The sequence below is a fragment of the Cnephaeus nilssonii genome (assembly GCF_951640355.1).
Source record: "Cnephaeus nilssonii genome assembly, chromosome: 10".
Classification (NCBI taxonomy): domain Eukaryota; kingdom Metazoa; phylum Chordata; class Mammalia; order Chiroptera; family Vespertilionidae; genus Cnephaeus; species Cnephaeus nilssonii.
Window position 1 is genome coordinate 35,568,220 of NC_137081.1, and position 142,906 is coordinate 35,711,125.

The 142,906-nt window shown below is 51.7% G+C and overlaps 3 protein-coding genes across 3 annotated transcripts; all 3 read right to left on the reverse strand.

Annotated features, from left to right (window-relative positions):
- Nucleotides 1-62,695: 62,695 nt before the first annotated feature.
- On the reverse strand, nt 62,696-94,288 carry NDUFA10 (NADH:ubiquinone oxidoreductase subunit A10). Its single transcript, XM_079782127.1, has 10 exons — nt 94,150-94,288; nt 92,712-92,880; nt 91,813-92,028; nt 89,346-89,432; nt 86,087-86,208; nt 84,835-84,914; nt 83,077-83,131; nt 80,771-80,856; nt 72,255-72,363; nt 62,696-64,575 (listed from the first exon to the last, which is right to left on the reverse strand). The coding sequence occupies exons 1-10, from the start codon at nt 94,222-94,224 to the stop codon at nt 64,507-64,509; spliced, it is 1,068 nt and encodes a 355-aa protein (XP_079638253.1). The 5' UTR covers nt 94,225-94,288; the 3' UTR covers nt 62,696-64,506.
- Nucleotides 94,289-104,871: 10,583 nt separating this feature from the next.
- COPS9 (COP9 signalosome subunit 9) lies at nt 104,872-109,843 on the reverse strand. Its single transcript, XM_079783279.1, has 3 exons — nt 109,704-109,843; nt 107,699-107,771; nt 104,872-105,099 (listed from the first exon to the last, which is right to left on the reverse strand). Exons 1-3 carry the CDS (start codon nt 109,764-109,766, stop codon nt 105,062-105,064), a joined length of 174 nt encoding a protein of 57 aa, XP_079639405.1. The 5' UTR covers nt 109,767-109,843; the 3' UTR covers nt 104,872-105,061.
- A 2,352-nt stretch (nt 109,844-112,195) lies between these two features.
- Nucleotides 112,196-113,195, reverse strand: OTOS (otospiralin; the record flags this gene model as incomplete). Its single annotated transcript, XM_079781712.1, has 3 exons — nt 112,196-112,380; nt 112,991-113,017; nt 113,123-113,195. 3 exons carry the CDS (start codon nt 113,193-113,195, stop codon nt 112,196-112,198), a joined length of 285 nt encoding a protein of 94 aa, XP_079637838.1.
- Nucleotides 113,196-142,906: the final 29,711 nt, after the last annotated feature.

Sequence of the window (142,906 nt, forward strand, 5' to 3'; positions counted from 1 at the left end):
TTGTTGAGAGTGATTGGGCTTCACATTGTTTTGCCAACTCCCGAACAAACGGGCAGCTCCCCTCGGAACTCGCTTTTCTCTGTTGTTCTTTAATAAAGCCGCAATCATATACCATGTGAGATAATGGGATGGTTGAATGCAGACTTGAATTATTTTATTTTATGGAGTCTTAATTAGATTTGTAACGCGGAGCTCCAAAGTACCAAATGTTTGCTTAGATTTAATGAGACCTGTTATGGAGAGTTAGAGAATTGTAATCCTCCCATTAACTCCGCGGTGATGCATGTTGCAAAGCCGAGCATATATCGCTACAAAAGACGCTCTTGACACAGCGGGGATCCAGCCCTTCTCTCTCCTTATCTGCCGCACTGTTTCCGCTCGGTTTTCTTGGCTTGATTTCCTGGGAAGAACCTTTCACCTTGGAAAGTTTACTCATTAAAGTGTCAGTAGTTATGGTCACACTTGAGCGATGGCTTTGGTGGCACAGCCAGCAGCTTGGGTGGTTCTCAGCTCAGAGTCCATGTATCAGATGTCCCCAGTGCACAGGGGGCCGTGAGGATGGACGGTAGTGCCCGGTGTAACCCAGACCAGTCCATTCTGGTTCCAGGGATTCTCGTGCCTGTCACTTGAGGCCATGAACACACCCCTCTCCCACCAGCTGCTCAGCTCCTGACTCAGGTCCCCATGTCACCCTCTGCTCTGGGCTCCAACCGCCTGTGCTGGGGTGGGGGTGGGGGGGGGACAGGTCTTGGTTGGGTGCCCCAGAAGCAGAGCCCAATGAGAAAGATGCACGTAGCTCATCTAGGGGTGCAGGTACATGGAAGGGCATGGGGAGTGATGCGTAGAAAGGATGGTCACCCAAGAGCCATGGGCCCCATCCTGTGGGGCAAGTCCTGGGAACTGGAATGCACTGGCCAAGTGGTGAGGGGCCCACACCTTGCAGGCCCTTCCAAGCAGCCCGACCTGGACCAAGCCAGTGCCAGCAGCTTGCAGGCAGCCCTCCTTCCCCAGCTCAGCCTCCAATAAACACCGCCCTGCCTGCAGCTCATTGCAGCCTTGTGAGAGCCAAAGCTAAGCTGTGACACCTGACCCGCAGGAACGGGGACATGACAAACCTATGGAGTCAGCCTGCTAAATGCGTGGTAACCTGTGCATCGACCGGTAACTGGAACAATGCCTTATCCACAACCTAGAGAGGCGTGAGCCCACTGTCCGGCAGCCTCCTCCCGTGTCCCCTCCACTCCATGGCAGTCAGTCACCGTCGTGACGGGTAAGTCTGGCTCTGACAACATGAGCTCGGGCTCTGGGGGCAGGGACACACGTGGCCCTGCCTCTCTCTGTAGCAGTCTCTGAGCCTCTGTTTCCCCATCTGCGTATGTGCACAGGCACGCTGCCCCTCTGAGGTTGGATGATCTGGGTTGGGACTCTGCCTGCAGAATAGCAGCGACTCCTGGGGTCTGTCCAGGGCCCACGTGCCTCAGTGCCTCACCTTCAGCCTCTGGGGAGCGAGGGCTCTGAGCCGGCCCTTCTTCCGCAGGGTGGCTCAGAGGGAAGTGGAGGGTGGGGAGGCGGGAGGTAGCTGTGACCAGGGTCAAGGGCAACCAAGGTCAGGATGCTCCCGGCTTCGCTTCACTACCCTCTCTGGCTGAACGGATCCCTCCTTCCTCGCAGCTGGTGCCAGGAAGTCCAAATGCCAAGGACCACAGATGACAAAAGAATACGGCTCTGTCCTCTCTGAGTTCCCACGTCCTCTTTCCTGGAAACCAAGTGCCCAGCACACTCGGTGGAGGAGCCACGGCCGCCAGATGAAGCAATTACGTTTCTTGAGCAATGGAAGTCACTGAATTGCCTGTAAATGTTAGAGACAAGCTTCTGTGAAAGTTGGTACCAGAGCTATAATCAAAATGATTACATGGTATAACAAGAGACAGAGAGGAGAGCAGAAATTGAAGACATTAAACAAAGCAGCGAGCAGCTAACCAGTGAGTGCACACGGCACGGTTCAGAGCCTGTCTCCACAGCGTGGGCCTGGGAAAAATTGCTGGGTGTCTGGTGGGAAAGGCTTGTCGCTAGGACGCACTTTACCCAAAGGAAACAGAAATGTTCTCCGCGCGGAGCGGGGGCGGGACGGTAAGTGAGGAGTTGTTTATCTGCCGCTGTGCTGGCCAAGCCGCTCAGATGCTGCGGAACACACACAGCACAGGTTGGCGGGTCACAACACGTAGCCCGTGGGCACCAGGAAAGGGGGTGTTGCTGCCCTTACCCTGCTGTCCTTACTAACAGGCGGGGGACCCCAGCCCTCATAGGGGGGCTCAGTTCCCAGCCTGCCCGCCCTCCAGGAAGAATGCTACCCTGGCGCAGGGGCAAACACAGCCCAGCATGCAGAAGGGTTAGGGGTCCCAGGTTCCAGCTCAGATTCTAACCCCCGCACCGTGGGATCTTGGTCAAGTGGTAGCCTGTCTAGGCCTTGGTGTCTCTGTCCACGAGCTGAGGGGCTGTCTTCATCAGCTTCATCCCTGCCCCTCGGTCCCCGAGCCTGGCACCCAGGGGCGCCACCCACACCTCACTGTCCTGTTCACGGTTCCTCTGAGCTCCAGTGTTTGTTTCCAGAACTCTCCACACCTCCCTTGATGGAACGGAAGTGACGTTGGCACCGATGAAAACACGTTTTCCCTGTCTGCCAGGCTGCAGACCTGATTGTACTGCCTGAGTCACAATGCCAAACGGTCTCATCCTTGTCACCTGTGGTTTGTTATTTTAAAGGCCTTTTGTTATTTTAACTGCCTCCCGGCAGCCTTGTGGGTCAGGACGGTAGAGAGAGGAGGGTGAGGAGCAGATGAGGCTCATGAGGCTGGTGACATCACGGAACCAGGGGGATGGAGGGAAGAGCAGGGAAGGGAGGTCACACTGCAGACGCAGGGCCGGCTGGGAGCCGGTGGCACAGCCGTGGGTTTGCATTCACAGCGTGCCTTCAGCTGCATGGGCACCCTCTGCAAGGAGCCAGCCTCCCTCTTCTGGCCGTGGCTCTGGCTCTGTGCCTACTCCGGGAACCGTCCCCGCAGGCCATTGCGGGCCTTGGCCTGCGAAGCTGAGGCAGACCCTGCGCAGCAGCACCTGGACTCAGGTACGGGTGAGGGGTGCAGGGCAGCGTGGGCCCCGGCAAGGGTGGAGGCCCAGCTGGAGGCCAATCCTGCGGGGAGCTCTGGAGCGGGACTGCACCGAGTGTGTCCGCGAGGTCGGGTGCTGGCTCTCTACCCCTCCACCAGGCGTCCGACTGCGGTGCAGGCTCCTAGGCAGGCACCCCCCGGAGCCCAGAGAAGTTCAGGGGTGAAAAAGCACTGGAAGCAAAGCACCCAAAAGCCGGGCAGAGTGCCCCAAACCGGCAGGTGGGAAACGGGGCATCATGGGGGCAAAGGAACAGCAGCCTCCACCTGGGATTTCACTCTCGGCTTTGTCCTCCCGCATGCTCTTCACCTGCTTTATCAACATTCTTAACCTAACGCTCCCAAAGGCCTCAGCAGCCATTAAAGAAGGAACCCCAAACTGAGAAGGGGGGAAGGACGAGCTGGTCATGGTAAAATGCTCCGGAAGGCTCATAGTCAAACTGTTTTTATTCCCATCCACACAATAGCTGAATGTCAGCCCATCCCCAGCACAGCCCTGGCAAGTGGACATCCCTGCATTTGCCAGTCTCACAAAATATTCATCTTGCAGACTCTGACATGACCGTGAAGCATGGAGCATATTTCAGGAACACATTCTGGTGTGACGGTGGCTGGGAGCCTTGTCTGAGAGCCAACTATGAGCCAGAGGAAGTAGGAGCTGAGCACAGCCCTTCTTTGCCAAAAAGCCCCTTAAAAGACGGGGCTGGAGATAGACATCCAGACCCAACAGAATTTTGACCTAGAACTTAACAGAGCTTTTCTCAGACCTGCCACTTCCATCACCCTGATGCTCTCCTCTGGACCTCCAGGTATATGAGGTCAGGGCAGCCTTGTTCTGTCCCTTCTCTCTTGTATGAACCACAGTGTAGAAATCCTGGAGGACTTCCTGCAGGAGGAGGCATTTGAACTCTGCCATGAAATGCAGCATTAACTGAAGAATGGAAGGGAAGTGGGTTCTAGGCCAAGGAAAGGTGCATGGCATGTCACCTTCAGGCTGGAGCGGGACCCTGGAGACACTGAGGACAGCAGGCTCTGTTCTGCAGGAAGTAGGAAGTCACATGGTTTTCAAGGAACAGAGTAAAGCAATGAGGCCAGTCAGGGAGAGAATGGATTAGGAATGCAACTTCAGCTGTAGGAACAGAACACTGCACCAGGAAACGCTGACAGTCGGTATGCTAATGACATCACATGCTACAGAACAGCTCCCAAATGTGCCGGGAGAAATTACACACCCAGCTGGGGTCAGGCCTGGAAGAGTTCATTATAGCAGATCCAGACCCTCAATGCAGGGCCTACCCATGTTTAGGGAGGGCAGTGGCAAGCTCAGAAAGACTTTTAATCTCACATATACCCATCCTTCAAACTCTGCCACCTCAGCGGTATAGCAGTTCCCGCAGTAAACAGTTTTGAGGTTAATTACTCCCTAGTGAAGAGTCAATTAGAAAAGGAAGCTCGCTCATCTCTATGTTCGAAACCAGCAGATTAAAACAAACATTTCAGACCCCAGCCAGTACTAGGTTCACAGAGTAAAATACTCGTCAATTGTATTTTTTGGTTGAAAGGAAGGAAGGAAGGAAGGAAGGAAGGAAGGAAGGAAGGAAGGAAGGAAGGAAGGAAGGAAGGAAGGAAGGAAGGAAATCATCTGGAAAACTAAATGCCACAGGAGCTGAACTGCAGAATGAGTGGGGCTTTCTGAGCACAGGCAGCCGGCTGGGCCCTCCATCCTATAGCCCGACACCGTCCCACACAGGCCTATCCCCTGCCCCCGGCCCACCTCACTCGCCACATCTGTGGCTTTCTTTCCTTGAGTGACTGGGTGTACTGCTGCTCCCTTTACCCTCCTGTGTTTTCTCATTGTTCGTTCCCTCCACAATCTCTGGGCCAATTTCCTAACCTTGTTGAGTTGTGGACATTCTGCACGAGGCCTGCCATGTCCAGGAGCTGACGCCCACCCGCTCCTGTGGGGCATCCCGGTACACCCTGCTGTTGGCTGCACACCCTTGACCCCCATCCACGTGCACAGGAAGGCTCTCTAGCTGTGGGATCTTCCTGGACTTTGTTCAGAAGGAAACAGGAAGTCTTTGCATTCGAGGAAAGAGTGAGGCCAGCAGACAATACAGGCCAACGACACAGGACTGTCGGCTACAGGAAAAATTTATAACAACATAGGAAGGTCAAAAGTGAAAGGCTGGAAAAGCCATGCCATGCAAACATTAATAAAGAAAAAAGCAGGAGTGAGTCTATTAATATTAGACAAAAGGCTTTCAATTTAAAAAATTACTAAAGACAAAGAAATGTTACCCAATGACAAAAGGATTCATCCACCAAAATACATAACAATCCTAAAAGTGTGTGACCGAATACAGAGCCTTAAAATACATGAACCAAAAACTGATACACTTAACAGAGAAATGGAGACATCCACACTTTCCGTTGGGCTCTTCAAAACACCACTTTTAGCAACTGACAGACCTCTTAGAAACCAGCAAAGATACAGAAAAATCAAACACAATCAACCAATATCTAATTGATATATAGAGAAGACCCTGCAAGCAAAAGCAAAATATACATTTTTTTTTCAAGCAACCATGTAACATTCACCATGATAGATACTATCCTGGGCCATAAAACAATGTTCAACAAGTTTAAAAGATTTAAATCGTATGTGGTATTTTCTCTGACCATAATGAAATCCAGTTAGAAATCAATCCAGAAAGACAATGAGGAAATCTTTAAACTCTTAGAAATTAAACAAGACACTTCTAAATAATCCATGTGTCAAAGAGGACATTTCAAGTAAATAAAATACACAGAACAAATGAAAACACAAACTAAAACACGTGGGATTCAGCTGAAAGAGGGTGTTATAAACGCTTGCGTTAAAAAAGAGGAAATCTCTCAAATCCATATTCTGAGTTTCCACCTCAGGAAATTAGAAAAAGCAGAGTAAAGTGAACCCAAAGCAACCAGAATAGAGGAAAGAGGAAAGAGAAGAAATCAATGAAATTGCAAATGGGAAATCAATTGAGAAAGTCAATAAAACAAAAAGTTAGTTCTTTGAAAAAAAATCAATAAAATTGATAAACCTCTAACAAGACTGATTAAGATAAAAAGAGAAAAGACAACTCACCCATACCAGGAATGACATCTCAGGAACACTACCCTGAGCAGCACTGTGGACCCTGCAGACATTGCAAGGAAAGTAAAGGAAAACTACAGGTAACCTTATGCTCATAGATTTGACAACTTAGACAAAATGGGCCAACTTCTCAAAACCACAAATTACCAAAACTCAAGTAAGATGCAGTAGACAACCTAATTAATCCTGAAACCATTAAAGGAATTGAATTTATAATTTAAAAAGCTCACAAGTGCCCTAGCTGGCTTGGCTCAGTGGATAGAGCGTCGGCCTGGCTCAGTGGATAGAGCGTCGGCCTGCGGACCGAAGGGTCCTGGGTTCGATTTCGGTCAAGGTCATGTACCTCGGTTACAGGCTCCTCCTCAGCCCAGGCCTTGGTCAGGGCCTGTGCAGGAGGCAACCAATCAATATATTTCTCTCACATCGATATTTCTCTCTGTCTTTGCCTCTCTCTTCCACTCTCTCTAAAATCAATGGAAAAATATCCTTGGGTGAGGATTAAAAAAAAAAAAAAGCTCACAAGTGATTGTTGACAAAGATCCAAAAGCAGTTGAATGGAAAGAGTCTTTTCAGCAAATGGTGCTGGAGCCGCTGAACATCTCAGGTAAAACCCAACACAAACCAAACAAAAACCCTCCCCCTAAGTCTCAGACCTTATATAAATACCAACTCAAACTGGATCATGGACTTAGATATAAAATTTCAAAATATTTAGAAGAAACCAAGATAAAATCTTTGGGACCTAGAGCTAGGTGAAGAGTTCTTAGATTTGACACCAAAATCAAAAAAGGAAAATCTGATAAACTGAATATCATCCAAAGTGAAAACTTTTGCTCTGTGAAGAGGATGGAAAGATGAGCTACGGTGTGGGAGAGAATATGTACAAACCACATATATGGCAACAGATTTGTGTCTGGAGTGTATAAAGAACCCTTAAACTCAGAGGTAAAGAAAAGCAAACACTTTAATTAGAAAACAGGCAAAGACAGCACGAAAGATGGCCAATGCACACATGATAAGATGCTCAGTACCATCAGCCATTAGGGAAACGCAAACTACAACACGCTATTAACACACAGTAACCAGAATGGTTAAAATAAAAGAAATAACCCCAAATGCTGGCAGAGACGCAGAGAAACTGGCTCACTCATGTATGTTGCCAGGTTGTTCCCGCCCACCGTCAGCAGGGCCACTTGCGGATGGGCTGCCTTCCCGGGTCACTGACGGCCACGTCAGGCTGGGGTTTGTGTGTGTGTTTCTGATGAAGACGGTGGGCCCATCCCCAGCCTTGGGGCGGCTCTGGAACCCGGGCCCCCTGCTGCCTTCAGAGGGGGTGGATCTGTGGGTTCCCTGCCAGCACTCCCTGCACAGCTGTCACTTCATCCTTCACAACTGCAGCCCTCGGGCCCGGAGGAGCCCACACGCTTGGGTGCTTTCCAGCACTCGGTGTCTGCTGAGTGGAAGTCTTCGCACCAGGATGAGGCCCCAGACAAGTCATGGGATGGAGATGGTTTCCTAGGAAAAATCTGGTCATCAAAGTGTCGGCGAGCACGTTGCAACAGGGCTGAGTTGACACAGGCCGTTTGCTTAGGCAATTTCCTTGAACCCTGAACTTGGAACGACAAGATGGGACAGTGCTGCTGAGTTTGGGCCTCTCACACGCCCACACGAGGCACCCCACTCACACCATGCATGCTTTCTCACACCCACGTGCACACATGTGTGCACACAGTCACACACATACCTCAAACACGAAGAGAAACTTGCTAAGCACGCAGGTCAGAAAAGTCTCATCTCCTGACTAACGGGCAGGTGCAGAGCAGAGCCCTCGGTTCCCCATCAGCGGCACCAGGCTTCCTGCTTAGTGGGCCAGGGTTTCTCTGCAGGGACTGAACACGGGAGGAGAGACAGTGCTTTGTGGGGAGGGGCAGTCCCTGACTCTCCAATGGCCACAGACAGGAGATAGCAAAGTCATGTGCAACACCCAGCACCTTCCCTGTCTGATACCACAGCCATGGTGCCCTGGGGGCAGCATTTGCCTGTGAGGACAGGGCCACCCTTAACGCTTCCCTGGAGACGGCTGTTCCAATCGCAGCCTCTCCTCTGTCCTGGAATGCCAGCTCCCAGACTCGGGAGAGGCAACATCCTTTGAAATGCATTTCCTGACATGGATGCCTCCTCCTAAGGGCCTCTGCCGGAGGAGACCATCCAGGAAGTGGCCTCTGTCCCCAGTCACCTCTCCAGCAACTCACAGGCGGCCCCAAGTTCAAAGGATCAGCCTGAGCATGGATGCAGCAGGCGCCGTGTCCCAATGGGAACACTCAGAAGATGAGTGGATTTGCCAGGAGGGGAAGAAAGGAGGTCTGGGGACTGTGGGCCTTGCATGGGGCAGCAACAGGGAGGGGAGCCAGCAAGGGGTGACAGAGGGCCACAGAGGTGGGAAGCTGGCAGCCTGGGAAACATTCCCTTGCTCAGTCTCTGGGGGACTGTTGGTGAGGCTCATGTGGTCAGGTGGGTGCAGGAAACTCAGGTGTGGCAGACAGTGACCAGACCCCACAACATGCCAGGTGGCACACTCGAGGCCTTTGTCAAAGGTAGGGTGGGATTGGGAGAAACTCTGGGCAGCTACGGTGGGGCCATCAGGGGGATTCAGAGACAGAGCTGTGGCCACGCAGAGGGACCCACAGGGGCTGAGACTGTTACCAGGAAGACACCACCTCCATCCCCTGTCCGCCCATCACTCTGGGACAAAGGAGACTGCCCATTCTGAAGTCAGCAGCTCTTTAAAAACCTCCTTTCTTTGCACTCCCTGGGTGGAACGGTCTTTGTGGGGTCTGGTCACTGTCTGCCACACCCGTTTCCTGCACCGCACACAGCCTCCAGCTTACGGGCGGGTGAGTCTCCCCAGTCCCTGTCCCATCAGCCCAGCTGTCTCATCCTCCCTGCTGGCCCCAGCCAGCCGACCCAGCAAGACCCATCGGAGCACACTCCCCTCTGGCCCAAGACGCAGCTCTCCTGCCCAGCATGTGTGGCCCCGAGGCAGAGGTGGGTTGAATGCACTTTGTTGGGTCAGTGTCTCCAGTCTCCCAGGCCCTGCTGGACCCTAAGTCCCAGGCCAGTCCAGTTGGCACACCCATTTTCTGCCTGGCCTCATGGGCACCTCAGGCTGAGACTTCTGTGAATCCTGAGGAAAAAAAGACACCTCATACCCCACATCAGGAGGGGCAGTCCCTGACTCTTCAGTGGCCACTAAGAAGAAGGGCTCCTATGGTTAATTGGGCTCAAATAAAAAAATCAGAACCTAGCAGCCATTTCTGCATAGGAGCCTCTCATGCAAACTGGACTTCAAAGAGCAGCCTGCCCTGAACTGCCTGCCTCTGCACTGAACCACCTACCTGCACTGTGTCTCTGCGGGCTGAGCCAGCCCTTATAAAGCAGTTCCTGGAATCCTATTTCAACCAATAGGACTGAGGCTTTCCCCATCCAATCAGAGTTTCACCTCTCCAACCAACCAGAGCATCTCTATTCTGACCAATCAGAACAGTACTTTTGGACCAATCATACTGTAAGAATTTGGAGGCCTCATTTGCATGTGGATGGACCAATCAGCGACCAGGGGCAGGGTCTTCTGTCTATATAAACCAGCTCCCCTTGGGCTCTGAGAGTACACTTTCCCTTTCTGGGGAAAATTGCAGGTGAGGGAGCAGAGCTGCCTAGTTGAAGAGGGGCCTGACCCCAGGGCTGCCTCACAGCAGTGCTGCCTCACAGCAGTACTGCAACGCAATTGTGCTGTTTTAAGGTGGTGCCATTATTTTCACAGCCATGCTGTAGCACTATTGAGCTGTTTGCACTAAATCGTTTCCTTCTTCACTGCACCCCAAATTGGGGATTCCTGTTAGGGTTTTAATTAGGGCAAAGGACCATGCGTTGACACTTCTGATCTAAAGAGCTGGCAGATCTTCCAGGTCCAGCATGTCAGAGGCCCTCTGGAACACAGCCTGCTTTCTGAGGAGGGTCTCATGTGCCTGCTGCAGTCCCAGTTAGCACTTTGGGACATGTAGGCATACACCTGAAGACTCTGCCCTCCAGAGCCCTGCTCTGGGACAGGGGTGCCACTTAGCAAGAGCACTGGACTATTAAGCATGAGATATTCACTCATTATTTGCCTAACAAATTAACTTAGCTCATCATGCAAAACGAAATTAATTTTATTTGTAAGGCGCACGAAAGCCAAAGCAAGCTCACTTTTAAAATGTGTATAATATGTACAGTGACTATTTCTAGCACAATAAACCAATTATTTTTAAAAATAAAATCTAGTACTGGTAAGATCATATCTATAGCAACAGTTGAGTAGTTATTCTTGTCTAGTTTTGAGCAATGAAAAGTCAAAGCTTGCAAATGGCTCTCAGTGCACTTTTATAATAAAATGTTAAGTACTTCCAAGTTTAACTGTGCCAGCTGCCTCTATCATCGCCTGCAGTCCAGTTCTCACACAGCGACCGGGTCCCCCTGTCCCACAAAGGCTGTACACAAACCCTCTTCTTGGGGCTGCCAGAGATTGTGCTCCCGGGATATTCTCTATCTTTGCTGGAAATGGTACCTGAAGAGGATAAAGCCCAAACAGGAACTGGGTCTGCTTCTGAAGAGCTGGGGTGGAGGGCAGTGCATCTCACCATGAGGAGCCCCTGGATCTACACACTGCTTCTCCTCCAGGCACTGCCTCACTCAGGACCAGCCTCCGCAGTTGTGATGACCTAACCCTGTGGAGCAGAGTGAAGAGAGAAGGGGATGCTCACTGCTTGGGCAGTCTGGAAGAACCTGTTTTGAACTGGTCTCTATCCCAAGAGTTGATAGAGTCCTGAATTTATCCCACCATCCCAGCTAGCCCTGAGATGGCTGCTCTCCTCTCACACACTGAATGGGGCTTCACTAAGCTTCTTGAGTCGGTAGATTAAAATAGGACATCAGTTTTTGAAAATCTCAGCCATGATCTTTTCTCCCTGCTTCATTCTCTCCCCCACACCTCACCTTCTGGGACTCCACACTCCACGTCTAAGTGGATGAGTCCACTTGACTTGAATTCATACGTCTGTTCTTTCTAGTCTTTTCTTTTTTCTGAGCTTTGGTCTTTCAGTCCACCAATCCTGTCTTCTGCTGCACCCTGTCTTGCTGTTAAAGTTATTCAATGCATTTTTAATTTTATAATGCCGTATTTTTTATTACAATGTCTATTGGATACTTTTTGTAGATTCTAATCCTTTTTTGAAATCTCCATCTTTTCAGCCACTCAGAGCATCCCGCCTCTGCTGCCTTTGACATGTTTACAGTGGTCAAGTCCTGTGTGCCAGCTCCGGTGTGTGGAGCCTGGGTACATAGATCCACTTCTATTGACTACCTTTTCAAACACCAGTCATATTTTCCTATTTCAAATGCATGTAAGTTTTGGATGTAGGCCAGCCATTGTACATACAAAAACAGAAGAGACTAAAGTTGATGTTACTGTTTCAGTACGGATTCCACCCCCCATTTTTCCTTGGCAGAAAGAGATAATCATCTAAACCCAATTAGGAACTGAGCTGGTTCAAGCCTGGGCTGCAGCATTAGAACTAGTCCATCATGTTTTCCACATCTGAAGGATGTTGACTGTATTCGTGTGGGTTCTCCAGAGAAACCGAATCAATATGAATAAGAGAAGATTTATGATGAGGAATTGACTTCTGTGAGATGTCCCAGCTCAAGCAGTGAAGCCAAAAGAAAAGGGGCCAGTTCCTCCTTCTGCTGCCGTTTGTTTTATTCAAGCCCTCAGAGTGGATGGGGAGAACCATCCACTCTACTGAGTCAAGTTCAAATGCTAATCTCACCCAGAAACACCCTCACAGACACACCCGAAACAATGTGTAATCGGCACCCTGGCATCCTCAGACCCAATCACGATGACACGTAAAATGAACCATCAGGACGCCTGACACGGGGTGTCCCTTGTGTCTTCACTGGGCCCTCTGCCTTTGCAGCCTGGCAACTCCCTCTCTGCCACCGCCCTCAGTCTGGCCGTGGGAGAAAACAGCGACACGCTGGGTCTCCTCTGGATTCTAATCCCTCATGCCAGCCCGCATAATCTGCAAAATATTCATGAACTCACCCTTTCCCCAGGAAAGTCCCTCTGCCTGGGAGTGTCCCCAACCTTAGCCTCTGCTCTGGGTCAGAAGAGCCCCAGGGAAGAAATGGTTGGTGATAGCAGCTCACCTGGAGGGGATCTTCCTGCTCTGGGATGGCAGTTGGCTGGTTCCTCTTACCTCCACGCTGCCCACAGTCTTTACAACTCTAATTCTTCTCTAGCTGCCATTGTGGGAGCAACGGTCTGCTGAGTCCGCCCCAAAACGACTCGGGAGCCGAAGACCCTCTCGTTGGTTCGGGACAGAGAATTTGCTCTGGGCGAATGGGCAGGGGCACACTCCGATTTCCCGCCACTGGGATCTGCCCCCTTCCCAATCTAGGCCCAAATTCCTCCCTCCACTCCCCACACCAGGAGCCCAAGAACCCAGAGGGTCTCAAGGTTTCATTTATGTATTTATTTTGATGGATCCACCACTGTCCCTGTGCTCTTTGGTGCATCACTGAGATTGAACTTGGTGCAGGAACTAGTAGTAACCCATGCTGGTTACCAACATATCATGGACCAGAATTCCAGCAAAGACCCAACTGTGCCATATATCGTCTGTGTCGCCCTCAGCAAATCACCTCAGCTATAAAATACTGGTGATCTAGATCACACACCATTCACAGGAAAAAAATATGCAAAAAATCTTGTAAGCTTTACATGTTATCACTATTATCAATATTTCTTGCTCTTTTCAAAGTAATATCCTTGTAGCTTTTATCTATAGTATTACTTCACAAGAGTTGTACAAAAAATTTCTATATCCCTTTACCCAGATTCCTCAGTTGTAAACATTTCTCCCATTGGATTTATCATTTGACAGATACATAGATACATGGATAGATGTATCTATATCATAAAAGGCCTGTGGTCGTGACGAACACGACCAATCAACCGGTCACCAGGAGGTGCATGGAGCACCTCTTGCAGGCCAGGACTCACGGCTCCCCTGACGAGGAGGGGCTCCCGCGGGGCTGGTGCGGAAGGGGGGGGGGCGAGGGGCGGGGGAGCGGCGTGAGGCGAAGAGGGCGTGGCGCAGGGATGGGCGCAGGGCAGGCAGGGGTGGGGAGCCTGGCGTGGGTCCCCAGGTGTCGAGCCGAGGTGCTCTTGCGGTGGGGGGAGGGGTGGGGTGCACATGGCCGGCAGCAGGGGGAGGCGGCGTGTGGGGGAAGGGCGCGAGCTGGGAACATCACGGGGCATGGCAGCGTTCACGGAGCGTGCAAGGCATCACAGGGTGGCAGACATGGCCCTGATGGCAGGCTAGGCCTAGGGGACCCTACACGTGCACGATTTAATCGTGCGCTGGGCCTCTAGTATATACATATTCATAAATATACATTTCTCCCTGAACTGTTTGAGAGTAAACTGCCAACACTGTGTCCTTTCCCCTAAAAAACACACAAATACTTTGTGTATTTTCTAAGAACAGAGGTATGTTTAACAGGAAATTAAACAATAATACAATACTCATAAGTAAGTAATCCAGACTCCATATTCCTATTTTGCCAGTTATCCCAACCAATATTTCCCTCTGTGGCTACTTTGCCAGGCAAGGGTCCACCCCGGAGTCAGGCGCAGTGAACATGCCCCTTCAGGCTCGTTTTCCTGGAGCGGTTCCTCCGCTTCTCTGTCTTCCCCGGACCTGACGGCCCTGGACACTGCAGGGCAGTTATTATGCAGGATGGCCCCAGGGTTGGATCCAGGTGACACATCTGGGGCAGGGCCACCCAGAGGTGAGGACATGGGAGTCTGCACCACACCAGGAGGCTTACGGCTGCTGCTCGGTCACTTGGTAAGCCGGTGCCCCGGCTTCCCATCAAGTCAATTTCCTAATTGGCATTTGTGAGGCTGCAGTCTGAGACTCCAACTGACTTTCCACCAGTCACATCAGCACTTCCCGAGATCCTAATCTGAATCAGTCATAACCTGTGAGCTGTGTGTCTAACTCCATTGTCCCGTCTACACCTTTTAGTTCAATTTCACTGCAGGGAGGAGCTCCCCCCACTTCATTTATTCCTCTGTTTTCATATCAGCATGAACTCGTGGTTCTTGCATTATTCTATGGGTTATAATCTGTTCCTATTGTTATTGATAATGGCACTCAAACTACCCTACGTTTGGCCGTCAAGGGACTGTCTGAGTGAGTACCTCCTGGGTGACACCTGTATAGGGCCACATATGCCCTAGGAATTGGATGGCTGGTCAGTGGCTGAGCAATCAGTTGTCCTGATAAAATCCCAGTGGTTCAGATGTACGCTGGGGGCCTGGTCTCTGGCTCAATCTGTTTCCACATGTGTCTCCTCCAGGCTCCGTGGGCCCCCTCCTCCCGCCAGCCTGGAGGACGAGCCAGGCTAGGTTAGCATGTGCCTCTCCACTCTCACCCAGTTCAATTTCTCCAAAGACCTGCTGAGCCGCCCCACTCCCTCCTCCACCATCTCCGGCACCCCTCGGCCAGGCATGACCCCGCACTGAGCAGCCATGCACCACCACTCTACCTGCCCACCCGCATTCCCATGCACTGTGAACGAGACAGGCTGTGTGGAAAAATGTTTGGCAGTACATAACAAGAATCATAAAATTGTTTGTTCCATTTGACCTCGTGGTAACGTTTCTGGGAAATCATTCTAAAAGAAAATTCCAAAAATGGACAAAAGCTATGCATGAAGAGGTTTACTGCAGAATTATACAACTCCCAGGGTAAATTGGATGCCTGTCAGTCGGGGAACGGGTAGGTAATTTATGGTACACTGAATGGATTGAATATTATATTGCCTCTAAAAAATTCTCAAGATAATGAAGTAACAAGAAAATGATGTATTAGGGAGCAGGAAAATGCAGAGTACAAAACCTCATGTACCCCTCGAAGAGGTGATGCCTAATGCTGTCCACAGCGACATGAATTAAAAGCTCTCCTTTCCTGAGTAGCTCCTCCTGGAGAGAAACTGTCTTGGTCTGAGTTCTTCGCGCTCCCGGCAGAGGCTCTGGGGCGGGGGTCCTCACCTAGCACGGCCCTGACCTAAGTGAAAGTGTGGGGGTCACACAGATGAGCGTGGCCAAGCACTGGGAATGTCAGGAGCACCTACTCCCTCAGACCACACCTAGGCCCAGCACACCCGTAAATAACAGCCAGGACGGGATTACGGAGACTAAGAAGGCACGAATGGTCAGGAACCCAACAACAAACACCCAGGGTCATGCCAGTGGATTGGGGCTTCCAGCTGCTATTGCGTCTGCATTAAACTGCGTGACCACCCTCTCACTGCAGCCTCTTGTCATTGTTAAAGATTTTAGCAGGGCATTTCCCAGGCCTTTCATTTGTTTACATTACTTTTCTTTAGCAGAAAAAAAATTAATATCACTTTTCTCCCAAAAAATTTGCAGACGAAAAGAATCCGCTTTCCACATGCAGTGTGACTGCCGGATGCCAGGAAGGGTCGGCCTGTGAATCCGTGGATTGGTGGATCTGTGGATCGGTGGGTCCCAAGGCTGCAGGCTGGACTTGGAGGCCTGGGTCCCAGGCTTTGCAACGACACAGGTCACTGACGCTCTCGGACCTCTTGGGGATGGGACAACCTGGGGTGACCAGTGTGACAGCCCCTAGACACCTCCCCTGTCCCTTGCCCCAGAGGGGAATTCGGTCCTCACTTGCCCAGATGCCCCTGTCAGTGCGGGGCCAGCCACTCAGCCTGTAAGGATCAAGACCAATTTCCTTTCTCCTGGGGCTGCCTGCTGGGACAATGGGCCTGGCATCCGTGGCGGTGGGGGCGAGGGACTGAGGAGGGAGGTCTCGATAAGCAGATAGGACTCTGCCGGAGCAGCGAGCAGCGCCCACGGGTGTTATCTGAGCCGGCCATCAGCAGCGGATCCAATGCACCTCCAGCTCCTCCGCTAAGGCAGTGACCTGCAGTGACCCACAGCAGGCTGGGCGGGGAGGAGCCTGGAGGAGGGCACGCTTGGGAGGATGAAGCTGCCAGAGAAACCTGAGCTGCAGGAACACAGAGCCCGGCCTGAGCTGCTCTAGGTCTGGACCTGGCTGGGGACTCAGGACTCGGGCTTTAGGGCCTCACAGGGACAGGCTGGATGGGCAAGAGCAGGTAGGCAGGGGAGGGAGGGCTGGGGCCACCCGTGGCAGTGCCTTAGGGCTGAAGACGCCCTGCTCTGGTTCACAAGGCATTATCTGGTCTCCTGGGGCTGGGCTCTCACTCCTCTGATGAGAGAAGGGGCTCAGAGAGGACACGTGGCCCCTAAGGTGGCCCAGCTGCGGGCACCGGCCATTAGGGCACATGGAGTCCTGACCCTCCGATTTCCAGCACAGGCGTCCTGCCTCTGGCCTGGGACCTGCCCCTGTCACCGCGGTGGCCCAGGCTGGGACCGTTCCTGAGCACCTGCAGCGCACCCACTGCAGATCCTCCAGGAGCTGGGGGTCCAGTTCACCCAGTGCCTCGAGGCCCACCCAGGGGAGACCTTCCAGCCTCTGACTCCGACTCCTTCTGGGACATGGAGCCAGACCCAGAGTTTGAGAGGCCGAGTTATCACAGGACATTTGCAGCCCACACCAGGGTTCTTACCACTTCTGTCATCTGTCCGGATTCTGGCTCACGTGCTCTGGTGTTCCCTTCGTCTCTGGGAAGAGGACCCAAGGGGACAACTCCCTTCAGCTGCCCAACTTTCTGCCCTACGACATATCCCACCCATTGTCTAAACCCAGGTACCCAAGTCCCTCACGCCCATGAATACATAAGGCCAAGGCCAAGTTCTGGAGAAGGGGCACATGTCCTCCTGCCCTGCGCCGTCTCTGCCAGGAGGAGGGGCTGCCCCCCCAGCACACGGCTCTGCCTGGAGTGAATGTGCCATTAGGGAATGTGTCGTCACCACCAGTGAGCGTCTGCCCGGTGCCAGAGGACACTCTCCTGTCCCCACCAGGGCACGTTCTACCTCGCAGGCTGTGGGGCCGAGCAAAGAACAGAAGCCACAAAATCCGAGGAGAGAGCTCCCTTGGTGTCTTGCCTCCGAGAAGAACCAGACCCCCAGCAAGACCTCAGCTGTGGCCCTAACCGGTTTGGCTCAGTGGATAGAGCATCGTTCTGCAGACTCAAGGGTCCCAGGTTTGATTCTGGTCAAGGGCATATACCTTGGTTGTGGGCACATCCCCAGTAGGGGGTGTGCAGGAGGCAGCTGATTGATGTTTCTCTCTCATCAATGTTTCTAACTCTCTATTCCTCTCCCTTCCTCTCTGTAAAAAATCAATAAAATATATTTTAAAAAAGAGCTCAGCTGTGACTGGGACTTAAGGGGGCCAGCGAGCATCGAAACCAGGTATAGAGTTCTCTTTTGTTTTTGTTAACAGCTTTATTGAGCTACTAGAGACCCGATGCACGAAATTTGCGCAAGAGTAGGCCTTCCTTCCCCCAGCTGCCAGCATCAGCTTCCCTCTGGCACCCGGAACCCGGGCTTCCCTCGCAGCCCTGGCTTCATCTGGACGGTCGTCCAGAAGGACGTCTGGTCTAATTAACATATTACACTTTTATTATTATAGATTGCATAACTAATTTACCCATTTACCATTCACAATTCAATGACCTTTAGTTCATTTACAGAGCTATGCAACCATTACCACAGTCTGTTCAGAACATTCTCACACCTCCATCATCTCCTCTTTCTGTCTCTGTGGATTTGCCTCTTCTGCACACTTCTCGTAAATGGAATTGTACACTGTGTGGCCTTTGTTACTTTCAATGAACTGTTTTCAAGGTTCATCCACACTGTATCAAGAATCAATACTTTACAGCAAGTCCTCAAATAACATCACTTTGTTCACCGACATTTCATTATAACGCTAATAAGAAAAAAAAATCAATTCCCAAAGGGCCACTGTCTGTGTAGAGGGTGCACGGTCTCCCATGTCCACCTGGGTTTCCTCCAGGAACTCCGGGATCCTCTCACATCACAGGATGTCACGTGAGAGGATGTCCTGTCTACACTGTCTCCATCTTCGGGGGCCTGGGTTCTCCTGGGGGCCCCACCTTTATGCCCTGAGCTGAAGTGAATGGGTTGGAAAATCATTATCTTACTCATTGTTGTTGTTGTTTTTAATATATTTTTATTGATTTCAGAGAGGAAGGGAGAGGGAGAGGTAGAAACAACAATGATGAGAGAGAGTCATCCATCGACTGCCTCTTGCATGCCCCCCACTAGGGATAGAGCCCATAATCCAGGCAAGTGCCCTGACAGGGAATCAACTGTGACCTCTGGTTCATAGGTCAACGCTCAACCATTGAGCCACATCGGCTGGGCTATCTTACTTTATTAATCTTTCTCAAATGTACATGTAGCTCACATTGATTTCAATGTTTAACATTAGAAGTGTTTGGGGTCTTTATTTAGAAGTTTGATGATGTTTTGTGACATTTCTATATATCTAGGAACTTAACTCTGTTTCTATCAATTAACCTCTAGTAAAATTGGCTTTATGTGCTTTGTTTCACTTACTGTCGCAGTTTTCAAGAACCTATCGACAACATTAAGTGCGGCCTGCTGTTGTCCTTCCTATGGATGAGCAATACCCACGTGGATAGACCCCTCTGCTTATCAGCAGCCGCTGCTCTGACCATCCGTGTACAGGTGTTTGGTGGAAACATTTTCTGTTCCTCTGGGCACATATCTGGGAGTGGAATTGCTGGGTCCCGTGGCAGGTTTGTGGTTGACCTTGAGGAACCGCCCAGTGTTTTCCACAGCAGCTGCACCCCTTTTCATCCCCACCAGCAGAATGAGGGCTGCAGTTTCTCCACCTCCTCCCCAGCTGATGGTGTCCAGCGGTCCCCTGCCCGTGCAGTGGCATCTCACCGTGGCTGCGATTGGCATTTTCCTGAGGGCCTCTCTGCACGTGCTCGTGGCCATCTGCATGTCTCCCGTGGTGGTGCCATAGGAACTTCCTGTCTGGCATGTAGGACGCATCCCTGTGTTTACTTTTCCCTTGGCAGTCCTTCCTTCTGGGAATTGTATTCTCCGCTCTTTGGGAAACAGCCCGCCCTTCTCTCTGCCCTTCCCTCCTATGTGGTACCCGAGGGCGCCCTCCTCCTCCTCACCCACTTCCACCGCCGTGGGACTGGCCACGGAGTGACCATCCACAAAGTGGGCCGGAAGCGAGCCAGAAGCATGAAGCCTCGAGGTGGCTGTCAGGGCTGCGGGGCAGGGGGCCCCGAGGCCAACAGCCGCACAGAGAGAAGCAGCTGAGAGCGAGGGCGGAGGGCAGTGCCTGGTCCAGGGGAGTCCTTCTGGAACTCACAGACCCAGGCGGCTTTGAGGGGGGTTGCCACATTTGCGACAGAGGAGTCAGAAAGACACAACCCCCATCCTGTCCTTCGGAGTCTGGCCAGTGACACTGTAGACTGCCCGAGCAGGTGCCTGTCTGAGGTCTGGGATCATCCCTTTGTCATGTGGAGCCACCTACTGTGACATCCCCCACGTGGGCCACGCGGGCGGCGGGCGACCAGCCGCCGTGGAGCAGGCCTCGCAGGCAGCTCGGCCTGGGCTTGTCCCACTGGCTGACGTTCCCACGCCCCCTGGTGAGCGCAGCAGCAGGTGCTCACAGAGTGCAGTGCCACCGAAAAGAGACAAGCGTGTGGGGTTCCATACAGTCCGTGAGCAACTTCTCAGTGGAAATTCACACATGAACCCCCAGGGACCCCGGGGAGCTGTCGTTCTCTGCGAACTCCCTATGCGCCAGGCCTGGAGCTGAGCACCTCCCCTCTGCTGCAGACGGGGAAACTGAGGCCTGGAGGCCCTCCAGAGTCAGGGCGGCAGCCTCCCAGCATCCTGGCGCAGGTCCTGGAGGCCGCTCCCTCGGGGATAGGCAAGGGCTGTCTCCAGGCCCTCGGGCTCACACTGCCTTGCTGACTGGACACATGATACCCACGGAAGGAGGACATAGGTCAGAAAGCCCCTTCACACGTGGTATGACTTTATGTGAATTTAATAGGAATCAACTCTTCCATGGAATTTAGGGGTTTGGCAAAGGTCTAAAATTGGCTTTTAAGAGCTTGTGGCTTGGCCAACCCATATTTACTGGGAGGTTCCCTCAACTTCTAAACCCAGAAGGAAAGATAGTATCAACATAGCTGCGCCAGTCTCACTCCGTTACAATTTCAGTCTTTGCAAACCAAGGAAGGCAGTGGGTTTGAGCTCCCCCTTGGCACCCTGCACCGGACAATGTGGAGACGGCCCTAGACCATGTTTGTCAAGTATAAGGAAGCTTGGTTCTCAGGTGGAGCTGGGCCTTCAGATGCAGTCTGGGTGGTGCTGACAGGGGTGTGGGGAGGACCACTGGGCTGTGGAGAGCAAGTCCTGAGTCACTGTCCCCTCTCCCCGGCCCTCCCCAGCCCCGGCTCACATGGTCTTAGCCAGGCTAAGCTTTGAGTGTTGGGTGACAGTGTTGTCATACTCCATCAGGTGCAGCCACAGGCCCAGGGCCCTACCCAAGAGATGGGGCACCTTCGGTATCGTGAGCCCTGGCCCAGCTCAAGCTTCCAGCCACTGAGTGAAGTCCTGGGCCACTGGCTGATCTAGAATATTCCTTCAGTCCTGCTCGCCGCTGCTTTCCTGTGGCCCTGACGGCTCTCCTTGGAGACAATGTGAAATCCACTGATACGTTGCAGTCTTCTTAAAAAACAAACCAAACTTTTTATTTGAGATAATCACAGATTCCCATGCAGTTGTAAGAAACAATCCCCTTCACCCATGTTCCCCAAAGGCAACATCTGCGGGAAATGTAGCAGAGAATCAGAGCCACGAAATTGATGGCAATACGACCCACCCACCTTATTCAGCTGTCATCAGTTTCACGTGCCCTCATCTGCGTGAGTACTTAGTTCTGTACAATTTAATCACACGTGTAGGCTCCCGGATCCACCACCGCAGGGACGACAGCTGCGCACAGGAGCCCTCTGCTGCCTTTCACAGCCACAGCCGCCCCCTCTGCTCCCTGACCCTGTCAGAGGCGGGGGACGGGGTGCAAGAGTGGTTGGTCAGCATGTCCCTCTTCTTTTTGTTAACCTCCGTCCAGCAGGTCCCAGGCTGAGTGTCAAATGGAAAGGCTACCGTGTGGCCTCCAGGGAACAAGGCTCACCAAGGACAGGGCTCCCGTCCTGACACAGGATGTCCCCGGGCGGGCCCCACCTGCCTGGCCAGGAGACTGAGGGACTAGACGTGTTCCCCGGGGACTCTGCTTATTCTGCTGTTTGTTTACCTTTCCCCACAGGCTTCCCGCAAGCTTGCGGGGCAAATGGCAAAGCTACCCCCTCCTCACCTTAGAGCCCCACGGAGGACGCCCCGCCGCCGCCCAGGCTGTCCTACCCATCCGGTCTCCTAGGTCAGCCCCACAGGGCGCTCACCTGGTGCCTGTTTGCTCTCATCTATGTTTTGAACATGACAGTGTTCCGCTGGAAGCCCTGGCTGCCGGCCCCTCGTGGGAGGCAGCTGGAACCCCTCAGGCGGAGGGCCCTGAGATAGATAACCCACCGCAGGACTTGTGGCGCCAGCTGTTGGGTAACGCTCCTCCATCCCCACTGGCTTCCTCCCTGGCACCCCCCAACACCCACACAGCCCTGCGGCCTCCTAGCTTCTTACGTGGGATTTCAAAGTGTGCCACTCACCTCGCCTGCCGGGAAGGCCTGTGCTCTTGTCTGTCCTCACTTCTGCCGGTGCCAGCCAGTTCCATCATGGTGCCGGAATGGCTTGTCCTCTACTGGGCCACTGCCATCCACAACAGCCAGTTGGCAAGAGGAGTGGTACGGTTTCATAACGTTCCCGCTGCAGACCAAGGCCAAGGTGGGGACGCCCGCGGGGGTGGGGCATGGTGGGGGAGGTGCGGGGGGGGGCACACTGGTGGGAGGTGTGGGGCTCCATCCCTTGCCCAGGCACACACAGCACCTCCTGGTTCTCCCAGAAGTTGTGTTGCAGTGACAGGACCACGGTGTGTCCCGTGGGACCTGGGGCGAGGGGGCCAAAGAGCATGCCTACAGGAGATGGTGGCCTTGGGATCTGGGGCTGGAGCCAAGGAGGAAGGAGGCTGGAGTCCCAGGGTGGAGTCGGGGTTGGCATTGGGTCAGAAAGAGGTGGCAACCAGGGCAGGAGGGGGGTGCAGGTGGCTGAGTGGGGAAGAGCGAGAAGGGGAGAGCCGCCCTTCAGTTGGTGGCAGGCCAGGTCTCAGGTCCTGGAGCGGCTTCTGCTGGGTTTAGGAGGCGACAGGAGAGGGGCAGCCAGTCTCCCAGAGCTGCGGTCCCCCGCCCACTGCAGGTGCTTCAGTGGGCGCTGCGTGCCCGGGTCATCTCTGTGGGCAGCCAGGCGCCCACACGGAGTCCTCTCCCTAAGCTCCTGCTCCCTCCCTCCTGTGGGACTGCCAGCCACCTCTTTGGCTTGTGACCCTCTCGCTCTAGTCTCTGCCTATTGGTCACATCTCCTCCTCCTCCTCTGACCCGCCTCCCTCCTGTAGGACCCTTGTGATGGCACTGGGTCCACCATGCCCTCCCTGCCGCAAGCCCAACAGCAACGCCCCTTCCGCACAGGTTCCAGGGGCCGTGATTCAGCTGGCCACCCCACCCCCACCCCCACGCCGGGCCCGGCAGTGCCCTGGAGGCAGCACTTTGTGGGCGGCTGGGTAAGGCCTTGAGTGGATATTGCCATGGAGGTCAACTTACTGGCCTCGTGGTTTGTGACTTATAGTATTGGACTTGGAGTCACAGAGCGTGACTGGAATTCCATGGAGTCCTCATCCTGTGGCATGGGAAGGGGACGGAGAGGGACAAGAGGAACGGGTCTCTCTTGTGCGCGGGCCATGGGCTTGTCTGTTCAGTCTGGACCTTGTATCCGTCGTTTGTCCCTCCTGTGACAGTCCAGTCCTTGGATGCAGACATCAGCCTGTTTTCATTCACCATTGTCCACCAGGCCTGGCACATGCAGGATGCTAGATAAATATTTGTACAACAAGCACATTGCCTTCTCTCTAGAAATCGGAGCTGAAACTAACATGAAATTAGATTTCTGCAAAATTGCCAGAAATTATTGTTCGGCTATCCTTGTAAATATCTGATATCCTGAGGCCAGTACATTAAAAACAAGAAAAATCATGGAAGTCCGTTCTTGACCTTGGAACCCTTGCCTTATCACGAGAATGCCACAGGAAAACTCTCCAAAGCACAGTCTAGTTCTGGAGGGCCTCGCGTGATTGGATTGGATTAGTAAAAACATACCGAATCCTAATAGACGTGCTGGGCGAATAGTGGTCTCCCAAAAGGTGTGCCCACCTGGGCCTCCTAACAGGACCTCATCTGGAATAGGGGTCATTGCAGATGTAACTGAGGTAAAGATCTGAGATGAGGTCATCCTGAATTATCTGGGCGGGTCCTGGATCCAGTGACTGGTGTCCTTATGAGACACAGGAGACGGAGACCCGAGACACTCAGAGAGGCCACCTGAAGACAGAGGCTGAGACTGGCGGAAGCGGCCACAAGCCAAGGAACACCTGGAGCCACAGGAAGCCGTAAGAGCCATGGAAGGACTCTCTCCTTGAGCCTCCGAGGGAGCATGGCTCTGCCTTGATTTCAGACTTCCAGTCTCTGCTGTTTTAAGCCACCCTGTTTGTGGTCATTTGTTACAGCAGCTGCAGGAAACTCATACAGTCGGTGAAGACTAAGATTGTGCCAGGGGCATGGCCTCCATGTGAATGCACAGAACTGCTGGTCTCTCTGTGCCCATGAGGTAAGAGGCAGAAAGCCTTAACTGAGCCACAGAGGGCAGGTTTGCTAAGACTGGGTGTGGGCGGTGGTGGCTGCACTCGGACGTTGTGACCCGGCAACTCGTAAATCTGCTCGAACGGTCCTCAGGTCCAATCCTCACGGACATGAAGACCGTGAGTGATCTGTGACAGGATGACCCCTTTGGTTCCAGCTGAACCCAGGTCAAGGTCCCAGTGAAATGTCCACATCGCTCGTTCCCTGCACTTGACCTGTTCATCTTACCTGCTTTTTAAAATTGGAAAGTATCAAACCTTATTCAAGCAAGAGAACAAGTAATTAAAATAAACGCGAGTTCCAACGTGGAGTCGATAGCGGGGAAAGGGGGGGATGGGGAAGAGAAAGAGCGGAAGGGACAGGTGTGGAGGGGGAGCGGGGACGGAGGCTGGGAGAGGTGGTGGCATCCAGTACAGCTGGGAGCAATAGGAGGGATGAGAGAAGGGACAGGGAAGGGAGGCCGCTGAAGGGAAGAGGGGCTGCAGGGAGAGGGATGTTCCAGGAGAGCTGGACGCTGGAGGAAGGGGCAGGAGAAAGAAGGAGCTGGTGGTTAAAAGCAGAGGCCAACAGGCGGGCGGGGCCAAAGGAGAGGAGCCAGCACTGCCCACCTGGCCAGCCCTTCTCAGACCCGGCCCACCTACCTGCCTGAGGCCCCCCACCCCCACCTGCCTGGGAGCAGCACCCCCCATCCCTCCCTCCTGACCACCAGGCCTCGGCTCCAGTTCCCCTCCACACCATCACTGCTCTCTATTTTTAGGTCCTGCTTGCTTCCAGGAAGCACACACATATTTGGTGAGGGAGTAACCCCTTTTAGCTTTTTTAAAAAATAAGTCTTTTCTTTTAGAATAGTTTTAGGCTTACAGAGAATTTGCAAAAGATAGTACAGATCCCCACACACCTATTTCCTCTACAGTTCACACCCTGCGGTGTGTGCTTCCCGCCGCCAGGGAGCCGATGGTGATGCACTGGGAGAACAAAGGTCCAGGCAGGTGTCCTCTGTTTCCCCCCTCAGGATCCCACCCAAGATCCCGTTATATTTACATGTATCTTTAGGCTCCTCTTGGCTGTGAGTTCCTCAGACTTCCCTTATTTTTGGTAACCATGACAATTTTAGGGAGGACTGGCCAGAATTTTGTAGAAAGGCTTGATGTTTTTCTCATACTCAGACTGGGCCGTGTGTTCTGGTAGAAAAGAGTGCAGAGGTGAGGTGCCTTCTGATCATACCACAGCCGGGCACCTCCTGTCAGCACCACACATCTCCGCTGATGGGGGCCTTGTGGTCGGCTGCAGCAGCACGTTCAGGTTCCCCAATAGGACGTGCTCTTTTCCCCACTTCATACTGCCCGTGCTCAGCCCACAGCTTGTACTTCCTGCCCCAGAGCCAGAATCAGTCATTTCTCCAAGGAGCCGTGTTCCCTTCCTGCGGGTGGTGTTAGAAACCAAGATCTGGGAGCCGGTGTGCTCACTGCTCCTGCGATGTCACAGCCTCTGGGCCTCCTCAGCAGACAGAGCCAGGGAGCAGGGCGTCTGCTCCGTCATCACCGTCATCGTGGGGCGTCAGTGCTCATAGGAAGAGTCCCATTCACCCCCGTGTCACGGCACAACGTCACACCCGCAGAGCCCCAGGCATGTCTTGGTGGGGACGGGTCATAGGGTTGTTGACACAAGCCTCAGGAACAAAGCAATTAAATGGTCAACTGCACCCTTCTGTCAGCCCAGAGAACTGAGTCATGGACTCTAAAAATATGCTGAGTGATCAAATAATTAAGAAAGTGCTACATATTGTGTCCTGCCCCCCTTCGTGGACTGGCCGTATGTGTGTGCATGTGCATGTGTGTGCATATGTCTGGAATTGCACCATTGTATCATTTACTGTGCTAACCTGTCAGGACACTCTCCGTGTCTTACACCCTTTCCGCGAGTGCGATTGGCTTCGTTCTGATGCACAGACTCCAAGCAGCGTGTTCACGTAACGGTCTCTTTGTAGGATGTCTGCACTCTCCCCAGTGTTCGCAGTGGTGCTGGCCTATTTGGCTACTGCCCCCTACACGCGGGGGACCATGCTGGACTAAAGCTGCATCTGCCCCTTTGGTTCTTTTCTCAGCACATACTCCTAAAAATAGGAATCCCCGGCCCAAAGCACAGTTTGTTTCCACCCGATCTCTGCTGTGACGCTGTGCTGGCTGACATGTTTACACTGGGTTTCCACGCACCACGGTCCCCGCGTCAGTGCGTCCTGGTGAGCAGGAGTCCTGTCCTCCAGTCACCTCTATCAACAGAATTGGGTTTTTAAAAAGTATTATCCATTTTTTTTGTTTTGTTTTACTGTGTATTTATTTGGATTCTAGTGAGTTACCATTGTTTTATGTGTTTATTGCCATTTATTCATATCCTTTGCTCTTTTTCTATTGGGAACCTTTCTTTTTTTATTGCTTTATAAAAGATAATCAACATATTCAAAGTCGTATAGAAAAACACGAAATTACCTGGGCTGAATGGTCAAATATATTAAAGGGGAAAATGGGTTTTTTTTAAACAAGGCGGGAAAGGCGCACAGGGAACACAGCAGGCTGCTCCCCCCTGAACCAACCCCTGTTCATTTCAAAGTCTGACAGGAAGTAAGCGAAATAAGGACAAATTAAATAGAAAGCATCGTGGCAACATTGACATCTGTCTCAGATGCAGCCGACTTCAACGGTGACGAAACCCAGGTTGCTCACACCCTTGCGGTGACAGGCAGTTCCCCCCCCCACCCCCACCCCGTCAGCTGAGGCTGCTGCATTTAAAACACAATAGAGATGGCGGAACCTCTCCTTTGGTGCTGGGGGGATGGCAGGCTTCTCTTTCACACCCCAGCCCAGAATACCGTCCAGGTGGGTGAGGGGGTCACTGTGGAAGGGGAGTCACCACAGCAGTACCTGGGCTCATGGGCAAGGCCCTGCCAACACAAAGCATTGGAAGAATGGTAAGAACATGATTTCACCGGGTAAACGTAACTCCAGCACAGCACGACAAACACAGGAAGGCAAGTCACCTTCCCCCAATGACAAAACATGTTCTAAGATGCAAATGAGCTTCCCTCTGAAGGACACTCATAGCAACAGAGTTGACTTACAAGTGGAAATCCAAATGTCCCTACTCAGCCAGGGACTTCTGGGCAGCTGTCCCACGAACTCTGGCACCTGCAGGACCCCCAGGCACCTGCCCAGCTCACTCGCTCCTCTGCCGGGTCCCTCCACCCTTGTCACCGGGTGCTGTCCCCCTCACCAGCATCCCAATCCCAGCCCCGCGGCGTCAGTGTCTCCGCAGGCCTGGGTATGAAGACACCATCGTTTCTCTCCTTGGCTCGCTGCCTGCCTCTCGCCCAGGGACAGAACAGCCTGCATGCAGAGTGGGCCCCTCTGCTCAGGGCTGTTCCCTGGCCTTTGGTGCCTGGCACATACCATGCTCAGGACACCTTTGCTGAGGGCACAGTGGCCCCATGCTTCATGTAGGCTAGCAGCCGTGCCGGCGTCATAGTCCGACATTGCGGCCTGCCATCAGCAGGAGCAGAGTATGGACCATCCTTAGGGTGGCTCACTCAGAAAGGGGCCAAAGGTCACGATCAGAACCCTCCCGGGATCAGGGGGCTGGGAAAGAGCCCACTGTGCTGTGCCAGCCTGCTCCGTCCTCTGCGTGCCCTTCTGATAGTCACAGAGCATCAGCCCCAGTGATCCTCCCACTGAGACTTTTCAACTGGCTTTCTAGCCTAGGAGACAGGCTCAGGAAGCTGACAGGTGCCCTCCGAACCATCCTCAGGGCCCCAGGGCCAAGCCCCACGCCCCTGCATGCTGGCTTTATAAGTGTTTAGCATTAAGTGCAGGGAGAATCTGGAGTACAGAGAACACGCTTGCTCACGTCTAAAGTGCACCCCTGTTGGACCACCAGGCAGAGCATCGTGTCCACCGGCCATCCCTCTCTCCACCAGTGACTGAGCCTGGTACTGTCCTATCCCCCCTCCCCTCCTGAGATGAAGTGTGTGTGTACATGTGCACATGTGCATGTATATGTGTACATATGTGTACTACGTGCATGCATGTACACATAAACATATGTAGTATGTGCACATGTGTGCGCGTGTGTGCATTGTGTGCACGCACAAGTAATTGAGAAAACATTTGGAAAGTGGAGGGGATCTTACAGAGTAGAAATGTTCTTCCTAACTCGACCATATAAACATCAAAACCAGGAGACCATGCACAAAGGGGTCACTGACCAGAGGAGACTTCCGTCCATGTCTGCACCAGTCATGTTGACATGGGGATCTGGACTGGGTGGTCCGGGACCCTCAGTGCCCCCTGCCCTCGTTACTGCCCGCCCTAAGTGTTGGGCTTTATGAACAGGTTTCAGCGAGGGGCAAACAGCGGCCTCACATGTAAAACCGTCCCGGGTGGATGCCACTGCGGGAAACTCAGAGGAGGAGGCTCCCAGAACCTCAAGGGCCCGAAAACACAGCTCCGGGTTTAGATCTGGCAAACCTCAGAGTTACACCCAAGACCCATAGCTGGGTTTCTTTAAAGCGTCATGGTTTCCTACGCAGGTTGACATTTGCCAGCTGGGCATTCATTGTTGTCCTTGCCTGGAAATGTCAGGACCAATTCCATGGTCCAGCACAGAGGAGGTCCGCCCAGGCCAGTGGCACCTTCAGGGGCTGACCCCAGCCCGATGGGACGGACCCTGCACTTCCGCGAACGTGTCCAGATCGAGTCCCACAGCCCCTTCCCTTTGGAAACTGTTTTTGTGGGTCTTGTTTGACTTCCAGATGACTTCAATAATGGCTTTAAAAAGAGCACGTCCTGCCCCCGGCTATCCCCAGGCTGCACTGGAGTTATTCTCTCCGAAGCCACGGGTGTGTTTTGAATCAAGCTGCTGGCCTGGCTGCCAAGAAATGGGTTCAGAGAGGAGTATTCCTTTTTCTGGAAGGCAGGGCTGCGTTCCCCTGGCACGGCAGGGACTCGGCCCTTTGGAGACATACCGAAGTCGTCATGGTCACATATGGACTGGACCTCGCTGGGCCAGGTCCCGCTTCTGGGACCGCTTTCCTTTATAGGAGGGAGGAGACACGTGCATAGTCCGCGTCCCGGTGGCCAAGTCCTCCGCGCTGGGTGCTGGGCTAGCCTGTGGGAAGTTCAACGCACACCCCATTGTCCTGCCTGAGCCAAAGGGGATGGAATGGTGGCTAGTGGTCAGTGTCCAGTAGGGAGGGAGGGCTCTGGAGTCAGACTGCCTGAACCTCCTGCCTACCCCGCACTCTCCCCCCCCCCCCCACTGGACACTCCTGGACTGTCTGAACGTCAGTCTCTTCTTCTGGAGGGCCTCGAGGCAGAGGTCACCCCCAAGGGCAGGTATCAGTGTCCTGTGGGTCGCAAGCTCTCCATATTAGCCAATAATAATATTGATGATAGCTGCAGTAGCTGACGATTCAATGTGACTTGATATGGTGGAAACATTTTTGCATCCATCACCTCTGATCATCACCACAGGTGCTGGAAGGGGTGGGGGAGGGTTCTGTCCCCCAAGGAAACCGGGCTGGGCCAGGGTGTTGGCCCGAGGCCACAGGTGAGAGAGTGGGGATCATTACAGGGGCTCCACCAACCCATCTGGACTCCGCTTGCTGGCTCCATACTGCCTGCACGCGTGCGCCTGAGGTGAGGCCCCAAGTGGGCTGTCCAAGGGGTGTGGGCCCAGGACGCCAAGGGCCTGCGAGATGGGGGAGCATGACCGGGTTAGGGCGCCAAACAACATCATAAGCAAGACACATGGGGGCCAAGAAGGGGCTGTATCCTCAGGAATGATGGCTTTTCTCAATGACATTGTGTTTTGTTTTTCACATAAATTAGCGGTGTTGATGGCAAGGGTGTTGAGCAAGATGAGATGGTTTGTGAGGTCACAGCAGCGCACAGCAGGGCCAGGATAGAACAGCGATCTTTCCAGCCCTCAAGCACAATTCCAAGACTTTAACATGCTCTCAATTAAAAGACATACCCCTGAGGATTTTTCAGAAAATAAATATGCCCACACAGAAACATTACCGCATGAATTATGCACATTAGTTTTAGGGCACATTCAAATATTTGAAAACGAAAGAAAGGAGAACGTGTCTTCGAAGCAGAACAATGGAATATGCCTGCCCTACGGACGTCTTCAGGGAACACTTTCCTTCTCCGGGTCCTGACTCTGCCCGGGACAGTCGGGAACACGGGCTCTCAACTTAGGCAGTTACACTGATCAGAGGTGCTTCGGTGGGAATGTGAAGAGCTGGAAGAAAGGCCATGAACTTGGAAAGCCGAGGGATTGGGTGGCGACTCTGCTTGGAGCAGTCCTGGGCCTTCTTTTGCCTCCTCTGTAAACAGGACAAAAGAGTGCACTTTATAGAGTGTCCTGAAACTGGAAGTATCCAGCACAGGCCTGGCGCAGAGGAATCCAGGGTACGTGCACTCAATGTGGGTTAGGAAAAACAAGCAAAACAAGACAGGCGCTGTGGAATCTCTTCTCCGGGGAGGCTGGGTGGAGGCAGGTCTGTAAAGTGGAAAGATTAACGAGGAGCCTCCAACCTGCAGCCACCAGCTCTCTCGCCCCACCCGGCCCCGCCCACAGCCCCCACAGCCCCACCCACAGGCCGGGCAGTCAGACTCTGCACAGCCTGGCCACGCATCTCCTTTCCAACCTTGTTATAAACACTTTAAAGTGGTTCCAGCGTCGGATTCCGGCTGGGAAACCAGGCTAACCCAATACCAGGCCTCCCCGACGCCAGCGCGTTCTAGACGGGAAAATGCACCGACCCGTCAAGGTTTTCCATTCAGATTGGACCCCTGCCCTGGTCTCAGTCCGGATCCAGATCTGGGAGAGAATCTGACCCAGAGGACTGACTGCCGAGCAGACCCCAGGCCAGGCCGCCCCTGACTGTACAGGGGGAGGTTCCTCCGAATGGAAGGGCCATCCAACCCCACAACAGCGCTGCCCTGGTGCTGCCCTGGCTTGGACTCCAGGAGCTCCGAGCATCCCAGGGCCCGTGCAGGGCCCCTGGCCTGCCCCCCCACGAGGGAATTGTGTTTGGGGGGTGGGAGGGGACAGCCGGCGGGAGGCCTCCATCTGCCTGAGGGAAGAGAGGGAGGTGTTGGCCTAGTCTGTGGATTAAAGTCTCCTCTCCTATGTGGAGATGTCCTTATGAGGCCTTCCCCTTTGCGTGGAGACAAGGAAAGAGCAGACAATGGAAAACTCCAGGAAAACCATTCATTCCGCTTCTTGCTATATGAGTTCTTCAGAGACTATTGCTCTCCAGCTAAGTGCTATGTCCAGGGCCTGCACAGCCCCAGTGCCCAGATCCCAGTCAACCCGAAGATGCCCCTGACCGAGAGAAGGGGCGCCAGGTCACCCCTCAGGGTGACCCCTGGGGAATTGTCCTTGGCCAGGGAACCTTCCTTGCCTGAGGTTGTACCCCCAGGGGCTGTCCTTGGTCAATGACTGACTGAGGCACGAGCCCCTGGAGCCACCCACTTCAATTAGGGACAACCCTGAAGAAGCTGCAGAGTTGCGGGGGGAGGGGGGGTCTGTTGCCACCACCCTGCGGCCCCCAAGTCTGAACAACCTTATCTTATTTATTTTTACATTAATTTCCAAAAAATAGAGTAATATTCTGAAGTGCCCATCGTAAGCTGTAAGTTACTGTCACTTCAAGGAAAATGCTGCCGTTCCATTAGCATTAGAGAGAGGCTTTAGAGTAGGGATCTGCTCTCGGGGACAGGAACACCTGTGGGACAGGGCTTTGCGGCCCAGCTGGGGCCCAGTGAAGACGAGTGGGGCTGGGACCTGGGACGAGGCATCTCAGAAGGGTCTGAGGCTGGGACCTGCCTTCAGGGCCAGGTGCCCACCACACAGGGGCGCGTCCTGATCACCCTGTTCTTTGTATCCTTTAGGAACACCCTGCCCAGAAACTGCTCTTGGGGGACAGTTTTGTGGAAGGGGACTGAAAGGTCTTAGGATGTGGTTTGTCACCCTGGTCCAGACCCTGGTACCAGGACTCAGAAGCTGCAGTGACACCCCCGGGGTTGCTGCTGCCAGACTCCCAGCAGGGCTGCTCCCTGGCCTCCCACACCTCCGAGGCATGTCTCTGTTGCTTCTCTGAGCTGCCCCATCCAGCAAGGCCTCCTCGTCCCTCTGCTGCTGTGAGGCACCCCAGCGACTGTCCAGCTGGTCCCACGGTGGGTGTGGTCCAGCCTGGTACCCTCTCCCATTCGCTCTCCTTGGACTTGAACATGTGTGACAACTTGCACCTGGCAGCTTCCTGCCCTCCTGGCTTTGCTCACCAACACTGGGGCTGCCAGCCGCTCCAACAGACCCGCATAAGGGCAGCCCAGGGGCCCTGGGGGATTCGGTGCTCCTGCCTGTCCTTCAGTTCTGCTGAGCAGCACCCAGCACCTCCTTTTGGCCAATTTAAACCAGAGAAAGGCTGACCGTGCCTGGTTCCAGCTCTCCCAAGGAGACAGGAGGCGTGTAGCCCTGGGATCCGCAGCCCAGGCCTGGGAATCCCCTCCCCGGGAGCCAGGTGGGCATTGCAGGTGTTTGCCTGGAGGAACTTGGATCAAAGGAGCCATTGAGAGGTGCGGCTAATTGGTGTCTCCCACACACCTGTAGGAGTTTTCTGTTTCGGGGGCTCTGCAGGAGGTCATGACATCCTGTCCTGGTTGAGTGTGCTGCTGGCTTGGCTGCTGGTGGAATTCGGCAGCCTTTCTCGGGAAAGCACCACAGAGGCTGGCCATTGTTTCTCCACAGTTCCTGGGAAAGGGGGGATCTGTGCATTCCTGCCCTCCTGCTCAGGGCGTGGGCGCCCCGCACCGGCAGAGGCTGAGGCTGATGGAGACCAGGCGTGGCAGTGACAGCCGGTTCAACCCCCAGAGGCGACTGCAGGGCGCCCCCTAAGGGAAAGGATCTCACTTACCCCAAAGTGTCTCAAGTCCAAAATCAGATTGATTGGGGATTATTGGGCAGTGGGCACCAGTGGGGCAATGAGCAGGTGGGGGCTACATTGTCTGGACAAAGCCATCCATGCTGCCTCAGAATAAAACTGAGTGGGGATGGGCACCAGCGGGTGGACAGAGGTCATATGTTAGACTTATGGCTACCCCACCAGCAGGGCCCTCTCAGGATCTGGGGCCTCTCCTGACACCAATCACAAGGGTATTAGCCTCAGGACTTTCCTGGATGGCTGCATGGACCATTGTCTGCATCCTGCAGAGAATCCCTGCTGAGTCCTGGCTGTGGGCTCACGGGCCTGGGTCCTGGATAGTGTCAGCTACCTGAGTCCCGGATGGGGCCACCTGGTTTATGATGCATTGAGGACACAGCACAAAGCCTACGTACAGCTGGTGAATGGCTCCCCTTCCCACCCCGCAGGCACAGTGTGAGTTTCCCCCAAGTCATTCCTGTTTCATTTGATAAATAAAATATACCTCCAAGGACAAGGTGGCACTGAAACAGGATGTGCCTCTCCCCCATTGCAGCTGGTAGTTTGTGAAATGCAGTCAGCTGGAATGGGAGGGTCCTGGAGGCCCTGCAGGCCCCACCCTGCCCCAGCGGAGCCCTGCGGGCAGCTGCTCCCAGAGGGTGGGCCCCAAGGCCCCATGGTCACTCAGCATCGTGTTGGGCTTAGTTTCTTGGCTGCCCCTTTAATGCCAGCACTGCCTCATGGAGACAGTCACCTCCTGACTGGTGGGAACAGATGGCTTGTTTAGAACTAACCACCTCTGCCCAGGCCAGCGTGGATCATCTCCAGAGAGAAAGCAAAAGCTTGACCAGCACAGCCTCTGGGGTTCTGCCCTCTGATCTCAGGGCAGCCTCGGCAGGGCACCTCTGGACTGGTGGCCGAGCATGGCTCACTGGGCAACACAGGGCAGGGTGGCAGAGAGCCCTGGGCGCTCAGTTCAGGTGAGTGGTGTAGGTGAGGATACCCCACCTGGAGAACAGGAATGTATCTGGGCATCTCAGTGACCCTTCCCACTCTGACCTGTGGACCCCTAGTGCCAGGGTCACTCTGGATTCTTATTTGGAGGTAGAAGAAGAGCAGAAGTGTGTCTGAAGGTGAAGCTGGGCAATGGGAGCCCTCTCCCATTCGCTCTCCTTGGACTTGAACATGTGTCCCCTGAGGGTCAAGGTGAACCCCCAGCTGGTGTGCAGATTCCAGAGCTAAGGCCTTGCTCTCCATCCATGGTTTGCCTCTGGGTTCCCACTGGGCAGTGGAAGCAATGAGGCCACCGCCATTCACAGAGGCCTTTGGGAGAGTCTTGTCTTGGCTGAACCTGAGGTCTGGGCCACGTTCCTGGCTGCCTGGGGAGGCCACATCCAGGCAATAATATCTGTGGATAGTCTAAGGTCCTGAGGTGGTCTTCTGGAAGACCAAGTGTTCTTTGCAGGAGCCCTCTGATGAGGAAGGCTCTGGTGGCCTCTGACTTGGAGTAGGTGTGGGAAGGCCTCGGGGGGCCCTCCTGGTTGTGGTGAGGCCATCTCTCTCGGCCACAATGCCTTTGGGATCAATGTGTTCTTATGCTAGGGCTTTAGATGGATGGGTGGATGGATGGATGGATGGATGGATGGATGGATGGATGGATAAATGGGAGGATTGGTGGGCAAGTATATGGATGGATGGATGAATATATGGATGGATGGATATATAGATGGATGGATGGATGGATGGATGTGTAGGGGGATGGGTAGATGAATGGATGGATTGGTGGGTGAGTAGATGTATATATAAATGGATGGGTGGGTGGATGGGTAGAAGAATAGATGAATAGAAGAGTGGAGGCAAGGACGGAAGCCAGGTATGCTCGAGTGTTTATGATTATGCTCTTTAGTCAATAATTTTTAAAAATGTATAGTTATTGTTGAAAGTATTACAGATGTCCCCCATTTTTCCCCATTGACCCCTTCTAGCCTGCACTCGCTCCCCAGCCCAGGCCTTCACCACACTATTGTCTGTGTCCATGGGTTATGCATATATGCATATAAGTTCTTTGGTTAATCTCTTCCACCCACCCATCCCCTCATTTTTTTTTTGAGAAATATTAGGAATCTAAGCACCTGTGAACATCCCCAGCTGCCATCATCAGAAAGTGGGCCTTTCCCAGCTGTAGTCAGAGAGAGACATAATAATAGATGAATAGACACAATGACGAAGGACTTCAAGATGGAGAAAGGGGGCCACAAGCCAAGGAGTGTGGGAAGCTTCTGGAAGCTGGAAAAGAAAAGGCAATGAATTCACCCCTGGAGCCTCCAGAAGGAATTCAGCCCTCCCCATCTCTGAGTCAGTGGGTGGCTGCTGGAGAGGCTGCGTGAGGCTCTGTCTGCTGGTCTTCCTTTGTGGGGAGCACCAGGATCAGGGATAAGGCTGTGCTGAACTCACAACCGTCATTGTGCGTTGTCAGCGTGTGGTGGGCAGGGTGCTGCTGTCTGTGGAGAGGCACCAGCAGAGGCCCCGGGTGTAGGATTGATCTGCCCAGGCACCAGGGCGCCGGAGCTGTGCCGTCCCATCCTGCAAACAACGCTCTCTTATGGTGCCAGAGCAGGGGCCCAGGACTGTGACCCCGTCCCCCAGCCTGGCTCCTGGCCCTGCAGTAGCAGGGCCTCTGCCCTCATGGTCACCTTTCAGAGCTTCAGGCGGCCCGGCCCTCAGCCCCAGACTCTCAGGGCCCCTGAGAACAGTGCTCCTCACGCACATTCCCAGGGCTCCGGGGAAAACCGGCATTTTCATCCTGGCTACGATGATCGCATCCTCAGTACTTTCCAAAGCAAAGTGTGCTCCTGTCCACAGGGCAACACAAAATGGAGCAGCTGCTATATTTAACAAAAAGCCACATCCTGTCGCCATGACAACCACTTTCTAAAATTAGAGCCACCACATACCCTGGGCTAATGCCAGGGAAAGAGCTGCTCCAATGGCCTTCATCCATTCTGGGGACGGAGCTGGGGTTCCCCTGCGCTGCAGCTATCATCACAGGCAGGGCCGTGCCATGGCATCGTTCCCTCTGTCTGCATCCGGCCTGCTGGGCACAGTCCCCTGGGCTGCCCCTGGGACTCCCTCACAGGGAGAATGACAAGAGGCCGTGCTCTGGACACCTGAACAGAAGCACCTGCCACAGAGGCCCGTGTTTTAGGCGATCCATCCAGGAGCATCAACACGCGTGACCACTGTGCCCGTTCTAAAGTCCTGGAGAAGTCTGGCGGGATTATCAAGAACAACGATAAATAATAATAATAACACAACACTGGAGCTCACAGTGATGAAACACGTGGGTGGCCCAGCACCTGCACGGAGGCACTGCGTCCTCACAGCCCCGGGCGGGTGGTGTCAAGGCCTCACTTCTCCCGGGGCAGCTCTCCCAGCCACACGCAGGTCCGCCACGGGGAAGACCCCCGGGAGAAAAGTGTCACTCCTGCCGCCCGAAAACCACCTAAGAGCGAAGCGAGGCCACAGCACCGTCAGTTCAAAGAGCATCAGCAGTCTCCATCCAAGAAAACGTGCAACCCGCGGGCATGGAAAGCGCACACGTAGACGAAATATGATGGGAGCTTTCCTAAATTTGACAACACTGAAGTTTCTCTTGACAGTATCAATAGTGATTGCAAAGTAAAATGTAAGCTTTCCGAACTTTCGACACTAAAAACATGTCGGTCAACCCCGCTGGAGGAGAGTGCCCTATAGGAAGTGACATCACGCAGCTGCACAGAGAGGCCGCCAAGAAGCACGCGGCCAGGCAGTTACCAGTATTAATGACCAATGATGCAACTCTCTGGCTTTCGTGTTACTCAAGGTACCTGTCTGTTTTTAAAGTACTGTTATTAGATGCCATTTTTTTTCTCATTTCAAATAAATATTCACTTTTATACCTAAATTTTGCCATTTTTCTCTCTTGTTTATATGGCTCCCAAGGGTATCAGTCTTCAGCCCCCGCCCCCTCCTGGCGCAGCCCCCACCTTCCCACACTGGCTCCGAGATCAAGGGCAGGGCAATATCAGATTCATCTGCTCGCCCGCCCATGACCCAGAGTGACGCAAGTTCTCAAAGGTTTTGTTCAGGAAGCCCTGCAGGGCACAGAGACAGGCCCAACTCCAGCCACACTTGGCAGCGACCTCAGTGCGCATTGCAGTCAGCTCAGCTACAGGAATATGTTGTGATGGAAAGGGAGAGTGTACCTTGTTCTCAGAGGCACCGACTGCTGCCGGATGCAGGGAAGAAGGCTGCTTCCTCGGGCAGGCCGTGCTCTGCGGTGGCCAAGTCCCGGCCTGCACGCTGGACTCACCACCCTGCCTTCCTCTCTCCGTGTCCACCCAGGCCCCCTTGCTGAGTCAGCCTCTCTCAAAAGGTTCCCATCTGTCCCCACAGTCTCATCTGCTGGGGCCGCCAGTTCAGTCAAAAAAAGAGAAAGACAGACGCTGTAGGTGACATGTTCTTGGCACTCTCTAGAGAGACGGGAACTTGGACTCACAGAGATGCTGTGTGCAAGCGGGGGAGCTCCGTACTCATTCGGGGTCAGAGCTGGGGACTGAGACGGTGCGCATGCCACGGCCACGGTTTGGGGATGTAGCTGGCCCAGTCCTCCTCCAATCATCCCAGACGTGCACACCCACATCTTCACATTGGTTTGGTTTCAAATGTGGCCAAAAAAAACAAAAAAAAAACATCAGATACTGTCTGTGGGGAGAGGGAGGTTTGAAAACGAATCAGAATCAATTATTTTAGCCTCACACCTTTGTCCCTGCATGTTCATGTTGCACGTGCATGGTAGATGGTACGATATTCCCACCTCGCTCACATGCCGGGGACGTGACACCTTTGTTCTTCACTCTGTGTGGGTCTTGCAGTCTCATCCAACATCGTGATTAAATCAGTCTGAGAGGTAGATGTTTGGTCTCTGAGCCTTCATCGCCCCTCCACCCCCTCTAGATGGCACCTGAGCCTACGGCGCTGGCGCTGGGGAGAGGGGCTCAAGAGACACTGTGGCCGTGGGTGAAGTCTGGAGCTTTGTGTGCCTCTGATGGGGGCCCCTGGTTGGGATGTCCTGGAGTGACCTCCCGCCCACCCGGGCATTTCCCGACATTCTGCAGGAGCTCTCTCCCTCCCACTGGTTCTGCCCTCTGGGCTTCTGGCCTGGTTCCCTTTGTGCCCGTGAGGACGGGTGATGGAGCTCTGAGAGCCAGGTACACATGCCCAGGGCTCCCTGACCGCTCAGCTGCTCCATCAACAGTGAACACTCAGCAATTACCCCAAAATTACAAGTCATAACACAGAGATGCACTTCTTACACGTTATCTCAACACACATTATTTCATTATGACAGACGCCCTGGGGAAACGGCAGCCAGAACAGCTCAAGCCCGTTGGTACAGCTCCTGGCCGGGGCAGGGACATTGCTGTGCAGACACGGCCCACCCTGGGATGCCTCACGCTCGCCACCCTCAGCTGCAGCTTCCCTGGGCCTCATCTCACCTGAAAATGCTTTGGCGAGGCGAACAGCATCCTGGCTTCTGCACCTCTGATCAGTGGACGCCAGCAGGGCCTTTCCCTGGAGCATGTGCCCTTGGGGGATGGATGGCGCAGAGCCGCTGCCCGAGGCTCCTCAACAAGCAGCAGCTGAGCTCCCAATTCTTGTGCAGCCGCAAGTGTAAGATGGAGCCCGGATCCTGCCCCAGGCCTGTCCCTGACCCAGGGTTGGCAGGCAGTCCTGGCATCCCTCCTTCCTCATATCACCGTCCCTGTGTCCCGTGGTTTCTCCTCTCATGATGACACAGGTCCTTATATCTAGGGCCCACCCCTAATAAAGGATGATTTCATCTCAAGATGCTCAGCTAATTCCATCTGCAAAAATCCTATTCTCAAATAAGGTCACATTCTAGGTTCACCTCATCCAGGAGCCTGTGACCCTAAGAAGATCAGAGGTCGCCTCCTGGGGCAGGTGATGAGAGCTCTCCACCCTCCAGGTGTATTTGATCCAGGAAGTGAGGGAGATGAGTGTGTAACCCCATGGAACTGGGAGACAGGCTGTGGTGCCGTCATTGGGTGGGCTGGCGTGGGGGAACCTGCGGGGAAGTGGCCGCAGAGCCTGGGGCCCTGAGGCAGCACAGTCAGCAGGGCATTAGGTGCCCCAACAGAACTGGAGCACGGGCAACCTAGGGCCCGCTTGGGTTGGGACTTGGACCAACGCTGCAGAACCTGGCAGGACCGAGCCGGACACCCTCCCCTTTCAGAAAGTGTGGGCAGCTGAACAGAGGGCACCCCTGGTCCTAGACCCTGGACCCAGCTCTGGTGAGACCCTGTTGCTCAGCCCTTCCGGCCTCAGTTTCTTGGTGTGGACGATGGTGTTCTCAGCTCCATGGTGTCTGAACCCTCCTGTCCTCCTGGTGGCCCAGGAAAAAACATCCATTTCCTCTGTGAGCAGAAGGTAGAGCCTGCCCTTCGGAGAGGAGGGGTCAGCGTTACTCTGAAATGGTGTCACCCTGTGAGAGAGGAGAGGGACCTCAGATAGCAGCTGGCCAGGACAGCAGGGCCAAAGGCACAGGCTGGCCAGCTCCCCACAGGGCCTCCTGGCCAGAAGCAGGTGGAACAGATCCGTTTGTCTCTTAACTCAAAAGCACAAGCCCCATCTTGAACCAGGTACCATGTCATTAACCCAGCAAGCCAATTCCCAAGACAACAGTCATGAACTTCCCTTGGCGGCCTCCACGGGGACACATGGAGCCTGGTCACCACCTCATAAAGAGCACCCGCTACAATGATCCTCTGATTGTGCATTAAAAGGTTGTGGGAAGGAATCTACAAGGGGGAGACTGAACTGTCTACATGGAAACCACCAGCCTTGTTAATTCGTCAGAACCGCTCCGAGGCTGTAATAGCAGGCATGACAGTGACACTGCCGCTCCGTGGTCCTTCTGTCCTGACCACCACTGAGCCCTGCCTCCCGCAGGAATCATGTGCGATGGGGCTGTGCAACCACAGCTGAGATGGGGCTCCATGCAACCTGGGCTTCTGCACTGTTCGCCGGGAGTGCAGGCACCCCTCTAGGCCTGGTTTCCTGAATTTTCAGTGAGGACACGGAGGCGAGGTGATATACACTGAGTGGCCAGATTATTATGATCTCTGAACACATAATAATCTGGTCACTCAGTACATATATATATATATATATATATATATATATATATATATATACACACACACACACACAGAGGCCCAGTGCATGAATTCATGCATGGGTGGGGTCCGGCCAGCCTGGCCACGGAGAGGGGACATGGGCGGTTGGCCGGCCTGCCTGCTGGTCGAACTCCTGGTCGAGGGGACAATTTGCATATTAGCCTTTTATTATATAGGATATGCACTGAGTGGCCAGATTATTATGTGTTCAGAGATCATAATAATCTGGCCACTCAGTGTACTTAAAAGCCGTCTATGGCATCTGGCTCATGGTAACTTTTGAACAAACACTTTCTGAATGAAGGAATGAGTGAAGAAATGCTGCTGCTGCGTTGAGCTAGACCAGGCCATGCTCAGGATGTTCCAGCGTTTCTGTAGATTATGTAAATGAAGTAAGTTCAGAACCTTCCAGGGGCCCGGCAGGGGCCCGGTGTCTCTGTTACCTGGAAAGTCAGTGGCCTGGCAAAGAGGAGCCTGCGTGGTGCCATAAACCCGAGCGTGATGGGCTGTAAACAAGGTGTGTGGGGCGCGGTGCAGCAGAGGGGCCACGCCAGCCAGCAGGAGGCAAGGCCCAGGCCAAGGTGACAGGTAGGACGGGGTGGTGGCAGCTGAGTGAGAAGAAGTGATCGTTGTGATAATGACTGACTTCCTTCACTCAGCGCATACCTCAGAGAATTTACCTTGTGCCCGAAACAACTCCACATGCCGGACTAGATTGGTGTAGAGACCTATGTGCGCTAATTCTCATGGTGACCCCGCCAGATGGGGACAGAGACCTCCAGGCACAGCGGTCATTGTCCTCCTAGCTACGAGGACTCTGAGGCTGGGAGGGCCCTGGCTGCGGGAACTGGGAGGGAATGCCTGCCCCACCTCCTCCTGGGCCAGGCGGGCGGGGCACTCCCCTAAGTGACCTATGGATATGGACGGACGGAACACCGTGGGAGCCCGTTGTTCTGCTAACATTGGAAGGTCATAACCGAGGAGTCGTCTTTTTAAGAAACAACCCTCAGATAACCTCCTACCTGCTGGGGTTCCAGCAGCACCTACTACATAAACATTGTATGAATATTACATAACACCTCAACCTCTCTCTGAGAAAAAAAGCCAGGCCTGTGAAGAGCAGAGTTATCAGAGACAGCAGCGAGGGGCAGCCCTCATGGTCAGCCACTTAATTCGAAGGACGAGGACCCAGGCAGGGTGCTGCACAGTCGGTGAACACCGCCTAATTAAAACCTCTTTTACAAACGGCACCATTAACACCGACACGGCCACCGGCCGCGGGATGTTTCCATTAGGGACACTATCTCAGGCCCTAAGAAGCTCCTCTGAACTCGCCTGAGCTCATAAACCCAGCGGGACTGCACTCCTGCCCCAGACCATTTGGAAGCTCTGAGAACACAGTCACGCAGGAGGCGCCCCCAGAACTGGCTGCTGGCATTCTGTTGACGGGGTGGAAACATAAGCAGAGGGAGCTCATGCAGAGAGAGAGGCCGAGGATAAGGACTTGGCCTTGGCTCTTAGGTTGCCAGGGAATCAATTTGAGGGTGAGGTTCCTGGGATGCCGGGCCTCCAGCCCCCTTACATGCAGGGGGAGAGCCATGCTGAGGGGCGGGTGCCCTGGTCCCCAGGACAAAGCCTTCTCACTCTACCTTGTCCTTGTGATTCCTAGGGAGGAGTCACCCCCCACAGGGACAGGTCAGACCCCACCTTACAGAGAGGGGGCAGCTGGATTGAACTGAGGGCGGGGGGGGGGGGGGGGGGGAGGGCGGATTGCCTCTGTCATCAGTTTCTCCACCAGATAAGTGACAGGGAGCCAGGCCTCACACGGGCACACTCCCTCCCCACCTGGTGCTGCCTGTCCCCCGGAGGGAGCCCACCTCTCACTGTCCCTCCTTGTATGAGGTGAGTCTGGGGCAGGAAACAGGTGTGCTCTGCTCAGCTCAGCCTCCCCTTCCCCACATCCCTGTCCCCGAGGGACCTGGGCGGGGCTCCTCCAGAGGGGAAACTGTGAGCCTGAGACATAAAGCTGAACCAGGAGGTCACAGTTTGATTCTGGGTCAGAGCACACGCCAGGGCTTCGGGCTCCATCCCCATTAGGGGGCGCGTAGGAGGCAGTCAGTCAATGATTCTCTCTCATCATTGATGTTTCTCTCTCTCCCCCTCCCTTCCTCTCTGAAGTCAATAAAAACATATTTTTAAAAAGAGAAGAAGAAAAGTGGGCTGGAGCCGTGGGAAACGCCTGTGTCACAGTGGGATGGAAGGAGCTCAGAAAGGTGTGGGGCCAGGCTGTCCCTGAGGCTGGTCGTCCACGCCAGGCCCAAGCCCAGCGCCCACGCCTCCTGGAGGCACTGCTGGCCTCTCTGAGCAAGGCCACGTCTCATCGCTGCCTGGCAGGCGCCGCAGAGGGTCCCGGGATGATAGCGGTGATAATGGCAATAAGGATGCGTGAGGCTTTGAAAGCCAGAACGCAGGAGCAGATGGGAAGGTCCCTTATCCCAGGACTGGCGGCTCCGACTGCCAGGCGCACTTTTCAAATCCCCCCGGGGCCTGATAAATGTCTGGACTTCCTCAAAGGCACAGCCAAGGGAAGGAATGCTCAGCTACCACACCCAGCTCTGGCCTTATCTCTGAAAATGTATTACTTGTTTCTGTAGAAACGAAACATGCCCAAGTGAACAAAATCAAACACTCCAGAAAATGAAGAGACAGCCAGACTCCTCCCAGCTCAGCCGCCAGGCAGGACCCCTCCGGATCCGAACCCAGAGGAGGAAGCGCCCCCTCCCCCTTGGGAGACAAGTGAGCTAATGGGTCAGGGCGGGTGGGAAAGGACCCCAAACACACCTGGGGGAGACGACATTCGACATTCGAGGTGAAAGGAAATCTATTCTCGTCCATAAAATGCAAGTTTAGGATTTTACATTTACTGGGTCCCAATCGCCATGTTGCTCTGAAATCATTTTGTTGTTTTGTTGTTAACAATATATTATAGGAAGAGTTTGGTGTCAACACAGAGCCACACACCACTGTGTTTCATGCTTTTCACTGGCCTATGATATTCCAATGCACTCACCAAAGCTCCCACAGCCAGTCCCATGCGGGCCATTTACAGCATTTGTTTTTCTCTCTTTACTTTCGTTTTATAAGTAACATCTTAAGGGCATGTTTGTGTTCCTATTTTAACCTGTGTGATTACCTCCTTCACAGCAATGACAATGACTAGACATCTTCCACTGATCCCTTATATCCTACCTGTCTCCCGAGGGTTCTAATTGCAGACGCCTACTAACCACGCAAGGACACACTCCATCCCTCTGCCTCCCACAGGGATTGCTAGTCTCACTGCTATATCTACATTTCTCTCACATTCTTCCTCTCCTCTGCATCTGTGTTGCCTGTGCACATCCTTTGCCACTTCTCTTCCTGGGACAAGTGGTCTCCTAATTGACCCATAAAAGCCCAGACACCTCAGGGCCTGCCAGACGGGTGTGTGAAAAGTCGTCCCCAATTCTGACTCTGTTTTTGGACCTCACAGAGATGCGCTTCTCCCACGGCTGTTCCCATTCTCCTGTGGGCACGGGTATTCATACTTCCCCTTATGATCCTGGACTGGACATGCAAAAGAAGACCTTTTCAGCATCACTCCATCTAAAGCATTTGTATTTGGGGTTTTACTGTTTTAATTCTCTGATGGATGGATGGATGGACCTTTAAAGGCACAGGATTCGGACTTCTTTCTCCATGTGCCAAGCCACTTGTCCCAAAAGATTTTATTGAGAAATAAAACCAACCTCTCTCACTTGGTGTGGGAACCATGCCAGAGTATGCTGGATAGTCCAGACCAATTAGAGCACAGAGGCCTTGTTGAGAATACACCAGATGTCCAAGGCCACTCTGAGCATGGGAATCTTAATCAAAGTGTCCAAGGACTATACGTGGGTGCGATGGCACAGCAAGCAGGGTTTCAGAAGGAACTTACTCTCACAATTAGCGCTGTGAGCAGGATTTAGCAGTGAGTGACCCCACAATTGGCATAGTCATCAAGCAGGATTCAGAAGTATGTGCCTCCTCCCCCACTTGGTTTGAAAATCCACCTTTTGGTGGAGTGTGCGTCTGTCCACTAGCCGGCACCACACACATGCAGTTCCAATGGCAGGAGCTGTGGTCACAGCTTTAGTCCTAAAAGGGCCGCTCCTCGGACAAGGCTCTGTTTTAGGATTTTTCTTATTATTTAAGGGTTATGGGTTTTCTTCTTTTTCCATTTTTTGGGCAAGGAATCTTTGAATTTTATAATGTGCTGATGCACATTTTCCTTACTTGGTCATTAGGAAAATAAATAAATAGAAGTAGATAACGGCAGCAGTATCACCTGAAGGCTGCCCTCCCTCCATGCAGCCACCCTGCACCCGGGTCCATGGACACTGGACACACTCTGAGGGCCCGCTCTGTTCTGCACCCATAAACGGAGACTTCACCACTTACATGGTGACTTTTGTTTGTCCTTCTGGTATAAGGCATCTCCCTTCCTGTCAATCTCATCTCCTCTCCCCACCGAGATGCACCCCACATCCTTCAGCACCGGCCTGTGTCCCAGCCCTGGGCCCACATTTCCACATTTCGGGTCAGTGTGGGGTTTCCTAGGGGTGCTGGCCCTCCCTCGGGTCTAGGAAGCCTCGGTGGATACTCGGCCGTGGTGTGGTCGAAGTGATTAAGGGGATGCGTTTGGTCTGTCCTCCCAACGAGACGATAGCACCTGCCAGCGTCTCATCGGGTGCCTTGTCTTGAAGCCCCTCTGGGCAGCTGATGGAGCCTGGGGGACAGGGGGCTTACACTGGACCTGGGGGTGGGAGGCTCCAGCCCTGGTCCCCCAGCGGAAGAGACGCTGGCACGGGCAGGTCCTCCACTCCGGAGCGAGGCTTCTGTGGGCCGGGGGCTCCTTCCTCGGGAGCGCACGATCTGTGCATGTTTACAAGGGCTCCTCTCCTGGGACAATTCCGTCCTGTTCGTTGAGGAGGCTCTGGCCGTTTTAAGAGCTTGAAGGATTCTGAAGTCCAAGTTAATCCCCATGAATGAGCCTATGAAGCTTAAGCCCTCGCAGCAGAAAGAGAACATTTGGCAAACCGGTGTTAAAATTCTCAAAACAAACTTATTAGTGAACGCAGCCCGTCGCCATGACAACCAAACAGCACAAAAACAAGCCATCGGCACAGATTTATTATGTGGAAGGGTGAGCTAATACCATTGCAGAGGTGTATTATTTTCCACTTTCAGTTATAATAAAGAAAACTAATTTAAAATCCAGCATGAGAGTACTCGTGGCACAACCCCCCCCCCCCCCCACACACACACACACAGAGACAGAAGCAAAGCCCCCGCCATGGGCAGGTGCACATGTCCCAGTGCACACAGCACCCGGGCCCACCTCCCCGTGGACACAGGCTCACGCGGGCTCCGGCTCACGCGGCGGCAGCCACAGCATGCGGTCAGCCCCACGGCAACAGCCATCTCGGTGCGTGTCGGGCACAGGTGTGCCCCCCGGCAGTGTTACAGAATTTACTGGGTGACCAAAAAATACACAGGAGTACCGGAGACACAGGAAAAACCCATTTATTTCCAGACGTATTAGTACCGTGACTCAGGGGAGCCTGTTCCCAAATCCTGAGCAAACCAATATGGAGGAAGCTTTCTCTTTATACCCTTTGGTTTCTTTGTCCCCCAAATATGGATCAGACTTCCGGAACTTTTGTGGGCTTTGCACAAAGCCCCGTGTGTTGGGATGGGGGCCGTGAGACCACACCGAAAGGCCTGGCCTGGCGCCAGCACTGATAACCCCCTCTGGGGGTTGTGTATTGTTCATGGTTTATGGCCTCTGTAAAATGGGAGTATTTAGGAAAACAGGTCTTGGAAGACCAGATAATTAAGGAAGGGGCAGTGACTAGACTATAGGCTAACAGGAATGTGCATTAGGGATACAGAGTTAGGCTGCGAGCACCACCCCCCCGCCCGCCCCCCCCCCCCCCCCCCCCCGTCCAAATGTCTTATTTTCCTCATTGGCAGTAGGCCGCCCCCTGACGAAAGTGAGAGAAGGTATCAGTTGTGAGTCAAGTCCCAGACTAGGGACACCAACTGAGGGTCGGGCCTGTGGTAAACCTGTCCTCAACAAGGCCGACCCCAGGTCACACTAGAAAAACGACAGATGTGGTCCAACCAACAGTGTCGTCCAGCAGCCGCCGCAGTGGACTTGGGAGAGGTTGCTGCTGCACCCGGGGCCCTCCCACCGCCTGCCTTCAGAGTGTGTGAAAGGGGGCAGCAACAGCATCTGGGGAACCAGCTCATGTTGTAAGGAATATTAACCATGCTCCGTTAACCATGACTGTTTTATTCCGGTTAAACAAGGCACTTCTACCCTGGCTGGAGCTCACCTGGAGATGCAGCCCTTCCTCCCACTTGGAGCTGCCTGTCATCGTGGAAAGATGAACAACGTTGCTGCAGAAACCAGAGTCCCAGCCCTTTGAAGACCCCGGGTCCTATTTGCACACCGGCAGGCCTTTGCAGACCTCCAGCCTGCTCACCTGTGAACTGCCCATCCGGCACTCCCTCGGCTACTTCCCCGTGTAACCCCAGCCCTTGCTCATCACTAAGCCCTTTGAAGACCCCTAGTCCCTTTGCATGTCTGTAAACTGCCCTTTTGCCTACTTTCCTTTGTGCTTTTGCCATATAAGCAGCTGGCGTATGGTGGGCGCAGAGCAGACTCCTGTGGCTGACCTGCTGCGCTCCCATGCTGCCGGCAGCACCGGAATGAATGCTCATATACGATTCAACCCTGTCTCTGCTGATTTGGCTGGAGTAGTGACAGGCAGCACAGACACATTGTTGGTTGGGTTACATGCTGACCCTTTTTTTCTGGAAGAGGACCCCCACCCCCACCCCCACCCGAAGCAGGTGTGACTCATTTCCTGGTGCCGGGCTAAAAGCAGGGCCTTCTCTCTGCAGCCACCACCCGGCCTCCCTCACCCCCACTGCGCACACTGCCTGCACGGGCTGGTGCCCTCTCCCGTGGTGCCGTTCACTCGCTTTGCTCTCCCCGCCCACCCCCCCACACACACACACTCCACTTGGGTGTCCCCTGACATTTCTCGTCCAGGTGAGGCCCTGGCTGGCTGCTCACTGCACCTGTGCTCAGTCTCTGTCCCCATGTTAAAACGACCGTTTCTTTGTTTTCTCAAGGATTTACACATTGAGAGTAGGAACTCTGGGCTTTAGCTCTGTCTCCACTGAGGGGCGAACGGGCCCAGACCTGTGGATAGATCATCAAACCAGGAAGGGGGGACGTCACGATGCCTCCCGGGCCACCAGGAGCTGGAGAAGGTGCGGACAAAGCGTGCGTTAGTCTAAATCACGGCGAGGCTGTGGCTGCCGGCAAATTTCCTGAAGAGCAGGAGGGGTTTTTAGAAACATGCGTGTAGGTTTCATTGTGACTCTGAGAGGAATGGGGGTCAGGAGAGGGGTCTGCCTGTCCCAGGGCCAGGCCGGGCCTCACCCCTCGGGTTTGGATGGAGTCAGAGCAGACGCAGGCTGCTTCATGGCTTCCCGCCCTCTTTAATTTCAGGCCTGGACTGTGAGGGTGTAAAACACACGCGGCCGCACACGTTCAGGAGGAAGAACACGTGTGTCGGCACCTTTACAAGCCTGGGTCTGACGGAGGACCAGGACACGCACGTCATTACAGCAGACACGGTCGGGGGTTGGCCTGGCTTCTGCGTGAACTGTTTTAAGAGCAACAACTCACTCAACCCAGCTCCGGGGCAAGGCTATCATCACCCCAGCACAGAGCCCAGGGAAGGGCATCCTGGGTCACAGGCCTGGTGAGTGGTGGCCTTTGACACGGAGCCCGAGCTCTGGCCTAGAAGGGTGGACATTGGACCAAAGTAGATGCCACAAATCTGCCCCGTCTCTGGCTCTGCCCGGAGCCTCATCCCAGGGCACAGAGGTGGCGACTGAGCTTTACTCCCCCACGAAGAAGATAAGCACAGGATGAGATGTGGATGCAGGTAAGGCTCTCAGTGAGATTACGGGAAGGCTCCTGTCTGCCGAGCCCAGTGAGGAGCCAGGGCAGGTGCTGACCGTGAGGGAAGGGGCAGAGAGGGAAAGCCTGCCGTCCCCGCGGAGGGAGGGACCCTGCCAGGGCCTGTGCAGCTCTGGGCCACAGCTGTGAGCGCAGCCTGCTCAGGAAGGCCCCAGGGGAGGCATTTGCGTTTTCCTGCAGCCTGAAGGTGCAGGGAAGGGGGAGAGGGGTCAGTCCTCCACTGGTCATCTGTCTTGCACCCGTATAACAACCCTGGGAACAAGCAGACGGGGGTAGGGAGGGTGCGTCGGTGGACAGAGGGACGCTGTGGGTCACAAGCTGAATAAAGCCAACAGCGAGGGCTGGAGGGAATGAGAGGCCTCACAAACTGGATGGACGAGACCAGGTAAGCTATCACTTTATTCCCAAGCCTTCTTTCTCATCGCTTTTCTTGTAGGCGCGACCCCCAGCTTCTCAAGGGCCACCACCCGAGGTGGCTCCAAGGGAGCAAGGCAGGGCTCTGACCTTGCTGCATTTATCGGAAGGCATTTTGACTCACGGTAAACACTGTTCTGGCAGAGAGGATGCTTCTTCCTGGTTCATAGTAATTATGCACTTACGAAAGATGGGATTAGCCATAAAACAGAGAGGCCAAGCGCAATTCTCTAGCAGCCATCGCTCACCATTGTCCAGGACTAGCTAAGAAATACGAATGATTGAAATACAAACGGTTAATTTGTATTCAACGTTAATACGACCGGGAGAAATAACACCAAATAAAACCAACACAAATCGAAGCCGCACACAGTAAAAGTTGTTACAGATGAAAAATGGAATGAAAAGTCACTGTCAACATTGAGAACTCTGAAACTGAAGCAGGCACAGGGAGATTTAGTGTAAATAATCAACAGAAAATGAAACTGGCAGTATGTAAAAATACAGGTCAACTTTGTTAACATTCAGGTTGACAGAAGAATTTAAAATTCTTACCAAAATTTAGATCTATGCAAATTTTCCAAGAAATGCGGCTGTGCAGAAGTAATAACCAGAAAAGAAGGCTCATTAGAGTAGAAGATAGAGTTGTTGACATTAGGCATGGTTGAAAAACAAAAGCCAGAAATCCTACAAAAATGGATGAGTCAAATTGTCACTGAAAATAAAAATGGAAACAATTTGGTTGACTGTACTGTGTAGAAAATTGATCCAAGAATTAAACTGGCTTAGAGGGATTAGCATCAGAAATGCTTCCTTGACAAACGTCAACAGCTGTTGGCATAAGTCTGATTAATACGCTGGTCCATGTGCTTGGAGTCAAACACTCTCTCAGGGTAAAACCGGCTGCTGGGTCAAAAGGGTGGAGCCAAATGGCCCAGCTCCAGAGGGGCCTTTAGGGATGGGCCAGCGACCCGTCGTGTTCTCACGTGAGTCAGGCACAGCCTCTCCGAGCTCTTCCATGAGATTCACTGTCTAGACTCTGCAAGAAAGTCCTCTTTCTGTCTTCTAGATCACAAGCCATAGAATCCAGGCCTGTGGCCACCTTGACAGTGGCTCGAGACACCTGTTTGAAAAACAAAGTCAATTCAAATTGAGAAAGAGAGAGTGAAAGAAGTGGGGAGAGAAGGGGAAACATAGAAAGATCTGATGGCCTCCCAGGCCCCTGACTCCCGCTGGGCCTCAAACCATCAGTTCCTGGATTTGCCTGCTGGGTGAGCCAATCATTTAAGTTGGGTTCTATTACTTGTAACCCAAAGAGCCTGAATAGTATTAGAGTTGACCTCTCAACCAGGTGATAGAGCAGGTGTCCGCGGTAACGGAGAAAGCGAGCTGGGAGGTTGGAGGCTGTGGTCCAGACCATAGAACTGCTGCAGCTCTGGGAAATGCCAAGTTAATGCTCAGGGTCATGGCCATGTGTGTGTTTGAATAACCGTGAAGGTCAATATGCTTAAGAAAGTTGAGGGATCTGGAGCTAAATGGTGGGTATGTGGCCCATTTGAGTCACTTAGAATGTATTTGTGCGGAGAGATGAGGAGCCAGCTTGCAAAGCTCCCAGGCTGGTCGGGGAGGGAGCTGGTCAGGAGGGCCGCAGGGGACAGCGAGGGAGGGTGAAGGATGGCGTACTTGGACGTTCTGAGCCACAAAACAAGGAGGGCCACGTCGTGAGGACTGAGGGTCACGGTTTTATAAAGTTCACATTCACCTACTCGGTTTCTGTGGGTTGAGTTGCGGCCCCACCTCCCCAAATTCATGCTGTGAAGCCCTAATCCCAGAACCTTAGAATGGGACCTTATTTGGAAATAGGGTCATTGCAGCTGTGATTGGTTAAGACGAGGTCAACTTGGATTAGGGTGGGTCTCAAATCCTATGTGACTGTTGTCCTTATAAAAGGGGAAATGGGGACACAGGCACACGGGGAGCGCACCCCGTGCAGGTAAAGCAGAGATCCACCAGCAAGGAGTGAGGGTCTGTCAGCAAACGAGCAGCTGGGGAGAGGCCCGGGCAGACTCTCCCACGGCCTCAAGGAAACTGGCCCCACTGACACCCTGATCTGGACTTGCAGCCTCCAGATGGTGAGAAGGCAGCCTGCTGGGGTGGAGGCACCCAGGCCGGCCACAAAGAGGAGACTGCTACAGGGTTCCGGTTCCAAAAAGGTCTGCACAGCAAAACTGGGCCCTCAAGACAGCGGCCTGGCCAGTGAGCTTGTGCAAGAGGGATGGCAAAGGGAGAGATAGCACTCTGACCTGGTTCTCAGTTCCCATGGCCTCTCCCTGCCCACAGTGACCACCCAGCACCCACCCTGATTCAGGTTCCTTGGGTGGCCTGGGATGAGGAGGGAAAGGGGGAGGGAAGAAGCAAGGACAGGTTAGGGGAGAAGCTGGGGAAGAGGAAATAGTTGGGAGGATGAATGAGCTCTGGCCTCACTGGGCAGGACACAGATTTCGCATCCACTGGCCATATCCCTTCTCTCATGTGCCACCTCGGGAGACCCTATCACTGTCCCATCCTAGTGAAGCCCTCAAAACCATGTGACCATGTGCCCCAGTCCATACCTCCACTGGGCACACCCCCATTTACAGGATCTAACCCAAATTCCACCCACCCTTTGGTTTGTAAATACCCAGCCTGTCTCATGCCTCCTCCTTGGGTCCTCACCATGTGGCTCCTTGGCCCTCACAGCTGTGAAGGCTGCCCTCAGGCTCCGGCTCCTACAGGCTCCGTGGCATTGGACAAACGGCTTTCCGGCTCTGAAATGAAGTCTTCATGGGTGAAGCAGAGAGCTGGGGACTCAGCAAGGCCATTTTGAAAAGTGTTGCAGTGCCCAGCCTTGCTGAGGTCACGTCCACTCCCCCACAGCCCTGCCCCTATCTGACTGTGGTCCTGCAAGCAGGAACAGTCCCCTGTCTCCTCCTTGGGCCTGGAGGAGCTGGTGAGGTTTGTTGCCTGTGGCCAAGCGGGCAGGGGCAGGGCCCAACCTGGGAACCTAGGAATTCATTCAACTTTCTCCTTTCCACACAGGAAATCAAAATCCCAGCTTGGCACACCCCCGGGGGCTCTCACATGGCTCTAAGCTCTGTGCCCTCAACGTGGACTCTCCAGGAGGCTGGGTCCTTTGTCCTCATCCCCACCCGCCCACAAGAGGCAGGCCAGCTCAGAAACTGGGCCCTCGAAGGACACCTGTGTATTTTGTTTTGAACCTGAGCATACTTCATTTCTGGCAGGACTGTCTAGATAATGCATCACGCAAGACAATTCTCATTTTCACTTAATGGGAAATGAAGTCTCTAGCTCACTGGCCATAAAATGGGGCTGATGTACTGTGAGGTGAAGGGAGCAGGGAGGCTGTGTTACTTCGCTTTTCTGCACTGGCGGGCTGCTGGCGACCTTCTCCATGTAAAAGCTCTTCCTTTTCATGCAGGACAAACCCAACAAGGGGAAATGTGTTCTTTTAGGAAAAAGTGGTGCATGGAGCGAGTGGTGTTTACTGAGAGCCTGAGACTGAACTGTGGATGCTGTCACCTGGTCTCCTGGAGCTGCAGGCTATGTGGTTGTTGCTCAGGCCTTCAGCTGGTTTGACAGTAATTTTAATCTCTCCTCGGGCACACCGCAGCTGTGCCAGTCTAAGGGAACACAGCTGTTGCTGCAGCACGGCCTGTTCTGGGGACAGCTCCTGGCCCTGCCAGACCTGCTCACAGCGACTCTGGGAGAGGCTCCAGGGTGGGGAGTAGGTTCATCCACAGTCAGTGCCACAAGGACACCAGAACAGGACGGCACCAGAGGGGCCTTCGTTGGGGTGAGGTGAAGCTGACAACACCCTGGGAACAGACATGGAGGTCTTGGCGAATGACCTCTTTTGGGGTCTTTTGTCCTCATCCCCACCTGCCCACAAGAGGCAGGCCAGCTCAGAAACTGGGCCCTCGAAGACAGCCCACACTCAAGGACACCTGTGTATTTTGTTTTGAACCTGAGCATATTCATTTCTGGCAGGACTGTCTAGATAATGCATCACGCAAGACAATTCTCATTTTCACTTAATGGGAAATGAAGTCTCTAGCTCATTGGCCATAAAATGGGGCTGATGTACTGTGAGGTGAAGGGAGCGGGGAGGCTGTGTTACTTCGCTTTTCTGCACTGGCGGGCTCCTGGCGACCTTCTGGCTTTCTGCCACCTACTGGTTATGGGACCATGTTTGAGGCAGAGACAGGCTGTGATAACCCAGCCCCAGGCCTGGAAAGCTTAGTTCTTGCTCCAGATTTGGGCAGGGAGGGGTCCAGCTTGGAGAGTCTGCCATCTGGGGCAGGCAGCTTCCAAGAGCACCCTGGGGACTCTATCTCAGGAAGGGAGGAAGGGTATGGAGGAGCTTCCAGAGCCAGGTATGCAGGGAACCCAAACTGCTCCCTGACTTTCCAATGACCAGAACTCATGGCACAGCAGTCCCTAATAGCACCAGACACAGTGTAGTACCTAACAGTAGAGGATGCTGGGAATTGTAATCCCTAATAGCACGGGATGCTGGGAAGTGTAGTCCAGTTGTGAGTTGGGGCTGCAGGGCTGCCACTGTGACTCCCCAGAGCTGAGCACCTGGGATGGAGCAGGGAGGAGGTTCAGAGGCTCTGCCAGATGCAAGAACTGAGGACACTAATCCTAAAGAAGGAAATTCAGGTGCATGGGCATCTTCAAGGATTTGAAAATCTGAAACAACTTGACTGAGAGGGTATGTGGCAAACAGCTGTAAGCAACAATAGTCAACCGCCAAGTTCTCACAGAGGGAGCAGTACTTCCTCATGTGGACAGAACCCAAGGGTCACAAAGAACCCTGGGCCAGAACTGCAGAGCAGGAGCCACTGTTGCTGCTCCCTGTACAAGAGAGGCTGCAGGCCTCTGATGGCTTGAGAGCCAGGGCTATGTCCACTGTGTCTCTGCTCAGGCCAGCCCTTAGCATCTGCTTCCTAGTTCCTCCCCAGAATCAACAATGTAACTGGGGAGGGGAGATTACTGAAGGCCATCTACCTCCCTTCAGAATGGACAAGAAATATTACAAAGCGGTATTTGCCAGCCACTGTGAGCTTTAAAAAAAGTACCACATGTTATTATTGGTAAATGTTTCCCCACGATGTTCATGAATACGAATTGGGAAGGCAGGTGGCGAAGGGTCTGAGTGAGCGGCGGCACCAGAGACCACCAGGTGGGCTGACTTGGTTGAGAGCAGGCTGAGGGGCAAGACCTGTTGTAGCATCCTAACAAGAAAGGAGCCCAGAACTGTTGGCAAAGGCTTCTGCTTGGGTGAGAATCGGCCGACATTGGAATTTGATTTGAAAGTTGGGGGTTGGGGGGTGGGAAGGGGCAGGTGTGCTCAGACCATAGCTTCAGACTAACAAGATGCCCCTTGAGCTCGTCAGCCTGGTACTCACTACACAGCAGAGGTGGCCAGTGATGAAAGGAACCCTGGAAGCAAGACCCCTGGGAACCCACCCGGCTCCCACAGGAGCCCAGCCTTAGGGGTCCGAGCTCCCTGAGCAGTATCCCCACCCCACCCCTGGACCTACATCCCTGTAGGCTGCAATGCTGGTCCCCATCATGTGGGGCTGACCGAAGGGTCAAATACGATGGTGGGGCCAAAGCTTGCAGGATGAGTATTGAATATATTGCTAACTTGGGGTCACCTTCAGCTCCAGTTGTGCAGGCCATCCTAAATTTCACTGCAGAAGAGCCAATGGGCCGATTCCTTGTGTAAGTTTATCTTTAACACCAAGTCAAAAATTCTCTAATCCTATAGAAAAATCACAGAAGCTCTGTCCAAAGGCCAACCCTTCTCCCCCAGCAAATCCTGGAGCCTGCCTTCAAGTAGATCCTAGAAGCAGACAGGCCATGACACACACGCCCTTGGCAGCAGGGCACCGTGGGCATGGACCACAGGCCACCTGGCAGGGCCCTGGCTCCCCACACGGGCGCAGCACGTGCTGGGCCCCTGGACAGCAGCACACCTGTCCGAGGGCGGGTGGCACTGCTGAGGCCGCAGGATGAGCCCTGGTGTTCAGGAGCAGCTGTGTGTGTGTGGGGGGGGGGGGGGGGGGGGGGGGCGGTGAGAGTGGGGGTGGGGAGCTCCCTCTGCCAGCAGCCAGGCGCCCCCTGCGTCAACCAGCCAGGCTTGCCAGGCAGAAGTGCTGGCCTAGTTGTTTTGAGGTTGTTTATCTCTCGGCTCAGAGCACATTCCTGAGTGTGTTTAAATCCTAGATTCCAAAGGGCGACCAGGACTGTTTATCCAAAGCTGGGTCTCCTTAAACCATTGTTTTATGTCGCCCTGTTTTCCAAGCCATTTCCTATTTTCCTGCTGATACCATGAAAATATAAATTTTTTCCAAAGGCTGTGAGCACCCGTAATGGCAGACAGCTGGCCTAAAGCGAGGGAGGCCATTAGAGGATCAATGGTCCACAGGAAGCGGGCGATTAGGCTCCTCCGACGGGCTGCTCTGCTGATAACACGGACCCCTCCCTGCCGCACATCCTCTCCTCCGCCCCCTCCTCCCCCGCCCATGTTCCTCAAGGGGCCACTGACCCAGGAAAGGAAGGTGGGGGAGGGTCAGACCCTGGCCAGAACTGGTTCCCTGGGAGACCTCTCCTGGCCAGCCCCTTCAGAGGGACCCCGAGATTCCTGTGCTGGACAGGGAGGGCTCCTCCCTGGGCCCGGCACATGGTCCCCTGGCCACAGAGCTACATGCAGACGGCAGATGGACATGCAGCACATGGTGAGTGACAGAGGAGGCTGCTTGGCGCAGGGGCACAGGCTGCATGTCAGTGCTGTTAACATCCTAGTGAGAACATTAATAGGCATGAAGCTCTTTCACGTACAAATTCACCCTCATCCCATGAGGGAGGCTCCCTACCACAACTTGAGAAAATGAACACAGAAATAATTGCTAAAACTCACAGCTTGGTCACTGATTCATTCAACAAACACCTACCATAGGCCAGGTGCTGAGATTCAGAGCTGAGCAAAGTCAGACCTGGTCTAGGGCTCAGAGAGGAAGGCAGGAGGTCTCACCACATGCAGGCTGACAGCCGTGAGCGGTAAGAACCAGAAAGGCTTGGGACAGCCCACGTGGAGTGAGGGGGCACCTGAGCATAGAAACAGCGTGTCCCAGGCTCTCCCATGAGCATATGGGCCCTGGCTGACCACTGAGCTTCTCACTTAGCCAGTCTAGAAAGGGGCCAGGAATCTGTTTTTCAAGGAGAACGCCAGGGAATTCTCACCAGCAGGGAGATTTGGGAAATGGTGGGGCTGTAGTTTCTGGCACCCGAGATCAGCTGCATCCTCAGGGAACCATTAACTGGGTGCTCCTGGGCATGAGGCCTCTGAAAGCCCCCAAGGCTCCAGGGTGCACCATGGCTGAGGGTGTGGCCAATCTGGATGGGCAGAAAAGGTGTCCCCAGGAAGTGATCCATTGGCTCTGAGGCCAGTGATGACCACAACCACCTTTCTGACACATGTGCCTTCAGATCCTCAAACCAACCCCCGTCCGTCTTCTGTGACCCACGCACAGCCCCGCCTCACGGCCCTATCTGACAGATTGGGCAACTGGGGATAAGAAGGAGGTGCTCTGACCAGCAAGTGGCAACAAGGGGCCCGGCAGGGATGGCCCTCGACTCCGGTGCTCTCACAGCTCTTAGGAAAACCCTTTGCTTTTCTAAAAATTGTTTGCAATGTACACTTCCACTCAGATTTGAGCATCACTGTTGGGCCGGTGTGGCTCAGTGGTTGAACATCAACCTATGAACCAGGAGGTCACAGTTCTATTCCTGGTCAGGGCACATGCCCGGGTTGCGGCTCGATCCCCAGTGACCGGCATGTAGGAGGCAGCCAATCAATGATTTTCTCTCATACTGATGTTTCTATCCCTCTTTCCCTCTCCCTTTCCTTTCTGAAATCAATAAAAAATATATTAAAAAAAAAACATTCAACAATAAAGATTAAAAAAAAAACACATAAAAACCAAATTTGAGCATTGCTGTTAAGTTGCACGAGGAATCTTCCTGCTGCACGTGTGGGATGCAGCTAGACTTGCGCTGACTTGATGAGTTAATGGTGTGAGCACCCGTTTAGCAGGATGTCATTCCCAATGTCCTCAGGTCCTCGCTTCTGTTAGCCACGTTCTGTGACGTTCCCCATGCAGCTATTCTTAGGCCTGTTCCTTCGTACAGATTTTTGCAGGGATTCTGAATGCAGCCTGTTTTTGTTATAATCTTTAACTGGTTTCTGCCAGTGCACAGGGAGCTGTGGGTTTTGCACGGACATTTCCTGTTGTCTGTGCTGGTGAACTCCGATTCCACATTTGTCAAACCATTAGCTCAAACATCGCTGAAAATAAAACCTTACAGAGAATCCTAATAAAACTGCGAAAAGCATTAGTAGGTGTTTCATGCCACTTGACTAGTCACTGTTTTGCTGAAGAGCAGGCTGTTCCTGGTGGGTGGGGCTCCCTCCAGCTGGGTGGGGGTCAGTGTGCTGGGTCAGTCCCCACCCCAGTTCTCACACTGGTCAGCACCAAGCGGAGACCAGGAACATCGGATCAGAGAGTCTGTTCCTCTTCTTTCTTTTTCTGTTCTCACAGTCAATGTGGTCTCCTCACGGATTTCACCTGGGCTTCTGGTCTACCTGGTATGTCACACACAGATTCATGGCTGTCAGTCTAGTGTGATCTCTCCCTTGCAGATGAGAGGTGCCTTTGCACATGCCTCCCTTCCAGTTCAGATCATTTTACCCTCACTCACGACTGTCCCTGTTCCCAAAGCTCCGGGTGGCAAAGGGGACCTTCCAGGTCTTTACCACCTAAACCACCACAAAGCCCATCAGATTGGACGGAAGCGGGATTGGTGGAGCTGCATCTCCCACTGCACGAGGCTCACAGCGGGCTTTTCTTCCCTCAAAAAAGAGAATCGGCAAAGGGACCCAAGATAGCCTGCTTTGCTCCCCTGTTCAGGGATTGAATGTACTGCCAACCAGCCTCTGCCCATTGTTAGGTCACTGTCACATGAGGCCATTTCCCCGGCCCTGCTGACGACCTGAGCGTGGCCTCACCCCAGGGATAGAGCACCAGGCTCATGGTGCCGGCAACTTGCTGGGAGGTTTTACTTCAGATCCGCCAGCTCCAGGGCTCAGATTCCACAGCCTCCAAAGCCCAGGGTCACAGGGAGAGACCAGCTCTGGGACAGGGGCTCCATGGCCTTGGCAGGTGAGCTCCAGCCTTGGGAGGGTGTATGGGCAGGTGGGCAGAGGCGAACAGGATGCCAACTGCAGGAGATCTGCACTGGGGGGCAGGGTCAGAGGTCTGGCTGCCAGGGTCACACAGCCAGGTTGTCCTGTGGGGCACCCAGAAGCAGCGCTTCCACCCAGAGGGAGAGTCCTGGGCTTGCTCCGGAGTGGACCAAGGCCTCCCCTCCAGGGGGCATCACCTCAGAGGGACATGACCTCCAGGAAAACATGGCCTCCCAGGGGATATCACCTCCAAGGCCTCCTGGGTGGTGCCACAGACACAGACCACATTCTGCATTTTGACAAAATGATTCTTTGACTTCAGTCATCAGTGACTTTCTTTTGCCCCCCCCCCCCCCCCCCGTTTTCTTAAAGTGGGCCCTGACTTCGGACAGAACTGTGCTGCTGCTCTCAGCCCTGAGTCCGATTCTTCTCTATCCTCACAGGAAGTTCTGTGCTCTCGGTGGCAGTAGTATGTGTTCAGAGCTGGGTGGTGAGGAGATGAACGGCCCCTGGGCCTCCCCCTTCAGCCACCCCACCCTCTTCAGATGCTCTCACCTCCTCCCCCCACAGCATCTCTCTGTCACTCTTCTTGCTGTCTAGCTGCTCGTTTCCCATTTGTTTCCTCTGCCTCATGCGTCCCTCCTTCCTCTGATGCAGCTGACAAGGAGAAAAGCCCCTTCAACATCAGCAGCAAGAGTGGAGATGGTGCCTCTGTCTGCCTCTTGCTGAGTCCTGATCGTGGAGACATCTGGACACAGCTGGAGGAGACAATGATGGATGCCCTTGTCAGGCTGATGGGGACACCAATGAGGGGGAATGTGGTGGACCCAACCCTTCCATCTCCTCATCACACCTGGGCTCATGCACACCTACATGGAGTCGTGCACCTCTGACTGACTCAAGAGGAACATCAGGATGAATTGTGGGAGGGAGGGTGTGTCTTCAGCTGTCCTGCACCCATGTGAACCTACTGGGGACCAGTAATGAAAACATTCAGCAAAACCCAAGATCCCTACAGGGACTCAAATTCTGGGACTGCAAATCACCTGAACCCCTTTGTACTCCCTACCCACATTCCCTTCCCCTGATTTCTGTTTTGCGTTCCCTCTCCCTTCTTATAAAAATCCCAGTGTGCATTGAGAGGGGGCGATGGGTTTTTGAAGACAAGGAAAGTCTCCCACCTCCCCAGTTGCCAGCAGTTGGAATAAACTTCTTTTCTTCACCTTAGCCCCTGTCTTGTGAGTTTGGCTTTTAGGGCAACAGGCATTCCAGACCTGGTGACAGGTTATTTTCCTGGTTTCACTCTCAGGAGCTTGGGCCCTTTCTCTGGGTGGCCCAGCCCATCAATGACCCAAAAGTCTTCCTGGGGAAGGGGAGAGAAAATGGTCACTGGTTACTCCAGTGGATTAAGTAAATGCAACTATTACCACTAAATGGTGATACCCATCCTTCCCCTGCTCCTGGTCACACACCCTCAGGTTATTGCTTAGATGTCTTCCCTCTGTCCCCTGTCCCTCAGGCAGAGGCAGCTCAGAGAAAGAGGACTGTCCTTCTCCAGACTGTAGACACCAGGAAAACACTGCCTAGGACTCCTGCTCACCAAAGGCACCCTCGCCCACACCCCCCCGCCCCCCCCCCCCTAAGCTATAAATGAGTCTACAATGAGCTGTCTACACAGCCTGAGACAGAAGTGGGTTGCCTCCGAGTTGCCCCACCGTCCAGGGAGCTTCTGAAGGTCCAGGTCCATAGCAAGACGCTTCTCTACTGGAATAATTCTGATTTTTCTCTTAGTTTTATTGCCATGGGGTGATTAATCAATGGCCCGAATGGAAACCACTTCGTTGATAATTCTTCGACAATGTTCTGCAACTGCAGCGCATTTAGACAACTGTTAGTTGCATTGGTTCGATCCTATCTGTAAGTAGTGTCATCACAGTATCTTTGCTATTGCTAACAAATTCACTGAAGTAACCCAGAAACACAGCCAGAATTCGGTCTTCTAAAGTAACTTTGACATTTTTCTTTTGGTTTTATTGCTATTGTGTAAGTGACTTCACACTATCTCACAGGGAGACTTGCTAAGATTACAACTTTTAGGGTAGTGTTTCATAGATATGGATTATATAATGTAACTATTACTACTAAATTGTCACTTACTAGATTTCCAGACAGTGCACGTGGAATATCTTTGTCATTGTGGTCTAAAGAGTGGCTCCTGCTGATCCGGAAACACCAATTTTTGTCTTTTGTATGAAGTAACCAAGCCTTGTCCCTCCTGTGGTCTCACTGTGTGGCTAAGTGATGATGCCCCCTGGGCTTTGTCCCTCCTGTGGTCTCACTGTGTGGCTAAGTGATGATACCCCCAGGGCCTTGTCCCGCCTGTGGTCTCACTGTGTGGCTGAGTGATGACTCCATCACACACATATAACTGTATGATTCCAGGGCCAAGTTTCCCCAACGGAGCTCGTGTGGAAGGGGACTCCCAGGTGCCGGCCTTCCCCAGCCTGGGACCAAGAGTCTGAATGACACAATTGTCCCATCATCAGGGCCACGCGTTTTTTTTTAAATATATTTTATTGATTTTTTACAGAGAGGAAGAGAGAGGGATAGAGAGTTAGAAACATCGATCAGCTGCCTCCTGCACACCCCCTACTGGGGATGTGCCCGCAACCAAGGTACATGCCCTTGACCGGAATCGAACCTGGGACCCTTGAGTCCGCAGGCCGACGCTCTATCCACTGAGCCAAACCGGTTTCGGCAGGGCCGCACGTTTTTTTATCACGTTTCTCCTGCCCTCTCTCGTTTTTCAGCCTCTAGACCCAGCAGAGCAAACACCCAGGGCCTTGAGATTGTATCTCTGTTTGTTTTGGTTGATTGAACATTTTCCTTCCTTGTTTAACGTTTTTTCAGATTTCTGGGGACTGTTCTCCAGCGCTGATGTTACCTGGGCCCTGGCCAACAGAAACACACCGTCTGCCTGTGGCTGGGGTGTCATGCGGAAGCCGAGGGCCGAAACTTCTGTTAAATTTAGCTTCTCATGGGCAGATGTATCTCCATCAATCACAACCAAGGAGTCTGATTCCCTAAACTAGCCTCTACATGAGTAAGCGCATCCACCCCAGAGCCAATTTCCTGGAGCGGATGCCAACACTCTCCCTAAACACCAGCAGCCGCAGCAAACCAGCAAGGCCAAAGGGAGAGGCCGTGTGCCCCTGGTTCTCCCTGAAGCCTGGGGCCGGGGGCGGCAGCACACAGGGCTAGATTCCCGTGACCCAAGACAGTGACTTCCTAGCTCTGGGAAAGTGGAGGTCCTGACCCATGTCCCGCCCAACACCTGGCCTTGGAGGTCGCACTCCCTGGGAGGGGACATGTGAATATTCACTCCAACACCAGTTGCCCCGTTACCCCAGGAAAGCTGACGCCTCCGCTGAGCCTGGCAGACTTGGGCAGTGGGGACACACGAGGGTCAAGGTACCATGGAGTGTGTGCTAACGTCATCGTTGACCAAAGCACAGGGACCGTGGAGCACACTCCGGACGGCAGGTGCACACGGCTACAGGATGCCGGGTTTCCTTATAAGATGATGAAACGCTCTGAGTTGACTGTGTTGATGGTTGCATTTGCCCGTGAATATGTGTACAGCATTAAATGCATTTTAACTCACAATGGGCTTATCGAGATGTAGTCCAACATGAGTAAAGGAGCACCTGTATTTCGGACACAGGAGACCCTTTGTATTTTTATATACTTCTGTTGTCAAACAAATCAAAGAGCATATGAACTCCACGAACCATGAGAGCAAAGAAGAGAAGACAAATAAGACACAAAATAGAGGTTGGAAGAGACAAGAAAACAAGAACGGCAGCCAGCTCCGCTCAGGAAGCTGCCCAGCGATCTCACTGTGAACCCTCCCGTCTGTCTGGCCCTTCCTCAGCCCCAGCCCGTCCTCTCCTGAAGGCACAGATGCCTCCCTGATGGGGACACACATGCCCACTCCTGGGGACAGCAAAAGGCTTCGGTGTTCCACTGGGGGCTCCCCCTCTGGCGAGACGGGAGAGCTGGCGTGATGGCCAGGGAGGCTGGCGCTTGTGTTTAAATGAGCCCTGCTGTCCCCATCCCTAGGGAGCTGCGACAGTGGGAGTCTTGTTTCCAAACACATTCTCTGCTCCGTGACCTCATCCAGGAGCCTGGGTGAAATATCTATTATCTGTGATTCTCCTTAATACAAAATTCTCGTGAATGTGAACAAGTGGCTGGAAGACATAAAACTACACGTTACAAGCTCAGTTCCTGACACTCAAAGCATCAAATATCCCAACGCGGGATATTCAAAAAGGCAGTTTTGGCCTGGCCAGTGTGACTTAGTTGTTTGAGCGTCATCCCGTGCACCAAAAGGTTGCCAGTTTGATTCCCCATCAGAGCACATGCCCAGGTTGTGGATTCAGTCCTCAGTCGGAGGCAGCCAATTGATGTTTCACTCTCTCCCTCTCCCTTCCTAAGAAAATAAAAAAGAAAAACATTTTTTAAAATGAACTTTTATTTCAACCCTGGGTTTCTTTTAAGGGTTGTAAGCATTCCTGGGAACTAAGTCATGGTCCTGCTCTGAACCAAAAAGATGGGGCCGCCTCCTCAGTTCTTCAGGGCGTCAGTTTGGAGACTTGGACACTATTTGCTTTCTCTGCCCAGTACTCTCAGAAAACACCATGAAATGAAAGAGAAGTACTCCCTCAGCACAAATGACAAACTGCACACACCACCAGGGGAGGTACACCAGCTACAAGTTCGAAGGTGGTACCTGTACCAGGGTCTGCACTGTGTCTGACAAGCTGACCTACAGCAGACCCCTCACATACTGTTGAGGAACTCTCGGTGCGAAGTACAGAGCCTGCTCACCACCCAGAGACATGAGAGCAGCCCAGATAATTAGATGCTTTCCTCCTTCCTTCCTCCTCTCCTTAATGGCTTTGGGAGGCATTCAGACCAAGACACTCCCTTGGCTGGCCCGGAGCCTAGCTGCTCTCTCAATCACTGAAGCTGCTTGTTCTTAGTGAAATGCAAAACTTTGGCCACTTAGATCTGAACTCCAACTAACACTGCTGGGAAACTTTATTTTCAATTCTTAAAACCCACACACAGAGAGAGAAAGGGATGGGGGAGCACAGGCACGCTCCATGGTGGGGATGCCTGATGGAACCTCCCTCGTGATGTGTGCAACACGGAACTGAGGGCATGTGGCTACTGAGCACTTGAACTGTGGCCAGTGTGAACTGAGGAACTGAATTAGCCGCATTTAATTTTAATTCATTAAATGTAATGGTCACACGTGGCTAGGAGCTACATTTAACACCGTGGGACTCTATAGAAAAACTCACTGAACAGAATTCACAACGTACAGCTCAACCCCTGAACTAAAATGCCGAACTCTGCAATGAGCTTGCGAGGCATGTTACCTAGTTTTCTAAGTTTTAGTTAGAGGTGAAGGAGGAAATGGGGTTTCTCCCTCTCCTCTCTTCCACTGACAACTGATTCTCAGAGAATGAAGAGCATGTTATTTGCTTTTGTTTTATCCCACCGACACTGTGAGCTCGGATCTTCCTTCAGAGGAAGGACTCATGAGCCCAGGGGTGCTGCTCATCACACAAGATTCCCAAACACACTGCTCTATAGTCTATGCTAATTCCTTCCATTTTTTGGTATTCCCTCTTTACTTTTTTTACTTTTCTCTAATAGACTGTTAGAACAAGCAGAATAAATGGTTAAATCTTAGTATGTTTCTGAATTAAAGCAAACCCCATCACAGTAAGCGGTGAGCGGAATGGCAAATGAGCGTGGGCACATGTGCGACATGCCCGTGTGCGAGCAGAGTCTAATGGAGACAAGTGCCATGCCACAGAAGCAGTTTATTTCTCGAGTCTGAAGAAGCCACGTACCAGCCTGCACAACACGGACACAGGTGGGAGAAGAAACCCTTCTAGTGAAGCCTTGTCCCCCCCAGCAGACTTCCTTTGCCCCCGTGATAATTACGAATCGCTACAACATAAAGCTGCAGGCCCCGATGCTCCTGTCCACCCTGACTGCACTGCAGGGAGGATGGCCATTTCTCCCACGGTGCGATTTTCAGATCGTTTACTTCCCCCAAAATTTTACAGCTACGAGGAGTCCACAAGAGTCGGCAAACTGGAAGCTTCTTCGTCACTGCAATACAGCTCTAGCAGAGGCTGGTCCGTTACTTCAGCCAGATCCACTTGTCGCCCACATCCGCATTATACCCGGGGCAGTACTTGCGGCCCGGCAGCTGTGGGAGAAAGCAGGCAAGGTCACCACGGGTTTACAAGCAGGTGGGTCCCCCAGCCCACTGCCCTGCGTTCTCCACACCCTGCTGTGAGTGACGGGCTCCACGGGCACCGGGCACAGCACAGCTCTGCCGGAAAGAGCTTCTGTCCTGGCAGGGGGCCTATAAATGCAACCCAACCCAGTGTCCCCATCCTGTCAGGAGAGTGACGAGGCCATGGAGGGGACACCTGGGTGAGAACTGGACGGGAGTGACCCAGGCAGACATCAGGGCAACATGTTCCTTCTTGTGCTCTGCCCAGCACCATGTGAAAACGCATTGATGAAGTCCCAGTGAGTGGTCACTGTCCAGCAGGAAGCACAGTAGGAGCCTGGGCTACATTTAACACGAGGCCAGTCAGTGTGGGTGGGTGAAGGAGCCAACAGAGGAGGAGCCACGGTGGGAGCCGTTAGCTGCCCAGGACCCAGAGCTGCTGCTGCAGGAGGGCGGGAGGGGCTGTCACGGCAGCAATGATGTTGGAGGACAGACAGCTCAACGCCCACTCCTGCTAGTGTCAGTTGGGGAAAAGGGGGCCCTGTGACACAGTCCACAGAGTCTAGCCTCCCAGGGCACAGGCAGGTGGGCCTGGAACAGCAGCTACCAGGCGTTCCCACGGGCAGAAGAGCCTGCATGAGAGCGCAGTGACCATGGCTGTGACGGTGGTCAGCTAGGCAGGGCCTGCTCCTGTGCAGGGAAGGCTCGTACTGGGTGCTGGGGCTATAGGACCAGAAGGGGCAGGAAGATGTCAGGGAGCCGCATTTCAGCTCTCTGATTCCAACAAGCACTTTGGCTACCACAGGGTGGTCACTGGGCCAGAAGGGCTGCTCCCTGTGGTTCCATGTGACTGACACCTGCATCTGGCTTCCACGGGCCTCAAGGGCTCAGGAAGTCCTGGGAGACACAGAAGGGCAGGAACAATGTGGGAGGAAGGTCAGGTGGCTCCCCAGTGACATAAATAAATACTAGTAGGTGACGCAGCAGGGAGAAGAGAAAGCAGGTCCTCACAGCAGAATGCTAACTTATGATGCAGGACTCACAGAATCAGGAAAAGCATCATTTGGCAACCATCCTATTCATAATTTAGCCAAGGAAATCAATGAATGGTAGAATGAAAGCTTGAGGAGGAAACCGACATTGACAGTTTCAAAGTATGCCCCTCAAACATTTACTAATTACGAAGAGTGAAGACACAATCTTAGTCAAGGGACCAAAGTCAATACAACCCGTGACAGGACAGACGGGAACCAGTGCCACCTGACAAGAAGCGAGAAGTTCTGTGACAGGCCAACAAAAATAAAACGCAGCCTCAATCTGATCATGGGAAACAGCGAGCGAACAGTCAGATGGAGGGACACTAAAAAATACCTGTCTGTGATCTTCAAAAGTGTCAAGGTTTTAAATGTCACAGAAAGCTTGAGGAACTATCAGATTCAAAGAGACTACAGAGACAAGACAATCAGATGCAATCCATTATCCAGGGTGGGGCCCTTCTGCTCTGGAGAACATTACTGGGGTGACTGATCACCCTGGAACCGGGTCTGGGATTAGCAACAGCAACATATGAACACCAGTCCCCTAACTCTGCAGGAGAAGGTCCTTGTCCTTAAGAGTCAGACATCACGGCAGTATACAACTGGCCCATCCAAGAGGACCTGAGCCTGGGCCAGCACTGAGACCTGAGAGCCGGATTTCTCAAGGAGTGCCCAGGAGATGCTATGCAGGAGCCACACCTGAGACCTGGGTGCCCAGGAGGTGCTGTGCAGGAGCCACACCTGAGACCTGGGTGCCCAGGAGGTGCTGTGCAGGAGCCACACCTGAGACCTGGGTGCCCAGGAGGTGCTGTGCAGGAGCCACACCTGAGACCTGGGTGCCCAGGAGGTGCTGAGCAGGAGCCACACCTGAGAACCTCAGCTTTAAAGTGTTTGAAGCTACCGGTAATTGGCACCATTTGATCACAAAGGTTCAGAGAAGTTATTTTCCTATTCTTGTTATTTTTATAAACTTGAAACATTCCAAAATAAAACATCGATAGAATGAAGACATGAAGACCACTGCAAACATAGTGTGAGACTGTCAGCAGGACCCTCCGTCCAAGGACCGATCCTAAGGGCAAGCACGAGCCCAGGGAGGAAAGAGCACCAGCCGCATCAAACAGGGGCCACGTCTCCAGGCTTCAAACATATAGAGAAATCGATGTGACAAGAGCTGGGTAAGTGGAGGGAAAGTCTCCTGAGATCCCACACTGTTCTGGAATGAGAAAACTACTGACTAGTGCTAGATTTTAATAAATCAAGGATGACTATTTTAATCACCATGTTAGCCACTAAAGCCCATGAAAAAAGAATGATAACTAGTAAACAAATAAGAGTGTGTGTGTGTGTGTGGGGGGAAATATGGTTAAAAATTTTAATCCAAAAGAAGACAGGAAAGAAAATACATAAAACATGTAAGAACAATATAAAATATACAGTAATGTATCTGTAATTGCATTAAATGTGAACAGTAAATATTCCCAACTTTCAGACTGAACAGAACTAAAAACATAACTGTTTTCAGGTTACAAGGTGCCCACTGGAAATATGAAGATACAAAAAGGTTGAAATTAAAAGATGCAGAAAAACAACTCTACCATGCAAATACTAAGCAAAAGAAGACTGCAGATGCTGCCTAAGCATTGAATGAAATAAACTTTAGGTAAGAACCAAAGATAGAAAAAGTTCAGAACCTATAAAACGGTAACTCCACTGAGAATTGACAGCAATTTAAATCTGTCTTCCTCTAATGACACAGCCTCTCAATCCACACAGAGCAGAACTGGACAGACAGAGAAGGGCACATCCACACAGAGGCAGATCTCCACATCTCTGACCACAAGCTGACGGGAGAGAAAAGACCAGTGAGAAGGAGGACAGTGCAAAGAATGTGGCGAACAGACTTCACCCCGATGAGACCAACTGAACTGCAGTGTGGGAAGGAGACCCTCTCCGTGAGGACCAGGGAACGTTACCAAAATTAACCACATGCGGAACCAGAAGGTCAGCCTCAATCACACCCCAAGGACTGAAACTGTAACAAGTATGAACTGACTAGAATGGAATTAAGCCAGAAATCAGTAACAGAAAGATAATTAGAAAGATCCCCACTGCTTTTAAGTTATCCAGAATAATTCAAATTAGCATACTGGTCAAAAAGGAAATGAGGTTATAATTAGAAAATACTTTAAATTGAATGATTATGCAACGATAACATTTTGAAATCTAGCTAAGCTAAGTTTGGAGGGCAATGTGTCCAGCTTTGAATGCATATATCGAACAGTAAGAAAAGCCAGAAATCAACGACCCAACCTTTTACCTTAAGAAGTTAGAAAAGTAGTAAATGAAAGAGGAAAAAGAGCAGTGATCAGTGAATCGGATGTACAGCAGATAAAACCAAGCAAGAAGCTGGCTCCCTGGGCAATAAGCTCCCTCCAAGGGGGAGGGAGAGCAGGGCAGTGGCTATTTGCAGGCATGACCAAGTTAAAAACATAAAAAAAGACAAAAACTTCATACCAAGAAATCAGAAAATTTAAACAAAATGGGGGCAAATGCCTTAAAAAATATAACTTGAACATTAAATATTCTGTGTCTATTAAAGAAAATGAATTGATAATTTAAAATATTCCAACAGAGCCCATTAGTGAATCTTTGCAAACACGGAAGGAAGAAGCACGCCCATCTTACACAATTTTCCAGAGAATAAAAGTGACAGCTCAGTGTCTGATGCTGGCAGGATGATGATAGTAAATCTGACAAGGATACTATGAGAAAGGAAAATTACCAGCCAGCCTCTCAGGAACATAGATGCAAAACCCTAAATTAAAGGTGTGCATTAGATCCAGCTATACACGAATAGGGTGATGTGCCCACAGGTGGGACCTACCCAGGAGTCAAGGTGTGGCCTCACCTCAGAAAATCAGTCACTATAACTGACCATATTTACAGAAAGAGGAGAAAGATCATCCAGGGCAGATAAGGGGTGGAAAACTCAGTACCAGACTGACAGAAAGTCTTTGGAAAGTAGTGATAAGAGGGAACTGCCTCACCTGAGAAAGAGTATCTAAAACTAACTTACAGCGAGCAGACACTGGCTGGTGGGCCCTGCAAACTCTCCCCATGAGCTCAGAAACAAGACAGGATGACCCTGTGACAACCTCCACTCAGCATGAACTAGACGTCTATCCAGCGTAGTCAGGCAAGGAAAGTAAAAGGGGGAAATGAGATTAACAGATAAAACGGTTATTTGCCGGCTTATATTTTTCTTTTGCTTTTTCTATCATGGGACTTTTGAATGTCCATGTCCCATACAGAGTTAACATTTGAAACATCCTGTGTTTGCCACAGTTGTCAGATGATGGCTCGGCTGCTGGTTCATGGAACTTTCCCAACTCTGTGCAGCGTCGTTACAACTATGAGCAGGGTCACCTAGAAATGTCACACATGAAGGGCATTGTCTATATAATCGGCTCTTTTTCAGTTCTTCAGTCTTTTGCATCTCTTGGGAGCTTCCCCACAAGATTACCACGCCAGACGGAGTCTTCCCTGCTCTGGGTACCAGGCCTACTTTCCCAGGGTAATCTGGCTCACTCTTTCTTGCTAAACAGAGAGAAATACAATCTACACTTTATAAATAGGCACATATTAACAGAAGAAATGAAAACTCCTATAGACATGAGCTGTCGCCCAGTTATAATCAATGAAACACACACACTGAAACATACGCTCCGTGAAGACATGACTAATCTGGTTCTCTGGGTCTCCTCAACTTCTCAACCTTAGGCTTTCCACTCACTCTGTGCTTACAGAGGTCACCAGCACCGTGACTTCAAATGTCAACCACATGCTGACGACTTCTAAATTCATAGTTACAACCCTCACTTACTGCCAGACTCCAAACCATTAGACCTGTTACTCAACATCTCCTCATGGGGATACTAAGTGTCTCGAACGTACCATGTCCAACAGTGAATTCTTGATTTTTCCCTGAAGCCTGTACCTCTGTGTTGTCCAGTATCAGCCAATTCCCACCCCAGAGTTCCAGTTTCTGAGCCCTAATGCAGCAGTCAGCTCACTTCTCTCTCCCACTTTCCAACACCAAATCTCAACAGATCCTGGGGGTTCTACCCCCAATATGACTTTTCCCAAGTTGTACGATGACTCTGCCCTCTGACATGTACTCCGTGAACAGCCTCCTGATGCTCCCCCTGCTTCGCCTGAACCCTTGGCCAATCTGCTCTCAAGTTAAGAGACAGAACATTTCCAAGACATAGTGTGTCACACACGTCCTCCTTCTTGCCATGTCCTACCCAGGACAAGCCATCTCTCCCTTACCACCTGTTCCCTCCCTCCTTCTGCTCCAGCACAGTCCTCCTTCCTGTGTCCGAATTATGCAGGAAAAGCCTCCCCTCAGCCCTGCATCTGGGGCACCCCCCTCAGTCCCCCAGCCACTCTCACCTCCTGCATCTCTGCCCACACTCCTCCTTCTTGTGAGGCCTTCCTGGGCCACAACCAAGATCTTTAAATTCAGCTCCCCTCGCAGTGGCTCTGTCCTAACCTCTGCTGGAAATTTAATTTTTGTCCACAGCACTGGTCACCACTGTTCAACCAGTTTTGTTTTACTTTTTGTTTTGTTTCCTTCCACTTTGGTGTAAGCTCTGTAAGGGCCAGGATCTTGCCCATCGTAGGCACTGCTGTCCCCAGTGTCTAAGACAGTCTGACACTAGTATACACTCAATAAACATGTAGTGGAACGAGTAACTGAGATAATGAACAAATGGCACAAATGTGTGACAGAACAAGACGTAAGAGCCTGGTGCCTACAGAATCTGACATCAGGAGAGTGTGGCTGCTGACATCATCCAAAGTCACCTCCCCACTGGGGCCACAGCTTCATACCCGTGTGCCACTGCTTTTTTATTTTATTTTAAAAGGACACTTCACACCAGTTAATGCAAGTAGAAAGCCAGTACCCTCATCATAAACAACAGAGCATGAAAAAAACCTATAAAAATGAAGCTAAGTTACTAATTCCACACACACATCAATGACTACAAAATTCCTGAGCTTGCCTTGTTCCTTTGTATAAAACTGAGACTATCAGAAGTGAGCCAGATGCTAAAGATATAATCAGAATAATTTTTTTAATTTAAAGGGCAAAACTTTCTCACTAGTAATTTATGTATGTTTTTAAATCCTCTCTCTGCACAGCACATTAAGTCCCCAGGCCCCAGTGGTCTGGACTAACAGACAGCACTGAGCGACCACAGATGCCCTCCGGGCTGTGATGACAGCAGACTCTGCAGGAGCCAGATTAGCACATTACAGGATCTGAACTCGGTCTGAGTCCAGGAAGGGCTGTGTGGTCAGCTGCCTCTGCATATTATGAAGAGGGGCTATAGGGTCAGGCTGGGCCAGGCAGGAAGCTTCAGGACAAACTGAAGTAAGATCATGGAGCTGCACAGAGGCGTAGCTGTGATGCCAGAAGAAAACGAAGCCATTTGTAAGATGGACTCCACAGGACCTGGTGAGCCATTAAATGCAGAGTGAGTGGGAACATCGCCAAGCAGGTTTCCTGGCCTTTGCAAGTGGCAGAGGTGGCACAGCTAAGCCTTGCCACGACCAAACCGTAGACCCGCACAGCTCCCCTCAGAAAGACGCAGACTCTGCAAGTACTCACACCCAGAGGCCAGCACGAAACATGCAAACATACCCACTGTAGGTAACTCTGAGTTTCCTAAAATTTCTACACTGAATAAAATCACTTCAACAACTAGAACTTACTTAAAAGAAAATGCCAAGGACCTCAAGTAAGAAAGGGAGTGGTGGGACATACTGGGACACTCAATCACTTCAAGCAATTTGCAAGCCTCAACTCCAAGAATTATAGTTGTGCAAAAGTATTTAACTATTTACCCGAATGCTGCCTGCTTAGCTTGTCTAATTTAAATACAATCGTTTCACACGTTTGCCATTAACAACCCCACAACAGCTGATGGAGAAAGGGCTCAGGTTCCGACTCTTCCACTGGCACCAGCACTCCAGAGAAGGCTCTCTCTCATTCACCCACTGGGCTCCAAACCAGAACCGAGGCAGGTTCTCTAAGTTCACGGAATCTTGCCTGAAATGACTCCCCAAACCATTGTGAAAATAATTCACTAAAAAGGTATGGAAATCAGATAAGACCAATAAAGCAGCTGACCCTCCTGACCTCTGCCCTCATTGCTGTCCAACTAGGCCACCCCTCCACTATTTATGGACCATGAAGAGCAAGGCAATAGCAGAAGTCAAAGTTGGTATTAATGACATGGAGATAAAGCTAAGGAACCCAGAACATTTTTACACCAAGATAACTTGCTGATGAGGAATGTCGCTTGCACACACACTGCCTAGAACATCTTCCTCTTCATGGCCTGGCCGTCTGAGGAGCCATGTCAGCTTTACAGACCAGGAAAAAGGGAGAAAAGGAGAATCATTTCAATGAAAAGAAAGCTCTTTCACTGAAAAGAAACAAATCAAAACAATGACCAGAATCATTTTTCAGAGAAGCGATGTTGTTCCCAGTTGTTTGAGACCCACAGCAGGTCAGCTCTCTGGCTTCAAAGGTCTCACCTCTGAGAATTCGCGGTAGACTCGGCCACTCTGGTGAGCTCCAATCGTGATTTCTGGGAGATAGATTGGAATGTTCGTGTAATTCAGCACCTTCAACTTATCCTGAACCCTAGGAAATAAGACAAACATGGGTCACACTAAACCATCAACATAAATAATGAAATAAGCTGTAAGGCTGGTTTTTAAACACATCCATATTAAAAAATTAATACATTCAAATAAATGCCATTCATTCCCAAGCAGTCATCTTGAAGCACAACTTTCACCCCAAAGACCATCTGCTGTTCGTGGCACTGCTCTTGGAATGACTTTCACAGCCTGAGGGGAGTCTTTCAAAAGCCTCAGTGGCCAGATGACTACCTTTGGGAATGGATACAAATTGGAAACATAAAAAAGGAGCCACAGTGTGCTTTATTTATTTATTTTTAAAAAAATATTCTTCTTTATTGATTTCAGAGAGGAAGGAAGAAGGAGAGAAAGAGACAGAAACATCAATGATGAGAATCATTGATCGGCTGCCACCTGCACACCCCCTACTGGGGATCAAGCCCACAACCCAGGCATGTGCCCTTGTCCAGAATCGAACCTGGGACCCTTCAGTCCGCAGGCTAACACTTTATCCACTGAGCCAAACCAGCCAAGGCCCATAGTGTGCTTTAAATATAGGCATAGCAGGAATAAAAAGGTAACAACAAACACCATATATTTCAATGTCATGTACAGTGTCCTCATTAAAAACTTGCAAAATGAATGAGTTTTGAGAGAAAGAGCCTTGAATCAGGCAGGTCCGCCAGGTTGACAGCACAGCATCGTGCCTGCCACTCTCCCAAAGGCCGACACCATCTGCAGGATCTGCAGGATCAGGGCTCTGAGACTCAGGGTGTGGGGAGTGGGGGTGTGTTCCCACACAGGATGGGCTGTTGTGCCAGTGCTCATAACAGGTCTAGCTCTCTGCCTTGCCTTTCTCGGCACTGATAAATACAAATCATAGGGTCATCTCCTTGTTTCTCCATTTTGTTTTGCTGGATGCTAAAATATTTATACTTCTGTAATTTGCTTAAATTAAATTTAGTCTGAATATAACCACTATACTTGAAGATGAAAAGCATTTTTGGGGCTTTTAGAAAGAAACATTAAAATAAAGTCTCCTTTCTTAAGGGCTCAAAACAAAGAAAATAATTATTTTAAATGGCCACTTTTCCATTAAGGAGTTATAATGGCAGATGTTTCTGCTTGTAATGGCCCAAATGGAAGTTTTTTTAAATGTCTCTGGCTTTCAGCCACTTGGTGAGAGCAAGTCCAGACCTACCAGGCAAACCCAAGCCTGTCCCCACACCACGGGCAGGCCCCACTGCATTCGGAATAGCCCGATCTGATCCAGGGCTCAGTGATCCTCTGTCCCTCTCCCACAGAGGGCTACAGAGCACCAGAACTCACAGTAGGTGCGTGGACAGCAGATAAAGGCATACCCAGTTGTCACAGTAAAAGTCACATCACTCGTGCAATGACTGAATAATCCCCCAACCAGATATTCTGCCAGGATAACTGACTGCTTGCCTAGGGTCCCGATGTGGACTTTACCTACCATGCACATGGTTGTAGTGCACACAATTCAGACCAGAATTTTTATCTTCTAACAGTAATTGGTTTTAGAATACATTTCATAAGTATGTATCAATAATGTATAAATACACATCTTTTTATTTTTAACACAAATAGATTTTATTCTTATTATACATGGACAATTTTTAAAGTGATCTCACAATAAACAGTTTCATGTAAAAATGAAGTTCGTATGTTTAAATGTTAACAAATATCAAGGTACGTAAGATCTGGTTTTCTATACAGCTTGAAAATCCTAAAAAAAATTGTGGAAAATTTGAAAGGAATTACTGGCTTGGCCTGGGAACTTGAGAGGAATGCACAGAGCAACAGCGCCATCTATGTTTGATTTGGCAGAACTGTATTTTCATAAAACCTCCCCAAAGGGATGGAACTGGACAAACATGCTTCAAACTGTTTTTGAAGATTAAAAAAGTATCTGTGACGGTTCAGACTTTTTTAAACTGGCTATACTGCTCCTTCAGTGCCTCACTATGAGCCTGAATTGTGACCTCACAAGACGTCTTTATCTCTAATCATCTATAGACAGATTGAAGATAAGGAAGGAATGAGGACAACAGGAAGCCATAATTTTATGACCCAGGAAGCAAAAGCAATGAAACAAAACATTCTGTTCACAGAGCACTCAGTCTAATTAAGGAGAACTCAAACTGGCTGAGAGTAATATAGCCTCTTAACATCATGAGCCAAAGTGCATTTAAATGAGATTAAATGTACTCAAGTTTGGTTTATAATATGAGGTGCTAGACCACATATTTTAAAACAAAATGTGAAAAGACAAAAAACAACAACAGTAAATTATGTTTTATGACTAACTGTTCCCCAGTTAACAGAATGTCTATCCTTTCTCCTAAAACACATCCAAAGCATCTTTTTAGTCTTTCCTGAAGTGTGAAGTCCTGTGTGGAGCACTACATTCTGATCCCACACTCACAACTCAGTTCTGCAGCACTGCACATGCACATCAGAAAGACGTCCTCCAGGAGCCACGGAACACAGGACTCAAAGAGGGAGGGCTCTGGGGGAGCAGCAGGAAGATGGAGGCCCGGCGGCTAACCACTCAGCACAGGAGTGAAGCCGACAGCACGGGCACCAGTAAGTTACGGATCACAGCTATGAGCACAGAGTGCTCTCAAGGTTGAAAACCAGTTACCACTCCGCATCAGCACACACAAACATAATTACACACCGACACAGGTAACAGACGGTACAACATTGCTCTTAACCAGTAATTTGGTCAAGTTCTTGACAAAATGAGTATAACTAGTAAATGGCATGTTTACAGTAACTATCTCAGAAAATTGGTCATAATTTTCACTTGAGTCCCCCAAATTAAGAAGTGGTACTGGAAAACAAACACCATTACAACTGTAAACTGTTATGAAATATCTTTGGGGAGAGGACAGAGGAGCACGAACTGGGAGAAGGATAGAACAAGAACATTTGCAATAAATGAATTGAAACAATTGAATGTTATAATTGTGAGCTTTGCGGGAATTATAGGATCTTTCTCTATGCTCTGATAACCACACAACTAAGTAATTACTAAAATTATGATTATAAGACAGGAATTTTGGACACAGTCTAGAATGATTCCAGATTGTGTTCAGAAAATGACACTGTATTACCAATGGAAAGACTCAAAAAGTGATTGCACATGGCCCAGTCTACATAGAATGTCAGGAGAGTCGCCTTCTCTTATTTGATACTAGAGGCCCGATGCATGAAATTCGTGCACGTGGGGGGGGGGGAGGTCCCTTACCCCAGCCTACACCCTCTCCAATCCAGGATCCCTCTCACAATCCTGGACCGCTGGCTCCTAATTGTTCACCTGCCTGTCTGCCTGGTTGCCCCTAACTGACCCCCACTGCCTCTGCGTGCCGACCTGATCACCCCTAACTGCCCCCCTGCCAGCCTGGTCGTCCCTAACTGCCCCCACTGCTGGCCAGGTTGCCCCCAATTGTCCTCTCCCTGCTGGCCTGGTCGCTCCTAACTGCCCCCACCCCTGCTGGTCTGGTCACCTCTTACTGCTCCCCCTGCCGGCCTGGTTGCCCTCAACTGCCCCCCTCTGCCAGCCTGGTCACCCCCAACTGCCCCCCCTGCCAGCCTAGTAGCCCCTCACTGCCCCTCCTGCCGGCCTAGTTGCCCCAACTGCCCCCCCCCCCCCGCCAGCCTGGTTGCCCCCAACTGCCCCCCCCTGCTGGCCTGGTCGCCCCCAACTGCCTCCCCTGCCGACCTGGTCACCCCTCAATGCCCCCCCACCAGCCTGGTTGTCCCACGCAGCCTGCTGTTCAGTCATTTGGTCGTCCCTCACTAATCCTCTGCTGGCCTAGTCACCCCACACAGCCTGCTTGTTCAGTCATTTGGTCATCCCACACTAACCCCCCTGCCGGCCTGGTTGTAGGCAGCCATCTTGTGAGGGCTTGATAGTCAATTTGCATATCACCTCTTTATTATATAGGATTTAACATATTTTGCCCAACAGAAGCTGATACTAACAAGAATCAAATATAAATCCACATACAATAATAGCCTGGAAAAGTTGAGGGGAGGTTTCCAGGAAAAACAAAGGTGACTATAGTCTTAGAAGATAGCTCAGATTTTCACATATTTCCTGGGCAGGTGGGTGAGGAAGACCTGTGAGGCACCCTGATGGGCAGACCAGAGGGTTAGGACTGTGAATTAATCCTAGAAAGCGAGACTTGGCCCCCTGACTAAACACAGCTCTGCCACTTCAGGACCTGGTGTAAGGAGAAAGTGTCCCTATGACATTCTGATGAAAATTGACCTGATGGGCGTGTGCACAGGGGATGGGTGGGATGAAGGAGTAACTGACCGGAGGACTGCAGATGGCGAAGGAGGGGATCAAACCCCAACAGCAGCAGAAGTAATGAAAGAGGAATGTAAGGGAAAGAAATCACTGGAGACAAAGGGTGGGTTTTCAGGAAAGGAATGGGACCAGGAGATGAAAGCAGGGTTCAGGCAAGTGACAGCTGAACTAGGAGGCGACATTCAACCAGGACTTACGCCTGAGCTGATGAGAGCCTCGAGGGAGGGTAAGATGATCATGCACAAGACCACAGGGAGGTGCCAAGAGCCAGACACCACACCTTCCGGACCACTGTCACATGACCATGGCCAGTCAGAGCTCTGAGACCTGTTTTCCCTACCTGTGAAATGAGGAGAGCCCCCACCAGGCAAGAATGCTGTAGAATCAAGTTTCTGAAACACCTTCCAGATACAGTGTTGACAAGAAGAGTGACTATGATTAAGGCTGAGACCTCAAGACATCAGACCTAGAGCTGGAACACTATGCAGCAGTTAAAGAAAAGATGTAGATTTTTAAAGCAAGATTCAGAATAATACTGTATAAAATATCATTTAGGGACATTTATAAAAACATCTAGACAAAAAGTTAATATAATCATCTAAACAAAAGAGAAAGCTGACCACAGAGCTTTAGAAAACTAAGAGGATTTCCAGTTTCAGCTCTGAGAAGTAAAGTGCCTGAAAGCCACCATTCTTGCCCTGCATGTCGTCCACCAGAAACCCACTTTAAATACAAAGACTCAGTTGGAAGTGAAGAGATGGAGGAGGACAGACCCTGCCTACACAAATCAAAGGCTGGAATAGTTGTATCAATTTCAGACAAAGCAGACTTCAGAACTAGAAAAATTACCAGGGATAAAGAGGGGCATTATGTAATGATAAGTGAGCTCATTCTCCAAGAAGAAATAACAACCCTAAACACCCATGCGCCTAACAACATGCATCAAAATGCATGAGGCAAAAATGAACAAAAAGAAAGAGAAACTCAAAAGAGAAAAAGACAAGCCCGATATGTTAGCTGAAGACCTAAATGCTTCTCCCTCAGTGTCTGACAGACCCAGAGGACAGGAAGCAGTGAGGAAACAGGGGACCCGAACACCCGTCCATCAGCACACCTCACATTTATAAAACATTCCATTCAATAACAGCAGAATCCACCTTCTCATGTTCAAATGGAACATCAATCAAGATCACACAGAACATCTCACCCAATACAACAGAGTATAAATCATACAAAGCAAGTTCTCAGATCACAATGGAATTAAACTAGAGAAATTTATAGCTCTAAAGTTATATATTAGAAAAAGACTTGAAATCAATCTTCTAAGCTTCTACTTAGGAAACTAAAGCAAGAAGGGCAACTGAAGCCTAAAGGAAGCAGATTAAAGAAAAAGAAGTAATAAAAAGCCGAAACCGGTTTGGCTCAGTGGATAGAGCGTCGGTCTGCGGACTGAAGGGTCCCAGGTTCGATTCCGGTCAGGGGCATGTACATTGGTTGCGGGCACATCCCTGGTGGGGGGTGTGCAGGAGGCAGCTGGTCGATGTTTCTCTCTCATCGATGTTTCTAGCTCTCTATCCCTCTCTCTTTCTCTCTGTGGAAAATCAATAAAATATATTTAAAAAAAAAGAAGTAATAAAAACTCTAGAGTAGGTATCAATGACATTGGAAACAGAAAAATAATCAAGAACATCAACAAACAAAAAGCGGATTCTTTAAAAAGATCAATAAATATGACAAAATTTATAGAGGACAAATAAATAGCCAATAAAAATATAAATTATTTGAAGTTCAGCATTTCTAAAATGCAAAATAAAGCAAATAATTTTCTCTGGTATCAGAATCACAAGATTTTGTTTGCTTTTTAAATACTAGAGGCCCAGTGCACAAATTCATGCACAGGTGGGGTCCAGCCGGCCTGGCCCCGATTGGGGTGGATCGGGGCCGGGCCTGTCGGGAGGAGGAGACAGCAGGAGGTTGGCCAGCCAGCTCACTCAGATTGGGGCCAAATCAGGGCCAGGCCAGCCAGGGGGGAAGGACTGCGATTGGCCGGCAGGCCCTGCCCAATTGGGAGAGGGGCTGCAGGCGGTAGCCAACAGCCTTGCCCCTGATCGGACAGGGGGTTGGGGGGTACGGGGGGGTGGGCAGAGGAGGCTGGGGGAAGGGGCTGTGGGCCGATTGGGGTGGTGGGGGCTGATAGGGGGTGGGGCTGGCTGGGGGGAGGGGCTGTGGGTGTTTGGCTGGCCGGCCCCACTCCTGATTGGTGCGTGGGGGAGGGCCGATGAGGGATGGGGTCAGCTGGGGGGAAGGGCAGCAGGTGGTTGGCTGGCCAGCCCTGCCCCTGATTGGAGTAGGGAGGCCCATTGGGGGCGGGGCCGGCTGGGGGGAGGGGCCACGAGCCCAAGGGTTGAGGGGGGCCGATTGGGAGTGGGGCCATCCAGGGGAAGGGGCCACAGGTGGTTGGCCAGCCGGCCCCACCCCCTATTGGGGTAAGGGGGGCAACTGGGGAGTGGCGCCGGCCGGGGAGGGAGGGGCCATGGAAGGTTGGCCAGCAGACCCCACCCTCATCAGCCGGTTTGCTGGTCGTTTGCTGGTCATAGTGGGCATCATAGCAACCAGTGGGCATCATAGCGACCGGTAGTTTCATTTCAGCATTCAGGTCACTGGCTTTTTAAATATGTAGATACTGTCTTCATAGGGACTTTCAGAAGACAGGTATGAGCTTGCAAACTGGCACACATTTTCTGGAGAATAATTTTAAAATATATCAGGAGTTGTAAAATGCATTCATACAATCTGGCCAGTAACTCCACTTTTATACTGTAAGCAAGTAACCTGAAATGGGACAAAAATGTGTACAATATGCTCATTACTGTACTATGGATATGAAGAAATTGAAATGACTGAAAAGATCAATATTTAAGAGATGGTGCATCTTAGGGCTGACAAACTCTCTCAGTAAAGGGCCAGACAGTAAGTATTTTAGGCTCTGAGGCCTATATAGAGTTGCTGTCATGCATAACTTTTTCCTTACAATCCTTTAAAAATGTGAGGACCACTCTGTGCAGCTGAGGGCTGGATTTGGCCCCCAAGCTATGGTTTGCCACCCCTGATTTCTATCTCAGCCAAAAGATTCAATAGCAGACATGAAGGGCCATTAAAAATCAAAACTGTAAATACTTAATAAACTAGGGACATGCTCATGATACTAAAAATAGAAAACAAAGATATATGCAAGATAATTTTTATTTAGAAATATATAAGCACACGTTAAAAAAAAAAAAAAAAAGATTGCAAGAACCAGCATTAAACTGTTAGCATTGGCTTCTGTGGTGGCAGAATCATAGGTGATTTCATTGTAATATGGGCTTTAGTTTCCCAGCTTTCCATTATGAGTGGATGTGACTTTGACCTCTGATCCCTTGACCTGCCATCTTTTCAGTGTCCCTCACCCTCCTTACCAGGATAAACCACTCACTCCTCCACTCTCCTCTGCTCCAGCCACACTGGCTGGGCTGCTGGGCACACTCTCCCACCAAGCTCCAGCCCAGGACCTATCCGTGACCCGGCCTCCCTGTCCCATGTTCACCCCCAGATACCACAGACCCACTCCCTGCGTCACTCGGGCCTCTTCAGAAAACAGGCCTGTCTCACACCTTCCCCAACAGCATTTTCAGTCACTTGCTGTCCCGTTACCCAGGGTTGCCTTCTTTCAGCCTTTAGTACCGACACAGCTCTATTGATGTGGGTACTCTATCTCCCCCACAAAATATATGTTTGATGGGATGAGGTGTTTTACTTGATACTAATTCCATTACATCTGAAACAGTGCCTGGCACATGGTGAAGGTAAAGTAGCTGCTAAATTAATAACACAATCAATCAATTCAATATCAGATCACAGCCAGTTTGGGAAGAAAGAGAAAATCTGACTCAGCACAGGTTGGCCTGTTAATACCTAACTTGAAACAAAATTACTTCACAAATCCATGTCTGCAACAGGCAACATATCAAACTCAAACACCAGCCCTCCCCATCCCGGCCGTTCTCAATGTCCCCATACTCACAGCATTCGCAGATGGTAGAAGGTACTGTCAGTCTGGTCGAGCCACGGCCCCTTGTCAAACGTGAGGTATTCAATGTCCTCCACCACCTGGACAGTGGGAATTAACAATTTTAATGGAAAGTCTCATTTTAAATGACACAACACTTTAATACACCATAAACTACAAATATTTGGCAGGAAGAATCACACCATAAAAGTGAAAAAGAAAGGGAGTCCAAACAGATGGCCTTCAGTGAGGTGGGGGACTGAGTGATGACCCCTCAATGTGGGCGTCTTGCCCAGCTGACACAAGAGACATTACCTGACAGTCTGGGAGAAAAGAGGCAGGTAAGAAAGAGTCAGATTAGGGAGGAGACCTGCATTTGTGACAGACTACTCACTTCCTCCCAAGCAACTTCATTCCAGGAGCAACAGAATAACAAGAAAGTGAATGTATTCCTTTGGGAAGTCCCATGACCCACGTTCTCAGCCCAAAGCCTGCGGCCAGGAGCAGCCTGGCTTCCCAGAGGAGCACCTTTAGGATGCACTCTCTCCCCAAACACACCCACTGGGAGAAGGCAGCTAAGTTTCAAGAATTTGGATATCCTATTTAATAAGAGGCTAATATGCAAATCGACCAAATGGTGGAATGACTGGTCGCTATGATGCGCACTGACCACTGGGGGCAGATGCTCAATGCAGGAGCTGCCCCCTGGTGGTCAGTGCACTCCCACAGGGGTGTGCCACTCAGCCCTGAGTCGGGCTCCCGGCTGGCGAGCGGAGCAGCAGTGGGAGCCTCTTCTGCCTCTGTGGCAGCGCTCAGGATGTCCAACTGCTGGCTTAGACCTGCTCCCCAGGGGAGCGGGCCTAAGCCATCAGTTGGACATCCCCCAAGGGTTCCTCGACTGCAAGAGGGCACAGGCCGGGCTGAGGGACACTTTACCCCCTCCCCCTGAGTGCATGAATTTCATCCACTGGGCCTCTAGTATTCAATAAGAACTCAAATAATGACAGTCTTAGAGCTAAAATGCATCACTCTTCTTCTCAAACACATGCCATCTATTCTGTCAAACATTTCACAATAACCTAAAACAAATCAGCACTACAAACACAGAAGGCTGGGAAGGAATGAAATGTGGCTGAATCAGTGGAAGAGCAGAATAAATGAAACCAAAAAGGAACTCTCAAGAAGGCCCAGAGCCTGCTGAACACAGGCCTCCCACAGGAGAGCCCTGCTCTCTCTCCTCCGAGCCAGGAGGCAGCTCAGGGTGTTTCATAGGGAAGCAGGCAGGTCTGTGATCCTTCTGCTATGTCAACACCTGCAGCTCAATCCCAGATCACAAAATCTGTTTCTTCTTCTAAAATTCTTAATTTTTTTAGTAATTTATGCTTTTTTTTTCATGTTCTTACTAATTTTTTTAGAGAGAGAGGAAAGGGAGGGTTAGAGAGACAGAAACATCAATGATGAGAGAGAAACATCATCAATCAGCTGCCTCCTGCACACCCCTACCAGGGATCAAGCCCACAACCCAGGCATGTACCCTGACCAGAAATTGAACCGGTGACTTCTTGGTTCCTGAGCCACACTGGGTGGGCTGTGCTTAATATATACGATGGGAGATAGTACTTTTCTTTTTTACAAAATGAATAGTCAACTGCCTCAATACCTTTCAAGAAATAAAGTGTTTTCCTCTACTTTATTAGCCTTTAAAATACTGTCTTTACCAAATCAAGTCTCACACACATGCAGGTGCGCGCGCGCATGCACGCGCACGCGCACGCACACACATGAATACGCACATGCACCTTTTTCTAGACTCTGTGCTATTCCATTCATCTAATCATTTATTCTAGTATTAGTACCACAGTGCTTTCATTGCCATAATTTTGTATTATGCTTTTGTATTTGGGAGGGCAAATGTTCTTATATTACTCTTTTTCAAGATTTTTTGGCTATTACTCATTAATTATACCGAGATTCACTTGAATTTTTATAAAATGCACCTACTAATTTGGGGGAAGCTGGTGTCTTGACATACTAAATCTTCCTTGTTAACTAAATCAAGTTTCAGTGTTACCTTCTGTATCATATATTCTGGAACAAGTAACTCATAGTTCTTTGTATCCACCACTTCATTTTAAGATCACAGAAGCAGAATTATTTACAAGAAAATAATGTCCAGAGAGTGTGATGGGTGTGGAATTCCCTTTGATTGTAAAACACAGCTGTTTCCCAGACTACTGAGAACTGAACTGATAATCTGATTTGCAAGAAGCTTATACATGAATTGGATTTAATAACCACAAACTTTTCAGTCATTTTCTTACCTTTTCTGCATCTTGAGCTTCCCTTACACTGTACTGTAAAACTTCACATTTTTCACTGTAGAAAAAGAGGGAAGTCTGTCAATTTTCCAAGCTTACATTACTGTACAAACGAGCACTTAACCTTGAAGTTGCCACTACAAACAGGAACAGGTCACATCCGTGAACTGGGCACTGGGCTGGGCCTGCACTGGCCCATGGCCTGCCTGGGTCAGGAGGACAAGTTACAAGTAGGAATGTGCCTGTGACCGGACAGTGACAACAGCAGGTCTGCTCCTGCCTTCCCGGCTGCTTCCACCCCACGAGTGTGGGAAACCAGAGCCACCTGCACTGCTACACAGACTGTCTCCAGCAGCACACTCATTACAGGAAAGTACAAAGGAGGCCAGGGCCTCAGTGAGACACGTGCACTGACAGCAGCCCAGTGGTCATGGTGGACACACACACACAGATTACCTGACCTGCTGGAATCTAGAATTTCAGAGGCAAATGAACCATCAAAATAAGCTGTTTCAATCAAACTACGCAACAGGACAGCAACTCCCTTCCCTTTGTCCTTGGCACTGCAAAACCGTGGTTGGATCCCAGAGAGAAGGGGACAACAGAGTGCCATTTACTCTGCCACTTCCTCTCCATACGGCCGTTAGAGACCTGCTCGCCCAGCCAGGAGATGACTGAAAGCTGCAAGCTGGTAAGACTACCTTACCAGTGAAGGAGGCTGCCTGCTTCCATCTCCAGACTAACTAGATGGAGACCCTAGGCCACACCTGGCCAGAGGCCTGCAAGGCCACCCATTAGAGCCCATTCCTGAAGGGGACAGCAGAATGCCGAGGACAGACTATGCTTCCCACAGATCGTCCACAGCAGACACAGGAACATTTTCTTATTTAGGCGTCCCTACACCAGAGCACCATCCTATTCATGGGATGTAACCTGTAGAATAAAAACTTCAAGAATTCACAAGCTATACTCAAAATGAGATCCACATGAGACCCGCTACTATGGTGCCAAACATCACCACCTCTGCAGACCATGGTCAGCAGGCTGCTGGTTTCATTCACAGTTTTACTTCTGTGTTTTAAGAACTAGCTGTAGGCATACGCGTTTGTGTGTGTGTGTGTGTGTGTGTGTGTGTGTGTGTGTGTGTGATCTAACTTTTCCAGATGAACACTACACTATAACAGATTTTACACAGCTGCTCATGCTCCCTCCTGTCCATACTTGCTTCCTGCATGCGTTTCTCCTCCTGACCCTGTTGTTTGAACAGACAGTCTGCACATGGATGAAGTTGATTCAGCCCAGCAGCTCGTGGTATATGGATTTACAGGAGCCACTTAACCCAAACACCGACTGAGATTCCATTTAAAGTATCCACAGACACTGCTTATCTTCACGCCTGTCTATACCGGTTCCCTGAACACCACCAAGCAACCCTTCTAGGTCAGTGTGAATGTGTAGTTGCCACCTAAAGTAAAAATATGTGAGTTTTCTCATGCTGAAACCGTAATGAAATAGAGCTTCAGTTTACTTAACTAAAGCATAAAAAAATTTTAAAACTATAACAAGACAAGAAATGTTTTGACAAAATAAGCAAACCAAAAAACCAACCAACCAAAAACCCCGCCAAATAACACTGAAAGTATGCTGTCATTCTTGCTTAACAGCAGACTAAACACCCAGACAGAGAGCTCCCTTGGCGGCGGGGCGTCAGGACCTGTGTGTGAAAGACTGTGGTCTCATAGAGTCACGTCCTTGGCTCACCTCATTTCAGGAAGGAAGGTCTTCTTATAGGCGTTCTCGATGTCCTGAAGATAGGCAGAGGTGATCTTCATCTCATGTGGCTAAACAAACAGAAGAGTACAGGTGTGAAGGCTCAGCCTTCTCTGCCTTTACCTGTGCAGGTATGAACTGTGGACACAATCAGTGGCCAACGTTTTCTTAGAACTCGTGCTGGGCGCTGCAGGGACTCTGGGTGATAGGAAGCAGCCTTGGGACCACTTAGGATTACTCTCATCTTCATCTCAGTGTCAAAGAGAAGGTCCTTCCCTGGCTGGTTCGGCTCAGTGGCTAGAGCGTCGGCCTGCGGACTGAAGGGTCCCGGTTCGGTTCCAGTCAAGGGCACATGCCTGGGTTGCGGGCTTGATCCCCAATAGGAGGTGTGCAGGAGGCAGCCAATCAATGATTCTCTCTCATCATTGATGTTTCTATCTCTCTCTCTCTCCCTCTCCCTTCCTCTATGAAATCAATAAAAATATATTTAAAAAGAAATAAGGTCCTTCTTCCCCAGGAAAATGTTCCCTGTGGGAGTGACATTTCCAAACAGGAAGCAGTCCCAGGGCGCGTCGTCCTTATCAGTTACCCTTGTCCCCATCATGCTGCAGAGCCAGCGCCACTAACCCGGTCCCAACCAAGGCCACAGAGAGTAAATGGAAATGTGTGAGATGACCGTTCTACTCTTCAGTAAGCGGGGAAAGAGTTAAACAGACAGCAGTGGGATTCAGAAATCAGTTTTGATTCATAGGAAAATAAGAGGCATGAAATCCCCATTAGAGAGCAAAAGGTACACGGCTGAGGGGAGTCCTGTTAGCAGACCTTCTGTCCTACAGAATGGTTTACAACAGTGGTCGCCAACCTTTCGGACCTCACGGACCACCAGTAGTCTGTGGACCACCGGTTGGCAACCACTGCTCCAAAGGTTCCCTTAAACCAGCGATCGTCAACCTTTCAGACCTCACCGACCACCAGTGGTCTGTGGACCACCGGTTGGCGACTGCTGGTTTAGAAGACGCAGGCGAAGGGGACAACAGTGGGCTGGCACTAGGGACTGGAGGGCACTGGTGGAGAGCAGCGACTGGCCAGGGGCCCTTCAGTCCTTGTGAAAGTGCCTGCTCTCTCGGGGCCACGTGTGCCCCACCCTGTGAGCCCCAGCAGTCATTTCTGCCTCCTGCAGATGTCGCTGTGAGAGACAAGGAGGGTGCAGACAGAGATAGGCCTCAATGAAAAGCTGACTTACATCTCCCTTCTTCTGAATCTGAGCTTGGACCTCTGGAACGGGCATGTCGATGTAGATCACCAGGTGAGGAGGCAGGTACTCGCAGATGGTCACTTTCTTCACCTCGTTGTAGTGGTCCACACCTGGCACACGTAAGAGAGGCGCCATCTGTCATCTAACAGTCCAGCGTAGAGGTTTCTAAAACATACTCTTCTTCAAATACAAGGACAAAGGCATATGCACTTCTCAGAGCCTGTCAGCTGTCAGTGCAGCTGCACACCGGCCCTGGGATGGCTCTGCAGGTGCCAGGGGCCCTAGCACAGCAACCCTGCACTTCATCCCTCGAGTACCAGGCCCAGAGAGATCATGCTGGGATTTAAGTCCTGACTTTAACAGCCTTAGGATTTTTAAATGCGTCTTGGACACACTTAACACATTGCGGATGGATCACGAGAATGTTCGCTTCATATTACACAGCGTTTTACAAAGTATCATTTTAAAAAGATATTTGCTTGTAAGAATGTGTAATAATTAGCTTCAAAATGCAAGGGGTATTTAATTTTAAAGCGTGCCTTTAACATTTATGTAAAACGTTTTTTGTACTAGTTCAATAGAAACTTATCTGGCCATTGGGTAAAGCTAGCAATAAAACTACTGGTCTGCAATGTGTTAAGGGTCCTAGGCAACAGGGATGGGTCATATACACCTCTTATGTGTATTTATTTCTTCATCATAACAGATCTTCTCTAAGGAGTAAAAGACACTTCATATACTTCGTTTTTCAAATAACTCAACTGAAATAACGTCGCTACATTTCTCCACGCTCAGTGTTTCAGTAAATTTATTCAGCTATACAGAGCTACCATGCTAGTTGTCATTGCAGAGAATAAACTGAAGACAGCAAGCCTATTAGGACTGTGATGCTAAGGAATATGCCTGCTGCTATGAAGAAGAACACAGCTGGACAGTAGCAGAAACCCACCGAAGAGCACACTGCAGGTCAACTGGAATGGAGCCACCACCCTTGCCCACACAGGAGCACTGTCAAGAAAGCATGGTCTGCACACTGTCATGTGGTGGAAACTTCCAGAAGTGACAAACTTTGTGATCACACTAAGATGCATGGAAAGAAAACTATCTTGCTGTAAAGCAAACACTCAGGTGACCACTCCTGGCAGCTCTGGTTTTCAAGGCAATTCAGGACAGGCCGCTGGTCCAAGGCAGCTGGGAAACACGACTAGTGAGGAGGTGGAATCAGAGTGAATGGGCAAGGCTCACTGTGGATGCTGCTCCCTGACCATAACCAGCGTTATAACATCCGTCCATGCAGAGAACACTCGGCCTCGAGTTTGCTTCCCATCCACTCACCCTGGAACCAGGCCCATCCCTCCCACCATCAGGTTAGATCTCCCTTCAGCTGCTTCCTCTATATTCCTGTTCATGTTCCCATTTCTTAGGCAATCTCACCTCCTTGTATGCCACCCACCCGCAAGTGATCTTTCCCCCAACCCAGCACTGCAATGACTCTTGCTGTGTGGCACTGACTGTCCCCCACTACCCGCTGGCCCTGTGTGTATTTCTGACCATTCAGGCGCAATTCTGCACTGGCCTTCCTTCCTGGAACCTGGAAGCCCCAAAGGACTCCAGTCTCAGGGCCTCACCTCTCACTCTGAGGGCTCTGCAGTGCTGACCCCCCACACTCATCTCCAGCCCAGACCACTGCTCAGAACTTTAGCTCGGACACACAGCTGCCCTAAGGACACTGCCACAGCTCTCTCACAAGAATCTGACTCGGCATGCCCAGCTGCTGCCCTTGCGGGTCCTCCTCCCAGGCAGGTCCACCTTTACTCTCCCCACGTTCTGGGCCAAGAACACAGAGCTGACCCCAAGCTTGCCATATGCACCTGCTCTGTCTCAGATCCACCCACCTCAGCAGGCTGCCCCACTGCCCCGTGTGGCCCTCTCCCTACGATACACCCATCCTCCTCCAATTTCCTCTCACCAGACATCCCTCCAGATACATGAACTCAAATCTCACATGCCTAAAACACTACAGGGGCTCCTAAGTCCTTTCAGGAAAAGTCCTAGCATCCTAGCTGAGGGGCAGCCCCTCCTCGTGCCCCGCCCTCACTTACCCTGCTGCACTGTGCATGGCTCACCAGGGTTCACTCTCCAAGGACACCGTCACAACACACCATGTCCAAGCTGGTTAAACGTCCTGTATGCTTCCACAGCACCCGGACAATACCAAGGACCCACATGCATTTTACCGCTAGCCACCTGTGCTGCTTTAACACTGCTCCCCACTGCAGGACAGGGGAGCCTCTGATACATCTTCATCTCCCTGGCACCTGACACAGAGCCTGCACACAGCCTGCCCTCCAGAAGGCTGCTGACCGACTATAACTGCCGCTCAGTATGTCCAGCGGGGTCGGTACCATGGTCAGAGGCCAGGGCTCTGGCTGCTCCTTGTACAGGCATGCAGTGGACCCCTCAACAGAAGGGCGGGTAGGCACACAGGAGCAGACAGCCTGGAGTCACTCATCACTGGTATGCCTCCGCCCCCCATTCACTAACCAACAATGCTTACTCTGCCCTCCAGAGATGAGCCACCCCCACCTCCCCTCCAGCGGGCAGAGCACACAGGAAAAGGTCCATGGGCAGATTGACATGGCCTTTCCCCAGCCCCGCCTCGCCCTGCCCACCCCGCCCAGCATACTCCTGGGTACAATAACCTGGCCCTGCAGGGCAGGCTTCTACCACCTCTTGTGGTCAGATGACCTTTACCCAGGTCTTTATTCCTGTTCACATGTCACTTGTCAGACTCTGAACAACACCCCACAAGAGCTACTGTCCCTAAAAGCCTCAGTGCAGCACCCTGTTGGAGAGAAAGGGTGGTGATAATACCAGCTGTCACCAGATGTAGGCACAAGAGATGAAAGACACCTAATTACATACTACACTAGGAAGTGCACAGTTCAGGGAAATTAAATCTATTGACCAAAGAAAAATAGCTTAGGTGTCCTGCTAGACAGAGCAGAGAGCCAGGGGGGTTTCTTGGAGAAGGCCGTGTGGGAGCTGGGGGTTCAGCTGTGTGCTCACGGCCCAGGACATCACTCCACTTTCACAGCAGATGTAACCCCAGGGGAGAGAGGGTGGAGGAGCCATTTGTTTCCTATGGAGTTACTAAATAAGGGCAGATGTTCCCAGAATGCACACCAGCTAACGGTGGTGTATCACAGCCCTGACAACCCATGAGCTGGCTCGAGATGGGACTCACACTGCCTCCGGATGAAGCCCTGCTTGTACATCGCCTCCAGGAACACAAAGTCGCTGTAGATGGAGCGCTCCAACACGACACCCTGCCCTGTTTCAAGGAGGGAAACAAACACCAAAAATCAGACATGATAACTACAGCACTGGAAATGTGTAATTTCATTTTAGAAAGGGGAAAAGTTATTTACAATTCCAAATATTTTCAAAAGAACATAGATACACTTCTAAGTGGGAACTGGTTTTCAAACAAGTAATATTTTTTTGGTTTGGGCAAGAGAACATACTGCTTCATTGTGTCAGCTGCAACAAAAGCATCAGATTACTAGAAAGTGTTTCCGGTTTAAACCACAGGTTTCCCCACCCACCATGCCCATCACAATCCTGCATCTGCCCCAACCTTGGTGAGACCAGGCTCCTCCTCAGCTCCCCTCCGGCCAACACCCCACTCACAGCTAACGGCCAGCTTTCTCCTAAAGTCATTCCTATCTAACTACTTAGCACCAATCCTGCAGCGACCCTCCCAGTGCAAGCCTCCTCACCTCTGACCCGGCCTGTCTCCAGCTCAGTTCCCGCCCCCAACTGCCCCCCAGCCTCAGGCTGCTCTCACTCACCCACAGAGGCACTTCCAAACTGCAGCCAGATCCTGTCTTCCCTCCACTCAAACTCTCAATGGCTTCCTCTCCTTCAGGAGAAAAACCAACAACTGACCATCTCACCCAGGCTACTTCTCTGACCACATCCCCCTCAAATCCCAGCCTCATTCACTACGCTCCCACATGATGGCCTCCTGACTGTCACTACAGCACACAGAGGCTCTCCATGCTCAGAGTGCTGGTCCCCAGGGGCTCCCGGCCCATCTCCCTGCACTCAGCCCTGCAGTGCTGGGCAAAGGCCTCCCCTGACCTTCCCATCTGGAAGAGTAGCCTCCAGCCCTGCTCCAAACCCCTTCCTCTCTGCACCTACCACGCACTACCTGACATGGCATCAATTTTTCCCGTTTACTCCATGTCTCATTTACTAAAATGTAAGCCCCTCACCTACTAAAATGTAAGCCCCAGGGGTGGGGACTGACTTCCTGTGGCACTCACTAAATATTTAATGAATAAATTAGTATAGCACAAAAGGAAACACATTTTCATTTAAAAGGTTTCTTTTGAAGAAATGGGGAGTCCTGAGGCAGGGCTGAAGTATGCTTCAGGAAGAACCTGGAATGAATGAAGTGTCACTACTTACTGCAGGCTCCACGTGGCTCCTGTGAGCTGGTCCTGGCACAGAGCATTAAGGCCACATTTTTTTTGTCAGGAGCAGAGCTGACCAAAATCAGGGCTTACGTTCATAGAAGAAAAAGTATCACTAATAACATGTTAGAAAAGTAAGATAATAACTAGGCCCTCTGATACCATTTAGATAAAGAGCATTATCCTGCATCTCGTTGTGCAATCTGTGTATGTGGAACCTACCAGAACATAGACAGGGTCTCTCAAATGCAGGCTTCTGAACCAGCATCATCAGTTACCTGTGCTCATGCTCAGATCCCATGAAGCAGAACCTCTAGGTGGCAGCTGGGCTCTTTGTAAATAAGCTCATCAGATAACTGACAGTCGACTGGTGTGGCAACCACTATGTACTAGTACAGTAGCTGGTACAAACCACCCATCTCGCACACAGCATCTGTTTCTGCGCGAGAACGCAGGACTGCTTGGGCTTGTGACTGTGGCTGCGTACCAGTGCTGCACCCGTCTTCTGAGTCTCAGAGTGTTCTGGGAACCAAGTCTCACCCATGTGCAAGTTACCGGGAGGATGAACCAGCCTCACCTGAATTCCAACCTCATTCTGCACTCCCAACAACTGTGGTCTTGCCCCATTTGTCCTGTGTCCCTCCATCTCCTGTGTCCTTATCCCTGGTGCTTGCCCCCAGAATCTGGACCTTGGCTGCCCCAGTACATAGCCCTTGTCCACTTCATGCCTGCTTCATGTAACTTCCAGGGGCACACCCCTTGCTGTGTATGCCATCTCCTCCACCACTGCCATCATCCAGATGGTTAACTTCCACCCTCTGGAGTGATGGTGAATTCCAGCCCATCTCTGAGCTTCAGTGACAACTCTATTTTGTTGCAACCCTACCTCTGTCTGACACATGGCCCCATTCCCACAACTGTGATTCCACTTCCTCCCAGTCATTTGGAGGTTCTTTTTTCCCCTCCTTTGTTTTGACACATGTGCCAGAGAAATTCCATATAATCCATAAATCTCATTCCAGTACACAAAAGTGAAATAATATGAAGTGAATTTATTCTAAAACGACGATCACATGGGTCTTGGAAAATTTATGATCTTATGGAAAGAGAGAAGTTGCTTCATCAGATGCCCTTAAGGAAAAACTCACTAGTGGCAATCTAAAGTGGTTGAGTTCCAGAACAGGGTTCAAGTGCAGAACACGCTCACCAGCTACCTGGCCATGGATACTGTACCTGTGCTCAGCAAGTGTTCCAAGGCATCTGCGTATTGCAGGAGGCGATTGGCATACAACCAGGACTGCAGACGGTAACTGTTGCCATCATTACTTTTGGGATCATCGTAAAACTTCTCCAAACTGCAGTTGCCACTAAACTGTACATCCAGAGGTTTTCCATCCCCCGTAGTGCTGTCTGCATAGTGTATTCCTGCTTCAGGAAAGTGCTTCAAGCCTGAGGAGAGACAGACCACGTGGAAAGAGAGGTGGGTGCTTCGCGCCCTATCAGCAAGCAGCATGCACTAACAGGAACCATGCCCACCTGAACACCAGCACTGAGGCTCACTGGTGATGACCTGGGGACAGTAAACTGCACACCAGACACAGGTGTGCTCAAGGGAGCACTAGAGACACTGAAGACATATCTAAAACAGGCGTGAGAGAAGCATGTCAGCTCACAGGTTTCAATACAACAGGTCCCCCTGCACCCCCACCCCACATGAACTCAACCCACAACTATGGGAGCCCCGTATGCAAGCAGGGAGGACACCCACCCACACCGGGAGTAGGAAAGGGGGCTGGCACCTGGCTTTGCTCTAAACAGCTGTGTGCCGTTAGCTTCATACTGAGTATACCCATCTGTGATGACTGTCATTATATGCCTCATTTCAGAGGCTGTTATAAAGCTCAAGTAAGACAGCTCATGTCAAAGTGCTCCATTTCCATCAAATTGAGAATGGCAAGGATTTTTTAATTTTCCAAATATGAAAGTTAAAAACAGCTTTTTAATAAATATTTTTAAATGCAAAATACCTACCTTAGCCCAATTCTACCTAGCTAATATTAAAGTAACATCAACCTCAGGGAAGCAACCATACATGAGACAATATTGTCATTCTGCATGACACAGATTCATACCTAGTTTCTCTGCTACTGTTTTTGCAAGCTTGCTTTTTCCAGAACATATGTTGCCATCGACGGTTATCACTTTGCTGAATTTTGTCAGTTTTTTTGTTGTTTTGTCACCAAATATGAATGCCAAAGGGCCAAACTGCCTCTGGCCCTGTACACTGGTATGGATTCCTCCCTGAAAAACACAACAGCAAATGGGGGCATGCTGGCTGCTGCAGGCACGAGCAGCTACGAGGTAAAATGCCAAGAAGGCCTTTGGTTATAAAAATGCCAATATCTAAAACTTTATTACCTACTTGTTTGTTTAATTACAGGTCTCCCTGTCCCACCCCCAAGGTAAATTCTTAAGGACAGGGGGATTATCTGAAAAGATTATGCATACTATGTTTAATAAAAATTGGATAGATGAAAGTAAGGCAGAGTGTAGGGAGAGTGGGGGGAGAAAGGTAGGAAGGAAATAAAGAACATTTCTCTAGTCTAGTCTTCTGTCCTGATTATCTCACTGTCTTCAAACAGCTCCACTAGGTGTCCTGATAATTACTGAAAGCTAACAGACCTAAAACTGAGATTTCGCATCCACACTCCATACCCAACTCTGCTCCCTCACAAGCTCTCTTTCCACTACCAACCAAGGAAAACAGTGCAAGCATGGAGTCATCTTTCATATTCTCCTCATTCCTCCAACTCCACAATCACTCACAAAATCCTACTGATCCTGAGTCTTAAATCTCTCTGGAGCGCGTCACCTTCCTATCCCACGGATCCATAGATGTCCTCACCTCTCTCACCTACAATGCAAACACCTGCCTCCTCTCCTGTCTCCAATATCCCCAATCTATTTTTTGCACTAAAGCCATAACAATCCCTCTAACACGCGCACACACACAGAAATACAATCGAAAGGCAAAAGTGACTAGCAAGCCACAGCCACACAGTGATGTATTCCTAAGGTTTCCAGCCACAGTTCTGCTTCTCCGAACCCTCCGAGTACAATGTCATCCGTCACTGCTCGCTACCACAGGAGTTCCCTCAATCCTTCCAAATCCAACCCAGACGCCTTCTGCTCTACGCCAGGTCACCACCCGGCTGGCTGTCAGAGCTGCTACAGGACGCAGTGCAGCGGGGAGTGCGTGCGAGGCTCTTTGGCGCTCACCGCACCTGCTCGTACGTCCGTGCACCGCACACCTGCCCGGGGTACGGGGCTTGCAGACCGGCCTCCCACCCAAGGGCAGCTGGCGGCCGGTTCACCTCGTGCCCCTGGGATCAAGTGGCCGAGAAAAGTTCGCGGCCCCTGAGGTCTGTCCGCGACTCAGGACGTGGGGGGTGGGGGGACAGGAGCGTGCCCCCAGACAGTTCCACCGAGAGCCGCCACCCAGAGGCCCGGGGACAGGGGAAGGGGTGGCACCGGGAGGATAGGCCAGACCCCCGCCCGCCGCCGCCTCACCGAGCGCTGGGCCACCGCCGCGAGGCCCCGCGCGGACGCGGACACGGGAGCCAACCTCAACAGTGTCAAGGCCATAGCTCCGCCGTCAGCACCAGCTCAAGGACCTGAGGGGACGCAGATGCGCGGGGTCCTCTTTCGGGGCCGGCGCGCCGTCGTGACGTCACGATGAGGGTGCCCTCGAGGTGCCTGTTGGGAACATCAAGCAGGCGCAGGCGCGGAGAGCGTGTCCAGGGCGCCGGCCCCGCCCTCTGCCCCCGCACGACCTCACGCCCTTAGCCTCGGTCTCGTCCCGCCCTCCCCGTGCTGGCTGCCGAACAGGGGACGCTCCCGCCCTTGCAGGCCCCTCAGAGCCGGCGTCAGCATCCCCTCCTTGAAAGTGCCTACAGCTGGGAGACCACCGAGGCTGGGCAGGCGGCCTGGGACTGGCCGGGGACGGAGCCAGATCGCCTGAGCCGCAGGAACGAGGGGCGGCGGACGGACCTTCCCAGCCAGTCACCGCATGTACGAACGGAGGTGCTATCGATGGATGTTTTTCTGATGTCTCAAATAGGGGTGCTCCTTACCTTACGATAGGGTTACAGCCCGGTAAATGTCAAAAATGCATTTAGTACACCTAACCCACTGAACATTAGAGCTTCGCCTAAATCGCCTTAAAGGTGCTCAGAACAGAGAGCACAATCCAATGTTAGTTGTTGACCCTCCTGATCATATGGCTGCCCAGCATCACAAACGCTGGACCGTATATCACTAGCTTGGGAAAGATCAAAATTCCAAGTATGGCTTCTGAAGGCGTAGCGCTTCCACACTAATGGGAAGTCAGGGGCCCGCGGTACAGATTCCTAGTCCCCAATGCCAGAAGAGTCGTTGTGGTATTGGAACTGTTCAGTGTCTTGGTGGTGATGGACTTACACGTCCTAAGTGAATGGGGGATAGATGCCGTGTCCTCAGAATTGTAAAGACAATGAAGAAGGTCTATAGATTCAGTGCAATCTCAATAAAAATCCAACTAATTTTTATTTTGTTTAAATGGACAAGCTGATTCTAAAATGCATACCCCCACCCATACTTAGGAAGTGCTAAATAACCAAGCCTTATGGTGAAGAAAAAGAACAATGACAGAGGACTTACTACCAGATATCAAGATATGTGAAAAGCTATAGTAATTGCGACAGCATAGCATACTGCAGAAATAGACAGACAGACAAATGGACAGAATAAGGAGTCCAGAAGAGATGAGGATGGATGGGAGGATGGATAGGCATTTGGTTATGAAGAGTGACATTTCAGAAAGATTTCCATAGGGCCATGCCCTATCCCGGCATCCCTTTACCGTAGCTGGTTTGGCTCAGTGTATAGAGCATCGGCCTGCAGACTGAAGGGTCCGGGTTCGATTCTGGTCAAGGGCACATGCCCGGGTTGTCCCCAATAGGGGGTGTGCTTGTAAGAGTCCAGTTTTCCATTGCCCACCTCCCTGGTCACAGAGCCAGGTTATTGGCCACTGCCCAAGAGTGAGTGAACCCTCCCACACAGGATATCCACTGTTTAATTTTTCCATCATGGCAAGGAAACCAGCATGCAATTCAGCCCCACTGAGCTAGCTGGTTTCTACCTTCCTCGATTAGGGTTCTCCATCAATTGGTCATAGGGTAGCTGAATTTCCAAATGTGCTGTCCTTCCACCTCGAACCCTCATCTCGTTGGTCAATCAAGAGCTGATCATAGGACACTGCCCATGTGGCAGCAGAACCTGGCAGCCCCTCAAGTGGTTCTGAAGTCAGCCAGAGAGAAACCCCTCACACACCTTCTGGGCACTGCTCTCTTTATCATAGTGTCTCTAACATCACCCAAGACATGATGGTTATTTTGGGTTTCAAGATTACTTTCTGTCCTCATTCCTAGGGACACTTTCAATCAATGCCTAATAGCAAGCTAGTAATTGTCTCTCAAATAGTGATCAATCATCATATCCCTGCACCTGGAAATGTTTTGGTCCAAAATCCCAGTGGTTGCCACTGGGTGGCACTCGTGGGCTTTAGCTCTGAGCAAGAGCCCCAGGAGTGTGAGTTGCTGGTATGTCCAGATCACATCTGCTGGGGATCATCAGGGCCAAGGGCATCCATAGAGATCTTTAGACAACCTACTGTTGTTCAGGCCACCACTCGAATTTGGCCTTCTCTTGGGGAGGGGTAGGAGCTGGCAACATTCCCAGATGTGAAACGCGCAACCTCCAAAATCAAGACAACCCAGCCACACACTGTTTCTTCCTTATCCCAGGGAGAGGCGATGGATGTTGCCTGTGAGATGTTGAGGGTGGCTTCTGCTTGTGTTATTTCTAAGAATTTCAGCAAGTGGGAGGGCCCTTGGATCTTTGCTGGTTTATCAAGCAGACTCTGTTAGACACCTGTATCAGCCTTGACTTAAGTCAGTCCCCACCTGCTCTTCAGTTTCTGATATTATCATGATATCAACGTAGTGTTTTATTACACTCAGACCCTGCATCAAGTCCATCTCTTCTAACCAACTTACGACAGTAAACTGTTGAGTTCTGAGAGCTATGTGGCTGTTCGATAAATGTGAATTGGGATCCTCCCCACATGAAGGCAAGCTGCGGCTGGCTCCTTCCTGAGACTGAGGAAAAGCATTTGTGAGAGCTGCCCATGATACAAGTCCCCTTTAGTGTGCTGTAAGTTTTGCACTATTGAAGCCACAGTGATAACTGCTGATGCTAACAGGAGAACTGCTGATTCAAGCCTGGAGTCTGCTGTCAGTCTCCACAAGCCTCTGCCTTTCCCACAGGCCACACAGCACTGTTACACAGAGAATCTGATTACACGCATTCCAGCTTCTAACATGTTGCTTATTAAAGTGCTAATCTCCTTTTGTCCAGTAGGTAGGTATTCTATGCTGTTTCAAATTAACAACCTGTGCAGGCTCAGGCAAGCTTATGGACTCCCACATAGTATGTCTAATTAATGCTGACCGAAGGGTGAACATCCATGCCTGCTGGTTTATAATACTAGGTAAGGACGTGCTCCCTGATCAGACATAATATCTGTTTCAATAATACATTCATGCAGAGGAGATGCAGCCACTCCAATGAAGTGCATTCAAACATTCCAGTTTCTATAACTTCCACCTTCATCCCAGCCTTCCCGTCCAGCTCCATGTCTCCCCATCCAACTGTACCTCCCATTTTGACTTTACCAATGGGATATGGAACCACAGCATTGGGCTTTCACACCCAGGAGCACCAGAAAAGATTGTTCTCCACCCTCTGGCCATTATCCCACACATGCATATGCCTTCGGGTTCCCATCCAAGGGTTGAGCTAGAAGACCCTGGCCCTTTGCAGGCCTCATCCTGAAGACTGAAAAATACTGATAAGAGAGACACTAAGTAATATAACACATTGTTAAAAGAAAATAACAAAGGCCTACAATTAAATGGAAAGATATACCATGTTCATGGATTAAATTTTTTAGTGTTGTCAAGATGCTAATTCTCTCCAAATTTATTTATAAATTTTAAACATTCACAATCAAAATCCCAGCAGGCTTTAGAAATTTAAAATCTTACTCTAAGATTTTTATAGAAAGAAAAGGTCCTAGGAGAGTCAAAATTGTTTTTGAAAAAGAAACTAAATTTGAAGGGTATCTATTACCTAATTCAAGAACTACTGTAAATTCAGTCATCAAGTTATCATGAGATTGGCATAAAGATAGATATATAGTATATAATATAAACAGAATAAACTATATATAAACAGAATGTACTATAACCTAGAAATGGACCATGTATAAATGGTAAATTAATCTTTGAGAAAAGTGTCAAGATGGAGAAAGGGTAGTCTTTTTGACAAATAATCCTGGAACAATGGAAATTTTAAAAAATTAATTTAGAGTAAATGTGTGTGTTTGGGAGAAGTTTTTAATATCTTACCAGATATGTTTACTGTAGATTTTTCTTAATTGGAATGTTCCTTCTGATACAACTTTATGGAGTTATAATTTATTTATTTATTTATTTATTTATTTATTTATTTATTTATAAATGTAAAGTTTTATGAGCTTTGTCAAATGAATATAGTTGGGCAGTATGACCACAACCAAGATCAAGCATTCGATCATCCATTCAGATTTCTTATTAGCCATCTGTGTTGCACCAAACCCAAAGATCCTGCTGCAGGTGAAAGCAATGCCGTCTCGATTATGAGCTAGAATGTATGTATTACGCGGGAAAGGCAGATTCAGCTCTAAGAGGGATACCTGGAAGCTCCTTGGAGAAGAGTCACTTCTGGTGGAGATACCCTTGTGGGGGCTTGGTCACTTGTTGGATGTGTTGTGGGCTCAGGCTGATCTCTCCTTCCAGATGGACTTTGTCTATACAAAGAGAAAGCTGCCAACATCGTCCATACTTCACTCTGTTAGTCACCTGTATCACTCTGAAATCATTGATTTCAGAGAGCCAGGGAGAGGAAGAGAGAGATAGAAACATAGAAATATCAAGATTCACCTCCCAGTTCACCTCTTCCAGGGGTTGTGAGTTGCTATTCTAGTCAGCTTTCAAAAACTGGGGGGAGACCTCTAATTGTCCCACCTTCTGTGGGGTGCCTTCTCCCAACTAGACAAGGATGGGCACAGTTCTGACTGAGCAAGAGGATGGCAGCATCCATGTTTTGGGGTTTTGTGGGGTTTTTTTAGAAGGTATAGTCTACCATTACCAGTTTATTTTTTTAATCCTCATCTGAGGATATTTTTTTAAATTGATTTTTCAGGGAGAGACAGAGAGAAAAATATCAATCAGTTGCCTTCCGCACACTCTCCGACCAGGGATCAAACCCGCCACCTTTTGGTGTATAGGTTGACACTCCAACCAACTGAGCCACCTGGCCAGGACCAGATGGAGAGGTTTCTTACTACAAAAGAGAGAACACTTGGGTTTGGAGTGATGGAAATGTCCTGTGTCTTTCATGTGACGGAAGTTAGATGAATGTCAACATTTGCCAAAACACTGCCTGACACTTAAAATGGGTGCATTTTACTGCATGTAAACTGCATCTCAATAAAGTTAGTGACAAGGAAATAACCTCTTTATTTATATACTAGAGGCCTGGTGCACGAAATGTGTGCACTGGGGGGGGGGGTGGGTGTGTGGGAGGGTGTCCCTCAGCCCAGCCTGCATCCTCTCCAATCTGGGACATCCCTCTCACAATCCAGGACTGCTGGCTCCCAACCACTTGCCTGCCTGCCTGCTTGATTGCCCCTAACCGCTTCTGCCTGCCAGCCTGATCACCCCCTAACCACTCCCCTGCCAGCCTGATCAATGCCTAACTGCTCCCCTGCTGGCCCAGTCGCCCCCAACTGCCCTCCCCTGCTGGCCCAGTTGCCCCCAACTGCCCTCCCCTGCCGGCCTGGTTGCCCCCAACTGCCCTCCCCTGCAGGCCTGGTTGCCCCCAACTGCCCTCCCCTGCCGGTCTGGTCGCCCCTAACTGCCCTCCCCTGCTGGCCTGGTTGCCCCTATCTGCCCTACCCTGCTGACCTGGTCACCCCTAATTGCCCTCCCTTGCAGGCCTGGTTGCCCCCAACTGCCCTCCCCTGCCAGCCTGGTCGCCCCCAACTGCCCTCCCCTGTAGGCCTAGTCGCCCCTAACTGTCCTCCCCTGTAGGCCTGGTTGCCCCTAACAGCCCTCCCCTGCAGGCCTAGTTGCCCCCAACTGCCCTCCCCTGCTGGCCATCTTGTGGTGGCCATCTTTGACCACATGGGGGCAGCCATCTTGTGCAATGGTATGAGGGTCAATTTGCATATTACCTACACACACACACACACACACACACACACACACACACACACACACATTATTGATTTCAGAGAGCCAGGGAGAGGAAGAGAGAGATAGAAGCATAGAAATATCAAGATGAAAGATAATCATTGATTGTCTATCTCCTGCATACCCTCTCCCCCCATCCCCGGGCATGTGTCCTGACTGGGAATCAAACTGTGATCTTCTGGTTCATAGGTCGATGCTCAACTACTGAGCCAAGCCAATTGGGCAGGAAATAACCTCTTGAAAATTCTTGTTTTCTGCCTTGTGAACAGAGCAGGAGTAGCGTCTTTTTTCCTTTAGGTTCTGACTATGGACACCTAGAGCAGGGAGAAATTATAAACCTATTTGTTTTATTTTTCCTAAAATCCCCAACTTTCTCCACGAAATCAATAGATTAATTAATTAAAAAATAAAAGTATTTTTGTTATGGAATCATGTTTCCCCCAAATTCATATGTTGAAACCCCAATCCCCAATGTGACTGTGTTTCAGAGAAGGGGCCTTTAAGGAGGGAATTACAGCTAAATGATGTCATTCAGGTAGGCTCCTCATCCAATGGGACTGGGTGTCCTTATAAGAGAAAGAGACACCAGGAGCCCACCTGCACAGAGAAAAGGCTATGAGAGGACACAGGACAAAGGTGGCCGTCCATAAGCCAAGGAGAGAGGTCTTACCAGAAACCAACCCTGCCAGGACCTTGATCTTGGACTTCCAGCCCCTAGAACATTGAAGAGATAAATGTCCATTGTTCAGGCTGCCCTGTCTGTGGCACTTTATGATGGCAGCCAGAGCTGACTGGTAAGCTTTTCTTTTAAAAAATTATTGATGTACAATGTGCGTGTATGCAAATGCTCAGATCTCAAGCATTTGGTTTGATGAGTATTGACAGTTAAATACAACCATGTAATCCCCCACATTTCCAGTGAATTCCTCCCCTGCCACCTCCACTAGCTCAAAGCAACCACTCTCTGACCTGCATCCCCAGGGTGAGCTTTGTCTGCACTGGGACGTCATACAAATGGGAGAGGACCTGGACTCCTCTGGCTACTCTCCCTCAGTACACAGGGCAAGGTGCACCCATGGGTACTGTCCTTCTCCTCAGTCTGCAGCTGGACGATTCCTCCACAGTAGCTTTTTTTTTTTTTTTTTAATTTAATCCTCACCCAAGGATAGTTTTTCCATGGATCTTTAGAGAGAGGGGGAGGGGGAGGGGAGGGAGAGGGGGAAGGAGAAACATCTATGCAAGAGAGACACATTGACTAGTTGCCTCCCACAAGCACCCTACTGGGCCAGGGATTGAGTCTGCAACTGAGGTACATGCCCTTGATCCAGAATTGAACTCACAACCCTTCAGTCCATGGGCCGACGATCTAACTGCTGAGCCAAACTGGCCAGGGCTCCATGACAGTTTTTGCTGACCAGAAAATTTTAACTTTTTCTTGAGCTAAGTGTAGCCTTCATTTGTGTAGATAGAAAACAGAGGCAGGGAAGTTATGTAACTTCCTTCAGGTCTCATGTCTTGGAGGGTGGAACCATGGCCTGGGCCCGAGTGTCCTCCTCTGCCAGGTCCTTGGTGAGGTCGTTGGTTCATATGCAAACTGAGTGCACTATCCACGCCCCCCTCCCCTGCCACCCCCAGAACGTGCTGAGGACACAGTGCTGGACTCAAAGTTGGCCTTCAGTGAGCAGATCTTTGAGGATTATTATAATCGTCAGCAAGATGCTAAGGAAAAAATGCAGCTTACTCTCTAAATGTTGTTATGATGGCAGGCTCAGTGGTTCTCCTGTTTCAGCAAAAGTTCCAGCAGGTTATTTCAACACTGACTTAATTGCACTGGGCACAGTTGGGGATGGAGTGAGCTTTCCAAGTGACAGGATAAATTAAGTCTCAGCAAAATAATGTTTAAAGTTGATTCAAAAGGAAAAAGAGAACAAACAAACAAAACAAAACCAACTCCACTATCCAAGGACAGTGGTGGGAACAAGTCACCCTGGGTCCCCATGCAGATCCCTTCCTGTAGGAAGCTTCCATCTATCGACTCACAAATGACTCTCAAATTGTGCAAATTCATCTCTATTGCCACAGCGCAGGTGAATTCCAGCTGCACAGAAAACACTGCCCTGCGGGGCTGATTCCAGCTGAAGAGAGGCACCATCTCTGGAAGAGCCCAGCTCACCTTCTTCAGGGAAACCTGCACCCCAATCTGTGGGTCTGCCAGACCCTGGCTGACAATCTCTCCAAGCTCGGGGACTCGGCTGTGAAACCAGTCCCTGCTTTGGAGCTCTGTGAGTTAGTGGCCCTTGACCTTGGAAGGTGGGCCTTCCTTCTCTGCATTAGCTGCAAACTGGGGCAGACCCAGAAGACGGGAAGAAAGGCCATCCCTCCACCCAGCACCCCTCACCACGGCTGGGGACCCCCTCACCCACCTGCCCCTGCTCCCGAACCTTGCACACAGCTGGGCTGTTCTCTCCCTCCTAATTTTCCCTCTTCCTCCTGCCATCTGGAGCTCACCTCCAAGGGCATCCTCTGGTGGGGCCTGTCCCTGCCCCCTGCTCACAACTTTCACACTGCGATTGCACAGGCTATTCATTTACTGTCCTGCCCATGGGACTATGAGCCTGAACTTCTGTGAAAATTCACACACAGGATCACATACACACATGTATCATCACATTCTGTGGGCTAAGGTGGGATCTAGGAGAAGGCGAGTGGAACTGTACATATACGTGCACATGCCATATGTAAGGATTGAGCAAAGTAGGTCTACAGATGTTCACGTGGAAATAAAGAGGAATAAACTCTGTTTTTTGTACTCACAAGTGTACTGGTAAACCTACCCCCCACCCTGTAGTTACTGGCCTTTGGGGTTGGTTCTCTGTACACTCACTGTCTTTTCAGAGACAGTGTACAGAGAACCATTCATTTCTCACATGTCGCTTGGTTCATGCCATTCTAAGTTCTCCACACCCCAGCCCTTTGTCTGTGAGCCAGGTGTTCCTTCCAAGTCTGCCATTTGTCTCCCGGCACTATGATCTCCGGGGACAGAGAATGCAGCTTTTGACCAAGGACCAGGGTCTGGCACCTCTGTCCCTGATCAGGCAGCACATCAAGGACCCGTCAGGTTCCCTGTCCCCGGGAAGCAGGCGTCACGCGTGTGTGTGGCAGCCCCAGCAGAGGGGCATGTTTGCACAATGCTGTGATCCCAAGGCAGACTCTAGGAGGTCAAGTGGGCTGATGTCAGATGATGAGCACTCGGAGCCTTGGGACAGGAAACACAGGGCCTTGACCACTCCTTCCTGCGGTAGACCAGAGGCCCGGGAAGTAGAGGGACATCCCGGACCAAGAGCTTCATTTACCAATGCAGAAACTGAGGCCCAAGCAGGAAGGGAGTTGATCCCCAGGACCCCAGAGGGACAAATGGGGGGCCACTGGCAGGTCTGAGCTATATCCACAGTGTAGTGCAAGACCCTCAGACTCTTGTAAGTTTCCCAATGATGACCGTAGAGCAGCGATTTTCAACTGGTGTGCCGCAAGAATTTTTACAGCATGCAGTACCTGACTGTTTAGTCAGGGCACTGACCTCTTTTACTTTCCAAGTAAAGAAAAAGACAACAGCGAACACAACAATCAATAGCCATCCAGTGTGAATGAATCAAAATTATACCTATTTTTTTTTTGTCAGATCAGCAAAGAACATTTTGATGTGCAACAGAATTTTTCATTAGTTTATGTGCCATGAAATGAAAAAGGCTGAAAATTGCTGCCATAGGGTAATCATTGGTCACTAAGAAATTTACCCAAATACCTACTTGCTCCCCTACCGAATCTCCTAGGCCTGTTTTGGGAGCCCAGTTAGGAAACTGTGAAAACTGCTCATGAAGTAACCTCAAGACACGGCTGAGAATCGCCTCTCTCTGAAACCAGCCTGCACACTCCAGCCTGAGTCTGATCGGTGAGACCAACACAGGAGCATTCTCCATTGCGACCCAGGCAGGGCAAAGTGAGCTTCAGGTGAAGGGTTTTCAGACACAACAGTCCGCACTGCTCCAGGGCGTGGGGCTGCTACACCCTCAGGACAGGTGCACGGTCACAGTGCAGACTGAAGCCCACTCAGCAAACACAAATGAGGCCGAGGTAACACTTCCCTGTGTTAAACCTCCCCTGCTCTCCAGTGAGAATGTCGCTCATCAAGAGGCCATCAGGGCGATGCCATCAGCACGTTCTTATAGAAAAGGTTGGTGTATCTGACTCACCTATTAAGTGGCTCTGCTTAACTCTGAACATGGGGACTGACTACTAAGTCCTGTGGCAGGGGCATTTCCTAGCGAAAGAAATGTCTTTACTTCGAGACTGATTTGAAATAGCAATCTTAATTTTTACAGTCATGAATTGCTGAGCTGGACCAATAAGACACTTTTAAAAACTTAATCCCCTTAGATGTTACATTCTCCTTAATAATGGACCAATGTATACATTTCTCATGTAGAAGGTATCTCTTTCTGTCATTAGCTAGTTGTCCTGATTTTTTTCAGACCTCAGGTTTGGGGACAGCAGCTGCTCTAATGTGAAGGTGGGAAAACACAAAGTCCGGCGCTGGTAGGGGACTGTGCAGCAGCGGTGGGCGGGGGGGGGGGGGGGGGGGGGGGGGGGATCAGAGCCTGTCCTGAGAGTGCAACTAGGACCCCTGCATGCCCTAAATTGCTGACAGGTCTACACTAACTCCCCCTCCGTGAACCATCGAAGTTACTCAGCACTGCACACAGGAGGCAGTGCACTGATTTCTGTGCCACCGTCGCGTTCCTCTCGGCATGCCAACACACATGTGCACACACATGCACAAAGGGAGCTTTAGGGACTGCAATGTTCACTCAGAAATGCGAGAATGAAAATCACCCTGTAGTGATGACTGCTTTTTTTTTATTGAAGTGAGGAATGACCTCACCCAGATGGCTGAAACCGTCCTTTCTCAGTTAACCATCTCCTCATTTCAGGTGTTCCCACCGTTCTGCAGAACCACTGAGACTGTCCTGAGGGCTCCACCACACGCTCACGCAGCAAAGGCTTGACCACACGCAGCATGGGACAGCGCCTCACTGGATGTCATCATCATCAAAGAGATCTTCAAAATCTACATAAATGAACAGAACCACGCATCAGTTGGGCATACAAGGTAAACGATTGAAAGATGACTTCACAACGAATTATGTGGTCATTCAAACACAGAAAACACTGGACAATCTAATAACATAAAGGGCTTCTCCTAGGACAGACTCGATCCTACCCACCAGGCTCAGATGCAGCCCAAGGGCAGTGCTGTCTAGAACACAACCTGTAGTGTTTCTACTCAGATGACAAGCTGAAGAAATGCGTCGGTGTGTTCTCGACCACATGGTGACCATCTCCCAGCCATGACTGAGCACCAGGACATGTCAGCACCCATTTGTGAGCACCTCGGCCAAGGCCCCACTCTGGTGACATGGAGGTAAGGCCAGGCAGCTTGAAGGGCACAAGCCCCCCCACTCTCCAAGAGAAAGAAAATGGGGTAGAGGGGAGGTGGTGGAAGGCCTGAGCCATGTGAGAATGACTCTCTTTAAAGGAGTCAGACTGATAGACAAGCTCGAGAAACATAGTCTAAGCCCCGTTCCCACAGGCAGGAACGCCGCCCTTTCACGGCACACTACTTACTGCGATGGGTGGACAAAGTCATGATCGTTTTCCCCTTTCATTTACTTTTATATATATTTTCTTCTAAATTTCCTAACACAGACATGTATCCTTTTGCAACGGGGAAAATTTGTACAAAGCCTATTCATGTGGCCTATGCACTGAAAAGATGCAGTGGTGACGAGCTAGAGAGGGTGGGCGGGGGTGCCAGGAGACAGCAGCCCCGCTCCCATCCCCTCACCCTGCGTTCATGCCTCTCCAGCCACCCTGACAGTCAGTCCCACCAACGCCTGCATTCTCTCACTGCCCGGCCTGCGGGAGGTCCTGCAGCTGTGAGCACTCGCATAGTCAACCCTACCTAACCCTCACACCTTCCGAACCTCTGCTCAGGTGTCAGCTCCTAGAAACAATGCTGTCCACCCTTGTCAGGGCTCTTGTCATGGAACTGTCCCTACCTGCCCCGTCTGGTGCTGCTCTATTTTGTGAAATAGTGAGTGAAGAGGATGAGCCTCGGCCATGGTTAGAACCCCACTGCCTGTGGGACACAGGCCATCGGAACCTCAGTCAGCGAGCAGAAAGGACTCAGAAGCCCCATCTAAAGCCCACATGGCCCTCTTACAGTGATGGTTTCTGAACATGGGATGCTCACAAGCTGACAGGCAGTGTGCACCTGTGAACAGTTTGAGGGCCCTCTGACATGGGCACAAGCTCTTCTGTGTTCTTCTCTGACCTGACTCAAGGATGTAAGGGCCTTAAATTGCTGTTGATAAATGCTCACTTGGCAAGTCAGCCTGGGCCCCTCTCACAGATGCTTTCTCATCAGAACTATGTTTGGAAATCCCATGAACACTGGAACATCATGGTGTTTAAAGCTATGGGCTGGTGGAGGATGCATCAGGCTTTGAAGGTCATCAGAATGAGTGGTGTTAGGAGTTAGAGGTCACACTTCTGCGGGGCCAGGGTTAGGGACCTCCGAAGCCGTGCTATGTGAGCTGGCATTTTTGCACAGGCTGCTCAGGAAAGGCCTTGCCCTTTCACAATTTGTTTCCCTCACCCCCTTGCTTAGAGAATTGAGACAAATGCTATTCTGTTCTCAAGGCTTGGCTCAAGTGTCACTTCCCCCAGTTCTGACAGGAGTTGGTGGCAGCCGGGACATTGCTTCAGGGGAACAGCCAGGCTCCCTGGGAAGTCTGTACCTAACTAGGGAGACTAGTTCTCCTTTTAGGCAATGGCTGGCTCAAAAGGAGCCAGAAAAAATAGCTTGGACTCAGGCTTTTGAGGGTCTTTGATACCCTGAAAACCATTGTGACGGACAAGATAACATCCTAACTGCCACTAACTAGTGACAAAAGTTCTTTGTAGTAGCAGGCACCTTGGGATACAGGATGACAAAGGGAGAAAACACCACTCACCCCCCCTAAGTAACTATATTTCTCCTAATGACTTGAACCCTCAGTAAGAGTTAACATAACCTTAGGAACAGAGACCAAGAAAAGCAGCTCCTCTAATGTGCATGAAGATCTCATATAAAGTCTTCACTGTGTTTTGTTAAAACTGCACACATGCTCGTGGTACCTGGCCACGAAAGTCTAGATACCAATGGTCTCTGTTGTTGGGGGTGGGGTGGGTGAGGCTGGAGAGTGGCTGTTTCTCTGTGAAGGCAGCGCAGGGATAGGACCAGTGGCAAACAGGCGAGAAAACCAGCCATCCGGAGATAGCAATGAGAAAGCCAGACAGGTCCTCGTGCCTTGCAACTCAGGTCACTGTCCAAACCTGGATGCCGTCGTGTGTCCAAAAGTGTATCTATGGCTCAAACTCAATGCCTGGAATGTAAGACTGGGAGCAATTTTATGCTATTTTTTTTTTCTTCTGAAAAACAGGGCTGGCTGCCAGTGGTAACAGCAACACTGTTATTTTATATGAACTGTGCTGTTATGAGAATGGCACGGGATCTGGGTTTTACTGTTCCATGATCTAAATCACTTGTGTCACCAAGTCGCTCCACTGCACAGCTTGCAGAAGAAACGTCCTGATTAAAACTGGCACCCAACCCTGCACCTTACCATTAAAGAAGTCCGAGTGAACTGCCTTTTCATTGGCTGCCAAGTCCATCAGAAGCCCGGTGCTGCCTCCGGCCTGCAGAAGGGAGAGATCAGGTGTGACAGCAGCATTTTCGGAGAGAACAGCTTTTCAGGGCCTGCGCCACCCCACACAGAAGGAAGGCGAGGAACAGAGAAGTGCCCAGGTCAGAGTCCAAATTCCGTTCCAGGTGAAGGAAGTGTATGTGGATGGAGGTTGAATGTTTTTGGTCTTCTCTGGGCCTACATTCCTAAATTCCCCCTTGCCCTTCAGACAGAGTCCTGCCATTGCCCTAAGCACCACTTCTCCCTAAACCTCCAGCAGAGATTCTGAAATCCTACTGGGCGTTGCCACAGAGGCCACAACCCCACAACGCTGAGCCTGAGCATTGCTCTGGTTTGGACTGCTCCAGAACTAAACCATTTCCCCCGGGGAACCGACCTGCTAACTGGGGTCCAGAACCCCCGAGTGCCAGAACTCTATGGTGGCAGTAAAACCAAGCCACAACCAGAGCTGGGCAACCTGATGAGCATAGGACCAGCAGTCTCCTTCAGCATCGCAGAAGAGGGCTGGAGAGAGCTCCGAGGCAGCATTCTGTACCTTGGCCCCCAGTCCCTGCTGCGCCTGGATTCCCAACATTCCCAGGGCTTCTGCTGCACCTTTCCTGGCTCTCAGTAGGCGGGCATCTCATGTGTCCCCACACCCTGCTCTCAGTAGCAGGGAGAAATTTCCAGGATTCTCCACCTCCTCCCTTCCCCATCACCACAAGCCATGTGGACTCGCCCCCTTACGTACTGTGTGGGGCTTGTCTCTACCTCCATCTATAGCAGTGGTTCTCAACCGTTCTAATGCCGCGACCCTTTAATACAGTTCCTCATGTTGTGGTGACCCCCAACCATAAAATTATTTTCGTTGCTACTTCATAACTGTAATTTTGCTACTGTTAATGAATCGTAATGTAAATATCTGTGTTTTCTGATGGTCTTAGGCTCTACAGCAGCGGTTCTCAACCAGCAGGGTTGCCTAAGACCTGAATAGGCATTATCTTCATTCAGACCCCCTTTAAGTCTCCTGTTCCTTAAACGCTCAGGATGGGAGCCTATCAATACCCCAGTGGTTCTATGCTGCCCAGGGCAGTGACTTTAACACAGGCCTGAGCAGCCAATGCTTGTGGAAGTGCCTTGAGTGGGTGCAGGGAACCCACCCCAGCAGGGCTACTAGCGCCTCATGGCCAGCCAGACACCATCTCCAGCTCCCCTCCCTCCCAGCTCTCTCAGGCACCTGAAGATGTTAAACTACACTCAGACCCCTTCAGGACCCCACTCCAGCCAGCCCCCTCCCCCCCTTTCTGAACCCTCCTCCACTTGGCCCACCGCAGCACGGCCCAGAGGGCAGAGGGCAGAGGGCGCTGTGGTCACACCAGTATATGCAATCATATATGCGCTTTACCCTACCATGACCTGCGGGCGCGTGTTTCCCCTATGGCTACACTTTTAAAAATGAGGCTCTGACCTCCGGCGGCGGGCCTGGCCCCGGGAGCTGCGCCGGGCAGCAGACAAGATCACCGCGATGGAGTGACACGCGCGCAAAGCTGCTTCGTACCCCGTATAATCGCAGGAGAGGGTCACGGAGCAGACCGTCCCATCAAAGTGCAGCGTCACTTAACGCCAAACAGCCCTTCCCCCAGCTCCCGTGCGGTACCAGCCTCGCTCCGGTCTCCCATCCTGCAGACGAGATCTGCCGACAGCACAGCCCCGCCCTCCGTCACCCCGACGCCCCTCGCGTGCCCCGCGGCCCCGCGCATGCGGCCTCCGTAGTCGTGCAGGACGACCCGACATCTGGCCGCAGGCACCGAGGGTCCTCGGCAAGGAGGGCACAGTCGGGTCCGGGGACGCCGGCCCGCATACACGCACGGCCCTCACCTCTCACTGGACCGTCGCCTTCTCTCGCCCCACAGCCCTACTTCCGCCCCACAGCCACCCGCCTCACCTCGTCCAGGTCCACGTAGGGCCCGGCGCCCTCGGGGAACATCTCGTCCACCGCCGGCTTCATCTCCCCCAAGGCGTTCCGGGTGTCCCGGGCCCACTTCCGGCCATCTGACCGCCTCTTCCGTACGCAGCGTGCCGCGGCACGTCTAGACGCCGAAGGATCGCCGACTCTATGGTATTTCCCCATCCCTTCCCTTTCTTTCCACTTTATCTGGTATTTCTAGACGTCGGAGGACCACCGACTCTATGTTTCCCTAGGGACCCACAGGACTGGCCCTGAGTCCCCGCTGAAGTGGATGGGCTTTCCCGCCTGCCTGTCTGTCAGGGCCCAAGGGGAGCTGCTCAGTGACATCCAGGTGGCCCACGGCCACAGACAGGTCAGCCCAAAGGGTCTGGCACGGAGTGCCCAAGAAATACTCATTAAAGAATGTGGATGGACAATAGAGTCAAAAGGCAGCCCAGAATGGGAGAAAAGATTTGCCAATCACATACCTGATATTAGAATTAAAATCAGATGTACAGAGAACTGAAATGCAACAATAACAACAAGTAACCCGCTTTGAAAATGGGTAAAGGACCTGAATAGACATTTCTCCAAAGAAGATACAAGAATGGCCAAAAGCCCATGAAAAGATGTTCAACAGCACTGATCACCAGGGAATGCAAATCAAACCACAGTGATACCTCCTCACCCATCAGGATGGCTGTTATCAAAACCCCAGAAAATAACAGAGTCAGGAGGATGTGGGGAAACTGGAGCCCTGAGCACTGTTGGTGGGAACCTACATGGCGCAGCAGTGGTGGAAATCAGTATGGAGGTCCTCCGAAATTAAACACAGAGTTACCGTGAGATCCAGCAATTCCACTTCTGGGTAGAGACTCAAAAGTATTGAAAGCAGAGTTTTGAGATAATTTTCACACCCATATTCACAGCAGCATCAATCACAATAGCTTAAACATAGAAGCAGGTCAGGTAACCATCACCATGGATTATGGTCCCCACGGCCATCAGGTACCAGCGATGGTGGCAGTGGCTAATGCTTTTTGTGTGCATAACTCCAAAGTGGAGTGTTGAGGGGTGAAGGGGGCTGAGGACATGGGGCAGGAGGTGGATCTGACTAAAAGGGGAAACCAAGAGAGGGTTGCATAGAAGGGAGCTGAACCTGTTATGAGAAATAGGGTGAGGGGAGAGTCACAGCCAAATCTGAGTCCTAAACACCAGAGTGAGGTATCCCAGGGGGCTGTGAGGTAGGCAGCCTGCTATTTATTGGCGGGGGGTAGGGTGGAGAGGAAGGAGGGATCTGCTGAGGGTGACCTGGGGGTGGAGGTTTTTTCCTCTGAGAAAAGAAGGGTCTGCTAGGCTTTTCACGACCCATAAATGCAGCCCAGCTGTGGGCAACTGGGATGCTGCTGACACCCCATAGGGGACATAGTTCTGGCCAGGGCACCGTGGAGTCTGCCTAGAAAGGCACCAGTCATTAGGGCAGCCTATGGAGAGGCAGCTGGGGACCCCATTCCATAATGCTTGTCCTAACTGGGGATACAAGAATTTGGGTGGAACGTAAATGTTCACACACACACACACACACACGAATTGACAGGCAAGTTATTGGTATGGAGACACTCCTGTCAGGGTGTCTTTTTTCTGATATGTTTGGTTGAGGCCCAGTTGTCCCCAGTAGGAATTTAAGACCAATTCTCATGTCCAGCTATCATAGGAATCAGGACTTTAAGAAAAATTTCAGTTAATTTACAGAAACCAAATTCAAACTAGCTCAAGGGAGGGAAAGAGAGACAAGAATGTATGAGCTTTTCCCAACAGGATCAGCTCGGCCAACAGAGTCTTCCTCTGGAGAATTTAACCTGGGCCGTGGGAGGAGAAGCCACAGGTGAAGGTGAGAGGGCAGGAAGCCTCGTGGAGGTATGGAGCTAGTGGGGTGGCCACAGGAGGCACCAGGCCTGCACTCTGGGCCACAATGCCACCTCCCCCTTTCCAGGTCCCTCACAGCATATGCCTGGGTCCCGGGAGAGTCCCCACCCACCCCGCCCTTGTGGCTGTGAGAACTAGCACAATAATCTCCCTGCTTCTTGAGATAACTTGCGTGAGGCTCGGAGCAGCAGCTGCAGCAGTGATCTTAAAGAACCACCTGCCACGCCTCTCGGAGCATGAAATCACGTTCCGTCACCCATCCCACCCAACATAACACATAACACACACATTTCACAAAGCCCTACATTTCTGATTAGGTGTAACAATTTCTGTAGTTAGATGCTGGTCCAAATACTAGTACCTACAGTTAAATAGATAATCCTTTCTATTATTTTATTTCAATGGAAAAGCTAGTTGCAGCTTGTTAGATCGGTTTCTGATGGGGTGAGAAGGCAAACGGGTCCCGAGTGCAGCTGTGTCTTGAAAAAAAAAGCCACAGCATGTGTTGTGCATTTTAAGTCAGGAGTTTATTGATGAGGCCAGGGCACCAGGCTGGGGACCCCTCACTCCTCCTGATAAGGGACGTGGAAGCCCAGGGTGGTTCCCAGGGGGAAGTGAGCAAAGAAGGTGCGGGCCATGTCCTCGATCTGGGGGTAGGCCCCCAGCGTCTGGAAGTACTGCACGTAGTTCCAGAAGTCAGAGGTGGAGAAGGGCCAGTAGGGCATGGCCGGCAGCTCAGCATATGGGTCTGAAAGACACATGACAGCCTGGCTCAGGGGCTGTGCCACTGGTCCTGCCCAGGTTGCCCTCCAGGGGGCCTCAGGCAGGTGGAGGTGCCCAGCAGGGCCAGTGCAGTGAAGGGACCCTCCCAGCTGGGAGCACAGCCTGGGTCATCCGGGGCCTCCTGGTGGGGGATGAGCTAGCCCTGCCCTGACTCCTGGTGAGGAGGGTAGGGGAAGTGGGGGAGTCTGGCCCCTGTCCTGCACATACTGAGAAGGGAGGGGTCACTGTGGTGGGGTTGTGGGGGACTCTTGGTGGGATATCAAAGGAGACCATCCCCTACCCCCACCCCCAGAGTTTGTATGCTACTGTACTGAGGGTGAAATGTCTGCGTCCTCAGGGACTTGGAGGGTTGCAACACCATGCAGAGTCTGGCTCCCTCCTTCCTGGTGTGTCCCCAGAGGCCTGGAGGGCACAGTCTGGGGAAGGGGCTCCAGTCCCTCTGGGGACAGGGCTTTACCTCCAGCTGACTCAGGGCTCCCCTTCATCTTCTCAGAATAAGAAGCAGTGCCCACCCAACCTTTCCTCTCCCCGGCCCCCACCAACAGGAGAAAAGAAACAGGAGGCAGACGCAATACCTCCCTCATCCTGCACAGGCTTGGCCCCTGCAAAGAAAGAGGAGAGCAGTCAGCCAGGAGCGCCTCAGAGCAGGACCCTGCGGTGCCCCAGCGGCCCCGAGGGGCACGAAGAGGGACAAAGCAGCCACTCACCCACCAGAGGCACCAGCAAGAGGCAGAGGGCCACCCCGGGCAGCAGGCAGGTCTTCATCTTCCCCAGGCACATCCCCACCGACTGACCGACGGACTGGGTCAGGTCCACCTGCAGCCGGAAGAACCAGAAAGGTGGGGCCACCCACCCCCGGGCCCGCAGCTCTTCCCGCCACCCCCAAAGTGGCAGCTCCTGGAAAAAGCTCCAGTGAAAAGACAAGTTCCCAGTGTTTTCACAGCAATTTCAGTGGCTTCCAGCCATTATTCGGAGGCTAACCCATGTTTCATTGGCCTTATTTAATTTTAGCAATTTAAGAAACTGCATCCCCCCCCCCCCCCCCCCCCCGCAAATCAGCTGCCTGTCGGAGGTTACCTGGCCGCTCCGTCCCTCAGCCTCAGTCCACAGCTGATGGGCGTCAGCCACCAGCACACAGGCTCCTCTTTATAAAAGGCCGGACAAGGACGGAGACGTCACCTACGGGAACCGTCAGACTAAATTTATTTCATCTGCTGCCAGAGGACTGAGGGCTTCTGTGACCCTGCTGGCAGTGGAGTCCCTCGGGGGCACTTTTGCAGTCTCATCCAAAGATGAAATTGGGAGGAAAACATCCTTGGACAGGCCCCTTTGGAGGGTTTTAGGAGTGAATTCAACACTGGCACTCATAAATCCACTCCCTCTGCGCCAAGACAGGAAGATGTTCTGAGTTTGACGTTGGGGTTGACACCGCCCCCCCTCACAGGAGCAGGGTAATCACAGAGCTGGCCTGGGGACCGGGAGGCAGGACGGGAGCCCCCCCCCCGGGAGCCCTGGATCAGGGGCCCCACCACAGAACAGGCTGAGCAGAGTCGCAGGCAGGAAGTGGGGTGTCAAGCTCAACTTTGCATCTGCAGACCGGCGCCTCCTGCTTATGTAAGCGCAGTGATTGAATCTGTGTTGGGAAGGTAGTGGTCCCGGGGTCTCTGTGGGTCAGGCTGCTCTGATTAAACCCAAGATGGTAGCCACGCCTCCTCGCCCTGCCCGAGGGGTCCCATCGCCCACTGAGTCCAGGAGCATGTCCAGGGCAGCAGTCCCCAGCATCAGTGTAAGTCACACAGAGGGTTCCCACGCCCACGTGTTCCTCACAGCCACAGTGCACGGCATGTCTTTGGGGGAGGTGGGGAAGGGGCGCAAGCAGGTCCCAGGTGACAGATCCGTCCAGCACACACCCGGGCTCCCCAAGCCTTTGGGCACCTGCCCCTCCAGGGGCAAACAGCCTGGCCTCTCAGCCTCCTTCTGCATCAGCCCCCTTGTCAACAAGCCACTCCCTGTCACCAGGGAATCCAGAATCTCCGCTGAGTGGACCCAAGCCAACCCTCAGGTCCATGCAGTATTATATCACCTCCACCCCGGTCCCCCATATCTGTTCCCTGGGTTTCTGTTGCCATAAATGGTCACATGTGGTGACTCTGGGTCCCTCATCTTCTAGGTCACATCTAAACCTCAGGATCTGGTCTTAGATCTACAAGCAGAGACACGGTGGGCTGGCCCGAGAGGGACCAGCAGCCCCTTGCAAAACAAGTACTTCAGGGGAGACTATGCAGGTTCTTCAGGCGAGGGGGGACTGAGCCCCAGATGGGTAGGAAGGATGACTTCTCCGAACAAAGGAGGTTCAGCAGAATTTAGAGGTTCAGGTCCCCAGCTTCATCAGAGTCTGCCCACATGTCCCCATAAAAATGAAAATAAAATTACATGTACTGCATCTTTATAACTATTCAGTGGAAAACTATACCTTGAAAAATGAGTGATGAGCAATGATGGTGTGTGGGAGGGTGGAGCTATGGGTATATCTGTTGTTTCCTCTTTCTGGGTATATATATATATTCCTTAATTTATTACTTTTATGTAGGGAAAAACACTTTCACAAAACCACCACCAACAGCTCCCTTAGCATTCTGACCTTCCATCCTGGGTTGACCTCCTAGATCTTCCACAGCCACTGCCACTCATGCCTGCCCCACGCCTTTTCTTTCTTCCTGCGCCCATCAAGCCACTTTCCCTTACTGGCCTGACTGCAGACCTTCCCTGCCCCACCTGCAGAACTGCACCTGGAGGGTCTTACCTGGAGAGCCCCACCTGGAGAACCGCATCTGGAGGACCCACCTGGAGGCCTGCTTTTCCGCCCCCTGGAGGACAACTCCTTTGCCCCCTCACTCAGCAGCCACTCCCAACGCCCCTGCTGGGGCTCGCACACCAGCCTTGTATTGCTCCTGTTCAATGGGGAACTTAGAGCCACAGATTGCCCAGGGGCCCTGTTAAAGAGCAGGTTCTGATTCAGCAAGTCGGACTCTGCATTCCTAACAAGATCCCAGCCCAGGAGATGCCTCTGCTGCTGGCCCCAGAGCAGCCAGGATAACGAGGCGTGGGCAGGTTCTCAACCTGGGCCGGGTCAGAATCACGTAGGGGACACCTTAGAATGCAGAGCGCTGGGCCCCCATCTCTCAGGGCCCTGACTCCAGAGCTCAGAGGTGGGCTGGGACTCTGCGTTTATATCTGGTTACCAGGGCACTGAGCAGGTCCAGGGCCGGGCTTTCAAAGCAGAGGTTCTTAACCCTGGCTACCCATTCGGGGCCACCTGCCGATCTTTTAGCTAGTGGGGATTTCCAGCCCCCAGTCTCCTAAGGTGGGATTTTATTGTCACTGTCTGGGCAGGGCCCAGGTTAGTGTTTATAAAATCTCCCAGGTGACTCTGCTCTGAAGCCTGGGTGACCACCGCTGCCTGGGGTGGGTCAGCTCCCCTGCTCCCCCAGCCCCTGCCCCCATCTGCACAGGATGCACCAGAGGCCTCTGAAGGTCCCACCTGCCTGGGGTGAGAAGAAGCTCTGGTCTTGGTGGATGGAGAGGACAAAGGCCACCCTGTCTGCTTCCCTCCCAAGCTAACTGGGCCGACAGAAGGGCAGGCTGCAGAGCTCGGCAGCAGTGCAGGAAGGGATCCAGCCAGGGCAACTGCCTGGGGACCCTTACCTTCTCTGCTGCTTCACCTACACCCGGTGAGGCCTGGGGCCTGTCCTCCTCGGCCTGCCTGCAATGCTCCCATTAGGTGGTCTGGGGCGCCCCCTGCTGCCTGGTTCAGGAGCACCCAGCACCACCTCTTGTTGAGGTCACTGAGAACCAGATGGACTGAACCCAGGGGTCAGGTCAGGGTTTCACCGGGTTCACCGAGTTAGTGTGAGAGCCGAGTCCTCAGGCTGCCCACACAGCTGTCCCTGGGCATCCGGGCAGGGCCCTCTGCTCCCTCCACAAAGCCTGTGACCCACCCAGGTCTGCCCCTTTGCTCCCACCAGGTGAGGGGACACCTCTCACAGTCACCTATTCTGTTCCCAAAGCCACAACTTCCGAAGTACTTGTCATTTTAAGGAAAGGATTTAATTAAATGTCATGAAATCTGATGAACTTGAAGAGTTTTTGGGTGAAAACCACGTTGCCTTGGAGAGGCCCACTCAAGGTGCACATTTCTAGGAACTACTGCCGCATTTGATGCAGGTATGACAACTCTGAAGGGCTGCAACCCAAGCCATAGGAATCTGGACCTCAGATCTTTCAGATCCAGGCTTTGAAACCCAAACCTGAAAGCAGGGACTGTGCATCCCAGGAGTGGGCTCCAGGGGGAGACATTCCCCCAGAATCCCTGAAGCTGGGCTCCAAAGGTGGAGTGTGGAAGGAATAGACGGTCAAAGCCCAGACAGTGAAGGTACAATACAGGTTTCAAAGCCAACATGTCTGAAGTCCTTATGATGCTTCTTAAAAATCTTCCCTTTCTTCACCTGACTTGTGAGAATTTCTGATCAGGTCCCAGTTCAGCTGAGGTGGACTGCAGCCAGAAAAGGACAGCAGCTTACCGGACAGTTACTCAAGTTTAATTTGTCCAACCGTGGGTTCTAGGCCACATAGGAGGCAGCCTGCGTCAGGCCCTCCCCACCCTGGAGGATGGGGGCAGCGAGGTCCTGGGTCAGATGGGAAGCGCTCTCCTCCTGCCCAGCTCCGATGCCCCTGCCCAGCTCCTGGTCTCTCTCTCCCAGGCAGCAAAGCTGGAGCGGAGGCTCACTGGCAGCCCTCAGGGTGGGTCCATGTGGGATGTTTACTCCTCAAAGGCGTGTGTTGTCATTGCATTTGGAAGCTCTGTGTGGGCAAGCTTCTCCACAGGCCCCTCTGTGCTGCCATCCTGCGCTCCCAGGCTCCCATGTGGGTGACCTGCCTGGTCTCTGAGTGTCCCTGTTGGACCCCTCTCTTCTGCAGCAGTGGCTGGGGCGTGGGGTCTGGTCTCTGCAAGGCTGGAGGGAAAAGATCTTTCCTGGAATTCAGTCTCGGGGCTGGCTAGGAGCAGATACACTGAAGGATGGCCAGGAGAGGGGGGTTGGCAGGGTGGGTGGAGAAGAGGGTGGTCTGAGGCAGGCTTGGGAGACTGTGTGTGAAGCTGGGGAAAGCAGGGGGGGGGGGGAAGGGAGGGGAATAGGGCAGGATGGCCCCAGGGGCCACTTCAGAGGCTGCTCATCACAAAGTGTGTATTAGTCAAGGTTCTCCAGAGAAACAGAACCAATAGGATGTGTGTGTACACACACACACACACACACACACACACACACAGAGAGAGAGAGAGAGAGAGAGAGAGAGAGAGAGAGAGAGAGAGAGAGATTTTAAGGAATTGGTTCATGGGATTGGGGAGGCTGGCAAGTCCAAAATCTACAGAGCAGGTTGACGTCAACCTAGGGTAGAGCTGATGGTACCGTCTTGAGTCCAAAGATAGCCTGGAGGCAGAATTCTTTCTTCTTTGGGAAACCTCAGTCTTTTCTCTTAAAGACTTCAACTGATTAGACAAGGCCCACCCACATAACGCTAGGCCATCTACCTTCATCTAAAAAACACCTTCGCAGGGACATCTAGACTGGTGTTTCACCAAACAACTGCTTCTCACGGCCTGGCCAAGGTCACACATACAATTGACCATCCCAGAGTGTAGACCTATTCTTTGGAAATACGTAGGAGCAGACCAGCTGTAGCAGGGGGAGTGGCTGCTTGGGAGGTGAGGCCGGGCGCTGGGGATTAGGCTGGCAGCATTTCGCTCCATGGGTGCTTGGAGCAAATAAACCAGCGAGGCCCTGAGCTGAGTGAGGGCAGTGGGTGCTAAGGTCCCTCTGCCGTCCTCGCCTGGGGGAGGGCTGGGGCCACGGTGATGACAGTCTGTAGAACGTGAGCTTTACAGGGACACTTATCTGGGGGAGGGTATCTGTGCCCTTTGGACCATGGTGTGTGTTGCAGGGGGCGCTGCCCAGGAGAAGTGGCCGACTGGCTCCACCCGCACCCAGCACACTGCGTCCACTCAGGGATGTGGGAGGGCTGAGGGCCACAGCAGAGTGGGGCCGTGGTGGTGGCGGGTGGAGCAGATGCAGCTTGTGAGACGTCTGCAGGGTGGGCCCCAGCAGGGTGGAGAGTTTGTGAGGAGGCTGGCGCCGTGTGGGAGGGGTCAGTGGAGGGGTTCCCATCCTGGGGAGAGTTGGGAGATACCACCCAAGGCCCAGAGCCAACTCCGTGCCCACCACACTGGGACGAAGGGGCCAGCGGGCAGCTGGGCCCACCAAAGCACTTCCTCCTGTGGTTGGGGAAGAGGCCGGGCCAGCCACAGACCCCAGGTGACCAGGACTGTCCTCGCTGGCACCCAAGCAGGCGTTCATCTTCATGAGGCTTACAGGCCCCGGGACCACAGGACCCACCCTGTTGAGGCTCCTAGCGGCGGGAGGGAGACCCGGGCGGGGCCTGTTCTCTGCAGCCTGAGACAGATCCATTGTTCAGCTCATTCATCGCCGCATAAAAGCCGGATTTATGGGAACCGCGGCTCAGCGTGTTTCTCAGCCTGGCCGAGCAGCCAGGCTACAGGGCCTGTCCCGCCACCCTGGGGGCTCCTGTGCTCTCCTGCCTGCTGGGAGTCAGGCACCAACCACCTGCTTCCCGGTGGCCACCCGCCTCCTCCCTCTGACTTTCTGGTTCTTCCTTCCCTGATGTTGATAAAGAGCAGGTTGCCTGTCCCACTTCCAGCTGGTTGTCCTAGATTTGTGACTCATCCAAGAGCAGGTATTGTGAGCCCAGAAAGGAACTGGGGAGCCGGGAGGCTGGCACCCGGCAGGGGCCGGGCGGCGGATAATGGCATCTCGGAATTAAAGGCTGGAAATGCCTTTTGAAACACGCGCTAAATCTGTCTCCTTGGATGTCTGGAGGCAGCCGCCGCCTTCAGAGCAGGAGCTCAGCTCCGGCCGCTCTCCCCATGAGCAGGCCAAATAATGGGCACATGTCGCAAGTAAAGAAATATTTTTAAAGTAAAAAGAAGAAAGAAGATGACACCCCTGCCTGCCCTCTGAGCGAGTCCTCAATGTCAGTGCCGGTGTGGACAGCCCTCGCAGGTTCCTGCCGTGCCAGCACGGAAGGATGAAGGGGTGGGGGGGGGAGGGGGGAGAGGGGGGAGGGGGGGTGCGGTGACTGTTACCCGTGCTACAGAGACAGACCCAGACCCCACACATTCACCCACAACTGCACCTTCTCGTCAGATGCTACATTTCAGACATCTGCGAGGTCTATGTTAGAGTCACTGTTCTTTCCAACAGCTGGCAAGACTGCCGCTGGGCGTGTTTCAGCCTCGGCACTGCGGACATAGGGTGAGGAGTGGGGCCGCCCGGGCATGGTGGGAAGGTCAGCAGCAGTCCTGGCCTCCACCCTCTAGATGCCAGTAGCACCCCAAGTTAAGACAACCCCAAGTGACTCCAATGTCACACGCCCCTGGGGACACGTTCGTTTGTGTGCACGAGGCCACCCCTGCTCGGCACTCGCGGCTGGTGAGCACCGGTTGTTTCCAGGACCTCGTCTCTCTGAGCAGCGGCGCAGTTCGCATTCTGAACTGTCTCCTATGCTCGTGGTCTGTCTCCATTGGATCGGCTCCCCAGACAGGTGTCCCCCAAAAGGCAAGCAACATACATCCGGCACGTGTAAGAACCTGCTTAAAGCCGCGGAAAGTCCGGGGCTGTGTTCCTGCAGTCACGGAGTTTTGCAGTATCTGCAAAAAACAAAAACCGAACCCTGCTATTTTACTGGCAACCAGCTGAGCCCCTTGTCTTTGCTCTGCTGCCCGTGCCCAGCGCCATGGGCACCTGCGGTCTCTTGGGACAAATTTATGAGGTCAACAGTCACTTCTGGGAGGTGAGTTGTCATCAGCAGCCCGGGGACAGGGATGAGCTTGAGGCAGTGGGCCTGCCAGCCCCGTGCTGTGCTCCTGGGAAAGGGGCGGGATCAGAGGCCACACCACATCACGAAGGTGCCCTCCAGCGCCTGGCACCTGAACTGTGTGTGGGTGGACGAGGAAGGCAAGGCTTGACACGCACACAGCCAGAAGTTAACTCAGAAGATCGTTTGAAGTGGAGGGCTCAGTTCTCAGCGAGGCATCGGCAAGTCTTCTCTTGCCACAGGCCGGGCTAACTTATCTGTCAACCTGACTGGGCTGGCAAAAGACTGTTTCGGGGTGTGTCTGCGAGGGTGCGTCCCGAAGAGGGTGGCATTGGAACCAGGAGCCTGCGTGAAGAAGACGGCCCTCGCCCGCCCGGCGCAGGCCCAGGGGAACCTGTGGCTGAGGCAGCAGGGCCCGTGTGTCAGGACTGGGGGTGGGCACAGACCACACCAGTCCCCGGCTTATGGCCCACTTGCTCTCTGCCCATGCTGAGACTGGTTTCTGAGAAGCCGCTGATCCGGTTCCTCCGTAGGCCCCTCCCCTGTACCTGCTGTCTCCCGGCTCTGGGCACAGGGACTGGCAGGAGCATGTCTGCACGCATGGTCTCTGGTCCTGGACCGCGGCCTTTCCTGCCCTCTCTCTGTATCACGGATCCTCCAGCGCCCTCTGATTAGCAGGGCCTCAGCCTCAAAAACAGGGGAGACGTTACGTACACACTCAAGACAATGCAGGGGGCCGTTTCTTCCTTTTTTGCAGGGCAGACGAGCTCCTAGCAGCCACACTGATGGAGACCAGCACCTGGATGGGCCCTTGAGGATGAGAGGAGGACCACACACTAATTACCTACCTGTGTCCTCAGATGATGGAATCTTCCAGAGCAGGGCTCCCAGGGCAGGAAGAGGAAGGGTCCTCACTGGACGTTTCTGCTGCAGGGAGTCAGCCTGCCCCCCAGCGGCCTTGCCTGGAGTGTTCCTGTGCACATGCACGCGCACACACACAGAAATACAGACATACACACCCATACACATGCATGCACGTGCACACACATATACACACACACAATACACACACACACACGCCCCCATCCAGTCCCTCAAGAAGAGCTGAATAGCCCCAGTGGTTAGTGGTTAGGTGTTTCCCAGTGGTTAGAGGGTTGGCCCGTGCACCAAAGGGTCTCAGGTTTAATTTCTGGTCAAGGGCATGTGCCTGGGTTGCAGGTTTGATACCCAGCCCAATTGGGGGGCATGCAGAAGGCAGCCAGTTGATGTGTTTCTCCCACATTAATGTTCTCTCTCTCTCTCCCCCTCCCGCCTTTCTTTCTCCCTCTCTCTCTCTCCTCCCCTCCCTCTCACCCTTCCACACTCTCTAAAAAAAAAAAAAAAAAAAAAAAATCAATGGGAAAAATATATCTTTAGGAGAGGATTAACAAAAAAACAACAACAAAAGAAGACCTGAACATTTTCCTGCACCTATTGATTTATTGCTCTTTAAAAAAAATTAAATGTATTAGAGTAACATCTATATATATAAAACTGTAATATGCAAATAGACTGAACAGTGGAACAACTGAATAACCAGTCGCTATGACGTGTGCTGAACACCAGGGGGCACGCACAGAACATGGCGGGCGTCGGCAGCAGGCAGCAGAGCACAGAACATGGTGGGCATCGGCTAAGGCAGGATGGTGGAGCAGGTGAGCGGGGGCGCCAGACCAAGGCAGGGCGCCTGTCACTGTCATCAGGGTGAACCTCTGGTGGTTACTGAAAATTCTTTGCTCCTGAGCGCTGAGGGCTTCTCCACCTCCCCCTGCTCCTGAGGGGCGATCGGGGCCGCAGCCACCACTCGCACCCACTGCTGGTGCTGGCCCCAATCGCTCTGTGCCATCAGCGGGTGCCAGAGGAGCTGGCGCCATCAGCATGTGGAAGTGGCAGCTGCGGGAGCAGGGCTGCCAACATACAGGGGCCTGGAGGCCACGGCTGGAGGGGCCAGGCGGGGGTGCGGAGGATGGGCCAAGACCCGTCCCTGTGCCCACCTCAGCCTCGCAGCCCACAGTTCCTTTCAAGGTGCACGAATTCATGCACTGGGGCCCTAGTTGGTTAACAAGATTATACAAGTTTTGGGTGTACAAATCTATAACACATCATCTGAATATTGTATTGTATGCTCACCACCCATAGTCTAGTCTTTTTCCATCACTGTGTGTCTGACCCCTTTACCCTCTTCATCCCCCCATCCCCTCTGGTGAACACCATACTGCTGTCTGAGTCTATGAGTTGGTTCAGTTTCGTTCATTTGTTGCTTTCTGATATCCCACATATGAATGAAACTATATATTTTTTGTCCTTTCCCATCTGACTTATTTCATTTAGCATGATACGTTCAAGATCCATCCATGTTGTCTCAAATGGCAATATTTCATCATTTTTTTTAGCTGAGTAGTATTTCAATGCACCACATCTTCTTTATCTGTCATTGGTCAATGGATATTTAAGTTATTTCCATGTCTTGGCCACTCTGAATAATGCTGCAATGAATATAGGGGTTCATATATCTTTACAAAAAAGTGTTTTCACATTTTTTAAACATATTTTTATTGATTTCAGAGAGGAAGGGAGAGGGAGAGAAAGAGAGAAACATCAATAGTGACAGAGAATCATTGATTGGCTGCCTCCTGCATGCCCCACACTGGGGATCAAGCCCAAAACCGGGGCATGTGCCCTGACCAGGAATCGAACCATGACCTCCTATTTCATAGGCAGATACTCAACCACTGAGCCACATTGGCCAGGCTGTTTTGACATTTTTTGAGTAGATACTCAGAAGAGGGATTACTGGGTCATATGGTAGCTCTAGTATTAACTTTTTACCTATAATAAGGGGCTATTATCCGAAATATATAAAGTACTCATTTAACTCAACAACAACAGCAAAAAACAAACAACTCAATTAAAAAATGAGCAAAGGACCTGAATTGACTCTTTTTCCAAGAAGACAAACAAATGGCCCAACAGATACATGAAAAGATATTCAACTTTACTGGTTATTAGGGAAATGCAAATCAAAACCACAATGAGATACCATCTCACACCTTTTAGAGTGGCTATCATCAACAAGACAGGTAATAGGAAGTGTAGGAGAAGGTGTAGAGAGAAAGGGACCCTCATTCACTGCTGGTGGGAATGCAAACTGGTGCAGCCACCATGGAAACAGCGTGGAGGGTCCCCGTCATTGCCTTCCCCAGCTCCAGGAAGACTCTGTATTCCTCCGTCGTGGCCCACCCCTTCCTCCACCTTCAAAGGCCACGATGTTGGGTCCAGGCCTTCCCACAGTGCCTCCCTCTGACCTGCCTGCCCCATCACCGCCCCTTCCCTGACTCAACTCCAGCCCGGCCCTATATGTCTCAGGACCCTGAGAGGACACTGCATGGCCTGGACAACCCAGGTTACCCTCCACCCTCAGAGTCTTAATGTAATCAACCTGGTCTAGCTACAAAGTCTCCCGTGTAACATAGGAAGAAGGCTCAGACCTGGAACGGGCAGCGGGCATCTCTGGGGCTGTTATTCTTCCCGCACAGGCTCCTCTCTCTGCCCGGTGGCTGCTAGCCCGAGCGATCGGATTTAGCTCTGGAAAGGGGCCTCCTCCCCTCAGTCCTGAGGTCTCAGCACTGAAGGAGGCTGCCTCAGGATGCCAAGCATTTCGGAGAGGGCCATGCCTCGGGTGCCCAGATGGCACTGGCTCTGACTGCGGGGCCTAAGGGTAAAGTGGGACGGCCAGGCCACCCAGGGGCTAGGCCTCCCCGCAGCTGCTGCCTGCCCTCAGCTCCCGCCCCTGGCTGAGGCTCCAGGTGGGGCCTGTTCTGGGATCAGAGAACTCTCCTGTTGCCCACACCGTGCTCAGGGCCCGCTGCACAGCCCTTCACACCCTCGGCCGCTCTTCCAAAAAGTCAGCTCTCAACCCTCTCGAGGCTCTGTGCTTCCCTCCTGCCAGGCCTGCCAAGCGCAAGCCCACCCGCCGCACACAGAGGCCCCATCTCCTGCATGCTTGAGAGGCTCTCATCTCTTTGACACGTGCCCCTCCCGTGGGAGGCTTGGTGGCTCTTAGCAATCGATCACTCACTCGGCCATCAGCAAATTGGCTTTCAGGGAATTGATTTCTGGCAAATCTGCCTAGAGTGGCCAGGTGGCACGGTGACAGATAGCCTCATTTCTTGATGAGAACGGAGCCTGGCCTTCCTCCAGGAGTGATCTGGCAGGAGTGGAGAAGGGGGCCTGGGGCTGGGGTGTTCACGGATGGAGGTGTACTGCGCCGCTGCCACCAGCACCCCAGCCCAGCCCTCCTGGGATCCTGTGCTGCTGTCCTGACCTGAGTCACAGACCGTCAACCTTGGAATCCAGGCGGGGGGTGGAGCCAAAGGGGTCTGCTGGGGGCCAGGGCTGGGTGAGGAGCTGCCGAGTGGGAGGGAGTGCTGGTGGTGGGGGCACAGGCGGGGTTTGCAGGGAGGGCCACTGGGGTTGAAGGCGTTGGAGACAGAGCCTCTGGGCATGGCCGTGAGAAGGGGCAGCAGAGGGAAGGGCCTGGGAGGAGTCTCGGGGTGTGTAAGGCAGAAGGCCAGCCTAGGAGGGAGAGGGGCTAGGCAGACCCTGGTGGAAGACAGGGGTGCAAATGGGGACCTGCCTGACCCTGTGGGGTAACTGCTTCCAGAGGCCCTGAGATCCCAGGTAACAACCCAGCAGCTCCCAGTGAGGAGGAGGGTGTGGATTCAGTGGAGAAGCCTGGGGCACAGAGCACAGCCTTAGAAATGGCAGCAGTCCTGGTGTTGCAAGAAAGAGAGATCCTTTCAAAAGAGCGTGGCACAAGGGTAAGTGCCGGGAGAAGCCCAGTTCTGAGGGGGTCCCATGATGGATCCTGCAGCAGGACTCTCAGGGGACCATGGGAACCGGGGGAGTCACCAGGCAGCTGCCCCTCCCTCCCCTTCCCTTTCTCGGGACAGCTGGTCTCCTCCCTCTGCCGCCCCTCCCCCCTCTGGTGCCCGCTGCCCCTGCCCCAACCCCAACCATTGTCTCTGCTCTCTGGCCACTGGGTTTGGACATGGCTGTGACCAGCCCTCGTGGAGGTGACTCTGTATGACTCCCAGCTCCAGGTTCAAACACAGCTGACCTGCTGGGTCACTGCACGTCTTGGAGAGACTGATGCTTCCCTGTGTCATGAGCCCACCCAGCTTCAGTGGGCTGTGGCCACAGGCTGTTGTTCAGCCTGTGGGGAGGGTCACCTGTGCCCTTCAGGGGCTTGGGCACACTCATCAGGTGCCTGTGTGTCCTGGGATTCTCACCTGTGAACACGAGATGTGCACAGTGACCTGGAAATACGGAGCTCTGTCCTGCTGGCCCAGTAGCACCAGGACTGGGCCCTGGGCCTGGAGAGTCCTGTGGATGTGGCGGGCTGACCATCGGGGGGCCTCCTCGAACACCCTGCTCCTCCGTCCCTCTGCCCCGGCACTGAGACAGTCCCTGCCCGGTGCTAGCCTATCACACAACTGGGACAGGTGGTCAGGGGACAGGAACAAGCCGGAGAGGGCAGGTGGACATGGATCTCCCAGGTGGCTTGAGAAGGGCGACCGGACATCCTTGCCTCTCGAAGGCAGCCTGTGCGTGTCAATCGTCCTGGCAGGATTGTGAATGGTTCCCCTTTCACTTTTTTAAAAAATATATATTTTATTAATTTTTTACAGAGAGAAAGGGAGAAGGATAGAGAGTTAGAAACATCAATGAGAGAGAAACATCGATCATCTGCCTCCTGTACACTCCCTACTGGGTATGTGCCCGCAACCAAGGTACATGCCCTCGACCAGAATCGAACCTGGGACCCTTGAGTCCACAGGCCAATGCTCTATCCACTGAGCCAAACCGGTTAGGGCTCCCCTTTCACTTTCAAAAGTGCCCTGGCCGGTGAGAAACTATGCGTTGTCCCAAGGCCCTGGGCACCTGGGATGTGGAATTTCAAGTTGGTGACCAGGTGGGAACCTGTTGTGAGAGGCCAGGAGAGTCAGCACAGCCACCTCCTCCCGCTCACGCACACCCCGCCCTCTGCCCTCATCTCAGGATTAGAGGCCTGCTGTCCTCGGAACCAGGCTCTGACCTCTCAGAGGCGCTGGGCTGGGCACCGCTGCCTCTCGGCCAAGCTTGGCCACTTGATGTGTCTGCCCAGAGGACTCGTGTCTTTCTGGTCCGGGCAGAAATGCTGGGAGATAACGGAGCTTTTCTGAAGAGGCGAAATGCTTAGTTTTCTTTAGTCTCAAGTGGCATGCAGTTACAAATGTGATTACAGGGTTGTTTATTAAATTGAGTCTTATTTTGCTACTTTATTAAGTCAACATTATTGAGTCAGTCCAGCATTTGATTTTCAGGGCTGATGTAGAAGCTTGGTAATGTAACTAAGTTCACCGTGAGAAAGGTGAATCGGTTATTCACTTAGTTCTGGTTAAAAGATTAATAACGCAACTATGATTGCATTATGTTTTGGTTGCTGGGTTAGTTTTTGGTAGTAGTTCCTTTAATCATTTCATGTTAAATCAAATACTGGGGCTTCATTTGGGTTATTAAAAGAAGATTATGCTATCAATTGTGTATGAAATGGTAAATTCTTTTGTATTAAGCAGAGGGCGACTGCTGCAGGGTCTGTTCTGTGCAAACCAACACCTGGCGGCTCCATCCACGTTGGCTTTGTGGAGACTCAGGTGGGTTTCAGGGGTCTGACTGCCAGAGAATCAGGTATGAGGCCTCTTTCAGGTGGAAAGCTTTCATAAAAGGGCGCTCGGGGCCAGTCTCCTATTGCAGGCACTAACCATCTTTTTGCATCTTAAATGCATAAATTGTGTCCCTTCCTATGGAACACCCACCTGTGAGGGAGTCTGTTTTATACAGTCCACCAGCTGATCAAATTTGCTGAGGTTCCCGGTGTGCCATGCACTGGAGACATTGATGGTGGGGGGAACATGGCTCATCTGGGTTATTGAGAAAATTATGCTATTAATTGTGCATGAAGTAATAAGTTAGTTCTTCTAGGGCAGCTTGGGCATGAATAGCCTGATGAGTGGATGGCAGTAGGAATTAGTTTTCTATGCTGTGTAATAAATTACCACCAGCACAGCAGCTCCAACAACCCCATTTATTATCCCACAGTTTCTGTAGGTCCAAAGTCCAGGCCCAGCTCAGCTAGGTTCTCCACTCAGGGTCTCACCAGGTTGTAAACGGGGTGTTGGTGGGGCTGAGGTCTCATCTGGAGGCTTGACTGGGGAAGGGTTGCTCCCAACTCATGCAGGTTGTTACAGAACTGGTTTCTGTGAGACAGAAGGATTCACAGCAGCTGTTTCTTCAAGGCCAGTAGGAGAGTCTCCACTCCAGGCTGCAAAGATGACAGTCACAGGCGTGACAATCTCATCACTTTTGCTCCAGTGCATTGGCTAGAAGCAAGTCATAGCATCAGCCACACTCAAGGGGGCAGACTATGCAAGTGTGTGACCCACTGGGGGTCACGTTAGGTTCTGTGACACACAGTAAAGGAGGCAGGTTGAGTAAAGGGGTACTTCCAGCCAGGAGGGCCAGGTTTGAGGGCAGAGGTCTGGGGGGACAGTGGTAAGTAAGGCTGAGAAATTGAGTGTGCTGGGGTGATAAACTTTACTTCCTTTTATAAACAGTGGGAGCCAGTCATGGTTTTGGAACCTTTTTTTGAACATTAACATCAATTTAGGTAGACAGTAGGGTTGGGCCAGAAACCAGACTTTGCTCAGGTTGTGGAACCTTGAGTGGATGAGCCCACCCCACCCCACCTCCACTCACACCCCTGGAGTCCAGCTGCCAAGGGCTGACGAGCTCCCACCAGTGTCCTGAACCGGCCAGGTTCTTGCAACAGCCGTGCTGGGGCAGTGCCCATGGCTTCAAGTGACTTCCCAGGCCTTCCAGACCCCAGGGCAATGAGTGAATCAGACTCTGGCAGCTGGACATTCTACCCGTTAGGGTAGTTTCTGGTGTTTACCCAAGTGTGGCCTCCAGGTAGACTCTGAGCATCCCGCCGTGGAAGTGTCTGTTCGCGGGGAGCATGTGTCACACCGTGGCCCTCTGCCTGTGCGCTCTGCTCACCGGGGACAGGCTTGGCCAGTGGTCGGCAAACTCATTAGTCCACAGAGCCAAATACCAACAGGACAACGACTGAAATTTCTTTTGAGAGCCAAATTTTTTAAACTTAAACTTCTTCTAACGCCACTTCTTCAAAATAGATTCGCCCAGGCCGTGGTATTTTGTGGAAGAGCCACACTCAAGGGCCCAAAGAGCCGCATGTGGCTCGCGACCCGCAGTTTGCCGACTTGGCTGACGAGGACAACGTCCACTAAGCAGGACATTCCTGCAGCAGGGAGGGGCCCTGGGAGGAAGGCTCAGCATTTGCCCTCTTTTCTCCAGGGCTCCCACGCTTATCTTTGACAGATATGTGTCCCCTAGCCAGCTAAGTGCAAACGAGCATTTGCCAAGAGGAAAAGAATGTGTACCAAATGAGACATTTCGGGGAACTGAGATGATTTCAATACTGATTTTTCAAGCATTCTTGAAATAACAAAGAGGTTTTAGGGGCAAAAATAAGAGTCTTCTTATTCTTAGTTGATTTGTATAAACTGCCTATTTGGAATATTTAGAAGGTCCAGAAAAGTTGCAAATGTTTCCTTCCTCCATTTTGTTTATTTTCCCACCAAAATGGAAATAATGTTATTATTCAGAGATGACAAATATAATGCAAGCTTAATAGTTTAAACTTTATAGAACTGTGTAACGTAAAAAAGTGCAAGTCCCCCACAATGCCACCCTCATAGTTAACTGCAACCAACAATCGTTGACATATTTTTTGTGTACACAAAGTTCATTATGTAACGGAAATCCTCTCTGTGTTTGTTCTGTATTTTCTTACTAGTTCTTGGACGCCTTTCCATGTTCGGAGACAGCGTGTGAAGGGTCTGTTTTAACCCAATGTGGACTTGAAATAAAAATTAAGGAAGTGGATTTTTATCTAATTATAGAAAATTTTTTGTTTTGTTTTGTTAATTCATCCAAGGGTATTTTTCCATTGATTTTTTTTAGAGAGAGTGGAAGGGAGAGGGAGTGACACACAGAGAGAAACATTGATGTGAGAGAGACGCATCAATTGGTTGCTCGCACTCTGACCAGGGCTGGGGATTGAGCCTGAAACCAAGGAATCAAGCCCAGGACCCTTCAGTCTGTGGGTTGATGCTCTATCCACTGAGTCAAACTGACTAGGGCTAATTGTGGGAATTTTTTATTTAGATTTTTTCCCTCTTGCTAATGTTCAGAGTTAGAGAGAGACTATAGTTTGATTCAAAATGCATCACAAGTAAACGAGAACAATTTTCTGATTTGTTAAACTTTTCTGCTTAAATTTTTAAAAAAATCAGTCGAGCCAGAAATAATGCTAAGTTGGCCCCTTCCCACTCTGGACTCCCCTCCCCTGTTTCCGATCTAACAGCTCTGGGAGAGTGGAAGGCAAGATGGGACGGCGGTGTGAGGGTGCGTCTGCTTGGGGTCTAGCACTGAGGAGTGTCAGGGCTCAGGGCCCCGGCACAGGCTGGGGCTGCTGCAGGTGGAGGCTGTCTGAGCTGTTGGCAGGAGGGCCTGTGCCTGCGCCCTGAGGCTTTCTTGGGACGGGACCACTGGGAATCTGTGCAGCGGAGCCCGAGAAGCTCTTCAAATAAAGGCTTCCGTGAGCCCCATTCACGAGGAGGGGAAGGTCAATATAAGTAAACCCATTTTGTCTTTTTGTAAATAGTTGTGTGATAGCCTACTACGTAAAAATGTATCTCTAGGGATCCTGACTGAGGGGCACTGAGTTGGTCAATTTGTTTATTTGTGTAGCCCCTGTGTACTGAGTGTCTGAAAGTGACAGCCCTGTCCTGAGATTTTCTAACGCAGCAGGAAACAGAAGGGACAGAAGTGCTTGCCCTTGTGAAACTAATACATGAGCACACGGGGGCGGGGGATGAGGGGAGGGTGCAGCGCAGGGGAGTAACAGCAATGGAACAAATATAACATTTAGAATGTTAGTGGGTGATACAGGTAAGATTAAAGCGGCAAAGTGCATGAGGAGTGTGTGTGTGTGTGTGTGTGTGTGTGTGTGTGTGTGTGTGTGTGTGTTGGGGGAGGTGGAGAGTGTTGATTGTAAATAAGCCTCTGACAGATCACATTAGAGACAAGGCTTAAGGAGGTTATGGTGGTGAGAGAGAGAGAGATGAGCCCCAGGAGAAAGGCATCCCAGGCATTGAGAATAGCATGTGCAAAGGTCCTGAGGTGAGGGCATGGCCAAAAACCAGCAGAGTCCTCTGTGGTCAGTGTGGACTGAGTAAGGGACAGAGTCATAGGAGTTTAGGTCATAGAGTAAATGGAGGACAGATCACATAGAGTTTTAAAGGCAACTTCTAATATATGATAAACTGCATCAAGTTAATGGCCTGGCACCGCCGGCATCCCCCCACAACCCACCCTGGTTCCCTGTTTGCCATCGGCACTCGGAGCCTGCCGGCCGGAAAAAGGGACCAAGAGGTGGTCAGTGCACCTCATAGTGACTGGTTGAGCAGTCATTCTGGTCATTCTGCTGTTATGGTCACTGGGCTTTTATTATATAGGACTAGAGGCCTGGTGCACGAAATTTGTGCACGGAGGGGGGGTGTCCCTCAGCCCAGCCTGTACTCTCTCCAATTTGGGACGCCTCAAGGGATGTCCGACTGCCCATTTAGGCCCGATCCCACTGGGCCCACTGGGATCGGGCCTAAATGGGCAGTCGGACATCCCTCTCACAATCCAGGACTGCTGGCTCCCAACTGCTCGCCTGCCTGCCTTCCTGATTGCCCCTAACTGCTTCTGCCTGCCAGCCTGCTCACCCCCTAACCACTCTGCTGCCAGCCTGATTGATGCCTAACTGCTCCCCTGCCAGCCTGTTTGCCCCCACCTTCCCTCCTCTGCCGACCTGGTCACCCCTAACTGCCCTCCCCTGCAGGGTTGATTGCCTCCAACTGCCCTCCCTTGCAGGCCGGGTGCCTCCCAACTGCCCTCCCCTGCTGGCCATCTTGTGGTGGCCATCTTGTGTCCACATGGGGGCAGGATCTTTGACCACATGGGGGAAGCCATATTGTGTGTTGGAGTGATGGTCAATCTGCATATTACTCTTTTATTAGATAGGATAGAGGCCTGGTGCAGGAGTGGGGGCCAGCTGGTTTGCCCTGAAGGGTGTCCCGGATCAAGGTGGGGGTTCCCTTGGGGCATGGGGCGGCCTGAGCAAGGGGCCTGTGGTGGTTTGCAGGCCGGCCACGCCCCCTGGTGACCCAAGTGGAGGCCCTGGTATCTGGAATTTATTTACCTTCTACAATTGAAACTTTGTAGCCTGGAGAGGAGCCAAGCCTCCTGCACGCTCCACGGCTGGCAGCCATTTCTGTTTGGGTTAATTCACCTTCTATAATTGAAACTTTGTAGCCTTAAGTAGAGGCCTGGACCCGGCCAGGGTGTGCGGAAAGCTTTGCTTTCTCCATTGCCGCGGGCAACCCTGGCCTGCTCTCTCCAGGCTCCGTGGCTGCCGCCATTCTGTTTGAATTTGTTTACCTTCTATAATTGAAACTTTGTAGCTTGAGTGGAGGCTTAGGCCTGGCAAGGGCATGCGGAAAGCTTGGCTTCCTCTGTTGCCTGGGAAACCTTGCTCTCTGTGGCTATAGCCATCTTGGTTGGGTTTATTTGCATACTCGCCCTGATTGGCTGGTGGATGTGGCTTGGGCTGGTGGGCGTGGCTTGGGCATAGTGAAGGTGCGGTCAATTTGCATATTACCCTTTTATTAGGTAGGTTGTTGATGCTATTGTAAATGTTCTTTACATTTCAAATTCCAATTTTTTGTTTCCAGGATATAGAAAACAATTTAAAATATATATGTTTATTGATTTCAGAGAGGAAGGGAGAGGGAGAGAGAAATAGAAACATCAATGATGAAAGATAATCATCGATTGACTGCCTCTTGCATGCCCCCTCCTGGGGATTAAGCCTGCAACCCAGGCATGTGCCCTGACCGGGAATGGAACCATGACCTCCTGGATCATAGGTCAAGGCTCAACCACTGAGCCACACCAGCTGGACAGGATATAGAATTTTATGTTTATTTTAATGTGTTGATCTTGTACCCTGCAACTTTGCTCCACTCAATTGTTAGTTCTCATAACTTTTGTGTAAATCCCGGTGGGTTTTTCTCCATAGATGATCAGGTTACCTAAAGACAGTTAAACTTCTTTTCCAGTCAGAACCCTTTAATTTCTCTTTTGTAACTTACTACACTGACTAGCCCTTTCACATAATGTTGAAGAGAGGGGGTGAGAGCAGGCACCTGCCTTGTTTCTGATCCTGGAGAGAAAGTATCCAGTTTCCATGGAGAATGACGTTAGCAACAGCGATGTTCATAGGTGCCTTGGTTAGGCTGGTGATGCCTTGTTTCATTACAAATTTGTGCAGAATTTTCTACAGAAATGGATGCTGGGTTTTGTCAAATGCATTATTATCATCTATGGAGATAATTTTTAATTTCCCAACAGGCTTAGGATATTGATCTAATTGGCTAACACTTAGTTACGGATAGGAATATCTATATTCATGAGATACTCATCTGCCATTTTCTTATAAAGTCTCTATCTTATTTGGGTAGCAAAGGAATGTTGGTTCATAGAATGAGCTGGGACATGTGTGCTTGTCTCCAATTTTCTGGAAGAGTTTCTGGAGAGGGTATTATTTCTTCATGTTTGCTCATGCATCAGTGAGTCCTCCTGGGCCTGGAGTTTTGTTGGTGGGAGGGCTTTTAGCGACAAATTCAATTTGTTTAATAGATACAAGGTTACGAATTCAGATGCGTGTTTCTACTCCAGCAAGCTTTGCTGATTTCAAGGAATTTGAATCATTTCATCTAAGCTGTCAGCTTAGCATAAAGTTGTTCATAATATTCCCTTATTATTCTTTCACTATCTATAGAATCTGTCGCCTCCTCATTCCTAATATTGGTTATTTGTCTTCTCCCCTTTATTCCTGGCCAGTCCAACTAGAGGTTTACCGCTTTTATTGATCTACTCTAAGAATTGGCTTTGGTTGCATGGATTTCCTCTATTTACTTTTCTTCTATGTCATTGATTTTCACTGCAATCTTGATTCTTCCCCATCTATTTACACTGAGTGAGCTCACTCTTCTTTTCCTGGTTTTTAAGGAGGAAGCTGAGGCCATAATGTGAGGCCTTGCTGTTTTTCTAAGACAAGCACGTAGGGCTGTGTAAGTACTGCTTTCGTGGCAGCCTCTCCAGTTTCAACATGCTTTACTTTCATTGTCATTTAGTTCAAACTTTTTTCTTACTTTCTTTTTTTTATTTCTTCTTTGAACCATGGGGTATTCAGAAGTGTGTTATTTAGTTCCCACATATTTGTGAATTTTCTAGTATCCTTCTGCTATTGATTTCTATTTTAATTCCACTTTTGTTAGGCAACATGCTTTGTATTCCTTGGATCTTTTAAAATGTATTGAGCTCATTTTACAGTCCAGAATGAGGCCTATCTTGATTCAAAAGTGCCCGTGAGAAGAATGCCTATTCTGGTGTTTTTGCGTGGATGTTCTCTGAATGTTAGTTAAGTCAACTAACATTGTTGTTTATAGTGGTGTTCAAGTCTGCTAGGTCCTTACTAATTCTCTGCTTACTTGTTTTCTTTCCCCATTATTGAGAGAGGAAAGTATTCGATGCCTATTAGACATTTCCACCTTTTCAATAGCCTATCTAATAAAAGAGTAATATGTAAATTGACCATCACTCCAACACATCAGATGACAGCCCCCATGTGGACACAAGATGGCTTCCACAAGATGGCTGGCAGGAGAGGGCAGTTGTGGGCGATCAGGCCAGCAGGGGAGGGCAGTTGGGAAGGACCAGGCCTGCAGGGGAGGGCAGTTATGGGTGACTGGTCCGGCAGGGGAGGGCAGTTGGGAAGGACCAGGCCTGCAGGGGAGGGCAGTTGGGGGCAACCAGGTTGGCAGAGGAGGGCACTTAGGGGTAACCAGGCTGGCAAGGGAGGGCAGTTAGGGGTTACTGGGCCAGCAGGGGAGGGCAGTTGGGGCAACCAGGCCTGCAGGGAAGGACAGTTAGGGGCAATCGGGCCGGCAGGGGAGCAGTTAGGCATCGATCAGGCTGGCAGGGGAGTAGTTAGGGGGTGATCAGGCTGCTAGGCGGAAGCAGTTAGGGGCAATCAGGTAGGCAGGCAGGTGAGCAGTTGGGAGCCAGCAGTCCTGGATTGTGAGAGGGGTCCCAGATTGGAGAGGGTGCAGGCTGGGCCGAGGGACACCCCCCCCTCCATGCACGAATTTCGTGCACCAGGCCTCTAATTATAAATAATGCTGCATTGGACATCTTCACACAGTTGTCTGTGTCCCGGTGTCTGTCTGTTTTCCCCAGGTGCATTGCTGGAGGCCTTTCCATTTTGTTATGGAGGTGTCTTCCAGAAAGCATGTCATCATGTTTCTGCCAACACGTGTGAGCATGCCCGTTTCCCCAGGCTCTCTTGACTCTCAGGTCACATGGGGAAGGCTCATGTCCCCAGACTGTGAGGTCCCTGAACACAACCTCTGGATTGGAGTTGCCAAAACACTGGGCTGAGCACCCTGGTCTTGGCATCTTTAGGGATTGCCTCACCTAGAGAGAGGGGTCTCTCTGGCCTAGTGACCCACCTCCCCCCCTCCCCCTCCAGGTCTGTCTCTGAAGCTCGGCCTCATCCTGCCCCTGGGGCAGAGCTCCTATTGGGCATTGTGGCCGGCCTTCTGTTACCTCATTTCCGCCTGGCTCACTGGTTCTCACCCTCGCTCTGCCCTTTCCTCCTTCCTCACTTCCCCCTGTGGTGGCAAAGGGTCCTCCTCATCCTTCAGTGAGTCGTGTACTCAAGGCACCTTTCCAGTGTCTGTCCGTGTCTGGGACACTCTGTGGAGAAGTCTCTAGAAAGGACCCCAGCGGGAACTTGGAACCCGGACTCCGCTTCCATGCCTGAGCGGATGGAGCCTGTCCACCAGCACGTTTACTCAGAGTGATGAAATCTGATTCCAGGAGCAGGGAGAATGCATTTTCACAGCACTTTCTGCTGGACAGTCACCGTTAAAGTCACTCAGGAGCGCAGATCTAATTAAGATGGGCTCGCTCCCTGGAAACATGTCAGTGTTCAGTGTCCTGCCTCCGGAAACTGAACATTGCAGTTGGGATTTAGGGGATTTGAAGTGACGTTTTTGTGGGCTAGACTTTCATGTGCCCATTACTTTGATACATATTGGAAGTTACTCACGTCCCCTCTGATTGTCGGCTTTAAAAGTGTCCGATGGAGGAGGGACCTCCCACTGCACTGTGCTGTTGATGGGATAGTGGCCGAGAGCCTGCGGACCAGGCTGTCCCCTTAGCCAGTCCTGCTTTCTGGGTCGGCTGGGCCCGGGCTCCTGGGCCTCTCTCTGCTACGTGTGCTACAGCTTTGAGGCTCAGCCCACTCCACCAGAGCCCCGCCCAGTGCTGGCCACGGCTGACCACTGAGTGGGGGCACAGTGGCCCCTCGTAAGCTTGCTGTCCCCAAAGGTCTCATTCACTGTAAGCAAGGAAGGTGGTAACACTTCCACTCCACATCAGGGATGTCGAGCCCCTGCCCCAGGGCGGGGAGTTTTCCTGGTCACAGCCCTTGGCTGTTTGGGGAACATGGCCAGGAGCTCACCTCTGCGTCAAATTGTAAAGCGTGGACGGTGCCCCGGCTCATCTCTCTCTGACTGTCACAGCTGGGAGGGTGTTTGGCATCTGCTGGGCAGGGGCCAGAGGTATACAGGACAGCCCATGGCAAAGAGCCACCGGGCCCAGACAGCCAAAGGGGCCAGCTGAGAAGCTGCTCAGGACATTCCCAGCCACCCTGAGCCCGGGCGCCATCCTTGGCCCTTCCATCCCCCTCGTCTCGTAGCCACGGGCCTCTGTGAAGTGTTCCCGAGACCAGAGGGGTGCTCTGTGCTTCTTCCCCTCCTCACCCTAGACTCTGAATCGACTGATAGGAAGGATCACGCATGGACTCATGGGGCGGCAAAGCTGGATGGACAATGTGACTTGAATCTAGGGGGTCCTGCCACACCCCATCCTCGACCTTGGGACCTGGGTGCAGAGGGCTGGCCTCTGGCGCCTATCATGTGGTGTGCCTAGAGGGTCCTCACCTGCACAGCGGGGACCCTGAGGGGCCAGGCATCCCCCAGAGTAAAGGCAGGCTTTTCCCTTGGGGAGAGGAGGTCCTCCCTCCTCCTTTCATTGTCACATCCACGTGTGACCACAGTAGCCATGCAGCCTAAGCAATGGCTTCAATTAAGCTCCATGAATTCCCAAGGCCCGTCTTAAACACCATCATAACTCACGCTGTGCGTCACCGTTCGGTGGTTTAACAATGTAATGTATAACTCGTGTTAGATTGTGAAAGCCTCTCCATTCCCTCCTTCTCACAGAAGTCTCCCACCTAAGCTGCTGGGTGGTTGTGAAACGATGCCGCACATCCTGGGCCTCCTCTCCTCTCCTGGCGTCTGTGCGGCCCCATGGGTAATGCCTCACACGGATACAGCAGAGGTGAAGGGTGTCCCTGCTGGATAAGCTGTAAAAGGAGGCAGCTGCCATCTGTGTCCCCGTGAGGAACCGAGGGGGCCACTGTCCAGCAGCCTGCCAGGCCGCAAGCAACCAGTGAGTGACCAGTGAAGTGGATCCTTCCCCATCGAGCCTGCAGATGCAGTTGCCGTGGCCAGCACCTGATGGCGGCCTTGTGAGACTTCGAGGCAGAGGCACCTGCCCGGCTGAGCCCAGATTTCCCAACCACAGACACTGTGAGATAATGGATGTCTATTGTTTTAAGCTGCTACGTTTGGGGGAGATTTGTTACGCAGCTGTTGATAACTCATACAGCTGTCAGAACCACCATCTGTTAAAATATCACGTCTTTGTCTTTACGCTATTATGTAATGGAGTGCTGTCTCAAAGCTCCGAGACGGAAAGCTCTTTTGTCGTGGCTAAGCTTTGTGTCTAAGGACCCACTTCTGTCTCCTTCGCTCTGTGCGTGTTGTCTGCTGCCTGGCCACGTGGGTCCTGACCGGCTCCAGCAGTGGGAAGGGGACAGGCAGCGGGGCTCACACTGTGGTCTAACTGCCAAGCCTCACGGGCAAGTCAGCCACAGGCTGCTCCAAACTGCATGGGGCACTGGGGAGGGCAGACTTGCCGGTGCTGAGGAAGAAGGGGCACCGAGGAACAGGGGCTTGTGACAAAACCAGTGGCCCGGAGCCTGCTCCCAGCGGCCCTGGGCCTGCTCCCAGCGGCCCCGAGCCTGCTCCCAGCACCCACCTCTGAGCCTGCTCCCAGCAGCCCCGGGCCTGCTCCCAGTGCCCACCTCTGAGCCTGCTCCCAGCGGCCCTGAGCCTGCTCCCAGTGCCCACCTCTGAGCCTTAAGCCATCACACTGGCGACATGGTAGCACAGTCGAGTTTCCAATGGCAGACGTTATCCGCTGCCACTTCACTCTAGGAGTTAAAGGGTTGTTCACCTGGTGCCATCTCTCCCCTCCCCCACCCCGCGGGTTGTACCACACTTGCACTAAGTCCACGTTCCCTGCTGGTGTGACATGACCATGCCGATCCCCCTCACCACGGAGCTGCGGGCTGAGTGATGGCAGCGCTGCTCTCCTGACGTTTGCCTCGTTCCTCTGCACCTGTGACCAAAGCATCCCCAGCTTGGACACACCCCTGCACCCCCTCCAGGAACACATCGGCCACGCCTGGTTCTATGTGTCCTTCTCCAGGAGCCATGTGTCCCCCGTTCCAGAGCAGCCGCCCGGGGACCACAGCCATCCCTGGAGCCCCTCCCCCACGTTCATCCAGGAAGTTCCGAGCCCTCATGACCCCGGTGCTGTCCTCTGTTTGGTGATGACTGTCATCCCAGGGACTCCAGAGAAGTCCACATATTCCAGTGGATTGCAAATATTTTTCCTTCCAAAACTGTCATTTTATATTCGTTTGTGTTTTATTTTAGAACCATTGTTCCATTTTGTTGTTTCTTTTTCAACTTTGGTATTGATGACTTTTACCCTTACCTTAAAATGTAATAGAACGTGTGTCTTTAAAAAGCTTTCTGACCTTGTTACACTAAGAAAAGACTTCCCCTCCTATGTTACACAATGCTACTTTTATTAATTTTAAAAATATGTAAATCTTTAATCCATTTGAAATTTATTTCTGTGAGGTAGCAAACATTTTCTTTACTTCGTTGGCCATAAAATGTAGTCAGTAGGCATATGAAGACGTTTTCATCACACTCATAATGTGAAGAACTCAAATGGAAGTAATCAGCAGGCATTTCCGGCCTCGCAGATTGGCCTGTGCGACAGACTGGTGTCATCAGTGCTGACAAGGTGAGAGGCCCCGCCATCTGGGAGCTGCTGATGGAAATGCTGCCGGCTGCCTGGCCAGGCCCATCAAACGCTAATCTATGCACGCTTCTGACCCCGCAATGCCACTCTCTCACGCAAGAATACAAAGATGCTCACTGATGCATTATTTTCCATTCTGAATAAGTAGAACCGAGCCAAGTGTCCATCAAGATGAAGTTGGTTAAATAAACCACTGCACATCTGTAATGGAGCACAGCCCTAAAATGGACGGAACTACATGACGCATGTGGGTGTGTTTGCATGCATGTAATGTCCAGTGTGCAGATGCAAACACACAAAACACACATATGACATAATTATGTATTTTGTATATTGCATAAATATATGAGTTGCATCTATATTTATCAATGTGGGAAATTATCCAGGATAATTTCTGTGCACAAGTGCAAATATTAGTGCTAACAATATAATCCCGGTGCTAAAAAAATGATCTCCAGGCAGTCAGTGCAGAGTTTGGAAGGAAATACACCAAACTGTCCTCTCTGGCTGGTGAGATTCCCAGGGTTTCTTTTTCCTTTTATTCTTACACTTTCTGAATTTGTGACTTTTAAAAATGGCAATGAACAACTATTTCTTTTTAAATAAAAGCAGTACAATGTTTCTCAAAGGAGCTACTTGGTTGTACACTGGAGTGAGGAAACGTGGTGGACACCAAGTCAGAAAGATTTTCCCACCACAGACAAGTTTGGTCCTGATGGCAAGAGAGACACCAGCTGGGGCTGGAGCTGCCTGTCCAGCCATGCTGGGTCCCTCGCCCTCCATCCGCCTGTCCCTTGGGGGTTCTGTGTGGTCCTGGGCGTCTGAGGACAGAGGATGGAGGTGAAGCTACCAGTGTTCATCGTGGCCACATCCGTCCAGGAAGGCTTCCTGGAGGAGGGGTGATGGAGAAAGGCAGGGGTGAGGCAGGTGGGCAGGATCAGGGCAGAGGTCACCCTGAGAATTGCCGGGGGCCTCCTGCTCACCCTCAGTGTGTGACACCTACCAAGCCCCCACCCTGTGCAGGCTCGTATGAACACCAGGGTGCAGGACTCCCCCTCATTGGGCCATGGGTGCTGAGGGCAATAGGGGCCCGGACGTCAAGCACCTTAGAGACTTGTGTGAGCCACCGCTGGTGAGGAATGTCTGCCCTGGGTCTGAGGGGCCCTGGTGTGGGGGCACCTCCATGCCTGGCAGACGTGGGCACGTCCTCTGTCATGTGCTGAAGGCCCAGGACAGCTGTAAGCTTCTGCCAAAGCATGCTGTCACAGGAGGCAGGAGGACTGGCAGGCGAAAGGAAATGTTAGAGGGCGGGGTGAGGAGAGGCTGGAGCACTGGGGGAAATGTGTCGGGGAAGCTTGTTAATCACACGGAGTAAATTGGCGCCGCTCAAGCAGGAACCTTCTCTGACTCTGTTGCCCATTCCCCGCGAGGACCCGCCTTGGCCTGGATCAGCGCAGGCGCTTCCTGTCCTCCTTCCTTCCTGTCCCAGCTCAGAAGCCCCGCCTGTGTCTCAGCACCCGGGGAGCCCCAGGCTTTCATTTGCAAAAATGAGCTCCTAAACCTGCCTCCGCAAAGGCCAGCCAAGCTCAGGAATCCCAGAACATCAAAGGTAACATCTGAGCTGTGGACAGACAGACAGAAGGCTGCCTTTGCTGGGCTGATGGCTGGGGATGGCCTTGGGGAAATGGAAATTCCTCTCATTTGAGGCTGGGTCCTAGAAATTGGCTTGCACCCTGGGGTACATGTGACTTCTGGAATATTCTCCGTGCTAGTAGAATCTCACCTGCCAACCTGTCTCCCAGGGGTGTCTGGTGGCAGGTCTGTGGCATAAAGCGCCATCTCTCTGTGCAGCTGGAATCGGGAGGACCCTGAGCCCTAGACCCTGAGGGCTGCACCCCCCCCCCCCCCATCGCCCACTGGCCTGCGCAGCCACTCACCACCTGCTCCAGCACCTGCTGGTGCCCTCAGGGTAGGAAATGGCAGGGCCTTGCTCAGAGCTCTCTCTCTCCTCACCCTTGAGCATCTGGGCGGTTCTTGTTCCCTCTGTCTTTTCAGTTTGATGTTTAGAAGCCAAAGCTGCCCTTATACCTGGTCAGCTCCTCCTCTCTTGGTAGAAGGTTATTTGATTAGCATTAATGGAACTTGCCTTGAATAATTAAGTGGCAGCTGGAGCCCAGGCCGTGGAAATTTTGATGGCCTTCAGTCTTCTAGGTTCGGGTGTGGCCAGGGCTCTCTCACGCCCGCAACTGAGGACTCTTGGCCTCTGGTCTGGGTGGAAGGCTGAGGGTTCTGCCCCACAGCAGAGTCAATTAGAAACCCTCCAGGCCTCTGGGCATGGCCCCCATCCTTCCCCCATACCCGCCAAGCAAGCTCACCTGAACTGTGCCCTGGGGCACCTGTGTGGTGACTACAGACTTTTGTTATCAACGTCTTAAACAAAATATTAAGAAGCATAATTTATTAGTACATAGAAAAACACAGGGCCCTGCCTTGTTAATATTCCCTTCAAGAATGCAAGGATGGTGCAATACTCAAAAATCTACTAATTTCACACATTAACAATAAAAGAAGAGAAGCATGTAGTCACTGCAGCAGTGTGTGCACCAGTGGAAACTGGACATGAACCAAATCCCCGTCAAAGATGAAGTGAATGAATAAATCATAGGCCATCCTCGCAGCAGCCGGCTATGCAGCCATCAGAAAGATTCAGATAGGTCTATATGTCCTGTAGGGAAAGAATTGCAACATAAATTATTAAGTGAAAATAGAAAGCAGAAAAGCAGTATATTAATATATAAATAGATGAAATATAAATATGGATACAACACTATATTTATATATAAATATGATGTATAATTTATGTATAAATTGTGTATGTATAACTCACAACCAATTGGTACATAATATGAGATGTAATTTATATGCATAATTTATATAAACATATATATGTTTATGTCCCAGGCCTCAACAGCCTAGAAATACAAAAGAAAGTTACATTTATTTTTATGCTCAAAGTGCAGCCTGACCCCTGGCCCCATGCCGGATGAGCTCCTCCCTCCTCTGAGCCATCCCCGGCTGCCTGGTGAGTGCTGTGGATTAAGCCCCTCCACTGCCTGTGAGCCCAGCCCTCTCCTGTCCAGCTCAGGGGGACCATCTCTCGCCTCCCATGGCACCCGGCTCCAGCTGGCAAACCCAGGAACACTGTGGAACTTGTTTGCACTGGGCATTTCCATGGCAGGCAGGAGAGGGAAGCTCCATGGGCCCCTGGGCCACCCTCACCAACCACCTCAGCCCCAAACGGAAGCTGTGCCCTGAGAGGGTGGCGAGAGGGGGCCTGACCAGGCCGGGACCAGTGGCCAGCACGGGTAGGCAGATCCTGCCCCCGGCCAGCAGCTGTAACACGCCACTTAAATTCTTAGTCGTCAATATGCACCCCTGAAAGCCGGACTCCACCCCTGGGCCTGTCCCCCCAGAAGCTGGAGGAATGGCGCTCTGCACATGGCTGCTTTTTGTCTCAATGGCTCCCTGACAAGCACAGGATCACAAACAACTTCCAGGGACAGGAGAGATGTTTGACAGGGGACCTTGACCTCCGGTGATCCCTCCCCACCTCGGGGTCCCCAGGTCCCAGGCTGGCTGCCCCAACCACAATCCCATGTCAGAACATGAGTTAGCAATGGTTTCTGCTTCATGTAATTCCAATTGCAAGGATTTCTAGTTTCTATTTCATGAAAATAAGAGTGTTTTCATTGTCCTTTCTTTCTTATTTCATTGATTTCTTTTTAATTCCAGAAAGTAAAGTAATACAGAAGTGTATGAAGAAAAGTCAGCAGCCCTAACCAGTTTGGCTCAGTGGATAGAGCGTCGGCCTGCGGACTGAAAGGTCCCAGGTTCTATTCCAGTCAAGGGCATGTACCTTGGTTGCAGGCACATCCCCAGTGGGAGGTGTGCAGGAGGCAGCTGATGGATGTTTCTCTCTCATCGATGTTTCTAACTATCTGTCCCTCTCTCTTCCTCTCTAT

Bases quoted from the DNA above. Each gene is read 5' to 3' on its own strand.
- COPS9 (XM_079783279.1), bottom strand. From the start codon at position 109,766: ATGAAGCCGGCGGTGGACGAGATGTTCCCCGAGGGCGCCGGGCCCTAC. The intron at 107,772-109,703 runs GTGAGGCGGGTG...TCCCTTCTGCAG, and splicing joins CCTACGTGGACCTGGACGAG to GCCGGAGGCAGCACCGGGCT. The intron at 105,100-107,698 runs GTAAGGTGCAGG...TCATTTATGTAG, and splicing joins TCACTCGGACTTCTTTAATG to ATTTTGAAGATCTCTTTGAT.
- NDUFA10 (XM_079782127.1), bottom strand. From the start codon at position 94,224: ATGGCCTTGACACTGTTGAGGTTGGCTCCCGTGTCCGCGTCCGCGCGG. The intron at 92,881-94,149 runs GTGAGGCGGCGG...TGTGTTTTTCAG, and splicing joins CGGCGGTGGCCCAGCGCTCG to GGAGGAATCCATACCAGTGT. The intron at 89,433-91,812 runs GTACAGTATCCA...TCCTTGAAACAG, and splicing joins GGAACACTTGCTGAGCACAG to GGCAGGGTGTCGTGTTGGAG.